Source organism: Lutra lutra, chromosome 7 (assembly GCF_902655055.1).
Source record: "Lutra lutra chromosome 7, mLutLut1.2, whole genome shotgun sequence".
NCBI classification, from domain to species: Eukaryota; Metazoa; Chordata; class Mammalia; order Carnivora; family Mustelidae; genus Lutra; species Lutra lutra.
In genome coordinates, this window is record NC_062284.1 from 4,844,780 (window position 1) to 4,949,248 (window position 104,469).

At 48.9% G+C, this 104,469-nt stretch overlaps 1 protein-coding gene across 2 annotated transcripts; it reads left to right on the plus strand.

Annotated features, from left to right (window-relative positions):
- Nucleotides 1-1,996: 1,996 nt before the first annotated feature.
- On the plus strand, nt 1,997-100,631 carry CRTC3 (CREB regulated transcription coactivator 3). 2 transcript variants are annotated; one of them, XM_047735611.1, is made up of 15 exons: nt 1,997-2,267; nt 12,197-12,295; nt 60,890-61,009; nt 69,168-69,229; nt 70,598-70,660; nt 72,709-72,809; nt 79,119-79,154; nt 80,901-80,986; nt 82,812-82,861; nt 87,682-87,899; nt 90,191-90,489; nt 94,874-95,053; nt 95,142-95,222; nt 96,526-96,628; nt 97,205-100,631. In XM_047735611.1, the coding sequence occupies exons 1-15, from the start codon at nt 2,136-2,138 to the stop codon at nt 97,411-97,413; spliced, it is 1,839 nt and encodes a 612-aa protein (XP_047591567.1). In that variant the 5' UTR covers nt 1,997-2,135; the 3' UTR covers nt 97,414-100,631. The 2 variants fall into 2 exon arrangements, with proteins under 2 accessions (XP_047591567.1, XP_047591568.1); XM_047735612.1 differs by having other exon boundaries at nt 97,208-100,631.
- The last annotated feature ends 3,838 nt before the right edge of the window (nt 100,632-104,469 follow it).

Below are 104,469 nucleotides of genomic sequence, written 5' to 3' on the forward strand. Positions count from 1 at the left end.
AAAAAATAAGGTTATAGGCCTTGTAAAACTATTGTTAAACAATTTGCATGCATTTATTTGCTTAAAAAATTGAAAATGATCAGGCTAACCATAATAAGAATAGAAATGGAATGAGTATCTTCCAAATCAGATCGGGGAAATGTGGAAGTAAAAACCAGTCATTCAATGCAATAAAACGCAGGCATGGTAGATAAATGCTTTGGTGAGTCGCTGGATGAGTATGGTGGAGTTAGCTCATTACTCATTCCTGTGTCTTTCTGGGCCTTCCTGTATTTCAAAAGCTAGGATTCTGGATTCCGTTTTGGCTCTTCCGATCAACTTCTCTCTTACTTGATTTGTAGGGTGGAAGTGATGCAGAGTGTGGGTGTGTGCTGTTTTTGTGGGTGAGCACTGCCTTGGGGGTGTCTCATTTCTCCGTGGTGGGTTCCAATCAGGATACTAGCCATGTGGTTCACTAGCCAGCCATTCAGTTAAGTGGCTTCCAGATTGGGCCAGTAAGGGCCAGTGGCTCTTTTGGTGGAGGATCCTGCAGCAGGCTTCTCCACGTCGCTCCTGAAGGTTCAACCTAGAACCTACTTCTCCTGCCCTCCAGAGAAGCTCTTTAGCCACTTTATACACTATAATGAATTCTTTGTACCTAATCTATCTAGAATGAATTCTGTTCTCTGAAACTGAACCCAGATGATATAACAGGAATGCAGAAAATAAAATATAAAGAATATGCTAAATACCCGAAAATAAAAGAGAATTCAATTACGAGAATAAATCCAATTATAATTACTAGAACAAGCTAAACTCCAGCTAACAGAGATATATTCTCATATTAAAATTTCGAAAAAATGAAGCTGGATGCTAGGAGACACATGAAAAACAACGAAGTACTACACAGTAGTTAAAAGCCATAAACACAAATGTATCTCAAAAACATAATAGGAAATGAGAAAAGTTGCGAAAGATTACTCAGCATGATGTCATTTTGAAAAACTGAAAATCGACAACTGGTGCTCTATACAGTTGGCAGATCCGTACTTCATATGTAATAACACTATAAAAACGTGAGTAGGAATGATATGCACCAACTTGAGCCCAGTGACGAGGGATGAAGGAGAACTAAGGGTGGGGCTTTAGTTAGGTCTAATTTTGTATTTCTTTAATAAGCACCAAGTAAACGAAGCGGCATGTTTTCTGTTTAATCTCGAGTGGGGGGCGTGGGTGTCGTCAATGGACTTTTCTGGACGCGTCCGCGCGTCTCTGGTGTTGTCTAGTTGACGAAACACAGCCCCACTCTCAGCGCGGTCCTGGCGCCGTCGTGGGAGAGCAGCTCCCAGGCTGCAGAAGTAGGGGGACGGCGGGGACACTGGCTCCTGGCCGGAGCCGGGCTCTGCGGAGGTCCCGGGGAGACTCGGCAAGAACCTCGACGAGGGGCCGGGGCTGAGGAGCGAAGAGCTCGCACCAGGGCGGGGATGGCGGCTCCCGGCTGCGCCCCTCACCAGGTGGATTTTTGGGAAGCTCCGCTGCGCGCGCCCGGACGGACCGTGAACTGAGCCCACCGAGGGCGGCGCGGGCCGGGGGCGGGCCTGGCGGGCGGGCTGCTGGACGCCCCGCAGCGCGGGAGCCGCGAGAGGGAAGGCTCGAGCTCTGGGCGTCCAGTCGTCTCCCCCGGGAGCAAAGCGGCGGCCCGGGGGGTTCGGGGAGGCACGAGGGGGCGGCCAGACGCCGGCTGGAAAGTCGTAAAGCGAACCGCGCGGCCGGGATGCCCCCAGCGCGGGAGCCCGTCAGTCACACAGCGGCTCCCGCACGTCGGAGTCGACGTGCTCTGCCGACGGGGCTCGCGGCGAGTCTCGACGCCCCGGGGGCCCCGGGCCGGGCTAGGAGCGCGGGGCCGGGCAGCGGGGCCGGGGCCCGGCGGCAGGCGGCGGGCGGGCCGCGCCGAGGGCGGGGCCGGCCGCGCGGGGGCGGACCTCGGCGCGCTCCCGGCCGCTCGCTGGCTGTGGGGCCGCTGCGGCTCCTCTGCCGGGTCGCGCCGGAGGACGGGCCTTCGGGCGGCGGTTCGGGCGGCCTGCGGACGGACGCGCGGGCCGACTCCCAGGCCCCGCGCCTGCCGTCTCCCCCTCCCGCCGGGCCGGGCCCGCGCCATGGCCGCCTCGCCGGGCTCGGGCAGCGCCAACCCGCGGAAGTTCAGTGAGAAGATCGCGCTGCACACGCAGCGGCAGGCCGAGGAGACGCGGGCCTTCGAGCAGCTTATGACCGACCTCACCCTGTCGCGGGTGAGCGCCCGGGGCCGGGGCCGGGGCGCGGGCTGGTGGGGGCGGCCCCCGCCGCAGGCGAGAGCCGGTGGGGCCGAGGCGGCGGCGGCGGCGGCGGGGCCGGGCCGGGGCCGCGCGGGGGAGCGGGGTCGGCGCGGCCTCGACCTCTCGGCGCTTCCCCGCCCGCCGGCCCCCGGCGCAGCCCGCAGAGGCGGGAGGGTCGCGGGGCCCGGTGAGCGGGGAGAGGCAAGAGGCCGGGCCGGGCGCGCGGGGCGGTGGCGCGAGGGCGGCCTGAGGGGGAGGGCGAACGGAGCCCCGGGAGGAAATCACAAACAGCTCGGAGGCGGGCGGTGCGGCTTCTCGTGGCTCCGCACATCCTCCGCCAGCCGGCCCTTCTGGACGGCGGGGCGAGGGGGGCCGCGGGGCCCGGGGCGGGGGGGAGCCGGGTGCACCGTGAGCCCGGGGCCGGCGCGGGCCGAGGGCAGCTCGGGGGCACCGGGGAGGCGTTGCGAGCCGAGGGAGGCTTTCCTCTCCGCTTTACTGCGCTCAGCGCGGAGATTTAACGAGAACTGGCAAGGTGCACAGCGTCGCTGGTGACGGAGGAGGGTCCAAGAGCAGTGAGTAAGGCGCGAGCCGGGACAAACACCCGGAGGTTGGGAAACTGTTGAGTGAGGCAGTGGAGGATGGAGAGCCAAGAGGAGTGTCCGCGCAGGGCTGCAGGGAGGAGGGTCAGCGGGAGCGGGCCAGGCCTTGAGGCTCCCGAATGCTGACCTTGAAGGACCATCGCGAACCCGGGGGAGGATATGCAGATACTGGACAGGGGGCAGGCTTGAAGGGGAGCTGAGAGCGGAGTTGCACGCGGCGGTCCCCGCTCACTCAGCTGCAGACACTTTTTTTTTTTTTTTTGGCCAAGTACGGGGTTTGGGAAAACTTCTTGAATCTGCTGCCTTTTAATTGGGGAGATTTTCATTTAAAAAATTTCCTCTTTTTTTTCTTTCTCTCTCCCTTCCTCCCTCTTTGTCTCCCTCCCTATCCGCCACCCACCCCACCTTCCCTCCCCGGTCTCTCCACTCTTTTTCTTCTTTTCCTATCTTTAGATCCATATTTAAAATTGGGAGACCCGGTAGCAGTCATCCTGAATTCCCATATGACAGCTTTTGCCCGGAGCTGGGTGGTGGTTGCCCCCTCAGCTGGAACGTGGATTCTCTAGTTGGCCACAGTTCACACATCCTGTCATGAGCTCCCCCACACCGAAGCTAGGTGTCATTGGCCATTTATCATATTTTTGATGTTTTCCTTTCATGAAATGAACAGGAAATGAAATGTTTCTTATATATTTATATTTTTATGCTAAGTAAAAATAGAAAGAAGGCTGAAGATTTCTTTTTTCTTTTTTTTTAAGACTTTATTTATTTATTTGAGAGAGAAAGAGGGAGAGCACAGAGGGAGAAGCAGACTCCCCGCTCAGTAGAGAGCAAATCCAGGGCTCGATTCCAGGACCCCGAGATCATGACCTGAGCCAAAGGCACATGCTTAACCTGCTGAGCCACCCAGGCGCCCAAAGCTGAGAATTTCAATAAAATTTATCCTCATGCCCTAAATAGCTTCACTCATTTATTTATCTGCCTGGTGTCCACAGGCATATATGTGTGTGACCTTGGTTAGATTCAGGGATGAACGTGATGAGCTCAGAGCACATTAAAAACAGTTGGGTGAATGCTGAGGATTAATGCTGGGAGGTGTGTTGTTACGTGTTGTTTAGATAAAGTGTGTGTAAAAATACAGGCACTGTTTGTCTATACCCTTAGAGTTGATCCAGTCTCTCACCCAATTCATAAACCCTCTTTAAAGCATCCCTGATAGATAAAGCCATGAGTAATGTGTGGACTCTTTTTTTTTTTTTTTTAAGATTTTAAAAATTTGACAGACAGAGATCACAAGTAGGCAGAGAGGCAGGCAGAGAGAGAGAGAGAGGAAGGGAAGCAGGCTCCCCGCTGAGCAGAGAGTCCGATGCGGGGCTTGATCTCAGGACCCTGGGATCATGACCTGAGCCGAAGGCAGGTCATGGCACCTGGCACTGCTGTATGGACTCTTTTTAGGCAAAATTTTTTCACAGATCCTTCATGTTTATTTAAATGAGTTTGGTTATGTTACTTAAATATGCTCAAACATCCACTGTACATAAAGTCCTTTGATTATAACTGTGGTACAACCATAACTAAAAGACATGCACAAAATAAATTCACTCAACATTAAAAAAAGCAATAAATTCAAATTCACATCATTAATTTGATACGACATATGCTATTTTGCTGAACTCAGTTGAAACTCTCAGGATGGGTATGATGCGAAGACGTATAATTTAGGTTTTCTTGAGTTTAGTAAGGCTGATCAGGTATGCCCCACGGGGTAAGTCAGTTCAACCATCATTTTCTGAGTTCTAATTACTACAAAATTAGGATGTCACTTTGCCCTTCACCCGGTACAGGACATCATTTATGTGTTAATTCCTTCTGAGTTCTTTCTCTGCTACCAGTTGCCGATAAAATAATGCTACTTTGGTCCACTGTGTTTATATTTTTTAATGTATTTTCAATTTTTTAAAAAGTAATCTCTACATCCACCTGGGTATCGAACTCACAACCCTAAGATCAAGAGCCGCATGCCTTACTGACGGAGCCAGCCAGGCGCTCCAGGGTCCAATGTATCTATAAAAATAAGGCAAATGAGAACACTGCATTTGCTGAGTTGTATTTTCTTATTTAAAAATGTCAAGGATTATTTTCATAACGCAATTTGCAGAACTGAGCACTTCTCATAGATAACGCGTAGATTCCCCAGCATGTATCTGTAAACCTGTAAGCGTCCAAAGGTCCCAGATGGAGAAGAATCCAGCGAGCTCATTTTATTCGTTCATTCATTCATTCATTCACAATTAATTAATGTGAGCTCATTTTATTTATTTATTTATTTATTTATGAGAGCCAGGGGAAGGGAGAGAGAGAATCCTAAGCAGTCTCTGTGTCCAGTGTGGAGTCAGTTTCACAACCCTGAGATGACCAGAGCTGAAATCAAGAGTTGGATGCTTAACCACTGATCCACTCAGGTGCCCCCAGCTAGTTCATTATTGGTCACTGGATGGCAGATACACTGATTTTCCATTATCAGACATCAATAATCAGTCTTTCTTTCTGAGCCTGTGCTGGGCTCCAAGGCATTCTCTACATAATCAGAGTCAATCCTTCAGAGTTCTGGTTAAATCCTATTTGCCTAGTAGGTGGGAGAGACTGGATTATGGGGAATTTTTCACTCCAGCTTTAGGGGTTCAGTCTTATTAAGAAGCAGTGGGAATATTTTGAGAAGACAGTGCTAGTGGGGTTACTTAAGTGGTGGTACCTGGGATGGTAAGAAGGGTTAAAAAGTGGAAAGAGGCTGTTCCTTTGTTCATTCATTCATTTGTCAGTACTGGAGTGCCCACTGTCGTTAGTGGGGTCTGTGTGTGGGGGGAGGTGAAGACATGGTGTTTCAAAGGTCTTATTAATTTGTTCATCAAATACTTACTGAGTCCAGGTTATGGCGGACATTGGGGATTATAATAGTTTAGCAAGCAAAACACAGTCTCCTCATAGATTTTAGGATTTAATGGAGAAGATATTCCTTTGACAAGTAAGGACAGATTTTAATGAATATTACAAAAGGGGAAGCAGCTGCCGCTCTGGAAATGAATGGTAGGGAGTCCTGCCATTCATACCATGGCGAGGGGATGCCATTTGAGGGTGTGAGGTTCAGCAAGGGGACAAAGAGGGTGGTTTGAGTTGAGGCATTCACAAGCATCAGATTGTAGAGACAGGATTTGGGACTTGATCTTAAGGACAATGGAGAGTCATGAAGGGGTTGAAGTAAGGGAGATTTGCGTTTTAAAAGGATGCCTGTAGGTCTAGAGTGGTGGATAGAACTGAGGGGGAGGTGGCAGAGAAACCCAAGGGAGGTTGAGGTAGTAGTCCAGGAGATGTGATGATGGCCTCGACACTGGGGTGGTCGCAAGAGGGAGGCAGAGAGGTGAGCAGATCAATACTCAGAGCTAGAAATGACCAAACTGGGTGAATGCATGATCCCCAGCTTTCAGACTTGAGCCATTTCAAGGTGTCCTGCATTAAGAGGGGGAGCACTGGTGGGAGCAGATGCCTCAGTGTCAGGAGATGCTGAGTGTGAGGTGCCTGTGAGGCATTTCAGTGGAGATGGTCTGGCAGACAGTTTATATGGCCCTGAAGACATAAAAGGATCTCCAGTTAAAGAGGGAAGTCTAGGCTTGTGATAGAAATGTGGGAACCTTTGGTGTATGGTTGTGGTAGTAGATTCAGCTGCCTAAGAAGAATTTCTAGAGCCTATCTTGCAAATTGGTGACCTGAATTCTAATTTGGTCCTTATGGGGGGGGGGCAGGGTATGCCTGAATGTGTTTGTTTGTTTTTAATTAGGACCAACAGTGAATATTGGCATTTTATTTATTTATTTATTTATTTATTAGATTTTATTTATTTATTTGAGAGAGAGACAGTGAGAGAGAGCACGAGAGGGGAGAAGGTCAGAGGGAGAAGCAGACTCCCCATGGAGCTGGGAGCCCGTTGTGGGACTTGATCCTAGGCCTCCGGGATCATGACCTGAGCCAAAGGCAGTTGCTTAACCCGCTGAGCCACCCCGGCGCCCAAATACTCGGATTTTATATTAAAGTTTGGATTCTGGCCTCTTTTGAAAAATGAAATCATCTAACAACACTCACTCCATTTCCGCATGGTAGCAGTTGCCTGGAGCTCCCATAGTGGCTCCCCCCTCCCCTGGAAAGTGCATGTACGTGTTCAGTTTGCCTCAGCCCCCACCGCTCCCTGTGGTGTTCCTTACAGTGGTTCCAGGGGCTTCCCTTGCTTCTCTTCTGCACTTGGCACCTGTGGACATTTGAGTTCATGGCTGTGCTTCAGAGCGAAATGTGGAGAGGGCCCAGAGAAGCCCGGGGAGCTCCACCATGGAACGGGGAGGCAGAGGAAGGAAGCCAGCAAGAAAGACCAAAGAGCAACCAGAGAGGGAAAGGAGAGCATGTCCAGCAGCTAAGCCCAATGCTGCAGACTCGTCTGACAGGTTAAGGATGTGTCCGTCGTTCTAGTAAAGTGGAGGCCGTTGGTATCTGGGTGAGAGCCCCTGGGATCCCAGTGACCTGGTGGGGATGGAGGTTGCCAGGCAGCCAGGACCAAATGGAAGGAGAGACAGGATTGGGAGCTTGTTCTAGAAGTTCAGCTTTGAAGAACAACTTGTAGTTTTGAGAAACCATGGCGTAAACACAGCACATCGGCCTGGAGCATTCAACTAGCTTGAATATTTGGGGAGAATCATTTTTATATTAAAACAAACAAATATTAGATGTGTTCTATAGCGGAAGACCTCTAAGAGTGGAGAAAAGAGGGGCGCCTCAGTCGGTGAAGTGTCTGCCTTCGGCTCAGGTCATGATCCCAGGCTGCTGGGATGGAGCCCCACGTCGGGCTCCCTGCTCAATGGGGTGTCTGCTTCTCCCACTGCCCCTCCCCCCTGCTTCTGCACACATGCACTCTCTGTGACAAATAAATAAATAAAATCTTTTTAAAAAAAGAAAGGCGAAAAGACTAGACATACTGGATTTGGGCTAAATATTGAGCGCCGTCTCTTTGCCAGATGCTGTCCTTGACTCCTTTACATCCATTATCTCCTGTGGTTTTCATGCTGCCTCTAGGGAATGTGTACCTAGATTACTCATCAGTTTGCAGATGAGTAAACTGAGGCTGAAGAGGTACGGTTGCATGGCTGATTAGTGGCAGAGCTGGGGTTTGAGTATGGCTGTGCCCCTGCATGTTTGTGTACTTGATTGCTTTTATTCCCTGACCCCCCTCCCCCAGGATATCTACTTATCCCAGCAGCATCAGTTGAAGACACTTTCCCCATTGCATTGCTGTGATACTTTTGTCAAAAATCAATTGGGCCAGATGTTGTGTGGGTCTATTTTTGGACTCTCTCTTCTTTCCTGTTGATCCCCATGTCTCTGTGACAGTTGCTCCTGCTTGAATTACTGTAGCTTTAGAGTAAGTCTGGAAGAAAGATAACAGCCTTCCAACTTTGCTGTTTTTTTTTTTTTAATTGCTTTGACTACTGTAGGTCAGTTTTAGGATGATCTTGTCAGTTTCTATAAAAAGGCCTGCTGGGATTTTTGTTTGGGATTGGCCACTGTGAGACTTTTTATCTTATTTTTTAAATTATCTTTTAAAGGTTTTTTATTTTTATTTATTTGACAGAGAGAGGGAGCACAAGCAGGGGGAGCTGCAGAGGGATGGAGAAGCAGGCTCCCCACCGAGCAGGGAGCCCGATGCGGGGCTCCATCCCATGACCCTGGGATCATGACCGGAGCCGAAGGCAGAGGCTCAACCGTCTGAGCCACCCAGGCGCCCTTGTGAGACTTTTTAAAAAGGGAGTTAGTGAGGCTTGGATTTCATTTCATGCAGACATTAAAGGACATTCCACTGAAGTGTGGAGCTACAGGCTAGAGGTTGCTAAGTTAAGTTCCAGCATGAGGCACGTAGGGAGAAGGAGTGAGTAGATGGTAGCCAATCTCAGGCCGCGGTGGAGGAATAATAGGGTGCAGTGAGGTCTTGGGCAAATGGTAGCTCAGGCTGTGTGCGGGGGCGGGGGGGGCAGCTGCTTCTCAGCTCCACGCGTTGTTGCCACGCAGGGCAAGTCCTACTTGATCTTGCAGTCAAGAGATGTCGGAAATCCGGGTTTTGTACAGTCTTCCAATCCAGAATGACATCTTAAAGCATTGAGTGGGTCAGTATCATATTTATGGGTCAAACAGAACTCTCTAAATGTGGTCCCTGGCGTGCCAACCCGTCATCTCCACTTAGTCTACCCATTCTTCGGTGCCCGTTTTGATCATCAGGAAGAAGGATGGTGTTGAAGACAAGTCTCTAAGGTTCTTTCCAATTCATCGATTCTAGATTTCAAAAGAGGAGGATATCACAGTTACTCAAGGGTTTAGGAGCTAGTGGCGAGTATCAACAATGATGATGATACTTTGAGAAGTTGTCCACAGCTTTCCATTTTACACCCCACTGTCATGTCTTTTCTCTCTTTGAATCCTTACGTTGTCTTTGTGGAGTAGATGGCAGAGTAATTTCCCCAGCTACGTGGGAGCTTCAAGACACACAGGCAGGTCTTCCGGCTCCGAGTGCAGGACTCTTCTCCCCAAAGCACAGCAGTCTCTGAAGACTCTAGAATAGGCATTTGGGGAGGGAGAACAGGTATGGGAGCTGGTGGGAGGACCTTAGGCTCAGGTGAAGGCAGGTGTCCAGCTAGATTTAGAACTTGGTTGAACTTGGTTGAAGTGTCAAGGCTTTTGGGTAAAAGTTGAAGCCTTTGTGAGAACTCTGTAAAGGCAGGAACCTTAGCATGTGTTCATCTTAGTAAGACAACACCTGGCACAGTACCTAACATACACGGTTAAATGTTTTTGTGTTTTTAAGAATTATTTATTTGTTTGTTTGTTTGTTTGACAGAGAGAGAGAGAGAGAGAGCACAAGTAGGCAGAGTGGGAAGCAGAGGGAGAGGGAGAAGCAGGCTCTCCACTGAGCAGAGAGCCCCATGCGGGGCTTGATCCCAGGAACCTGGGATCAGGACCTGAGTTGAAGGCAGCCACTCAACTGATTGAGCCAGCCCAGCACGCCACAGTTAAATGTTTTATATAAGTGAATAAATGGATGGATTGATGGAAGAAGGAATCAAAGGCTTGAGATCAAGGGGGCCAAGAATCTTGTCTAGAGAATTTCAAGGACGGAAAGTCAAATGCTTCTGGTAAGTGCTTTAAGAGTGTTAAGATCAAAAGCTCAGACTTCATTGTTGTAATTCTGCTGATAGATGGAAAAGGCTCGCTCTGTCCTCCTTCTCATATTTGACTCTTGGATCTGGGTTCTGATGAATAGTTTATAGCTGCCTCCCAGGACAGTGTGTTTGGGAAATCAAATACTGTGGGTACAAGGAAGTTAAGGCCACCAAGGGGTTTTGTATGCCTTTAAAACCTCCAGCCAGATATAGGCTCTTATCTTTTGGAGATGCGTACGGAAATGTGGAATGATACATCGTCTGGATTTCTTTCGGTGGGGTGCCGTGGGCCGTCAGGGGGTAAGGATGAATCAGGACTGGACATGAGATCATCGTGGAAGCTGGAAGCTGTTAGATGGGGTTTCATTGTATTCATCTCTATTTTGTATATATTTGAATTTTTCATAGTAAATATAAAAATAATAAAATCGGCATAGGCCCAGCAATGCTTTTGGTCAACCAAACTTCATTTTTCTCTGAGCTTGTAAATAGTATGATCACTGAAAGAAATGGGGGGGGGGGCGCGGCTGGGTGGCTCAGTTGGTTAAGCCTCTGCCTTCGGCTCACATCATGATCCTGGGGTCCTGGAATCAAGCCCCATGCCAGGCTCCCTGCTCAGTGGGGAGTCTGCCTCTCCCTCTCCCTCTGTTCCTCCTCCCTGCTGTGTTCTTTCTCTCAAATAAATAAGTAAATCTTAAAAAAGAGAGAAATGGAACAAAGAAAAGGACCGTGGCAGATGTAAGAATGATGTGTGTGTGTATTTAAGAGAGGGAAGGGTTGGGGAGGGTGTTGGGAGGGTAGAGGGAAAGCCAGAGAGATAATCTTAAGCAGGCTTCGTGCCCAGTGCAGAGACGATCTCACAACCCTGAGATTATGACCTGAGCCAAAATCAGGAGTCAAATACTTAACCAGCTGAGGCCTCAAGGGCCCAAAGAACGTGGGTTTTGAGGTAGCCATAGCTTGGTCTCCTCCAGCTGTGTGACCTTGGGCAAATGTTGAGCTTCCTTAAGTCTGGGTCTCTAGGTCTGTAAAGGCAGGATGATATGGTCTCCCTTGGTGGTCGTGGTGAGGGTTAGTGATGAAACGGTCAGAGCCTCTGAGGACAGCATCTGGCTCATCTCAGGGGCTTCTATTGGTAGCTTTTATTATTATTAGACGAAGGGTCTAATAATCAAAGACTTTAGGATTCCCATCGCCTCTTCCTCGTGAATATAAGTGCCAAGAGTTACGTAACCACAAGAGTTACGTAACTCTCAAAGACCAAATCGGACCACTTGGGGGTTTACAAGAACTGTAAAGAGTTTATTGCCTTTTGAAAAATGAAGCCAGGAAGAACTTACAGAAGAAAGGCACCTAAAAGCATTGGGATGCCATCTGATACTTGTTGAGTTAGCCTCCTCCTTTCCCCAGTTAAGGGTGATATTCAGTGTTAGTGAGAGTTCTCTCCTGAAACCGTTTTCTCATATATACTTAGTATACCCGCTGGGATCGCATATTGAGAGCCATCGAAAGGCCTGGATGCAGAGACTCTGTAATCACTCTTTGGAATGTGTTCTTAGGAAATAATTCGGAAAACAAAATGTTATATAGCCATTAAAGATGATTAATACCGTAGGAAAGAGTTAAGATGCAAGGCTTCGAGATCACACCCAAGTTGTGATTACTGTCCTACAGGTGTTACACACACGTGTGAGCGGAGACTGGACGGGCACCATGGAAGGGAGTGCGGTTCCTGTGTTAGTGTCATAGAGAATGGCTTAGTTTTCCTTTAAGAGACTCTTTTACTGCTGTTAGAGGTTGTGCCCACCTATACACGCACACCCAGAGACCTTGCAAAGACCTCACTGTCACCGCGCCTAGGACATTTGGAACATGGGTAAATAGACTAGTCAGTCACAAATCAGAAGGCACCGAAAACCTGTAGGTTTTAGGTAGAAAAGAAACTGAAACCAAGACTTTCACTCTTGAACCGTTTCGCTACAAAGTACCCATACTTCAGTGCCTCCCTCAGATCTTTGCTGTCATCTCTTCAACCGTCTGGAAATCTCTTTGTTTCCAGGTCCAGTTTCAGAAGCTTCAGCAGCTGCGTCTCACGCAGTACCACGGCGGGTCCTTACCGAACGTGAGCCAGCTTCGGGGCAGCGCCGCGGAGTTCCAGGTACCTCCAGAATTCTCTCTCCAGGCCCAGTTGAGTGTGGAAGGATAGGCAGCCATTGTCCTCAGAAAGATGGGATCTTGAAGGGTAAACTGGGCCTAAGTACCGTTCGGAGTTCTTCTGGGAAGCCCATCATTCCGTCTCCTAGTTTCTACATCTTGACCTAGTGTACCTCATGGGCCGGCTAGGGCGGCACTGTCCAGGAGAAATATACCGTGAGTCACGTACGTAATCAGACTTCTCTAGTAGCCACAGTAAAGATGAAGAAACAGGTGCAGTTGATTTTAACATTATTCAAATAATTTAAGTTATTATTTATCCCTGTAGATCCAGAATATTATCAGTTCATTGTATAATCAGTATAACAAACACAAATGCGGTATTTCGCGTTCTTTTTGAAACTTGTACTAAGCCTGAAATCTGGTGCACATTGTACACTTAGAGCTCGTCGCGGTTGAGACCAGCCGTATTTCAGTACCTTCATGTGTTGATCTCTACCATATTGGACAGTGCAGATCTAAGGCTCGGATACATGGCCTCTTGCATTTAGGTTAGTACCTTAATCGTTTGTATCATTGAAGAACTTTGTTCAAAATAACATGGAATCGATATTTCAGACAATGGTATAGGATATTGTTGTTAAGATCCAAATTAGACACCCCACTCTCTGAAAAATAAGGTGCCTCTCATAGTTCTAATTAAGCAATTGAAGATTTGGTGTTGAGGTTGGGAACTTCAAGACAAAGTGTAAGTTGGTTTATTTGGATGGCTGTCCATGTTAAAAGCACTGTCTTCTTTCTTTGCTGTAAAAGCTGGGTTCACTTGTTTGATGATGGTCCCATAAAGCAAAAGTATTATTTAAAATAGAGACTTCCATTTGAGAGAGCTAACAGGGGCTCTTAAATATAATGGTTATTAGAAAAGGCAAAATGTGAACATTCTTATACCTGTTACATTGGATCTTGTCTTTCCTACGTTGATGTTGGAATCTCACTGTGCTGCTGCCAGTATCAGAGCCCTTCCTCGGTAGACCAGATGATCTTCTGCATTGGCCTATCGGATCATTCAGTATCCAGATAAAGCAGGTCTCTGCTTTATGCTGCATTTCATGCTTCTTGAAAACAGAACACTGCCAGCATGTGTTGTGTTTGAGATCCTGACTTTGTGGTACTTGGTAGTCAACTTCAGAGGACTGTAGGTAGAACTTACTATCCTGCCCCTGTCCTGTTGCAGTGGGGAGCGGGGATAGAATGAACTAATAGCCCTTGACCTTCCCAGGATTCTTTCTTTGAATACTTTGGGTTTTTTTACCTCCTTTTTTTTTTTAATTTTTAAGATTTTATTTATTTATTTGAGAAAGAGAGCATGAACACCAACAGGAGGAGAGAGAGAAGCAGACTCCTTGCTGAGCAGGGAGCCTGATGTGGGCCTTGATCCCAGGAGCTGAAGGCAGACGCTTAACCAACTGAGCCACTCAGGCGCCCCTGAATACTGTTTTGTTTTTTGTTTTGTTTTTTTGTTTTTTTGTTTTTTTGTTTTGCTTTGAAACAGTCACAATCTTACAGAAAAGTTGAAAGTTCAGTACAAATAACTTTTTTCCCCCTTGAGAAAACAAGTTGCTAACGTGGTGCTCTTTCACCTCCAAATATTTCACTGTGTATTTTCCTACAAGCAACGACGTTGTCCCTCATAACCCAAACAGAGCCATCAAAATCAGGAGGTTAACAGTGGAATGTTATTACCATCTGAGCCATGGGCGTTCGTGTGTGGTTTCACCGTGTGCCCGCTGCCGTCTTCTGCAGCAAAAGGATCCGGTTCAGAATCACCTGTGTTTACTGTCCGTAGTCTCCTTCAGTCTAAAACAGTTTTTCAGTCTTTTGACATTAAAGAAATTATTTCTGACTTTTATTTTTTTTTTTTTATATTTTATTTATTTGACAGAGAGAGAGATCACAAGTAGGCAGAGAGGCAGGCAGAGAGAGAGAGAGGGAAGCAGGCTCCTCGCTGAGCAGAGAGCCCGACGCGGGGCTCGATCCCAGAACCCTGAGATTCATGACCCGAGCCGAAGGCAGAGGCTTTAACCCACTGAGCCACCCAGGCGCCCCTATTTCTGACTTTTATGACGTTAGCCACTTATTTTATTTTATTTTTTTCAGTGTTCCAAGATTCATTGTTTATGCACCACACCCAGTGCCCTCCTTAATACCCATCAACAGGCTCACCCATTCCCCCATCCCTCTCCCCTCCAAAACCCTCAGTTTGTTTCTCAGAGTCCACAGTCTCTCATTGTTTGTCTCCACCTCCGATTTCCCCCAATTCCCTTCTCTCCTGATGTCCTCCGTGTTATTCCTTATGCTCCACAAATAACAGAAACCATATGATAATTGTCTTTCTCTGCCTGACTTATTTCATTCAGCATAATCTCCTCCAGTCCTGTCCATGTTGATACAAAAGTTGGGTATTCATCCTTTTTGGTGGCTACGTAATATTCCATAGTGTATATGGACCACATCTTCTTTATCCATTCGTCTGTTGAAGGGCATCTCAGCTCTTTCCACAGTTTGGCGACTGGGGCCATTGCTGCTGTGAACATTGGAGTACCGATGGCCCTTCTGTTCACTACATCTGCCACTTTTGAAGAGCACCAATCGGGTATTTTGTAGAATATCCCTCAGTTGGGGTTTGTCTGATGCTTCTTCATGATTTGATTCAGATTTGTATCTTTGGCAGGAAGAGCACAGAATGACGCTGTTGTGTCCCCGTAAGTGGATGACTTTCTTTTGTCCTGTTACCAGTGGTGCTCACTTTTATCGGTTACTGGTGTGTGTCAGGCCTCTTCATGTTGAAGACACTCGTCCCCTTTGTAGTTAACAGCTGTTCTGTGAGGAGATACTCCATACTGACCCTCATCAGACTTTCATGCATCCTTATATTTATTTCTGTCTATCTGGTTTTGTGGCTTCTGATTTTATTCAGTGGGTTATAATCTGGAACTAGTATTTTGATTTTGGTGCTCACATTATCTTTGCTTTGCTTTTTTTTAAGTAAACTTTTTTGAGGTATAATTTACCAACAAGACAACTGACATTTTTGTTTAAAGATTTACTTACGTATTTATTGTTGGGGGGCAGGGAAAGAGAGAGTGCGCACGTCCTACACATGTGCAGGGGGAGGGGCAGAGGGGCAGAGAATCTCCAGCAGAGACTCCCTGCTGAGCGTGGAGCCTGATGAGGGTCTCGACCCCAGGACCTGAGCCAAAATCAAGAGTCGGATGTGCCCCTCAGATGACCTTTCTTAGGGGTACACTTCTATGTTGTATCATCACTGCCATAGTCAAGATACAGAACAGTTCCGTCATCCCTGTCCTGAAGTTCTTCCTCCACCCCCCACCTCCAGGCTCTGGAAACCACAGATCTGCAGCTTGGCCTACTCCAGCGTGCCCTATAAAGGGAATCGAAAGTGTGTACTCTTTGGAGATCTTCCTTCGTTAGTATATCGCATTTGAGAGGCCTCTGGGTTGCTGCACGTGTTCGTTTCCTAAAGTTGCCCTAGCAAAGTGCCATAAACTAGCAGGCTGACAACTGCAGAAATTCGTTCTCTCAGTCCTGAGGCTGGAAGGCTGAGATCCAGGTGTCGGTAGGACGGTGCCGTCTGGAGGCTCTAGGGAAGAAGCCTTCCTTGCCTCTCCCTAGCTTCTGTTGGCTGTTGCCAGTCCTCGGCGCCCCAGGCTTGTGGCTCCCTCCCTCCAGCCTCTGCCCCCATTCAGCAGGACCTTCTTTCCTGTGTTTCTGTGTCCAGAGCGCTCCCCGTCTTGTCCCTGAAAGCCACCAGTCCTTAGGTCGAGGGCCCCCGCTAATCCCGTATGACCTCCTCTTAAGCTGATTACCTCTGTCCAGATTCTGTTTCTAAATAAGATCCCAGTCACAGGTGCTGGGGGCTCGCTGCATCGCACTTATCTGTGGTTTATTCTTTTTTATTGCTGAGTAGTGCTCCGTAGTGGGGGGTACTGTCATTTCTTTACCCGTTCATCAGTTGACGGGCATTTGGATTGTTTCTACGCTTTGGCAGTGGTGATAAAGCCACTCACGTATGGTTTTTGTGTAAATACTTAGTAGTGAGATGGCTGGATCACGTGCGTATCTTTAACTTTACGAGAAACTGCCGGCTGTTTTACGATGCGTCTGTACTGTTTAACCTCCGCACCAGCAGTATAGAAAGTTCCAGTGATTCTCCACGGCTCTTCATATCCCAGTATTTCAGGGTTGGGTTTTGTTTTGTTTTGTTTTAAGATTTATTTGTTTATTTGACAGACAGAGATCACAAGTAGGCAGAGAGGCAGAGGCAGAGAGAGAGAAGAGGAAGCAGGCTCCCCGCTGAGCAGAGAGCCCGATGCGGAGCTTGATCCCAGGACCCTGGGACCATGACCTGAGCCGAAGGCAGAGGCTTTAACCCACTAAGCCACCCAGGCGCCCCATTTTTAATTGTGGCAAAATAACATAATATTTACCATCTTAACCATTTGTAAGCTTATAGTTCAGTGGTGTTAAGTATATTCACAGTGTTGTGCAACTCTTCCATCTTACAAAACTGAAACTCTGTACCCTTTCGACAACAACTGATGCCCTCCTCCCCTGTGGCCCCACGGCCACAGCTGTGCGTTCTGCCTCTGTGAGCTGACGACTCTAGGCACTGCACATAAGTGGGCTCATGCGCTGCTTGTCTTCTCGAGACTGGCTCGTTTCACTTCGCGTCAGGCCCGCGAGACTCATCCTTATTATGGAACGTGGCAAGATTTCCTTCTCGTTTAAGACAAAGAGTGTTCCACGGGATGTATAGACCACATTTTGTTTGTTCTTTCACCCATCACGGATCCCTGGTCGGCTCCACCTGGCTCTTGTGAATGATGCCGCTACAGACGCAGGTGTGGAAACATCTAGAGATCCAGCTTTCCGTTCTTCGGGTGTGTGCTCAGAAGTGGCGTTGCTGGGTCATACGGTCACCCTATTTTAAATATTCGAGTACCGGCCATACTGTTTGACACTGCGTCTGCACCGCCGTCCGCTCCCCACAGTGGTGCGCGAGGGCTCGGGTTCGTGCCCATCCTCGCCAGCGCCTGTCATCTTCTGTGTGTCTGTTGGTTTCATAGTAGTCATCCAAATGGGTGCGAGGCGGTGGTGGCTCAGTTTAAAAATTTCTGTTCTGGTGCACGTGTCATGCTGTCCTATTATGGTTTTCATTGGCGTTTCCCTAATGTCTAATGATGTTGGACATCTTCCCGTGTGATTATTACCTCCTCTCTTCTCCGGTGAGACGTCTGTTCAGAGCTTTTGCCCAGTGTTTTAAATGAGTTGTTCATTTTCCTGTTATGTTGTGAGAGTTCTTCATATTTTTTGGATGCCTTTCCTTTTCTTTTCATTTTCTTTTTTCTTAGACAGTGAGCACGCACGTACAGGCGCGGCGCCATGGTTGTGGGGGAGGGGCAGAGGGCTAGAGAATCTTCTGCAGGCTCCAGTGCGGAGCCCGAGGCAGGGCTCCATCTCATGACCCTGAGATCGAGAAATCTTAGCTGAAATCAAGAGTCGGGCGCCCAACGGACTGAGCCACCCAGGTGCCCCAGATGACATTTCTTTATCAGATATGTATTTTGCAAGATATTTTCTCCCTGTCTGTGGCTTATCTTCTCATTTTCTTACAAAGTCTTGAAGAGCAGACGTTTTTAACTTCAGTGAGGCCCAGTTGATCAATTTTGTTACTTTATGATTTGTGCCTTTCACGTCTTATCTAGAAGTTATTTGCGTAACTCAAGGTCACAAAGAAGTTTTTCCTGTGTGTTCTTTGGGAAGTTTCATAGTTTTAGGTGGTACACTTAGATAATTTCAAGTTAACTTTTTTTCATGTCATGCAAAGTACGGGTTGAGGACCACTTTCTTTGCATATAGGGGTTAAATTGTGCCAGCGCCATATATGAGAAGACTTTTCTTTCCTATTGAATTGCCTTCTCACCTTTGTTCAGAGTCAGCTGACCATGTATGGGTGGATCTGGTTTTGGACTCCATCTTCCGTTCCACTGATCTCCAGGTCTCTCGTTTTGCTAATACCACACTTCTTATCTATCTGCCTGAAAAAGATTTTATTTTTCAGTAATCTCTACACCCAACGTGGGGCTTGAACCCACAGCCCTGAGATCAAGAGTTGCATGCTTCACCGACTGAGCCAGCCTGGTGTCCCTAATACCACACATTTTTAGGAAGTTGAGGTATAATTGACATATAACGATATATTTGTTTCAGGCAGCCGTGGAATATAATGATTCAATATCTGTATCTATTGCAAAATGATCACCACAAGAAGACTAGTTAACTTTTGTCACAGTTACCAAAAAACTGTTTTTCTTGTAATAAGAAGTTTTTAAGATCTACTCTCTTAGCAACCTTCAAGTAGGCAATACCATTTATTAAGTATAGTCACCAAGCTGTACATTATATCCTCACGACTTTTTTATTTTATAACTAGAAATTTGTGCCCCTTAGCCCCCTTTACCCATTTCATCTATCTCCCCTCCTCTTAAGGTTCCACATATAAATGAGATCCTACTAACACCAGACTATCTTGAGTGCCGTCCCTTTATGGGAAGGCTTGGAATCAGGGAGTGAGAGTCCTCCAACTTGGCTCTTTTTGAAGTTGTGTGGCTTTAGTTCCTTTACTTATCCACACAATTGTAGAACCAGCTTGCTGATTTCTACGAAGAAAGCCTGCTGGGATTCTAGGTGGGGTGGTGTGGAATCCATAGATCAGGTCGGGGAGAAATGACGTCTCGGTAATAATGAGTCTCCCAATCCATAGACGTGGTAGGGATTAGGATTCAAGGGAAGTTGCCTGTAATTTTTTTATTTAAACACAGTCCTCTTCCTCTTAGGTTTATGGATCCCTTCGGAGTTTACCAAATACTTTCACATCTTGTTATTTTACTTGATCTTTACTACAACATTAGTTTGGTAACCACAGTACTGTTTTAATATTGGTTCAAGATCAATTTTCTATCCTAATGGAGGATCTCAAAGCACATTCTTCTCCTCTCACCCATTGGGCACTTGCACAGAGAGCAGGGCCTTATCAGATGAGTAAGCCAAAAGCAAGCTTTTCAGGCTGCCTTCTGATAATCCTCCGTGAGGGTGCGTCATCAGTCAGGGGTGGCTAGGGTTACAGCCCTCCTGTCTCTAGGCAGGGCCCAGCATGTGTACATTGAAGACAGAGAGGAGGAAATGGCATTATCTTCTCTGAAAGCTAGGGCTGTGTCTTCAGGGACACAGGGGAGAGTGGACTGTTCTGCGGCATGTCCCAGCCTGCCTGAGAACTCAGGCACCTGCTGGTTGTGTGGCCGCTACAGAGAGAGGGACAGAGGGCTGCTGTCTGTGTAGGGCTATTTGGGTGTAGTTCTGACCCTTCAGATCCTCCACGCAACCTACCTTGTCCTTTTGAATTCGATCGCTAAATCTAATGGCACTTTTTATATTTCTGATGACTGCATTTTAACAAAGTTGCGTCATCTTATTTATAACTGAGGGATTCGAAGTTCTAACTGATTTAGGGAACAGTCTGGTAGCCAAAGGGAGAAAGCCGTGTTGCACAGCAGTAGAGGCGGGGAGGACCAGGTCCAGGCCAGTGATTTTCTCGAGGCCTGCTGGCAGCCTGCGTCAGAGCGGATAATAAGGCCTGGAGTCTGCGCAGTAGGTATGGAAGAAAACCAGAACTTAAAAATCAAGTCTGGTTCCTAGTTCAATTCTTATGGCTTTCCCTCCAAATTTTTATAAGATTCTTAAAAAAAAAAAAAAGGAAGAAGAAAGATTGGCAAAAGATATATGAGTCAAATTCCAGTAAATGGAAAACATTATGGTAGCATTAATCCGAGAGTACCGTGGATAATAGCATTTATTGAGCAGGTGTTGTGAGCCAGACGCTTCATGAGACTCTCTGTGTAGATTACTTAATTTTCACAAAAACCCTCTGGGACTCTTACTGCCAGGGGCCAGTCTCCTCATTTTTCTAGGACATTTTGCATTTCAAGATTTATTTCTGAGCACCTGGGAGACCCAGTTGGTTAGCGACTGCCTTCAACTCAGGTCAGGATCCCAGAGTCCCAGGATTGAGTCCGAGTCGGGCTCCCAGCTCCATGGGGAGTCTGCTTCTCCCTTTGACCTTCTCCCCTCTCATGCTCTCTATCTCTCTCTCTCAAATAAATAAAGAAAATCTTAAAAAAAAAAAAAAGATCTATTTCTATATTGCTTCAGCACATGAAACTCGAGTCATGCCAGACGGTTGCCGGATCCACAGAAAACAGGTAACATCCCTGTTCACATTTTGGCTCTTTTCTCTACCCCCAGCCCCGCTTTTTTTTTTTTTTTTTTTTCCTTTCTCTTTCTTAAGATTTTATCCATTTTTTGAGAGGGTGAGAGAGAGAGAGAGAGAGAGGGAGAGAGGCAGGCCAAGCAAGGGGAGGGGCAGAAGGAGAGGGAGAAGCAGACTCCCTGCTGAGCAGGGAACCTGATCACAGGGCTCAGTCCCAGGACCCTGGGGTCATAACCTGAGCAGAAGGCAGACGTTTTTTTTTTTTTTAAAGATTTTTATTTATTTATTTATTTGTTAGAGAGAGAGAGAGGGAGCGAGCATGAGCACAGGCAGACAGAGTGGCAGGCAGAGGCAGAGGGAGAAGCAGGCTCCCCGCTGAGCAAGGAGCCCGATGTGGGACTCGATCCCAGGACGCTGGGATCATGACCCGAGCCGAAGGCAGCCGCTTAACCAACTGAGCCACCCAGGCGTCCCAGAAGGCAGACGTTTAACTGACAGGGCCACCCAGGCGTCCCTTTGGCTCTTTTCTTTCAGTAGTTTCTGCCAGGACCACAAATATTTTTAAGAAAATCAGCATCATATTTACTACATGTATGATCTCATATCTTATTTTTTTACATCGTAAACATTTTCCCATATGTTCAAATGGTCTTCAAAAGTATAATTTCTGGTGACTTAAGAATATTCTATCATGGGGCGCCTGGGTGGCTCAGTGGGTTAAGCCGCTGCCTTCGGCTCAGGTCATGATCTCAGGGTCCTGGGATCGAGTCCCGCATCGGGCTCTCTGCTCAGCAGGGAGCCTGCTTCCCTTCCTCTCTCTCTGCCTGCCTCTCTGCCTACTTGTGATCTCTGTCTGTCAAATAAATAAATAAAATCTTTAAAAAAAAAAAAAGAATATTCTATCACGGATGTCCCTTAGTTTAACTGCCACCTAATCATTGGACATTGGGTTGTTTTTACTATTTATTTATTGTGTGTGTGTGTGTGTGTGTGTGTGTATAAATTGTGCACAAGGCCAAAGAGATTATCAGTAAATTAAAAATGAGAAATTGAATTCAAAGAAAATTGACAAAATTATAATCAATTATTTAAAAAAATCAACTAATCAAACATTTAAATCCTTTAAAAAATTATTAGATATGGGGGCGCCTGGGTGGCTCAGTGGGTTAAAGCCTCTGCCTTCGGCTCGGGTCATGATTCCAGGGTCCTGGGATCGAGCCCCACATCAGGCTCTCTGCTCAACAGGGAGCCTGCTTCCTCCTCTCTCTCTGTCTGCTGCTCTGCCTGCTTGTGATCTTTGTCTGTCAAATAAATAAACAAATAAAATCTTAAAAAAAAATTATTAGATATGTTGTCAATGGCAAGTTAGAATACATAAAGGGAAAAAAAGGTCACATTTGTAATAGTTTAACAATATATATGTATATATGTAGAAAACATTTGTTTTACTTAAGAAACTTACAAGAACTGTATGAAAAGAATCCATAAAGCCTGAGAGACTATAAAGAGCTAAAAGGTAGACTTTACCTTGAAAATCTGATGGAAGCTGTGAGTCCCACCTGAGAAAAATATAGACACATGTGCACCTGGTCTCATTCATTTTCTTTTTTTAAAGATTTTATTTGTTTTTTTTTACATATTTATATTTAAAGATGTATTTATTTATTTTTAGAGACAGTACAAGTGGGAGGAGGGGTGGGACGGGGGGAGAGGGAGAGAGATTCCCAGGCAGGTTCCCCGCTGAGCACAGAGCTCTTCTCAGGGCTCAGTTCCAGGACCCTGAGATCGTGACCTGAGCTGACATTAAGCGCTGGCTGTTTGACCAACTGAGCCACCCAGGAGCCCCTCATTCACTTTCTTAAAGTTTTTATTAGGGATAATTTCAAACATATTACACTCGTATTTGCATGTATTTTGATCCCACGTGAAGAATTGTTGGCCTAGGATGATTTACATTTAATTTCATTAAATATAAAAAAATCACTTTCCTTCTCTTCCTATGCCTGGTTTTCTGAATCTGTAAAAGGCATCCAAAGAAAATTGTAGACAGTGTTTCAGTAACTTAGTACAAGGTTGGCCAGGCAGAAAGGGAGTTATCTGAAATCTTTGCCTTTTCTTCCTTAATCCTCAAACAGTCTTTTAGCAGCTTTTGATACCTCCTCTGTCCTCAAGCAGAAAATCCAGTCTTGTACATATATATATATATATATATTTTTTTAAATTATTTATTTTAGGGGCTACTGGGTGGCTTAGTTAGTTAAGTGTCTGCCTTTGGCTCAGGTCGTGATCCCAGGGTCCTGGGATCAAGTCCCACATCAGGCTCCCTGCTCAGTAGGGAGTCTGCTTCTCCTTCTCCCTCTGCCTGCCACTCTGCCTACTCGTGCTCTCTCTGTCATAGAAATAATTAAAATCTTCATTAAAAAATTATTTATTTTAGAGAGAGAGAGAAAGAGCGTGAGGGGCAGGGGGAGGGGCAGACAGCGAGGGCGTGACAATCTCAAGCAGACCCCTCACGAGCTTGAGCACGGACCCTGAAGTGGGGCTGGATCCCGGGACATCCTGGCCTGAGCTGCGAGCAAGAGTCAGATGTTTAGCCGACGGAGCCAAGCAGGTGCCCCTGCCCCCGTCCTGGATGTATATGTGAAAGCCAGATCTTGAGAGCTGCTCTTTGAATTTCAGAGTAATATTGTAAGTAGCACGTAGGTATCGGCGTGCACAGTCTGAAACACCTTCACTTCCTGCAGCCAGAGCTCCCCGCTCAGAGCTCTGCCGGCTCCTGTCCCCAAACGGTAGGCTGTGAGGGCTTGGAAGCAGGCTGGGGAGCCATGGAGGGCTGTGCCCCCATGGCACAAAGAACACTCCCGGCTGCAGCAGGTACGTTCCGAGCAGGCGAGAAGCTCTGCAGTGAGACAGGAGCAGCCGACTCTCCCGGAATATCCCCACAGAGGCGTGGGGCGCGACAATAAGGTGACCCGCACACCTGTGCATCTGGCAGTCCACCTGCCCAAAAGCAAGAGCTGAGGCTCCTTGATGCCATCCAGGCGGCTCTGGAGGGGCTGCAGACCACCCTCCCTCTGAGTCCTCTTAAGCAAATCACAGAATTCTCTGAACCTTATGGTGATAATGACAGTGAGTCCTTGTTCTAAGGACTTGATGAATGCAGGAGAAAAGCAGCGGGGCTTTGGAAACTGGTGGCCAAAGCAACCAACAGTTGCTAACACAAATACTGCTTAGAAACACTTTTGAAGTAGGAAGGTTGTATTTACCACTTTCTACTCATTTTTGTCTGTTCTTTTTTGTTTTGTTTTAAGATTTTATTTATTTATTTATTTATCAGAGAGAGAGAGAGAGACAGACAGAGAGAGAGCACGCGCATGGGCACAAGTAGGCAAAGTGGCAGGCAGAGGTGGAGAGAAGCAGGCCTCCCGCCAAGCAAGGAGCCCGATACTGGACTGGATCCTGAGCGGAAGGCAGTGGCTTAACCCACTGAGCCACTCAGGCGTCCCTTTGTTTTGTTTTTTTTTTAAGATTTTATTTACTTGTTGGGGCGCCTGGGTGGCTCAGTGGGTTAAGCCGCTGCCTTCGGCTCGGGTTATGATCTCAGGGTCCTGGGATCGAGCCCCGCATCGGGCTCTCTGCTCAGCGGGGAGCCTGCTTCCTCCTCTCTCTCTGCCTGCCTCTCTGCCTGCTTGTGATCTCTCTGTCAAATAAATAAATAAAATCTTAAAAAAAAAAAAGAAAAAGATTTTATTTACTTGTCTTAGAGAGAATGAGCACACAAGCAGGGGTAGTGGCACGCAGATGAAAAGGGAGAAGCAGACTCTGCTGTGCAGGGAGCCCAATGTGGGGCTCAATCCCAGCACCCTGGGATCATGGCCTGAGCCGAAGGCAGACACTTGACCGACTGAGCCATCCAGGCGCCCCTATCTGCACTCTTTTTATTTCCTTCTCCTGTACCCCCATGACTACACTCTCCAGGTATGGTAGTCACTAGCCATATATGACTATTTACATTTAAATTAATTTAGATGAAATACAATTCAGAATTCAGTTTCTCTGTCACACAGGCCCCATTTCAGGTGCTTAGTAGCCACATATGGCTGGCGGCTACGGTCGTGGGCAGTGCCGCGCCAGCCAGGGAGCGTTCTTGTGCCCAGCTCTCGTCCCCAGTCTCAGCCCCAACTGGCCCAGGCTTCCCCTTCTTGTCCTGGCTGGTGCTTGAAAACCATCTCCCCCTCCCTTCTTTCCTTCCTCAGCCAGTCCAATTCCTGTGTCCTGGCTAAAGTGCTCATTTGGATGATAAGAAGAACATGTTGATTAAATTTCTTTTTTTTTTTTTAAGGTTATTTATTTATTTATTTATTTGACAGAGAGAGAGATCACAAGTAGGCGGAGAGGCAGGCAGAGAGAGAGGAGGAAGCAGGCTCCCTGCCGAGCAGAGAGCCTGATGTGGAGCTCGATCCCAGGACCCTGGGATCATGACCTGAGCCGAAGGCAGAGGCTTTAACCCACTGAGCCACCCAGGCGCCCTTGATTAAATTTCATACAAAAAATTTTTGCAGGGCACCTGGGTGGCTCAGTCAAGCGTCTGCCTTCAGTTCAGGTCACATCTTGGGATCAATCCCATACCTGTCGGGCTCCCAGCTCAGCGGGGAGTCTGCTTCTCTCGCTCCCTTTGCCTCTCCCCCGACTTGTTCTCTGTCTCTCTCTCAAATAAATAAAATCTTAAAAAAAATTTTGCCTCCTCTGTAGCATGCGTTTCAAAAGGGGATGCTTTGCAGAATCAAATCTCTAGTGGGCAGGATGTCTCACAGTGAAAGGTGGCAGTTAACCTGAAAGCCTGTGTGGACGGGCTCATCTTTAAAAACACACACACACACACACACACACACACACACACACACCTGAATGAACAGACCGACCCGGACACACACACACACATACACACACACACACACACACACACACACACACCTGAATGAACAGACCGACCCGGAGACGGCTTTATGTTCTGCTCCCTCATCTAAGAGAACTCACTACTCTTCTTTTTTACTTCTCATTAAGTGACCGATAGATAAATCATAAATCAATTTAGCGCCCATTTCTTAGGCGCCTGCTGTGGTGGCAGAAATCTGACCCTTCTGCCCGGGGCGTGGGAGATAAAAGCCATGAAGCCAGAACACGGCGGCCCAGTTCGTCCTCGCGAAACACCGCCAGGTTCACATCCTGAGGTTTGGTGGCCCGCATCCAGCTGTCCCCAAGCGGTGAGCTCCCAAGTCTCCACAGAGGTCTCAAAGCTGCCTCCTGTGCCGTCTGATGTTCTTCAGACGTTCTCTCTGTCTCTGCCTCCAGCGCCCACCGCTTCATGTCTCCTGAGCGCCCCTCATCGGTTCTTTTGTCCCCGGAGTTGTGGCTGCACTGGCCCCAGGCCTCTGCTCTGCCGGGTGCTGCGCAGGAGGAGGCTATGGTGTAAGGCAGGGTCTCGGGGCTCCCGCTGCCCCGGCCTGCGTCCTGGCCCTGCTGTTTCACTCCGCGAGCCTGGGCCCCTCTTCTACCTTTACACTGGCCCATCTGTTCCGTGTAAAGTAAGAACAGTGATAGTTACCTGTAGGGGAAGCGGAGGGGATGGGAGACACAGAGGCACTGAGCAGGAGCTGTGGGAACCAAAGCAGGTTAAGCGAGGATGCGGAGTAACATTCCTTCCCAGCCCGCTAACTAAGCCCTGTTTGCGTGTGCTCATTCGTCACAGCTCCTGGCTTCCATGGCGTAGTCATCTGCTTAGAAGTTAGAAGAGAGAGGGAATTTTGTTCCCAAGGTCGTAAACCTTCGCCAGCCCTGCACTTGGGTACAGCATGCTCTCTGCCAGCACGAAACAATACCCTTTTATCCAAATACTAGTAGATACAATGAGATCGGGCAGTGACCTCCTGCAGGAGATGTAGAAGACATTCTCACATTATCTTAGCATGTTTTAGGGAAAGATTTTCATTGATTACTAATAGCTATTTTATGTTATGTCTTAGTTTCTTTTTCAGAGAATGACGCTTTTCTGACCTTGTCCCCAAATTATGCTTCGGGGTCTGTACCTCCTAATCCACATGCTCTTTGGAACTGTGACTTTTTTTCTTTCTTTTTTCTTTTGTTTCTCTCTCTGTGTTTGACTTGTTCACTGATTCAGCTTTGACTTCCAGCCACATGTTCGCCTCTTCTGCTTGAGGGAATCGTGAGACGCACAGAAAGGGGCTTATTTAATAGCTTTGGAATGCGCATCTGTCCCACAATAGGAACTGTGATCAAGAATATGGTAGTCTTGGGACGCCTGGGTGGCTCAGTTGGTTAAGCCGCTGCCTTCGGCTCAGGTCATGATTCCAGCGTCCTGGGATCGAGTCCCGCATCGGGCTCCTTGTTCTGTGGGGAGCCTGCTTCTCCCTCTGCCTCTGCCTGCCACTCTGTCTGCCTGTGCTCACTTGTGCGCTCTCTCTCTCTCTCTCTGACAAACAAATAAATAAAATCTTTAAAAAAAAAAAAAAAAGAATATGGTAGTCTTTTTTTTTTTTTTTTTTAAAGTAGGTTCCACGCCCAGTGTGGACCCAACACAGGGCCTGAACTCACGACCCTGAGATCGAGACCTGACCTGAGATCAAGAGTCCAGTGCTCAACCGACTGAGCCACCCAGGCACCCCAATAGTCGTATTTTTAATACAGATTTGGGTAGTACTTTCCCCCTCTGTTTTTACCTCACCTGTTGAGTAGAAGACTTAGGAAATGAAAGAGGAAAGTAGACAACTCATGAATCTCTAGCAGTCGGGAATGAAGGTCTTTGAAATCGTACAAGAGGCAGGAAAACATCGGCCCCACACACCGAATTAGGAACATCTGCGTCCATGGGAACGCGAGCATGGGGACTGGAATATTGCCACGTTCATTCCTCCTTTCACGTGCTCCCAATTATTCATGCACTGGAGGGTCAGGGACAGCATGGCTACGCCAAATAGTGCTTTTGGAGCTGACCTATATTCCGTTAATATAAAGTTTCAATGCCAGGAAAGTTGCAAGAGCTGGGAACTCTGCGAAGTCTGTCTTTTGGGTGAAACCAATGAAAAGAAGCTCTGTGAGGACTAAAGCACCAGCATAAGTTTGATTTTCCAAATTAAAGCTTTAGGGTAATACAGAGGCCTCGAGGCTCACTGGCTAGAAGATCAGACTCTGAATTCAAATCCGGCCTCTGCTGCTTCCAGCTCTGCGACCTCTGGCCAGTCCCTTAAGGTCTCCCCTCGCCTCAGTTTTCAGCTGTGCGGGGGGGTCATAGTGGTCACGCTAAGATTGGAGTTTTGTTGTGAGGAGTAAATGAGTTAATGTGTCTAACACTCTTTGAGCAGAGCCGGGCCCGGGGAAGCGCGGTGGGGGAGTCTGTCCCTCTAAGGATTGTTGTACACACACCCTCCCCCCCACCGTAGCCTCCTCTGCAGACACTCCTGCACCCCGGGCTTGAGATCTGGCCCTGCCACGCAGCAGCTGGGCGTGCTGCTCAAGCCCGCCAGCCTCTGAGAAGGGGCGTGAATAAGGTCCACAGACAGCACGAGGGAGGCGGCCCCGTGCCCCGCCGGGAGCAGCAGGTGCCGGCCAACACGTCCCTCTCGTGACTGCAGTGGCTCAGCGGGGACGGTGCCCTCCATGGCAAGTTGTGTCGTAGGTTAATTTGTCCTTTTTTAATGGGTAAAATGTATTTTTAAAAAGTCACGAGAGGGGCTCCTGAGTGGCAGAGTCGGTTAAGCGTGGGCCTCCCGGTTTGGGCTCGGGTGGCGGTCTCAGGGAGGTGGGAGCCATCTGTCAGCTGGGCTCTCGCTCAGCGTGGCGTCTTCTTGGGATTCTCTCCCTCCCTCCCCTCCTCTCGGGTACACGTATGTGCTCACTCGCTCTCTCAAATAATTAAATAAATCTTTAAAAAAAAAAAAAAGAGCTGGGACAGAGTTATCCCCACTGTAACATTACTGCTGTTCAGCCCTATTTGGGGAAGTGCGGAGCATCTGTAGAAAGCAGGCCTGCGCCCCCAGGGGTGGGCACAGCCCGGGGACACCGGTGAGCACACGGGTCCAACATCAGGACGTTGAGTGTCCTGTGTGGGGGCAGAGAACGTGTTAGAGACTCGCTGGTGGTGGAGTGCGGTGCTTTCTGCCACAGAGGGCACAACCCCCACTCCCACATCCACGCTCCTCCACGTGGCCCACCTGCTCGCCCCCCTCTGCTTGCCAGGCAGCGGCCCCTCAGACGTACGTCCACGTGAGGAGAAGGCGTGTTTGACGGCTGAAGTCATTTTTCACTATAGTAAACAGCTCCTGTAACTTGCCCTGACTTCGTATTCATTAGTTAATATTGATTGAGTGGCTGTTATGAACGAGATATTATTGGGTTTATGAGGGTTATTGGGAAAACATCCATTTAAGAGGCTTACGGCTAAGCTTGCTGGATGACGGGTTGTAGACGCAAGAACCGCGGCCGGAAACTATTCCTTCAGCTTCCGCTTTTAGACTTTGACATTCAGGGAAAGTAATTATTCCATAAATCTTTGTTGTGCATTATAAAAGTAATACATGCGCACTGTGTGCGATTTGGAAAATACGTAAAATTTTAAAAGGAACAGAAAAAATTAAATTTTATCAACAAAAATTTCCACTTAATGGAAATTTTTTTTTAAAATTTCATGCAGCTTATGTATAGGTAATATTCTCCATATTTCTGCCCTATTGGGCTTTTTCATTTCAGCCGCTATATAATCATTATTTCCCTATGTCATTAAAATATTGTACAAGCAGAATTTTTTTTTTAAGATTTTATTTATTTGTTTGACAGAGAGAGATCACAAGCAGGCAGAGAGGCAGGCAGAGAGAGAGGGAAGCAGGCTCCCCGCAGAGCAGAGAGCCCGATGCGGGGCTCGATCCCAGGACCCCGAGATCATGACCCGAGCCGAAGGCAGAGGCTTTAACCCACTGAGCCACCCAGGCGCCCCAGAATTTTATTTTTTTTTAAAGATTTTATTTATTTATTTAAAAGAGAGAGAGTGAAAGAGCATGAGAAGGGAGAAGGTCAGAGGGAGAAGCAGACTCCCCATGGAGCTGGGAGCCCAATGAGGGACTCCATCCCGGGACTCCAGGACCATGACCTGAGCCAAAGGCAGTCGCTCACCCAGGCACCCTATTTTACTTTTTTTTAAGGATTTGGTTTTTTGTTTGTTTGTTTGTTTGTTTCTTTGAGAGGAAGAAGGCGGGAGGGGCAGAGGGAGAGGAAGAGAGATAACTTCAAACAGACTGCACACTGAGCACAGAGCCCAACGTGGGGCTCGATGTCAGGACCCTGAGATTGTGACCCGAGCTGAGATCACGAGTTGGACACTTAACAGACTGAGCCACCCAGACACCCCTATAAATATAATTTTAATAGCAAGATGTTTCATATATGATTTATAACCACTTCCCCAGATGTTGGACATTTTGGTTGATGCCAGTTTTTCTTTACTAAGAGCAATGTAATAATAAACCCCTTGGTGTATGAGTCATCTGTATTTCTGATCACAGATTTCCATAGGCAGAATTCTCCAGCCAAAGAGTAGAAATATCTGTGTTCTCTCTTTTTTTTTTTTTTTTAAGATTTTATTTATTTATTTGACAGAGAGAGATCACAAGTAGATGGAGAGGCAGGCAGAGAGAGAGAGAGAAGCAGGCTCCCTGCTGAGCAGAGAGCCCGATGCGGGACTCGATCCCAGGACCCCGAGATCATGACCTGAGCCAAAGGCAGCGGCTTAACCCACTGAGCCACCCAGGCGCCCCTCTGTGTTCTCTTTTTAAGAGGAGAAATATTCGTAAGGTTATTAATACACGTGGCTTCGTTGCCTTTCGGCACAGATATCTGACCTACAGAATTGCTTAGTTTCGCTCTGGTTTTCATTACCTTAACCATAAGAGATCCAGGGCCTTTGCACATAGAGCATTCCAGGTGTCGACTATTCGAGAATGACTCCAAAGTTCATGACATAAAGTCGTTTGCATATTTACTGAAGCACAGAATTAATCACACAGGCCTTGCGGCTGGTGTGTGTACAGTTCGGTCCCTTGGCCATGAGTGACTCAGGCTGCCTGGCACCTGTTCCCTAGGGCTTCGTGGTTCTCTGCAGTAGCTCTCATACATGGCTTTGGAAACCGAGTTCTTTCTTTAATATGGAGAACTTCTGTGAAAACCAAAATGGCTGCTAATTTATGATGTACAAATATGCAGAGAACATCTCTGTCAGAGAAGTGTGACCCAAGAGCAAACCAGGGGTTGATACAGATGTTTACATATTAACAAGAGTGAATATTTACAAAAGTCTGCGTGACTAATTGCTTGGTAGTCTGTGTGAACCTGTCGTTTCTGGAAAGTAAGTGCAATTTCATTTATAGTGCCGCCTAAAGAAATTCTTCTCCTTATAATGAATTATGAGATGGTTAATATGTATCTTTATAAGAAAATAGGAAAATAAATACTCAGATGAAATCATCAGACAGTGAGCTGCTATAGATATTGTTCCCTTACTTGCTTTAATTTTGAAACAAAGTTCTCTGTATTTGGGGGAGGATGTCTTGTCCTCCAGCTAGGGAAGAGAGTGTGGGGAAAATGATTGCATCCGTGTCTAGGAGTCTGAGAACAAGCTTAGCAGAAGAGAGCTCTCTTGGGCCAATCACATGTTAATCTGCTTAACCTTGCACTTCTGAGCGAAACAGCTGTCCCACCAGCCCTCCACACCGCAGTCTGAGAGCAGCTCCCCCTCACCCCGTTGTCTGAGCTGTTGCTCCTTGAGGTTGCTTTCTCTCCTTTCGGGGACAGGGAGGTGGTGGTAGCTATGGATGCCTCCCGGCTGGCCCCCAGGACACTTTTTTCTTTTGTTCTGTTGTCCTCTGGGAAACTAGCACCCCTGACCCCTGCTCCTCCCCCTCCCCCACCTGCCTTTTCCTCCTTCCCATGAGGATCTCAGACACATGCAAAATGGGGCCTCCTCATGGGGTGTTGGCACGCCTGGACCTCTCACGGAGTGACTGGCCTTGTGGCCTGCCGGTTCTAAAGGCCTAGAATCGGTCTGTAATGCACCGACGTCACCAGATGATGTGGCTGTGGGTGGGGATAGAGTGAGGTCTGTCTGGTTCCTGGCTTCTGTGCTAGCCTCCTTTCCCAGGCTCCGGGACCACTTGACCCCTGACGAGCCAGCCTGTCGCCCGTCTCTAGAACCCAGCCCCATCTGAGGCCGAGGGCCTGAGGCCGCCTCACACTCTGTAATTTGGCTTCAAGTCACCATGTTGGCCTTGTGTCTCGGCTCTGATAACTGGACTCTTGTCTGGTTCCTGGGTGCCAGAATCCCATGGTAACCTGTTTGTATCCCAGTGCTGTGTTTTTTATCAGCTTCCCTCCCAGGGACTGAAGTCCTGCCCTCAAACACAGTGACCAATGCACTTTCCTCATTTTGCCTCTCTGACGGGATTCCACAGTGCCCCAGATCTCTCATTGTTCTGCGGGGCCTGCAGTCAGGAAGGCTCTGTTCTGGACACTTATCTCAGCACATGGCAACTCCATTCTTAAGTGACTCGGGCCAAAACCTTGGAGACATTCTTAATGCTCCCCTGGCGTGCCCCGTCCCACATCTGAGCCTTCAGCAAATTCTCAGTGCTACATTAAAAATCTATCCCGACTCTGACTACCTCGGTCCAAGCCCCCATCAACTCTGCCCCAGATTCCTGCAGAGAACCTCCCGAATGCCCTCCTGGCTTCTGTCCTTGTCCCTTCCAGTTATCCTCAACACTGCCATCCAAGTGACCTGTTTAAAACAGGAGCCACACCATATCACTCGTCTTTTCAGAGCCCTCCGACGGCTTCTCCTCTCAGAGCACAAAGTGCAGTGCTGCCCGGGAAGGGCCCGATTCCCTCTCCACTCTTTCCCACGACTCATCTGTCTAGCTCCTGCCTCCCTCGCTCCGCTCCAGCCACACTTCCCATTGAGCCACCCCTAGGATCTCTCCGCCAGGAACAGGCTCCTCCAGTCAACTGTATGTTTCTGCTACTTTATCTTGCTTATATTCTGTGTCCTTGTTAGACTGCGTTAGAAAGCAAGCTCGCTGCAGGCAAGGGCACTTGGGTTCACTGCCTTGTTTTCCAAAGCCTGGCATGACGTCCAGCCAGGGTCCGAGTTCACTGAGTGTCTGCCCCACGCACTGGGCGCGCGTTTTCTCATCCAGCCCTCCCAGCACACTCGGGTGATGGTCCTTCTGGGATTCCCATTTTGCCAGTGAGGAAACCGAGTCTTAGGTTAAGTGACTTGACTAACAGGATCCGAGCTGTGACACAAATATTCGGAGAGGGCAGCACGTTGGAACAAACACACACTTTGTTATTAGAGTTATGAGACTGTCAACTATTGTTTGAGTTAAAACCTCTTCAGGCTTAAGTTCAGTTATGAAATATGGGCAGTGATTCTATCTCTTTGGTAAGACTGTGTGAGATCGTGGCTCTGTGATTTTCATATTTTCGTATCATTATTTTCTTGATCATGGGTCAGAGGTTGATATTTTGTTCACATATTTATTGGCCGTTCACATTTCTTCTGGCCATTTCCTGTCCATAAGCTTCACACTCTTCTCTCTTCTCTCTCTCTCTCTTTCTTTTCAAGTGGCAGGAGTTCTTTGAGTGTTAGAGGTACAGGTGGTCCCGTGTGTTACAGAGTTTCTCCCACACTAGCATCTGTCTTCTGATGTTTTTGGAGTCTTCCTTTATTTGTATGGTTAGAAGTCCAGTGTTCGTGACTGGTCAGGTCAGTGGGAATACAGGTCACTCATTCAACAGATATTTACTGGGTGCTAGAACTCTGTGGGCTCTTCTCTCAGCTGGGACAGCAGCCCTCCATCCTGGCTTTCGGTCTGCGTCACTGACAGTGGCTCTCCGCTTCGGTTTTAGCAGATTCTTGAAAGAGAATGTGTTTTCTTAGAGTCAAGTAGACCCAAACGTTTCCCAGACTTTGGCCACACAATCAGGAATTTCAAGAGTCCTGGAATTTGTGGGCTTGGCTCCCGATGGTCAGGCATACATTGTCTTCTCTGCGGGCAGTTTGCTCTCAGCTCACCCCAGCCTCGTGCAACGACGCAGCATGAACAGGGCAGCTGACAGATTCCTCGAACATCTCCTGTGGGGTGAGCCGCACAGGCAGCCCCAGAAACCGGGCGCCCAGCTTATCTGCTCCAAGCCTGAGAGGCTCCTCACAGCTGTGTGACAGAAGCCCTGAAGAGCCCCACAGGGCTGGTTGTCGCAGCCGAGGGGAGCAGGCGCAGCGCCCACAGCCCGCCTGCCCGCCACGCGGGTCTGATTTGAGTCTGAATCCTGGAAGCACCTTGACAGTCACCTGTGCTCCAGTTTGAGCACGAGTCTGTGGGAAAGTCTCGGCCGAGAACTGTCCTGTCAGCCACCTGGGAGCTCAGCCACACAGGTCCCTCGCAAACCTTAGACGCCACACCCAGTCCCTGCTCTGAAAACGCAGCTTCAGGAAGTCTCTTCCCTGCGTCTGTACAACCTACGTCCTCAGCAAGTCAGAGTAAACCCAGTTTTCATGCTGTGCTGCGGTGTCGCAACACGGTGATCAGGAGTCCCGCCAGGGACCTGGTTCCTTGTCTCACCACTGACCAGCGTCCGGACCTTTGATGCAATCCTTAACCTCTCCGTGCCTCTGCCCACTCCTCTGAGACGGGGCTGCTCCATAGGACCTTCTAGAAAGTTGGTGTGAGGAATAAATGATTTGATCCATGTGTAACCTTAGAACCGTGCCCAGCACATAGTTACTGCTCAGTAAATGCCGCGCAGCGGCCTCTGCTCTCCTCCTACGGAGTGAAGTGCCCGCAGCTGGGCCTCCCCGCCTTCCAGTTTGATTCAACAGATGGTTGACACCACTGCTCTCTCTCTCTCTCTCTTTTTTAGGATTTATTTATTTGAGAGAGAGAGAGCCTGCAGGGGGAGGGGCAGAGGGAGAGAGAATCCCAAGCAGACTCCTTGCGGAGCGTGGAGCCCGATGTGGGGCTCTACCCCGGAACCTGAGACCACCTCCCGAGTGGAAACCAAGACTCAGCTGCCCACCCAACTGTACACCCCCAGGCACCCCATCCTCTCTTTCATTGCAGGTACCCCCTCGGGGCTAGAGACCGAAGCTTTAGCTATTTTTATGAAGCTTCTTCTCCTCCAGACAGGCTGGTTACATCCTACTCGATCTTCGCTGACTAGATGAAACCACTTTCACTGAAAGTCTTTCTGGGCCTGTCCTGGGGTCAGCCAGGCTGTGTGCCGATGCCCTGATCCCGTGCAGCTTCGGGGAGAGGCGGAAGGAATGCCCAGAGAGCGGACAGAGCTGGCGGACAACAGAGCCAGCACCAGGACCCAGCCCAGGGCCCTGGATTCCCTCGTCCATTGACTCCCATGCAGTTCAAGTCATATTAATGTGAAGCGGCCCTCCCCTCTTTCTTTCCCAGTCCATCCTTGGACTGCCAAGTCATAAAAGAGAGGGAGAAGCACTGCGTGTAGAGCTACGGCCGTCTCTAACTGAACTTTCAAGTTCTCACATTTTTTTGGCTGTGGAATCCGCCAAAGTTTTGTCCCTGTTCGCTGCAGTTTCACAATAGTTGGGAGTCAGAATCGGTCCCTGTGTTATGAAACAGCCAGTTTTCATACTTTAAACTTTAAAATGAAGCTTTTGCTTGTTTATGATTACTTTGGACATTTTCCAGGAGTCATGATAACATCTGTGGAAGATTCTACACAGGCCTTGAAGCCAGATACCAAAGTGGTTTCCCTGTTCAAAGGCAACAGTCTGTGCCTCCAGGAACTCCCCGGGTATGGAAATTGGCTGCCTGGACAACAGCTAGCTAACAACCGCCTGAGCCCTTCTCTGTCTCTACTCCCAGCCTCTCGGGATGCGAGTGCAGAAAGCGCTCTGCTCCCCCGTGCATTTTCTCCTGCAGCCTCTCCGGGGGGCCGTCACCGCGGTAACCACCTGCTTTCATGCTGGTTTGCTGGGGTGCTGGGGAAAACCCCTCCCCAGAGACAGCCACAGTGGAAGGGAGAAGAGTACAGTCAGAGCTCCGGCCTCATCCTGTCCTCACGGAGCCCTCCGACGCAAGTACTACCCCCCTTCACTGCTGCTCTCACAGTCATGTGCCCAAGGTCACGCAAAAGTTCAGTGACAGAGTCAGGAATCAAACCCAGATTTATCTTTCCCAGGCTTTTGCTCGTATTTTGCACATGAAACAAAGAGAGACACACAAAACCGATTCATTTTCAGTTAGGAAAAGTGTCGTCGTCTTCCTTTTACTCAGCCTGGAGAGCTGCCTCTTTCTGGTCTCCAGGGGCCCTCAGATGCCCAGTTCAGTGTGACCCTTGCTTGGTTCCTTTTAGCTTCTACTCTGTTCACTCCCTCAGCTACCTGAGACAGCTTTTTGCTACTTTAATCCTCCTTTCAGCCCTCGCCTGACTATCGAGGAAGTCTCTCCTTAGATTAGTCTCCCCGCCCCTCGCCCCGAACTAGGATTTTCACCCCGGAACGTGATCAGGGCAGGCCAGCCCTGGGAGGCTAAAGCCAGGGTAGAGGAAGGGGATCGGTTAGCCAAGGAAGGAGCGGGCCGATGGGGGTCCAAAACATTAGAGCGGGTGGGGGGCTGTCTGCCAGAGCAGACACAGCCACACAGGTCGTGACTCGTCCTCCACGGAGGCTGCCCGGACGCCTGTGGCCTCAAGAGCTCGGGGACCCGATGCTGAATTAGAGATTGTGTTGTCTTCCCGGTATCTCCCATCTGCCATCTTGTCCTTTGTGAAATTGCCCAAGAGATGCTTTCAACTAGTCTGTGCCTGTTCAGTCTCTAAGTAGTTTTGGGCGTTAATTTAGAATTAATTAAGTTAGCGCTATCATTTAAAAGGTTTGAAGCAGCTTGTAAGTTAAAATGTAATTCGAAACAAAGCAGAGACAATATTAAAGGGGGAACATTTATGGGAAGCAAAACAGTCTCGCCTGGGCTTCTGCCAGTAATGGACGGCTCTAATTTGGAACAGAGATCTTTCCAGGACTACTTGCCCTGGCAGATGAGTTAGAATTCTTAGAACCAGAATAGACCCCGTAGCTCTTTTGATGTAATACTCTCGCTCTGTAGGTCAGAAAATTGAAAGCAAGAAAAATTAGGTAATTAGTTTAATGTTACTCTGCTAGTATAGTAAGTGGCTGGTGCTAGGATCAAAATCTGCTCACTTCGTGTGGAGATTTTCAACCACTTCCTACCATTGGGCCAACATATTTGCGCTTTGTTTCTGAACACAGTGGGAAAGGAAATTTACTCACTTCTTCCTTCCTTCCTTTCTTCTTCCCTCCCTTCTCTCTTCTTCCCTCCAGACGGAGTTACCTCTATTAGTGTAAGTGCTGCTGTTACTTCTTCCACTCCCACTGTTGGTGAAAATGTACTGAATTGGCACGAGGTACTGTGGCTCAGTGCTTTGTCCACATTATGTAATTTTGCTGGTGCTCCCAGAGCTAGGCAGTTACTGTCTCTATCTGTGGGGGATGCGGTGAAGGCTAAGAAGGATTAAGCAACTTCCTTAGATCACACACCCAGACTAGAGGCAGATTTCAAGTCCAGGCTCTTTGATTCTGGAGTCCACGCTTGTAACTCCTAGCTATCCTTCTGGCAGGTTCTTTGGTTGTTTTTGTTGTTGTTCTTTTGTTGAATTACTAAAACAGAACTATTTTCTCTGAATGCAGAAGTTGAAACCTGTTGAGGAAATTCAACCAGCGTGTTTCTTGAAGAAAAAAAGAAATCATTTCCTGATTTCTTCATTTGTTAGCCCCAGGACGTCATTAGGGCTGGTACCAGCTGCTCTCTCGCCCTCACATACGAGACCGAAGTGGGAATAGTTCTGTAGAACTTCTGAAGCTGCCCAGGGGATCGGGCACTCGACCGTCCTCTTTGGTTTGTCCATTCTGCACCTGGCCTTTAAGCCCGAGGAGCTCCCCATCCCAGCTGCTCAGGAGAGACTGGCTGCGAAGGCCCCGAGACTTGGCTGTGTAGTTACTGCAAACGTTCTTTATTCATTCATTCATTCATCTGCTTTTACTGTTAACAGTGTCTTGCTCATTGTCAAAACCATGGCTCTGAAATGGCAGCTCTCAAGCTATAGTCTGAGCCTTTGGACTTGTTAGTGTTTGCCAGGGACAGAAAAATCAGGTGCTAGGAAGTCCACCCAGCAAAGAAACCTTTGGGAGTGTGTTTGTTGTCGCTCTAAGCCATGACACACAGATTAGAACAGTAAGGAGACGCCAGAAGCAGGAGTGGCAGAGTATGGCCATAGGGTTTAGACAGCTTGGGTTCCAAGCCTTCTCCAACCCTTTGTGAGCCTCGCATTCAGGAGCGTAAGATGGGGATGGTAATAGGACCGTTTTATAGGGCCGTAGTGATGCTTCCATGGGATGATGGTAGTAAGGGCCTGGTTCGGTACCTGGAACATTGTAGATGCCAGTAAAGGTTAATTATTAGCCAAGTGACAATTTAGCCTTTTTGCTCATTAAATCAGGAAAAAAATTTTGAGTTAATCCTCAGAGCTGATGAAACGTGCTCTTGTCTGCATTCTAGCTTTTGCTGTCAGCTGGTACACATCTTTCTGGAAGCAGTTTAGGAAGGAAGAGTGAAGATATTTAGTGTGAAGAGTATAGAGAGTTTTTTTTTTTAAAGATTTATTTATTTTAGAGCATGCATGAGTGGGGGGAGGGGCAGAGGGAGAGAGAATCCCAAGCAGGCTCCACGCACAGCACAGAGCTGACATGGGGTCCGATCTCGTGACCCCGAGATCGTGACCTAAAGCTGAAATCAAGATGTTCGACCAACCGAACCGCCCAGACACCCCTAAGGTATTCTTACTCTTTGATGAGTTCTACTTATGGTACTTTATCCTGAGAAACTATTCCAGGGCATAAAAAGAAAACTTGAGGCCTGATAATGTTGCGGGATTATATTTCATTGCAAATCATTGATTTGAGTAAAATATCGTACACCTGGGGGCGCCTGGGTGGCTCAGTAGGTTCAGCCTCTGCCTTCGCCTCAGGTCGTGATCTCAGGGTCCCGGGATCGAGCCCGGCATTGGGCTCTCTGCTTGGCAGGGAGCCTGCTTCCTCCTCTCTCTCTCTCTACCTGCCTCTCTGCCTACTTGTGATCTCTGTCTGTCAAATAAATAAATAAAATCTTAAAAAAAGAAATCATACACCTGCTCAGTACAGTGTAAAATTTTGATTGTAAACAGGCTCTACAGCTACCCGAGGAGGCATTGAGCAAAAAACTGAAAAGGAGATACGGATCATATGTCCTGGCCATTACAGGAGCGTGTGAAGCTTCTACACAGCTGCTAGGACACAGCTGGTTTGTCTCCAGGGCCTTTCTATAGGTGCCACTCTGAGACTACTTTTTCTTTTCGTGAAGCTTAAGAAAAAGAAAAAAGAAAAAAAAAATCTAATAATGAGCAAAGCATAGAACCTAATCCCATGCCTGGATCTCATCCCCCTTGCCAACCTCTAAACTTGGGCTGGGGGTACAGGCTGGGGGTAGGGAGGGATGAGGCAGGGCTCTGAGGATTCACCTGTATCTTATGTGGCTTTGTCTTCCAACTTGACCTTCTTGGGGTAGAGCCTCAATAAGGAGACGGGAAGGGATGTGTGCACGTGGCCATGATCTCTTACTCTTTCCTTGGTGAAATTCTTAACAGTTTCTTCAGTAACACATACATTACGTTAATGTTCTAATACTTCTTTATGGTGATAATTTTGGGGGTATAACAGTAAGTTTTCAAAACAGCCCACTAGGCTGTGAACTAATTAGTAAGTACGCAGCAAAAGTCCCCAGGGATGAGAGGTAGGTTGTGGTGAGAAAGGGTCTGGGATGCCTGTGGGCTGCTGTACACATTACTAGATTATAAAAACAGTAATCTTTACTTTGGCTTACGAAAGCCTCATGTTCTGACAGGGTGCAGCAAAATGTTCTCCAACCAAAATGACTGTGTCCCAAGGGTCTTTTCAGAATGTCTAGCTTGGGAATACAGCTATGAGAAAACAGGGCCAGGGAACGTAACTCCTGGTGGAACACTGTGGTTGTATTTGGATGGTAGGATCTTAATTCCACCTTCCCACTTCTGGACTCCTCAACTGTCTACGATGTGGTTGTATCTCCTTTGTAGTAAAAGTCCCATCTGACAAGTAATTACTGAACACCAGCTACATGTCAGACATCGCGCTTGCTGCTGGAGATAGGACTGTGACCTGTACAGGCGTGGTCACTGTGTGGTTGAACTTCAGTAGGAGAGGCAAATGTCTTTACAAGTCACTGGGAGAAGGACCACGTGAAAGACGACGGGTAGAGGCGTTCAGAGATTGGGCTGAATGCATCTAAGTGCTGCCTGACTGAGCCCCGGGGGTGGTGGGGGATGGGGGGCATACCAGGGAAGGCTTCCTGGAGGAAGAGACGTCTGAGCCAGGACCTGAGCAAAAGCAGCAGTGTTTGGCAAAGTTGAGAGGCAAGAGAGATTGTCCCGTCTGAGGAATGGGAAGTTGGGTGAGACCGGAGCATAGCTGAGTGAGTGCGAGGTGTGGTGGCGAGAGATGGGCTGGAGGTTGAAGTAGGAACCACATCACGAAGGTTACTTTCTCATTTAGACTTTGTCTTAGGGACAATGTAAAGCTATTGGAAAATACTTATTTACTTGACCACTTGCTCCCTTATTCTTCCAAATAAATTTTTTTAAAGATTTCTAAGCAATCTCTACAGCCAGTGTGCGGCTCAAACCCACAATCCTGAGGCCAAGATTTGCAGCCTCTTCCAACTGAGCCAGCGAAGTGCCCCACCAAAGTAATTTTTATACGAAAGTAATACACATTTGTTGCAAAAGCTCAGATAATACGGAAACATATAAAATGAAAAGTACAGGTTTCCCTTGCCTTCACATCCTCCCCCAATTGCGATCCCCAGAGGTACCTCCTGTTTCTTTAGGACCCTTCCAGAAGTTTCCTGTGTAAATGCAGGCATATATCATACACATGTACTTGTTCTTCACACCAGTGAAAGCACACCATACCAAGTAACTTCCACCTCAAGAAGGGAACTTGAACATCTTGGACGTTTTTTTCTGATTAGTACGTAAAGATAACACATTCTTTTCCTTGGCTGTATCGTACACATTCATCTCGCTCTCCCATTATCTACCTAACTAGCTTCTTATTAAGGGACATTCAGACATTTAGACATTTTCACTGAAGCAACACTTCAGGGAGCGTTCTTGTTACACCTGTCTTTGAGTATTTCTATAAGGTGTCTGTAGGATATGTTCCTAAAAGGAAAGCAGCTAGGTAGGATTGTTTGCATATTTAAAATTAAGGTAGAGCAGTGCCTGGGTGGCTCAGTGGGTTAAAGCCTCTGCCTTCAGCTCAGGTCATGATCCCAGGGTCCTGGGATCGAGCCCCACAATCGGGCTCTCTGCTCGGCAGGGAGCCTACTTCCCCCTCTCTTTGCCTGCCTCTCTGCCTACTTGTGGTCTCTGTCTGTCAAATAAATAAATAAAATCTTTTAAAAAATTAAATTAAATTAAATGAAGGTAGATATTATAAAGTTACTCACTAAAGAGATAACATTTTTGGCTCCCATCAGTATTGTCAGAGTGCCTGTTCTCTACCCCAGACTTATACCCATTGTCACCCTTGTAAGAAACATAAAAATTTACCATCTTTACCATTTTTCAACGTACGATTCAGGAATGTTACGTATATTCTCAGTATTGTGCAGCCAATCTCCAGACAGTTTCATCTTACGAAACAGACACTCCGTACCCATCAAACTACAGCTCCCCGTTGACCCCGCACCCCTGCAACCACCCGTCTATTTTTTGTCTTTGAATTTGACTCCTCTGTGTAAGTCATGTAGGTGGACTCGTACAGCACTCGTCTTCTTGTGGCTGCCTCATTTCACCTGGCAGGATATCCTCAAGGCTCATCCCTGTTGAAGCATGCGACAGGATGTTTGTCCTTTTTAAAGCTGAATAGTGTTCCGTTATATGTATCTGTCACATTTTGTTTATTTCTTCTTCCATCAGTGAATGTTTGAGTTGCTTTCGTGTCTTGGTTATTATGAATAATGCTCCTGTCAACATGGGCATGCAGATATTTCTTTGAAATCCTGCTTCCGGTTCTTTTGGGTGTATACCCGGAAGCAGGATTGCTGGATCATGTGAGAATCCCTTTTTTTTTTTTTTTTTTTTTTTGAGGCGGGACCGTGCTGTTTTCCATAGTAGCACCCCACTTCATGTTCGTACCAGCAGTGCAGACGGGGTTTAATTTCTCCCCATCCTCACCAACGCCATTACTGGGGGGGTAGTGGCCATCCCAGTGTGTGTGCCGGTGGTACCTCGCTGTGGTCGATTTGCAGTTCCATAAAGCTCAGTGATGCTTGTGGCCATTTCTGCATCATCTTTAGGGAAATGTCTGTTGTCTGTTCAGGTTGTACCCACCTTTTCTGTCTTTGCCAGCCTGATGGGTAAAAACTAGTATCTCATTTTATTTGGCATTTAATTACGAGTGAAATGTGTTCATTTATTCGGCAGATAACGTTGAGTGGCCCCTGTATGTGGGGTAGTGCTCTAAGGACGCAACACAAAACCCAGAGGGAGCCTCTCTTTATGTTCCTCCAGACATTTGTACTTACTATTCTGTAGACTATGTTCTTAAGCCTTTTGCCTATTTTTTTTTAAATCATAGCGCTTTTAATTTTTTAAGATTTTTATTTATTTAAAAAAAAGATTTTTACTTATTTGTGAGAGAGGGAGAGGGAGAGAGAGCACCTGCACACAGAGGGAAAGGGAGAAGCAGACTCCCCACTGAAGGGGGAGCCTGACGCGGGACTTGATCCCAGGACCTGAGATCCTGACCTGAGCCCAATGGCAGACACTTAACTGACTGAGCCACCCAGGCGCCCCTTTTTGCCTCTTTTTCTACTGAGTCCATTATCTTTTTATTGGCCTACAAGAAGTGTTTATTGTGCATGAGGGAAATTGTCTCTTTGTGTATTGGTTTTCCATTGCTGTTTAACAAATGACCACAAATAAAATTAAAATTACCTTTTATTATCTGACAGTTTCTGCAGTTCCCAAGTCTGGCTGCGGCTTGTTTGGACTGTCTAGTGAGGGTCTCCCCAGCCGCAGTCCACATACTGACTGGGGCCGTGGTCTCCTTGGAGGCCGAGCTGGGAATATGCTTCTGAGCTCCTCCAGGTGGTTGGCAGAATTGCTGTCGCTGTGCTTGCAGGACAAAAGCAGCACCTTCTTGCCAGAGACACCTCCCCTCCCCCAGCTCCTACGAGCCCCCCTCCCCAACTTCGTTGCTCTGTGGGCTTCTCCAGCATAGCCTCTGACTTCGTGGCAGCTGATTTCTTCCAGCCAGTGACGAAGAGTCTCTCTAGCAGCACTGCTAACAAGACAGTCTAACAAATATGTAACATAATCACGGGAGCAATAGTCCGTCATGACATCCTGTTGACGAGAAGCAGGTGACAGGTCCTCCCTCACTCACGGGCAGAGAATTACAGCAGAATGTGAACACCAGGAGGTGGGGCCCGTCGGGTGACACCTTAGAGTCTGTCCACCACAGTCTGCCGTGTGTGTTCCACACGTTGTCTCCATTTAGTCACTTTGGGAGTTTTCTGCTCTAATTTTAATGAGACAAATGTATTGGCCTTTTTTGTGGCTTCTGTGTTACAAGTTGTAGTATGTTTTAGAAGGGCCTTCATCACAGTAAGATTGCTTAAACATTCATCAATTTTTTTTCAACTCATATTTTGTTTTGATACTATTATTACTTTGGAATTTGTGTTTTTTTAAAAGATTTTATTCTTAAGTCGTCTCTACCACCAACATGGGGTTCAGACTCACAATCCTGTGACCAAGAGCTGCACGCTCTACTGACTGAGCCAGCCGGGGCCCCACTTTGGAATTTATTTTGATGTGAGATTAGAGACAAAGATGGTTCTTTCTGGTTTCTTGCTTTGTTCCATTGATATGACTACCTGTTCTTCTCCGCATTCTGCATGTGGCTTTCTACTGTGGCTTTGTGATGGGTTTTGATTTTAATATGAACGTATACATTCAAAAAACAAATAGTATAAAATATATGTATATATTACATATATATGTATACATTTATCTGTGGTATTTGTTTTTTGGCTTTCTTTAGGACGGATTCTTTTTCCATATATATATGTTTGCACAGTTCAGGATTCAAGATGAAAGATTACACGGTGATAAATATTCCTTCCCTCTCTAGTCTAGATACTCGATGTATTTCCCAAAGGCAATCAGTATTGTCTGTCTCTTTATTCTCTCAGGGATATTTTATGTAGAAATTGGCAGATAGGAACGTGTAATCCACTTTATCCTACTCATTTCCCCGAAGGTAGCTAACCATACAGATTTCTGTGCCTTTCTTTTTTTTTTTTTTTTTTTCACCTAATAGATCTTGGAGATCTTTCCATATCAGCTCACAAATAACATCCTTATTCTTGTGGTGTTTTTTCCTGAATACTGAGTAGTATTCTGTTTACAGTTCTACCATAATTTATTTAACTAGTTCCCTAATTATGAACATTTAAGTTATTTAACATACTTTCAAAAAATATATACACTGTGTTGCAATGAGCAACCTTATAGACATATAATTTTATACACATGCAGATACATCTGCAAGAAGAATTTCTAGAAGTGGACTCTCTGGGGCATTTTAAGTTTTGGTAGATAGTGTCAGCTGTCCCTCCAGAAGTTATACCAATTTACATCCGTATCTACCATGTATGAGAGCGCTGTTTGCCCACATCCTCCCCAGCTCAGTGTTTTATCGAACTGTTGGATCTTTGTCAGTCTTGTAGATGAAAAATCATGCTTCTGTGTACTTTTAAATTGCATTTCTCTTATGATGAGTGAGCTATGTTTTTTCCATGTTTATGAATCATGTGTATTATCTCTCCTGTGAGCAATCTGTATCTTTTGACCTTAATTTTTTTGGGCAGTCGATCGTTTTCCTCTTGGTGTTTTTAGGAGCTTTCTATGTATTAGTAAAAGTAGACATTTATCTATGATATTTGTCTTTTGGCTTTCTTTAAGGTGGGTTCTTTTTTTCATGCAGACATCTACTTTTTTTCTGCAGCAAAATTTAATGTTTTTAAGTGGATTCTAGGTTTTTTGTCATGCTGTATTCTCTTTGTTTCTTGTAATACTTTATGGCTTCATTTTTGGATTTAAACTCTTTGATCCATCAGGAGCTTATGCTAATGTAAGGCATGTGGTATGGATCTGACTTAATTTTTTTTTTCAGTTCCCTTGCCAGTTGGCCCAACACTGTGAGTAATCATCTTTTTGCCACTAATGTAAAATGCCCCTCTTATCATATACTAATTCCCACGTGTTTTGATTATATTTTGAGATTTCCTGTTCCCTTTATTGATGTATGTGTCTATTCATACACCAGAATCTCACAGTTTTAACTGATGTTTATAGCTTTATGTTATGTCTTAATGCTCTGGTAGGGTTAATTCACTCTCAGGCTTTTTTCAACGATTTTTCCAGGCTATTCTTACATGTTTATTTTTCCGGGTGAACTTTAAAATCGGCTTGCTCGGATCTTTTTTTAAAAATCCTGTCATTAATGGGTTTTATGCAGCTGAATAATATGATCAGACTGGTATTTTAGGAAGATTACTCTGACTGCAGTGTGGAAACCAGGTTGGAGGAAACAAGATTAGAGACAAAAAAAGACCAAGTACAAGGTTGTTACAGTAATCCCGGGGACAGTGGATAGACAGGGAATGGAGGACAGTAGTGGGTTTGAGAGGTGCTTAGAAGGTCAGAGTGGCCAGACCTGGAGATGCTGGGATGGGGAGGTTTGGGGGAGGTAGCGTTCAAGGATGACCCCAAGCGTCCTGGGTTAGGCAGCTGGGTGGTGCCATTCCCAGAGATTCAAAACAGATGAAATTGGGCTGGTTTTGGAGGAAGGTGACAAATTCACTTCCAAACATGTTGAGTTTGAAATGCCTGCGGGCTCTTCTAGAAGAGTCGCCCACTGGGCTGTGGAATACCCAGTTCCAAAGCATAAGCGAGGGCTCTGGGCTGGGGAGGGAGAGTTGTAGGACAGCTGTAAGGCGGATGAGCAGGAAGTCCTGGAGTCTGCAGAGAAGACTGGGAAGAAACACCGAGAGACGCAGGAGGAGTCTGGAAGCCCGAAGAATGTAGTTAAAAGAGTGAATTGTCACTAATTTCAGATGCTACTGAGAGGTCAAATAACTTCAACGCTGAAAAGTACCGTTGGCTTTAGTAACAAGGAAGGTCCACAGTTATCTTGGGAAGCGACATTTCAGCAGAGTAGAAGTGTAGGGGGCTGCGTGGTGAGTGGGGGGTAAGACAGTCCTGGCGGGAACCCCTTCATCTTGAAGCTTGGCTGCAGAGACGAGAGAGCGACGTGGACGGATGAGCCAGTGGAAGGCTGGAGTGCTGGGATCCACTTTGAGGCGGAGGCAACACTGGGATGGCTGTAGGGACTTAGAGAAGCTGGCCGGTGAGAACGGTCTAGAAGAGAGTGATCCCGTTAGGACGTTGGCGTATGTTCTCTGACAGTTTTGACTTTTAACTTTGTGGAGTTTTCTAATATTTTTGTTTGGCTCTTCTTACATTTTTCGACTCCAAAGAACTTAGAAGCTTAAGTGGTGATTAAGTTTAAAAGCAGAGGACAGCGAAGTGTACTCATCTGCCCCCGTTTGTATAAACAGAGGAGGAGCAGAACTAATGTATATTCTTGTTTTCTGTGCATGCATAGTCCATGTTTGGGAGGGCTCCCGAGAGACTGGTAATCAAGTTACCCTTTGGGCAATGGGAACCGGATAGAAGGAAAACAACCGTGGGAGGTCGCCTCTCCACTGTCATCTGCATATCATTTTATTTAAGAATGTAAACATATTGCTTATTCAAATCATTTGGTCTAAGCTAGGTTATCTCTAAAAGCCATGGTTCTGGCTGGCAGAGCCAGAAGTTTTAGTTAGTGATAGCTGTCATTGTCTGTGATTTCTCAGTTTTTCTCTGCCTCCACAGACCACTAAGAAGCAAACCCTTGGTTTATGCGGTGAGGTGTGGATCTTTGCCTTTTCTCTCCTCTTCCCAGCGGGAGACCAGAAACCTTGGGGAAGTGGATAGTCCCAGATCTGGGGTCAGGGAAGAGGACCGTGGCCTGGCACTGCGTGGCTCTCTTGCGCACCCCATCCCACCATGGGCACCAGGGAGCGGTTCTCCAACCGTCAGTTCTGACACTGTCTGCCTGGAGACAGGATCCCATCCCACAGAGCAGGGGCCCTTGACTTCCCACCTGACTGTCCCCCTCCCCCTCACATGCACACGTTTTAGGTCCCCAGCTTACCTACAACTTCTGCCCAACTTGGCTACAGGTCAGAGGTTCTTAAGACCTCTCCCTGAGGGAGAGGTCTTAAGAACCTCTGACCTGTAGCCAAGTTGCCCATCTTTTTGGGTTTGTACCAAGGCTGCATTACTAGGTATGAGTGATTAAATCATTGGCCATTGGTGACTGAGTCAACCTCCAGTCCCTCTCCCCTCCAGGGAGATGTGGGGGCCACTGAAAGTTCCAGTCCCCTAACCGTGGGATTGATTCTTCTGACAACCAGCCCTCACCCTTAGGTGTATTCCAGAAGTCACCTAATTAACATAATAGAAGACATCTTTGTTGCTCTCGACACTTAGGAAATTAGGAGGCTTTTAGGAGCTCTGTGCCAGAAATAGGGATGAAAACCAAGTATTTGTTATAAATTACAGTATCAGTTACAAAGCTGGTTTATGGGGAAAGGAAAGGAGAAAGGGGATCCGTCCTTACCCTGACAGAGGCAGAAGCTTCACGCGGGCTCTCCCCTTCCCAGCTGTGGCACATCCCAGTAACAGTCCTGTGACTTTCCCTCTCTCTGTGATGGTTATAAATTATTCCCAGGGAGTTTTTACAAGATATCTTTTTTTAAACAAGATTTTAACAAGATACCTGCACTCTTATGTTAATCGCAGCATTAATCACAATAACCAAGATATGGAAACAACCCAAATGCCCGTGAACAGGTGGATAGATAAAAAAAGATGTGGTCCATATGCATAATGGAATATTATTCAGGCCGGAGAAAGGAGGATATCCTGCCATTTGTGACGCCACAGACGGACCTTGAGCTCATTAACGGGAAGCGAGATAAGTCAGAGAAAGACAAGTACTGTACCATTATCACTTACATGTGGAATCGAAAAAGATTAAACTTGTAAAAGAGTAAAACAGCGGTGACCAGGGGATGGGGGTGAGGGGAGAGGAGTGATGGTGTTTAGGGATACAAGCTTGTCACAAGTAGTAAATGAGCCGTAGAGATGTAAGGGGCAGCAAGATGAATATATTGTAATTTTATTGATGTGACAAGTAGCGCTATACCAGCAATCATATTACAATATATAAAATGTATTAAAGTAACATGCTATATAATTTAAATTTACACAGTGTTAGGTATCAAATTTATTCAATAAAAAGGTAAGTGTAGAAATGGAAAAAATTATTGCCTGGAACGCCAAAAGTTTTCAAAAGATCTCAAAAACCTTCCAAAGAACAAACAAGTAAAACATACTGAAAATGAAAGAAAAAACCTTTAGCATTACTCAGGAGTGTTTCATTGTGGTTTCAGAGCAAATATCTGAATTATTGCACAGGTTAAACATATTTTAATCTCTAGTTTTATAGTCCACGCTGATCACTACCCCACCGTGGAACATCACTGCAAAGTTTTGAAATCCCACAGACGTAACCAAGTTCACTAGTGCTAGTTTTCCACTTTTTAGGGTACCAGGTACTGAGGAGTAGTTAGTAGTAGTAACTACTAACACAGTAGTTAGGGCTGTGTTAGTACCTAATCTGAGCCAGCTGAACTCTCACTCTTCCTACAGCTGAGGAAGCTGGTTGTGACTGTTTTCTTTTCTGGGTTGCACTGGTGGGGACCCAACACAGGATCAAATCATTAGCTTTATGACCTTCATTCCTGGCCACTCAGTAGCTCCCCAGGCTCCGTGGAGCTGGGCCCTGGGCTCAGAATAGGACATTCGCCTGGTCCCCGCTTCCTCCCCCTCTTCCCAGAAGTGAGGCTACCTGAGCCTCCCTAGGCAGGGTCAACCTGGCTCATCCCTCCGGTCGCAGGCCAGAGCTGGAGAAAGGCCCACCTCCCTTGTAAGGGACAGACCGGGCCGGACCGCTGGGAACCGACACTCGTCGTGTGCTGCCCCAGGTGTGGAGCTCAGTAGCCCATCCAACGCAGGGCGAGCCGCTCCTGTCAGTTTTCCCCTCCCCGTCTGTAGGCAGAGGTGGGTTCTTGGCGAATAAGAAAAAAAAAAGGCTTCCTTTTGTGAGTTCTGCCCATTTTTCTATTTGGTTGAGAAGAGGAAGGCCCAACTAATGCCCAGACTCGCAGTTTTAACTCAAATTCAGTGAAGAACTTGGTCCCACCAGCATAGCCTTCCACCGAGTCAGCTTGCTTCCTTCTGGAGAAGAACCCTCTTACAAGGATGAATTTTTAGAAACTTCTCATCCGGGCAGAGTCCCTCAAGAGATTCCCCCAGGGACGTGTCCCAGCCCCATGCAAGGGAGAACATGCCAGATGCACGGCTGGACGAGTGGGGAGCGGCCGGCCTGGGAAAGTGGTGGTCCGGCTCCCGCAGCTGCTGGGGGGCTGCAGGGCCCCGGGTGCGGATGGTGTGGCGGCCACGGCCGACCTGCGTGGGCCTTCCTCACTCTCGTGGCTGCGAGTGCCTCCCTGAGCAGGTACCCACATGAGGAAAAGTACTCTAGGCTCTTTGAAAATGATAACAGGATGTATTTTTTTTTTAAACTCAGTGTGCTTTATTTAGAATTGCCATGTGCTGTTGTAGCTAACTAAATAGACCCAGATTATTTTATTCCCCCCAAAAACATTTTCTCATGATACTTTTCTAGCTCCTTTGAGAAATTATACACTGATTTTGTCTTTTAAAGATTTAATTTATTTATTTATTTGACAGATCACAAGTAGGCAGAGAGGCAGGCAGAGAGAGAAGAGGAAGCAGGCTCCCTGCTGAGCAGAGAGCCCGATTCAGGGCTCCATCCAAGGACCCTGGGTTCATGACCTGAGCCGAAGGCAGAGGCTTTAACCCACTGAGCCACCCAGGCGCCCCTGATTTTGTCTTTTTTTTTTTTTTTTAAGATTTATTTATTTATTTGACAGAGAGATCACAAGTAGGCAGAGAGGCAGGCAGAGAGAGGGTGGGGGAAGCAGGCTCCCCGCTGAGCAGAGAGCCCAACGCGGGGCTCGATCCCAGGACCCTGAGATCATGACCCGAGCTGAAGACAGAGGGTTAACCCACTGAGCCACCCAGGCGCCCCCTGATTTTGTCTTTTAAAGTCATGTAAAAAAAAGCATTTTAGTCATAATTTCTGCTGACTCTGTGGTAGAAAACCTCCCCTTTCACGTGTCTTTGGAAGTTATTGGGGTAAAGCTTAAAAAAGCACCCTTCATTTATTACAGTGTCACAATTTTAATTTTTAAAAAGTTAGCTTTTGGGGGCACCTGGGTGGCTCAGTCGGTTAAATGTCCAACTCTTTTTTTTTAAGATTTTATTTATTTGAGAGAGAGAGAGAACAGGAGAGAGGAGAAGGTCAGAGGGAGAAGCAGACTCCCCATAGAGCTGGGAGCCCAATGCAGGACCGAATCCCAGGACTCTGGGATCATGACCTGAGCTGGAGGCAGTGACTTAACCAACTGGGCCACCCAGGTGTCCTAAATGTCCAACTCATGATTTCGGCTCATGTCATGATCTCGGGATTTGTGACATCGAGGCCCCCGCCCCTCGCTCTGTGCTCAGTGGGGGTCTGCTGGAGATTCTCCCTCTCCCTTTGCCCACCCCCCACATGCTGCTCATGCTCACACCTGCTCTCTCTCTCACACACATAAATAAATCTTTTTAAAAAATTAAACTTTATATTTGGAAATGTAAAATGTACCCAAAAGTAAGGAATAATGAATGCCCCCCCATACTCATCACCAGTTTCAATATTTTTTCCAGTTCTATTGAGATACAGTTGACATATAAATTACTTTAGCTCAAGGTGTACAACATAATGATTTGCTGTATGTATATGTTGTGAAATGGTCATCACAATAAATTTAGTTAACATCTGTCACTTCACAGCTCTATTTTTGTGTGTGATGAGAACTTTTATATCTACTCTTCAGCAACTTTCCGATGTACAGTGGAGTTACTACTGCCACCATGGTGCCCATGACCTTCCCAGGGTTTATTTACCTTAACCTGGAAGTTCGTACCTTTGGACCACCTTCACCCACTTCCCCCCACCTGCTGTCCCCCAGTAATTTTCAACATTTTGTCAGTTTTGTTTTCTTTATCCCCCCCTTGCTTTTTTTTTTTTTTTAATTCCAAATTACAGATTTCTTCCAGACTCGGTGACGTGTCTTACCAAGTCCCATCACAGTGGTGTAGGCAGCGTGATCAGGAGTGCAGCCAGAGGGAGAAGGAGAAGGGTGGTCGGCAGCGGTGGGGGGTGTTTTGTACCTCCAGTAGCTACTGCAGGAAGAAGCCTGTGCCGGGATGCAGCTGGGCTCAGGCGCTGAGCCCCTTTCCTGCCTGATCTGAACAACCCACCTGACCCTTCTGGCCTCTGAAGACACCTGTGGCCTCAGTCTGCCAGCCAGCTGCTGTCCTGTAGAGCCTGCCTCCTGGCCAGCCTCCTTTGCCCTCTTACTGCTCCAGCTGTAGCTCGCAAAAAACAACTCTTTGCTTCCACACTCTCTCACATCACTGTCGTCATTATAAGAGGCAAATCAGCTTCTCCTGGAGGAAATAACTAGGCAGACCCAGTTTACCCAGAACTAATCTCTCGGGTCATGATCATAGCAGCAGAGTTCAAGGTCAGACTGCGCTCAGCAGAAGGCCTCCCTCTCCGCCAAACACACCACACCAGGCAGGAGGACGGAGTGGGAATGAGCAGCCTCAGACTTCTCCCTTTGTGGGTCATTTCCTGGAAAGATAGTACGAGGCCCGTAGAGGCTGGGGGTCTGCACTAGCCTTGCCATGCCCACGCTCATCCCGGAGGGGTTGAAAGGGAAAGTCATCATTTTATTACAGAAAATTTTAGCCATCCACAAAAGAAGAAGGAAGAGAGTAACAAACCCGCATATGGCTGTCACCAGTTTCAATAATTACCAACATTTGGTCACTTAAACTTTCTGATAATGCACTCTAGCAGTAAAATAGAGTTTTGTGTCCCCACTCAGCATATCTCTGTTTATAAATTACATACATTTACACTCTGCTGTTACATCGTGTGCACAAGAAGTAGAAAGCTGAGTGGAGGGGCGCCTGGGTGGCTCAGCCTGGTAAGCAGCTGCCTTTGGCTCAGGTCATGATCCCGGGGTCCTGGGATTGAACCCTGTGTCCAGCTCCCTGCTCAGTGGGGGGCCTACTTCTGCCTCTGCCTGTGCCCCTCCCCCTGCTTGTGCTCTCGAGTTCTCTGTCAGATAAATAAATAGAATCTTAGAAAAAGAAGAGAAAAAACTGAGTGGAAACAGAGCTTCTAGTGTCTTCTCTACACCCCATACACTCTTATATGCCCCCCTGAGAGGCACACACTCTGCTTTGGAGCCTGGTTATTTGGAAACGTAATAATAGGGCAAACATGTATGAGAATGTGCTGTACTGAGAGGGAAGGTGCTGGGCGCAGGATGACGGGTCTCACGGCTTCTAGCCCACTGCACCCATGGGTGCCATCCCCACCTCTCCAAATAAGAAATGGTGTAGCCCGGCCCAAGATGCTGACCTACCTGTCTCTTCTGAACAAGGAGCCCCAGTGTGAACCCTGGGCCCTGCACTCTGGGTGTGTTTTATGCTTTGCTGTTCGTTGGTTCTTTCTTCCTCTCTCTCTCTCTAAGATTTTGTTTATTTATTTGATAGAGAGTGTGAACACGAGCAGGGGGAGTGGCAGGCAGAGGGAGAGGGAGAAGCAGGCTTCCTGCTGAGCAGGGAGCCCGATGTGGGGCTCGATCCCAGGACCCTGGGATCATGACCTGAGCCAAAGGCAGAGCCTTCACCGACTGAACCACCCAGGTGCCCCACTTTGCTGTTATTTCTTGTTTTGACAGATTATTTCTCCTGGCCCTCTGAGGTCGTTTTGATTGCTTTCTTTGTGTGTGTGTGTGTGTGTTTGGACTTTTGCTGCCGTAAAAAACAAATTTTTATCTCTTTCATTTTTTAGAGTAATCTTTTATCTTAGTTTATCTCATTAACTTTACTTCCCTTTTAGTTTTCATTTACAATAAGGAGGAAGGGGGAACATAAAGGCCCCAGATGTGGTAACAGGACAGGTCTCTGGCGGAAAGTGGGGTGCCAGCAACCCCTTCCCTCGCCCCCATGCCCCCGGCCTGCTCTGTTCTATGTAACTTCTTTGCACCTTCACGGTAGGGCTCGTTTGGTCCTTTGGAGATCACATCCCAAATTCATTTGGTCAAAAAGGCAGAGTCTCCAGGTTAAAAAATCCACAAACGAAAACCAAAACGTCCCTGTGGTGATCCAGGGGCTTTGAGGGCCAAATTCCCCTGCCAGGCTGTAAGCCTGGCCCGCAGACGGTGCCCACTGGCACGAAGCTGAGAGAAAAGCCTCCCCTGGTTCCCAGGAATTAGGAGCTTTACAGTCTGGCAGAGCCAAGACCTTGCCCTCCGGCAGGTGTGTGAGTGCCAGCCCCGGCCCGTCCTGACCCACAGAAGAGGAAGAGCCTGCGGCCCGCAGGGAGGGAGGAGCAGGCCAAGGGCTGGTCTGGCCCTGGAGAGCTGTAAAGGAGTTAGTTTTTTTTTTTTTTTTTTTTTAATCTTTTTCTTTTGATGGTGGTATAACAGAGTCTCTAATTCAGCTATGAAATCCTTTTTCTTCTGCACAGTTTATAAGGTAGAAATAAAATAGCCTGTGTAACCCCAAGGCAGTGAGTTAATAGCTCTTTTCTGTTGTGGGCAGGTCCTCATGACTCCCTCTCCGCATCGTGAGAACCAAAGGAGATACAGGCTATGGCCGGAATGATCCCCGGCTAGGTTCCCAAGAGGGGCACAGTTGTCCCTTTGTTAGACTTGCCCTTTGACAAAGAGGGGGCCGGTTGCAGCTTCCATTATCTAAAGTCTGCGTTACAGCTCAAGGAACCTGCCTTACTTCTCACACTCTTCCCCGCAAGCAGTCCATTCAGTCCCCGTGGCCGGTCTTTTATAACCTCCCAAGAGCTGAAGCAGGAAACTAAAGCAGAACGCCGTCACGGGCAGGCCGGAGGTCCTGCGGAGCGCAAGAGTGAGTGTAAGTGTGGCCTCGAGGCCACGTGTGAGCTCGCCCTCTCCGCCTTAAACTTCCAGTCCGTCAGCTGTCCCACCCCGCCCTGCTGGGGAGGGGGACGCAGGTGCGAGTTCCCGCACACAGAGCAATTTAGAATGATTGACGAAGCATCTTAATTCTCTGGGAGGAAGCCTGGGGTGGACAGTAAATGGCATTGGGACTTGTCAGCTCACCTTTAATAAAATACGAGGTTCGACACTTGCCGCAGATGGCCCTGGGGTCCACCAGCAAGGGGTAGGTGTGCCATTTATGCCACAGGACAGTCTGAGATCCCAGTGGGGCTGGTGTCCTTCCCTCAAACCTGAGCTCTGTAGTAGATTTACGAGAACGTAATTTTTTCGGGAAAATTTCTCACTTTTACTTTCTGTCTGTGGTGTGCCAGCAAAGATCACTCACAATCTCAAAAGTATCTGATTTTATGTAGGCTCCTTAGATAAGGAGGCAAAAACGGTGAGGTGAGGCCAACACTGCATCAGGCTCAGGGTCCACGGTTCAAGTTTCCTATTACTACTGGCTGTGTCATCCTGAGAAAAGTCCCTCCCCATTCTGGATCCCAGTTTCTCATCTGGAGGAAAGCATGGAGCTTGGGGGGCCGGTGTGGGCAGTAGTTCCTTTGTTGTCACTTGTGAAACTTGCCCTAATGGTCCAGCAGCCCCGTTCCCTCCTCCTGCTCCTCCCATGGCTTGGGGTGGCCGTTTATTAGGTTCAGGTAAGATGTGATGGGGACCTGAGGGGCTCCCTTCTGAGTGCTCCCATTGGGCGTCTTTTTTCCCCTTTTTTAAAAAAGATTTTATTTATTTGAGAGAGAGAGAGAGAGGGCACAAGCAGGAGGGAACAGCAGGAAGAGGGAGAAGCACGCTTCCCGCTGAGCAGAGAGCCCGATGCGGGGCTCAATCCCAGGACCCTGAGATCATGACCTGAGCTGAAGGCAGAGGCTTAATCCACTGAGCCACCCAGGTGCCCCTCAAGTAAATAAAATCTTAAAAAAAAAAAAAAAAAAAGATCATGCTATAGCATAAACAGGACATGCATATGTAGAATATACTGTAGGATACTTTTAATAATGATCTTCCCCGGGAGGTGACAATAAACAGCTCTCCCACTCTCAAACTTGAGCTCATTTCATTAACAAGGGCTTAGTAGGAATCTGCTTATGGCTTAGTAGTCACATGGAAGGATCTGGGGTTTCTAATAAACCACAACCTGATACTCCAACAATGTGATACATCTGCTGAACGTTAACTCCAATACAGGGCATAGATCAGCAGTGCTAATCCGAGGAGGTACTTTTCCCTCTAGGAAAGGTAAGGAAAGCGAAGCTTTTCAAACATTCATGCTGGGCCGCTGCTCTCCATGGGGATGTGAGGAGGGCAGCAGATGGGCGCCCACACACTTGAAGATTCTTAAATGAGATCTGGGTCCCCTGGGGGGCTGCTCAGAGCACTCGGTCCTCTCTGCCATGGGCTCTGGACTTTTCCCCGGAAATGTACAACTCTGCTCGTCTGGAAGGTTCCTACATCCTGTTTCATCTCAGAAAGCATTCTCCATCAGTACTGGCCCCTTCATGCCTCCGCCTCCCCCAGTAGCCGTCCTGATCCCTGCACACCGGAAGCAGTTGCCATCCACGGGGAGACACCTTCAGAAATAGTCGGGAGCCTGAGAGCAGGGCTGTGTGCACTTGGACAGCCAGTTCTCAGCAGCGCCTTGAACCGTTCGAGACCTGCCTCCTTCCCCCCAAAGCCACCCACAGAAACTAGTTAAGAACTGGCTGTGGCTGTCTACTTGCCAACTCAGGAGTCACTCTGACCCCTGCTCCCCACCCCGAGCCCCGCTCATTGCCCCCCACTGTTGAGGTCCGTGGGCTGCGCGCCATCCTCCGTCTGCCTTCTCTCAGAGTTGGGCACTTTCCCCTGCCTCGGGTGACCACGCTGTCCTTTCTTCCCACACTCAGCCCCTGGCACTTAGATCACAATGTGAAGCTGAGTTTGGCGCTCGCCCCTTCGCTGGTGAGGGTCCCGGATGAGCATCCCGGTGTCACGCCCTGTCGTCAGGCTGCTGACCCAGGCCCCTCCGCGGTGCGCTATTTCCTCTGCTCCCTCGCGCCCGGGGCGCCGTGTGAAGACTTGTGCTCGCCCAGGCCCCGCAGAGATTGTTGGACCTCCCATCTGTGCCTGTATTTCAGAGTAAAAACCAGTGCACCATCCCAGGACAAACAGAAAGGAAAGGAAATCCAGCTCAATTCTGATTTTTCCCACAATGGCACTTGGAGCGTCATCGGGCGTCCTCTCAAATCGGTCCTGCCTCCTCTGTGTCGCCCTAAGCTGCTGCCCTAAGCATGTGCGTGGTCTCCCTGCGGGGTCCAGCCGTGGTGCCCCGACCTCAAGGGAGAGGAACTTCTGTAGATGGAGGCATGGAAGCCTTCTCTTCTTCATTTGGTGTCTGGCTCCTGTGTTCCGAAACAGGATGGCATTGGGCACAGTTTGAGCCGAGGCCATCCTCAAAACATGCAGGAGCCAATCTGCAGGCCCTTCGGACGTGGCACCCCTCTTGGGGCTCTTCAACAAAAACAGGACTCTCCATCTCACCGCAGCTTCTCTCCACTGTCACTACCATATTAGTTGGCTCCGCTGTGGACCAACCATTCCTGAAACGCTGGGACTTTGAGCAAACTTTTTCTTTTCTTTTTTTTTTTTTGACTCCTGTTTGCTGCTGTTGACCGCACCTGCTGTGGCTCTCCTCCATGCTTCTCCCTCTGCAGAGCCGAGGCTGAGCGAGTATCCCTAGCTGGGTCATGGAATTCTCACGGCAGGAGGAAAAAAGTGTGAGAGTTTCTGTTTGGACAAATGTGTATCATGTCTGCTCATGAGCCCTTGGCCAAAGCCAGTCACGGGGCCCTGCCGACATTCTCTTCATCCCCAGGTGGCAGCTCTCAGAGGTGACCCGGCATGGGTGCCCAATGAAGATCTGGGTCCCTTGGGGATCCTTGGGGAGGCTCAGAATACTGGGTAAGCCCCTAACCGTGGTGCTGCTCTTGCCATCCCAAGAGGGAGTCAGGGTGGCCTCACCTTTGACAAGGTGCTTCTCCGTGTCCACCCCCCTGGGCATGTGTCATCTGCTCATGCCCAGTGGTCTTAGTTGCCTTGGGCTGCCCTGACAATACCACAGGCTGGGTGGCCTAAACAACAGACATTTATTTTCTCACCATTCTGGATGCTGGACGTCCAAGATCAAGGTGTCAACAGAAGTGGTTTCTAGTGAGGCCTCTTTTCCTGTCCTCACACGGCCTTTCCTGTGTGTACGTGCTCCCATTGCCTCTTCCTCTGCTCATAAGGACCCCAGAGCTGTTAGATGAGAGCCTCATTACCTCATTTCACCTTCATTATCTTCCTGAAGGTTCTAGGTCCACAGACAGCCACACTGAGGGGTGTGAATTGGGGTGGGGGAGGGGACGCTTCAGCTGGTAACGCCCAGGATCCCTGGGATAAGGCAGCTTTCAAGTGCATGATCTAAATTTGTTTTCTCCACAAACTCGTGGGAAGTTATCGGCAGCATCATTTCCACTTTACAGATAAGGTGAAGTGACTTGCCAGTAAGGAAAGGTTCTGGGCTGGAATGGTTTGACTCCACGTGGTCTTTGAACTGCAACATGGAGGGCCTCAGGAACATTGGAAGTAGAGCACTGTGCACCTGCTGAATTAGGAACTGTAAGGGTTACTGAGTATACGGAAAACTGTTGACAAAATACTGTTGAGTACAGACTACAGACCACAAAAATAGATGTGCTCTGTGGGTCTGAGCCTTGTAGAAGCTGAATAAAACTTGAAAAGGAACAGAAAGCATGACATACTTGGCCTTCAGCGTGTCAGGGCTCTGTTTCTTTTTTGTATTAAAGTTGATCTAAGAAATAAATTTTTTATTTTTTTTATTTTCTTTTTTTAAAGATTTTATTTATTTGTTTTTTTTTTTTTAAAGATTTTATTTATTTGTCAGAGAGAGAGAGGGAGAGAGAGCAAGCACAGGCAGACAGAATGGCAGGCAGAGGCAGAGGGAGAAGCAGGCTCCCCGATGAGCAAGGAGCCCGATGTAGGACTTGATCCCAGGACGCTGGGACCATGACCTGAGCCGAAGGCAGCTGCTTAACCAACTGAGCCACCCAGGCGTCCCTAAAGATTTTATTTATTTATTTGACAGAGAGATCACAAGCAGGCAGAGAGGCAGGCAGAGAGAGAGGAGGATGCAGGCTCCCCGCTGAGCAGAGAGCCCGACGCGGGGCTCGATCCCAGGACTCTGAGATCATGACCCGAGCCGAAGGCAGCAGCTTAACCCACTGAGCCACCCAGGCGCCCCAGAAATAAATTTTTTAAAGATTTTACTTATTTTATTTGCGAGAGAAAGAAAGAAAGCAAGCGCGAGCACGGGGAGGGGGGAGGAAGAGTCCCCAGCCGACTCCCCACTGAGTACAACAACCAAGAGTTGAAGGCTTAACCCATGGGGCCACCCAGGCACCCCAGAAATACATTTTTAAATAACAGAATCTTAGCTCTCAGCAAGCATCACACCATAGTGTTTCACAGGCTTCCTTGCTCCAAGTCCACTTTGGTCCCCGGCTTCCCTGACTGAACCCCAGCTTGAGCTCGTTTCATGAGCAAGGCCGGTCCCTGTGAGTCGGAAAGACTAAAGAGCCCAATATCGTTTGGAGGGAGATCAGCTGCCACAGGGATAGAGAGTGCAGTAGTGCCACGGTAAGGAAGAGAAGAAAATTAAAATGGTAGCAGAGGCCATTCCCCCCACCCCCCAGCCAAGTCCAAGTAGCAGTTACAGGATTTGGGCCCTTGGGGACGAATGCAAAAGAGGCACAAGTGTAAATAGCGCATATGCGTGTCGTAGGAAGTCTCTAAGATGTTCTAAGAACTTTCTGCTTTTTCGGAACCGCTTCTGGAGACCCTCAGCCCACCTCTGTAGGCCGGCCTCTGAGAGCCCAGTGTGGTGGCGTTTGTGCTCTGAGAGCCCTCAGTGAAAATGCTGTGTCTTCAGGTACATGTAACATCACCGTCGTGAACATGAGCTGCATTACCGGAGAATCCTCCCTTTCATCCTGGAACAAAGTCATCTGTCCCTTATGTCTGCTGTGTAAACAGGCTCTGAAAAAGTGTGGGCATGTCTCCTCTCGATTAACAAAGGGATTTCAGCGTGTCACTCCCTGGAGGGGTGTGCAGATCCCCTGAGACCGACGCCCCGCTTACCCATCACGGTGGCTGTTTCACTCCGTGAAAAAAAGTTGTTGCTCACGAAGATCTCTTTAAGAGTTAACAGATTTGGGGCACCTGGGTGGCGCAGTGGGTTAAGCTCAGGTCATGATCCCAGTGTCCTGGCATCGAGTCCCACATCGGGCTCCTTGCTCGGCAGGGAGCCTGCTTCTCTCTCTGCCTCTCCCTGCCACTTCGCCGGCTTGTGCACTGTCTCTCTCTCTCTGACAAATAAATAAAATCTTAAAAAAAAAAAGAGTTAACAGATTTGGCTTGTAAAAATAGAATAGAACCTAGACTCCGTTACCCCAGACATTTTATTAGCCCACTGAAGAGAGAGAGGAGTCATCCCCAAATCCAGCGTGAGAAAATCCGTATGTTTAACAAAAAAAAAAATTAATGACCCATTCTTAGCTAAAAGCAGCTCCCTTAGAAAACCATATTCCATTGTATGATTCCTTTCAGAATAAGCTCACTATTTACATAATTCCATTTACATAAAATCTGTTTTTAGCTGTTTCACAAACACGGCCCTTGCAGAATAGTGTGTACACATTACACGCATGTCACATGCGCGATATAATGGGCACGCCTGGCGTTTGGTCTTTGACAACCAAAAAATTGCCTTTTATGATGCCAGCCCAAAAATGTTATGAACGTACGCCAAGCCTCCCTTAACAAAGGACTTTGGATTTATTGAGCACGGATTTACCCTGAATCTGTTTGTGTTTCACCTGTGCCATGTTGGGGAATGAGTTGCATATTTTCAACTTGTATTGAGGTAATATTTCTTCTCTCTTTGCTTAACTCAGGGACTATAGACTCAGATGTCTGACACAGTACGTCAACCCAGTGGTCTGGTGTAAGCATTAAAAGCACGAGAATGGGGGTCCCACCTACAGAGAGCAGCCGCTCTCGATTTCTGTTCCTTCTGCTATGTGGGAATGTGGGATTGGTGTGGGCAAAGAGTTCAGGTTTTTCACTGGAAGCCTCAACCCTGAATTTTTAAACATTGTTGATTCAGTCAAAATTTTAAAAAGACTCTGTGCAGGACAAATAGTCCACGGTCTTAGGTATCCCATTCTCGTTCTCGTATCCAGCCTTTCTCCGGCTTAGATAAGTGCATTTCAAGGGTACCTCTGAGTTGTCTGGGGTGTGATGTATGAACCCATGGTCTTGCCTTGGGTTTTAATATTACCATTAATATTAAAATTGTAGTATTACCATTCTTTCAGCTTTCACCTTAACACACTGAAGACTGTTCTAAATTGCTCTGTAACCTTATGGAAACAGCCCCACGTGCTATGTGATTTGATTTGCCTTGACTCGAGGCCTAGTCGTAAACACTTGTAGAAAGCTGAAATCAGTCTTTTCATCTGCTGTTGTTACCTGTTGCTGTTCTTGACGGTGAGTGGCAATTTCACAGTCACGGGCCGACTCCTGTCCCTTCTCCCTGCAGCCCTCCCTTCACCAGGCTGATAGCGTGCGTGGGACTCGCCACCACGGGCTGGTGGAGAGGCCAGCCAGGACCCGCTTCCACCCTCTCCATCGAAGGTCCGGGGACAAGCCAGGACGACAAATATCCTTTCTCATTGTCGGCGGCGGGGGGCGGGGGGGGGAGTATGAGTTTTAAAATGTTTGAAAGGTTTTCGGGATTTATCTTCCCCATGGTTCCCCTTTGGCCTCAAAGCCTTCATTTTATCTGATGAATGGAGGTGATAAAAATAAGTGAGTTGGAAACTAGAAACATCTCCACAGCTAAAAGTTGGTAAGATCATCATGGGTATTTACTTGATGAAAACACAGATAGAGTTGAGTGAAGGAAAGGAACATAAACAAGCTGTAATTCAGCCCTGTTGCAAGGCCTCCTCGGTTCTTCTTCAGAAAGCAGCCAGGTCAGAGCGACACCTGACTTTGAACCAAGTTAGAGAGATAGTCTAGCTAAAACAGATAGGTATGTGACTAATTTTTATTTCTATTGACCTGGTGAACTGCCATTAGAACTTAAAGAGGAAATTTCATAGGATCTTCTATTTATGGAGTTTCAAACTTAGCAAATGACACCCAAGATAAAAAGCTGGTAATTAGGAAAATTCTTGGGCACGGCATACCCCAAATCCTATGCTGTTAAGTAGGAATAAGGAGAAGGAGACTGTGAATTCCCCTGACAATTTTGTTGATCAGGGCCGGGGCCCCGGGGGTCAGGGACAGGCACTGCTGGGCCACCAGCTCTGTGCTCAGGGCTTTGGGGACACAGAACCGAGCCGGGTTTTGTGGGAGAGGATGGAGAAGCAGTGTGTCAGCAGAGCCCGAGTTCTCCCTGCACGCTCGCTCCTCACGAGTGGAGGAAGGCGCAGGAAGGCGGGGTGAGTGTTAACTGCAGAGCCGAATTCCTGGCAGTGATGGCAGAGCTGGCTTCTCGAGAAACCAGGAAGTGGGGGGAGGGCACGCATGTTTGCTGAGCACCTACCCAGGCCAGGCACTGTGCTGGGCAATTGATGTGTCACTTAGTCCTCAAAACTACTGAATTTTCGTTTCTTTTTAACCCCCGTTTTCCAGGGAGGAAACTGAGCGTCCAGAGTCACTTGTCTGAGATGCCACTGCCGAGGTTGAAAGGTCACCAATTCAACCCTGGGCAAGCTGAGCACGTGCCTGGGCCTCTCCCCTCCCCGCACTAGGTGGGTCAGCCCCAGGGCCACACAGACACACACACACACACACACACACACTCACACACCCGTAAGAGAGGCCCTGGGGGAGGAGGTGTAGGACCCGCAGACAGAACCGTTTCTCCCCTCTTTCGTCCCCAGGGACACAGCACATTTGGTCCACGAGAGACCCTGACTTGTAGTCCTTGTGTACTTTGTGACCACTGTCAGGGAGGGTGGAGATGACGACTGAGCCTGCAGGTTCTCTTCTGGAATATGTCCTCACTTCCACAGAACGCTCGAGGGAGAGGTGAAGCCTGTCGAGTCTCCTGGTGGTCATCTGACCTGGTCTAGGTGGCGGGGAGTTCTCAAGCAAAAGGCTTTGAGTGTTTCTTTGCTTGATTTAAATATGTCTTTCTCCAATTTCTCAGTTCTCTTTTTCTCCACGTCAGTGTTCTCTCTGAATATTGTAGTACGTATGTGGCATATTTATAAATACATTATTTGTAGCTATCTCGGATCCTTTTTGCAGCAAGTGTGGTCTAAGGATATACATACGCTCACCGCCTTTTTAAGCAAAGGAATAACATAGAAGGGGAGGGGATCGAAGGAAAGTGACACATGGAAAACATTTTAAGTATTCACCAGTGTCCGGCCCCTGCCCTCGCAGTGCTCACGGTGCTCCCAGCACAGTGTGGTGAGTTGTGGCCAAGACGGCGAGGGCTGCGTGAGCTCATAGGAGGGGCAGCCTGGACCCTGAAAAGGCAGCCTGGAGGCAGATCCGAGACTGGAAGGAGAAGCCACAAGTGAGGGGATAATGTAGTCCTGTATTCAGCAGAGATCAGAAGAGATCAGAAGGGATATCTACAGTGTCCCTTCTCTGTACAGATACTGTTCTTTTGTTTGTCTAGATTTTATTTATTAATTTGAGAGAGAGCAGGAGCAGGAGGAGAAGCAGAGGGAGAAGCAGGCTCCCCGCTGAGCAGGGAGCCCAGCATGGGGCCTCGATCCCAGGACCCTGGATCATGAATTGAGCGGAAGGCGGATGATTCACTACCTGAGCCACCCAGGCGCCCCCTGTACAAGTGCTGTTCTAAACACAGGAGACTCAATGGTGAATAAGACGTTTCCCTGCGTTCATGAGTTTATAGTCTGGGGGAAGGGACAGAGGCAAACGGGTAAAACAACGATTTAGGCAAATGACTGCACATTTTAGGCAAATGACTGGTGGTAAGTGGTACGGAGAGAGGAAGGCTACTGGAGAGGGAATGCCCCAGGTAGAGGGAATGTCCTGTGCAGAGTCGCAGAAGGAGCAACTACACCTATGTTCAGGGGACTCCGTCTCCTGCCAGGTGATCTCCCGTAGGGTGTAACTTGACCCCATGTACGGGTCACCTTATGGGAGCAACCGCAGAAAACCAGTCACCTCCAAAGGGGAGGGGAAGCAAAACTCAAACATGCAGATAAATTAAAGTTCATCACAGTACAGGTCTGAGACATCGCTCCGTATGCTCTTCCTGCGCACCTAACCCGGGCCCGGGGACCGGACATTTGCTGGTTCAAAAAAGCCTCTTGAGCTTGGGGCTGTCCGTAAATGGACAGCGCGTCTCTCCTGCAGGGACCGTGAGCTCCCATGAAATACAGGAGAGGGATGATTTTATGTTGAAGATGCTAATAGAGTCAGGAGAAGTTAGAGAAAGATTCCATCTTTCCTTTCATGGCCACATGCATTTAGAAATAATTTGCTTAAAATGGTGGCCTTTCACGTGTGTCTGTTACCTCCCTAACGTCTGTCTCCTGCTTCTGTCCATTGCGAGTGTTAACACTGATTTGAACATTTGTTAGAACAAAAAGAGAAACTATATTCAGAATTCTTATCTTTCAGCTGTTTCTTGGCTTGGAAGTTATTTTAGAAGGGGCAGACCAGAGGACCAGACAAGGGTTCCGTCCTATGATACATAAAATGAACATTGTTTAATAAATATTCCGGCTTCCTCCCAGAGTGGGCAGCCACAGTGGGCAGAGCTCTGGCATGGAGAGATTCCTTCTGCAGTGGGCGGCCGTGGCCTCAGTGAAGGCAAGTGCTGTGGGCTTTGCTGCCTGCGTGGGCAGCCACCAGAGGCAAAGACCAGGACACTGTCTGTCCAGCTGGCTCTGGCCTGGGGCCACCCTCCAGGAGAGGGACTGCCTGGTCCCTGGCTGGGGCCCGGGCTTGAGCATTCAGAATACAGGCTCTTCTACCCTTTCCCAAGTGTTCATGCCTTCACCACCCTCCTCACTGCTCAAGGGCCGCAGACATGGGTCCCAAACACCATCTTGCTGAATTTCTGAGCAATGAACATAATATTATCCCTGTAGATAACACATTGAGAAAGAAGGAGACACCCTGAAGAATCATAGAAAATGCTTTCCTCTAAATGTATTTTTAGAAAGAGGGAAAAATAATAGATGTCTGGAAAATTTCTGACTTTTACTCCCAGCAAGGTTCAAGAGCATAGGGTATCCGGGAAACCAGCACGAACAGTCGCGAGGAGAGGCATTAGGACCGGCCACAGTTCGGAATGGCTTTCCTCTTTGGAACAGGCTCTACTCTGATTCTTCTCACACAATGAGATGAGAATTTTAGGGCACTGGTTTATAGAACACTGTTTCTTTGACACACATGGCCTGTTAGGTTTAAGAAGCCCTGCTCTCTCTCCCCGCACCCCGAGCCTCACTGTTGAAGTCAGGGCTCCAAGAAGCCGTGCGGTTAAGAAGCGTTCTCTCTCACCAGGACTAACAAAATGTATTTGATCACAACACCCAGTTTTTACCTAATACCCATCAGTAATTTCCACTGTGAAGGACAAGGAAATGGGGGTGGGATGTAGAGTTTTCAGACTTCAGGATTCCCCATGCCACCCTGCTGTCACTCACGCGCAGAGGGAAACAGGAGGTCGCCCTCATGCACGCAGGGACTCCAGAGGATCCCACTCAGACACTTTCCCAAACCTCTGACTTTTAATTTAATTAATTTTAATTGAATACATGTAAGATGTATTCTAGCAGGACATAGTCGGGAGGCAGAAAGGGCAAGAGGAAGTAGCACGATGGTGAAGACATGGTTGAGCAATTAGAAAGGAACCAAACCGTGACCAGCTTTAGGTCTTAAATCTGACCCTGGAACTCATCTCGGTGGCGGGTTCTATTAAGCCGACTCGGAGATCCATCACCCCAGGAGGTCCCAGGCCTGCCCCGAAAATGCTGGCCCTGGGAGGACCCAGAGTCCCCAAGACTGGGAGAGAACGTGGCCAGCATCCAGGCTGCCTGGAGCAAGCCACTCCTGAGCCCTGCCCCAGGTGCCCTCACCACAGGGGAACAGGAAGCCAAAAGGAGAAGCCTGGCTGTGCTCTCCAGCCACGAGGCAGGCAGCCCAGAAGAGAGGGTGGAACTCTTTGGCGCTTCTGTGGCTTAGTGACCCCACCCATGGGTACGTGGGCCAACAGATGTCCTGTCTTATCAGCAGAAGAGCTACTCCCCTTCCTCTGAGGAAGAGTGAGTAAGAAGCTTCCCTACCGCTGCCCTGCCCGTGCAGAGGAGTAAGGGCGCCCCTTTGTTGGTGGGTAGAGGCAGGAACATGAGGAGGAGTTTCCTCTCTGAGCTGTAGGCGCTTGGGGAACACCTTGGTTGGTGAAGTACGGGTGGACGGACTACAAAAGGGGTAGAGGTGCCAGGGGGGAGGAGGAGGAGGAGGAGAAGGTTTTCAGGGGGAGTCTGGAGTATGTTTGGTGGCGAAGCTGAAGGGGCGGCAGGAAACTCGGACTTGGAGTCTGTGCACTGTTAGCAGCTGGGGGTCTGGGTTTGTGAATTCCTGGGCTTCCGGGCCGCCTGCAGCCAGAGGCCAGGGTGGGCCCAGCTCACGCCTCCCCAAGTGTGTCCAGGCCCCTGGGGCTGCTCCCCGCAGCGGGACACCTGGCAATTCTGCGGCCCTTCTCCCCGGCAGCTCCCTTTGCCAGCAGTGTGGGCTGAGAGGCTGTGGGCTGCAGAACTCAGGGAGCGTTAAGACTGGAGGGAGGCGAGGAGGCAGCCAAGGAGCTGGGGAGGAGGGCCCTGGGGCGGGGTGGGGAGTGGGGCAGATACAGAGGTGCAGGTGGGACCATCTTCAACTTCGCTAACTGATGAGGGGGGCGGGACGCGTGAATGGCCGAGAAACTGGGCTGGCTCTTTGAAGACCCTGTTGCCAGCTGCTTTTCTGTTTGGTTGCTGGCAGCTGGTAGGCATTCCAAAAATGCTTGTTGAATTAATGATAAATTCGGGTTTACAAATAGGCTCTTTTCCCCATCTTTAGGTTGTTTTGTAGGACCTCTCAGTCTGGTGGAGCCATCAGAGCCACCCAAATGAACTTTTCTGAAATCTTCAGAAGAAGAAATGAATCTTTTCTAGGTTGTCCTTAGGTTGGCCTTTTTTTTTTTCTTTAAGATTTTATTTATTTTTGTTGATAGAGCACAAGTAGGGGGAACAACAGAGGGAGAGGGAGAAGCAGACTGCTCGCTAAGCGGGGAGCCTGACGTGGGGCTCGATCTCAGGACCCTGGGATCCTTACTTGAGCTGAAGGCAGACACTTCACTGACTGAGCCCCCCCAGGAGCCCCACCCTTTGATTGACTTTAACTGTAAGCCAGTAGCACTAGTGGTTCTCTTGATGCCAACAGTTCTTGGGTTTTTTTTTAATAGGCAGTAAGTAAGAATGTGAGAGTGAGAATTAAGAATGCTCAGAGGTCACAATGTTTCATGTTTGATGCTTCAGCTCAGTCATATTAAAAATCCCATCTGGGGGCCACCTGGGTGGCTCAGTGGGTTAGGCCTCTGCTTTTGGCTCGGGTCATGATCTCAGGGTTCTGGGATTGAGCCCCGTGTTGGGCTCTCTGCTTGGTGGGAAGCCTGCTTCTCCCTCTCTCTCTGCCTGCCTCTCTGCCTGCTTGTGATCTCTGTCAAATAAATAAATAAAATATTAAAAAAAAAAAATCCCAGCCGGGCATGGTGGCATGCCTAGGCCCTGACCTCTCAGAAGGCTGAGGGGAGGGCTTGAGCTCAGGAGTTCTGGGCTGGAGTAAGCCATGCCCGTCAGGTGTGCAAGCTAAGTTCCTCACTGACCCAGTGACCTGCAGGAGTGGGGGACCACCCGGCTACCTAAGGAGGGGTGAACCTGACCCGGGCAGAGCGGAGCAGGTCAGCAGGGCCATCGAGCCTGTCGGTAGCCGCTGCGCTCCGGCCTGGGCAGCAGAGCCAGCCCCCATAAGAAAGACATGTCAGAAGATCGCTGCATGTTCATGTCGTTACTGTGTATCAGAAAGTCTGAAATGCCACCTGGAACCCCCACATTGAAGTAATTGGTGTTTGATCATGATCCCGTTGTGTCCCTGCTCGATGTTGGTGTTAGCAGGACGGGTGATAGGGACTGAGGGCGGCAGTGTACCGAGGGAAGCAGTAAGCTTTGGCTTCATGAAATGACGCTTTTCTGGATGGAGATTCATCCAACTGCGGGAAAGGGAAAGCTAGATAACCACAGGACGGGGGCGTCCGTGCACCCTCCCTCCCTTCTGCTGGTGAAGGTGCTGGAGTGTTTCATTGCAGGGGAGGGGGTGCTTGTCATGACCACCTGCACCTCTCCTGTCTCCTGTGGCTACTCTAGTCTGCACTTCGCCACCCTGAAGCCTGGCAGTTAATGCTGAAGAAATGGTTCTCTTCTGAAAATCGTCTCTTCTGCTGTATTGACTTGGAGTCAGCTGAAGGCGTAAGCTAGCTGGATGGGGCAAAACGGATCCACGGAAGGTGAAACTGGGATCATGACGCCTCCCCTCACAAAGGAGGCCGCTCACACAGGATCACTGGGAAACTGAGTGCCACCTTACACGAGTGCTGCATTCTGGGACGCCCAGCCCAGGCCTACAGGATAGGCCCCTCCCCTCCGTCCTGAGCCCAAGCACGTGACAGAGGATCATTAAAGATTTTTTAGCAGGAGAATATTATGATTAAAAAAGATTTGTTTTAAGATTTATTGATTTTTTTGGAGAGAGAGAAAGAATAGGGGGAGGGGCAGAGGGAGAGGGAAACCCAAGCAGACTCCACACTAAGTTCAGAGCCTGACATGGGGCTCAGTCTCCCAACCCTGAGATCACAACCCTGAGCTCACGACCTGAGCCAAAACCCAAGAGCCACTCGTTTAAACGACTGCACCTCCTAGGCAGTGCCCCTTGATTGAAACTATTCTATCGTTTAATTAATTTAATTAACCAGACAGCTCTCCTGCCCTCCACACAGATAGATAGCGTCACGTCTGTTTCTCTGTGCCTCTGGAATGTGTTCCGAGGCATGCTAGACCCCCAGAAGAATACGGAATTTATAAATGGAGCCCCTGACAACCCAAGGAGCTTAGCGTTTCTCCACAAATCTAATGCAGCTCTCTTGGCTATAAGTAATGGGAATCCTCAGCTTGAGAAAAGGACACTCACTGGCTGATGTCACTGGAAGCCCAAGGGCTCGATCCGGGGGTTCATCTGATAGCATCGAGACTGTCTGCGAGGTGCCACATCTGTGCTGACTTCCTGTGTGGACAGGCTTTCTCTTCTTGCAGACTTTTACAGGACTCTCAGGCTCACCAGCTGATGGCACTCCCTTTTCTCCTCCGACGCAGTCTTCGGGCTTGTGTCATGAGCCTGTCCTTTAGCCAGTCACTGTTTCCGAGGCTATAAGGTACCTTGACCGGAAATACTGAGCCTGATCTATTCCATGGGACAGAGGGGCCTGCGCAGAAGGATGGCCTTACCAGGTTGGGGGTGAAGGGCAGGGCAGTTCTCGAAATCAAAAGATGCTACGCAGGCAAACAAACAAAAGACCCCACAGGAATCACACGAAGAGGGCACTGGTGAGAGCAATAGGCTTTCCAGGGGCAATTTTCCAATAGGCTTTTCAGAGAGAGCGTGGAGGAAGAGCTGTCGGTGTAGAGGGATAAGAACCAGACACTCAGGTGTTGAACTCTCCACAATTCTGCTGCCTTCATTCGGTTTCAACTTCCCATTAATTTTATTTTTCCTTTATTAAAAAATTTCACTTTGATGGTAGTACTTTCGGAGCCAATTACTCCTCACAGCCCCTGGATGAGAGCTGGCCAAGGTAAGTGAGCCGTGTTTTAAAAAGCGGGCACGTGTTGTTTGTCAATGTTTTCACTTTATTTTATCCACTTTGAATATTGTTTTAGAAATTTCTGACATAAATTGTAGAATCTTGTTGTCTCTTAGAAAACTTAGGTCTTTCAGGTGGAATCCTAGGCTGCTCTGGATGTCTAAGATGAAAAATCATTAAAAAAAAATCTAGATCTTCATATTTAAAATCAAATGGAAACGCACTCGCACTACACCTACCAAGAGGATACCTGATGCGGTGTCCTTGTATTTGAGACATGGGAAAATAACCACCTTTGCTCAGGTGTCTTAGTAAGCTGTTGGAAGGAGTGAAAGATTTAATAAGCTTCTCAAAATGTGATTTGCTAAGTGGGTTCGATTTAGGGTCTCTGAGTATTTTTGTATACAGAGGATATGTGTCTCCCAAAATTGAGTATTTAGAGAGTGATGGACTCTAAAACCAGCTGCAAAGACTGGTGTACCCATTGCTTGTGTGGCACATTCCCAGATCACCAAGTCAGAATCAGGAGACACTGAAGTGTACACATAAAAAAAGAGACATTCAGAGCGCTCTCGGCATTGAGGCTGACTCTCTGTCTGTTCTCTGGGGAGATCCTGACTGAGCACTTACGGTGATTAACACAGGACACGCAACGTCCGTATGGGTAACAGGGGCTCCTGCCTCCAGGCGGTTTTCAGCTGCCCTCAAGAATCCTGGGCTCCAGGGTCGTGGGATAAATACAATATTGTATTTTTAGTCAGAGAAAGACTTCTCCAGACCGATATTTTGAAAGTTAGTGTCCAAGGAAGAAATGTCCACAGCTGCCCAGAGCAGTGCGAGCAGTGTGAGAAGCGTTTCCGTGAGTGCGACCCCTGTGCCAGTTGTGTTCCTCCTCACAGTGTCTCTGAGGGAAGACGGTTTCCACCTATAGGGTTGTCAGGGTGCCCCCCCCACGCACTCTTGGGGTGTGTGCTGAGCGGTGACTTTTTCCACGTCTGGATGGAGACCTCATATCCCCTAGAGAGGAGACGGTCATGGATTTTGAACTATTTCAAAGGTGCTTGTTGGCCCTTTTTAAGACAAAACCAAACCAAACCTCCATATATGCCCCACTAGCTAATCCTGTTCTTATGGATTTGTGGGGGTTTTTAATCATGGAAATCAGGAATCATAGGAATTGGAGAGACCCCTCAGTCTGACCTCATTTTAACAATGTTGAGCAAAGTGAACGAGGCATGGAGCATGCGGGAGAATTTCCCCGGGTGAGTAGAAGAGCTGGTTCTCAAACTTGGGCCCAAGGTTCCCCTTTGCTCCTGTGAATTGAACGTCTTTACTTTTTCTGTCATCTGGTTTTTAAAGGCAGCAGCATCCTTGGAAAGAAGAGAAGCACCCCGGATTCAGGCTGACATCTGCTCTTAACAGGTACCCGGGTTGGTCACTCGTAGAAAGAAATTTAAAGAAGACCAATTGATTTTATTTTCCTGATGTTCTTATCCAGTTACTAGAGGATATGCCTGTCACATGTGTTTATAGGAAGTATTTTTAAAAAGCCTAAATCTCCCACCATTTATTGAATATCTGCACAAACAGTACCAAATCTATAGATGGGGTCCTGGGGGGACTACAGGGTTGGGTCTTACTGTGTGACTTTGAGTAAGTTGTATAACTTCTCTGCGCCCCAGTTTACCCATCTGGAAAAGGCAGATGATCACACCTCTCTTGGGGGTGGGTGAGAATCACATCAGATCTGTGAGAAACAGGGGTAGCATTAGCACCCAGCCAGCATTCCCTCCTGTCGTGATCGTGCTCGGCCCGATGCCAGGGTTGAGTGTTGTGTGGAGGTCAGTGTTTTTGATTCTGACAGCTGCCCTCAAGAACGAATATTACGTTCTGTTTTAAGAGACTAAAGGACTTGTCCAAGGCAATGTAGCTAGCATGTGATGGAACTGAGACTTTTTTTTTAACCATTTATAGTGTAAAATATAAAACATACATAGAAGAGAAAAGCATGACCAGAAGTCCCCATGCCCACCCTTCAGCTTTGGTCCTCATCCGTGTCGTGCCGTATACCCCCATCCCTACTACCCCCTACCCCACCCCCGCCAGATAGACTACTGCCCCTGTAAATGTCTCTAACAGGAACGGTTGATAAGAACTTCTTTTAAAGAAAACACAACCACAATGCCATTATCACACGTAACAAAATTAATAGCGATTCCTTCATATTAGCCAAACCCAGGCTATATACGGATTTTCCCAGTTGTCTCTCTGCATTTGATTGATATTCTCTTGTGCCTTTTTGCATCTGTGAAGGAGCTGGAATCCAAACCCAGCGGTCTCAGATCCCAGGGTCTATGCTCTTTCTGCTGCCTCATGCAGCTTCTGACCTGCCCTCCCTGCCCCTACTCCCACCCCATACCCTTGTCTGAACACGGCACCGCCATGGTGCACAGTCAGGCCACACAGCTTAATGGCCACCTGAGGCTGTCACCTAGAAGAGACCACAGGAAGCATTTTCAGCTAATCTGACATCTCTCACAAGTTCTTTTCATGGCAGATAGTTTGACCCATGGATGAGAAAAAGTAAATAATCATCCCTTAGAGTTAAGATTATGTAGAAATTGGAGCCGTTGGGGGCAATTTCCAAAATTTGCTGTAGATTGGGGTTCCCAACCTTTTTGTCTTAGGACCCCTTTACAGTCTTAAAAACCACTGAGGCCCTCAAAGAGTGTTTGCATATATGGCTGTGTCTGTTGATATTCATCTGTTTATAAAAGATACTTGTTAATTTAAAAATTAAAGAATAGCAATAATAGATTCATTACACGTCAACATAAAAGATGCCTTCTTTTAGGAAGCGCGTTATATTTTCTAAAACGAAGAATTTACCAAAAAGGGGGCGCTGTTTTACCTTTCACAACCCTCTTGAAGGTAGCTGGGTTCTCAGTTTATGCATTCCGTCCATAGTGACCTCACAGGCCATTGCTGGAAAGTGCTGTGCTCATGAGAGAATGAGAGCAGAAGGCATGGAACATTTAGTATTATTTGCAGAGTCGTCTCGACCTTGCATGCCCCCTGAGCATGGCTGTAGGGAACCTTTCACACAGGAGGACTTACTCTCACATGGAGAAAATCTGGAGCAAAGAATGCACTGGTCCCACCCGTCTTCTGTGTTGCAGGGAGAACAGGGAGCCCCTTGGGGGAGGCCATGAGTCCAAGCTCTATGTTGTTGAAATAGAGCATTATGCCATTAGCTTTGAAGCGTGAGACTATACACGTACAGATTAAGGTCTTGTTGGGTGTGGGCGACCCTCAGAGGCTGTTACCGAGGTGAGGGACTTCAGGTAGGTTCAGACTCCTCATCCTATGGGTGCTTGAGTTCTCTCCTGTTGGTAATTTTCAGCAAAGAATATTGCATTCTTCCTAAGGAAAAATGGATTTTCAGTCAGACTCTCTCCTCCTCCCCTTAGGACCAATTCTGATTCTGCGCTTCACACGAGTGCTCTGAGCGCTAAGCCCCAGGACCCCTACGGAGGAGGGGGCCAGTCCACCTGGCCTGCCCCATACATGGGTAAGACACACAGGCCCACTGCTCACAGCGTCCGCTTTCTCATTCTGTTTAGAGTGACTCCAGCTCCGGGATTTGGCCCTCAGTCACCTCTTTCAGCCAGGACAACCACTCTTGATGTGTCTTCCTGTTCCTGTCTTTTCCTCTCTGATCTACCCCAGCCTACCTGACCAACACCCTTGGCTTTGTTGTCATTTCCTTGGGGCCATCCTTGACCTTCCTCCTTTTACCAGCCCAGAACTACTCATGTCCTTATCACAGCCTGGAGTTCCTCTAGGCTCAGGCCTATCTTGGCACCTGTGCCACTTGGCTGCCTTCTGCCTTCTCTCCCTCTGCTTGGTGTAGATTTCTTGAAAAGTCAGCATCCTGATGGTCTTATCTCCAGCACGGTGCACGGCACAGAGGAGCGACCCTCAGTGATGGAGAAATTACACAGTGGCCTGCAGGCACAGAGCCCTTGCTAGAACACTCTAGGGGCTGACATCTCATCTGCCAGGAACCCAGCCTGCTTCACTAAGACACACCGCAAGCCTGCCTTTCCTTTGGGAGTGATAATCTAATAGGAATAATGGTCTTGCATTACCTCCTTCCTATGCAGGTTGACTCTTGTCCACAACACTTAGGGCTAGGTGTTCGGTCTTAAAACAGGGGAAAAAATAAATCTTGGTCAAGATAATCCCAGCCTTTCTGGTTTTCTTTATTTTTCAGACCACTTGAACCCCAAATAGCCTCTATTTGGTGACTGTTCAAGGTCTTCCTTCCTTGCATATAGTAGGGGTGGGATTAGTAATGACTTCGCTGTGTTTGTTCCGTTGGTCTCACTCGTAGATGACTGCCTTGGCCTAAACATTTCTTACGTTTCAAGCACGAGATCTTTGAGAGTCGGTCTGGGCCATCTGGCCGTGTTTCCGTCCATGGGAATGGGAGCGTCAGGCTGGCAGGAATGTGGGAACTGGACAGGAGCCCGATGCTCATTGCTCGGAGGAGCAGGGTCTATGGGGAGACGTGAGAGTTTAGCTCCGGGAGAGGCAGAGATGGGACCATATACACAAAAGCCAGAAAAGCAGCGGCTGTGATCAGTGGAAGTGCCAAGAAGTACAGCGACATCCTGGTCTCCCCGGACTGGGAGGGAACCAGATGGATGGGTTTTGACCCCGGAGACACTGATAAAGAGCCACCTTTCAGCCTCTATCGTTCCTTCACGTCTCCTGTCCTCTCTGCAAAGTTTATGCCTCTGCAGAAAGGGCCAGAGGCCTAGAGACCAGAAGGCAACTGCAGATAATTTAAATAAAGAGCCTTTGAGGCCTGCACGCAGAGAGAGAAAGCACAGAAAGGGATTGACTAGGTGAAGTATTCATACCAGGAGCCGCAGGACCTGTGAGGGGAGAGATGCGAGATGTCAGAAGGGGTGAGTGAGAAGGAATCAGGCAGAACTGTGTCAGAGCTGCTTTTGGCAGACGGAGCAAGAAAGAAATTGGGAGCAGAATTCCTGGGCCGACTCAAGGATCGAGGTGGTCACTCCTTGTCAAGTCAGCGACTGGAGATTGGGGGGCCACAGCGTCTGTCGGGTTTGGGGGGTCACGGGGGGAGCCTCCAGCCCCAGCGTCCGAGCTGTGGGCCTGCTTGTGCACACTTGCCGTGTGAGGACAGCACAACTCAGAAACACGGCCAAATATGGATGTGTTTACATGGGAAAGCCAGTGTGTTTAAAATATTATTCAAGTCTCCAAGGGTGGGGATTATTTCTGGAGAATTATATTTGTCGGTGGGAGCTATTTTAAAGAGTTCTGTGTATTTTCCCCCTGTAATTCATTAAAAGTTTTTCATTTTCTTTCCCTTTGGATTTTAAAAATACCAGCTAGCTTGGCAAAAAGGTATTTATTATAGAACCAACCAAATAAAGTAAGGGTTTAAAAAGTGATAGGAAAATGCAGTTGAAGCCCAGGATTCAGGCTCTGTAGCAGAAGTAGCAGTAACCGCTCTTTCCCTGGGAATCCTTCCTGAGCTCAGTGATGCAGCCACCATGTCCCCACTGTCTGTCTGTCTGTTTGCAAGCTGGTGATGAGGGAGTACCTGCTCCTAACTTAGCCACATGAGCAATAAACTGGTACATCTGTGAGCAGGACTGTGTATCCCCAGAGAATGAAGCCATTGGTGTGTTCATCCTTAGTAATTTTCACAATGGTTACTGAGTTGTGTGACAATTAGGCGTCAGTGGTAAGTGGGTGATGTAAATAACAGGAATAAGCTTCTACACCAGACAAGATTTTTAGTTTCTTTTCTTTTCATTATTCAGAATCTACGAAGAGAAGCCATGACCAGATTTCCCTGGTGGCCGGGGTGCTTCGCCATTTCACATGCACACTGCCGGGCAAGCGTAAGGGCTCGCTGGGACCCTGGCTCTGTCCTGTAGCCCAGGCCTGTCCCCTAACTGCCCCCCACTCCCACGTGGTCATGGACATGGGGGCTGGTCCTGTCCTTCCCAGGAGCAGTCTGGAGCTCAGGACCGAAGAGTGTGGGAGAATGGTCTTTTCTGCACCCACAGCTTGTAGATAGATGCTGAGTTGTACCGGTTTGGGAACCGTAGCCCCGACCTCCTCCTCCGGGAAGGAGGCGTGTCTTGGACCTCTGTGTTTTAATGATCCTCTGTCCGCAGGCAAACGCTGTGACCTGCACAGTTAAGAAGAAGGTCTAAAATGCAAACAACCCGTAGGAAGTGAGCCTGTTAATGACCCCTGATTGCACGGAGGAGAGGACGGAGAGGGGGAAGGCACAAACATCTCAGATCTAAAGAGGGGCAAAAGCATCACCCAGATGGCAGGAGTGCCCGAATGGGGAGGCTGAAGCCCCAGAGGCTTGTTGTGAAGGGACCCATTTCTGCAAATCCAGCCGCTGGAAGACTTTCTATCTGTACGGCATGGGAGCGGGCAGAGGGCACGTGGTCTGTGTTGCACTCAGGAGGTCAGTGCCCAGCGGCTCTGAGGCCTCCTGGGTGCCCGGAACACAGATGCAGCCTTGGCCGCGGCCATCCCTTAGCCCTGTGGGACGGATGTGAGTGAGTTTCCTCTGTTTCCTGATGTCCAGTCACAAAGCGTTCCCTTTATAGGCCTCAATGCTTTATTTCTAGTTGTATCCTATGGTATTTTGTCATCCAGTAATACAGATCCGGGCGTGGATATGTTGACTCTGCGTTAGCTTGGCTCTGACAAACCAGTCATGGCCGCCACTGTTGTTCCGCTTACCTGGGCACTGAACCTGGGAGCCTCACCCTCCCTCCCACAGCCCTCACAGCATTCAGCAGCCGAGTCCCAGCCCTCCTGCCCTGCAGCGAGCCTCAGAGCGGCCTCTCTCCTGTCCTCAGTGCCTGGCCCCCACTTCCTTCTTGCCTGGACTGGCCTCCCAGTTTCCCACACCGTCTCCCTGCCTTTGGGCCTTCTCCTCTCCGTCCATCTCACACGCGCTGCTGGAACACTCTCTCCAGAGCTCAGCTGTCATCCTGCCACTCCCCTTCCATGTCTCCCGCTGAGCCACCGGCAGACTGCTTCAGTACAGCCCCATCTGCCATGCCCCCCGTCTCCTGCTAGGAGACACATTTGGCCTCACGTCCCCTTCCCTGTCCTCCTCCTCCCAACTCTGCACTGGGGCGTCCCCTTCAACCTCACTCCCCAGTGTCCACATCCCTCCCACTACAGCAGCTGGACTTCCTGGAGGCACACAGGCCAGAGTTCTAGTCCCAGAACTTAGCGGTGCAGCTCACGGTGCCTGCCTCAGGGCTGCTGTGAGGACAACATGGACTGCCTCGCAGTGCTGTGAAGCCTGGGCCGTGGTACGTGAGCCATAGTGCTAGCTCTCATTATGGTCATCCCCATCATTATCCTTCAGGGCCTAACTGCGGTGCCACCTCCTCCATGAGGCCCTCCTTCTGTGCCCATCTGAGGGAGAGGGATGGCACAAACAGGAGAGCAGGTGGGGTATCTGCTTGCCATCCAGTTTCCTCAGGTAGCCCTCCGCCGGGTCCTCATGTTCCAGGGCCAGGGCAGCCATACTAAGGGAGCGTGGGGGGCCTGGGGTCTTGATGAAGCGATGTAGCCTCATACCACGCCAGGTTGCTGAGTGAAGCCAGTCTGTTGTTTGCAATGGGATAATCCCAGTGTAGTGGTCAGAATGGTCACGTTCCCAGCCCCTTCCCAAGATGAGGGCCCCAAGGAAGCCAAAAGATGCATGAGAAGTTTCTTTTCCGTCCTGCTGACAGTTGCTGTTGTAGAGCTTCACCTTCACTCTCTCTGCACCTCATTTTCTGATGCTCTGCTCACCTTGCTTTGTTTTTCATCTGTTTGTTTTAAGGTTTTATTTTATTTATTTTTATTAAGTGGGCTCCACACTGGGTGTGGAGCCCAACATGGGGCTTGAACTCATGACCCTGAGATCAAGAGTGGAATGTTTAACCTACTGAGCCACCCAGGCGCCCCACCCTTAAGATTTTATTTTATTTTATTATTTTTTTAAAAGATTTTGTTTATTTATTTGACAGAGATCACAAGTAGGCAGAGAGGCAGACAGAGAGAGAGGAGGAAGCAGGTTCCCTGCTGAGCAGAGAGCCCAATGCAGGGCTCGATCCCAGGACCCTGAGACCATGACCTGAGCCGAAGGCAGAGGCTTAACCCACTGAGCCACCCAGGCGACCCCCGCCCTTAAGATTTTAAAGTCATCTCTACATCCACTGTGGTGCTCAAACTCACAACCCCAAGTCAGAACTTACCTGGTCTTCCACTGAGCCAGCCGGGCAGCCCTCACCTTGCCTTCTTTGGAGACGTCAAATCAGAATTCAGGTCTAGCCTCGTCCAGGTCCCTCGGAAAGTGGGCCAAGGATGGTCTGCAGACAGTCCTCAGAGGTGATCGTTAAAAACAGATTCCTGGGCCCATTCTCACTCCCTCCGGATCAGTCTTTGAGGCTTGGGCCCACAAAGCTACATTTTAACAGGCTTTTACCCAAGTCTTTCTGTGCACTAAAATAAAGTCTTAAATTACTAAGTTGGGTTCTGCTTCCGTGGGCTGAGAGACGTTCTGTCTTTATGAGCGTGCTGGGTTTATCAGCTTGTTAGTGCTCCTGGGGATTCTCAGTGTTGCCCCCGCCCTGGGCTCTACTGAAATGGTCGGTCTTCTACCTGTTTTTGAGAATTTGCTTCAGAGTTCTGACTTTTCACTGGTCATCTCCCACCTGGCCACGCCTAGCACTCCCTCCTTGCAGGAACTTGAGGAATCCATGTTGAAAGAATGATCATTACACCTGGTGTTGAAGCTGTAGAGGCTTATCAGGTTCTCCAGAAACTTATCTAAACTTTAAGCAAGCATTTAAGTATATTTAAAGGCTCAGAACTTAAAACTTTGTCCTGATTTTATATTGAAAGCTCATGTAGGGGTGCCTGGGTGGCTCAGTTGGGCGACTGCCTTCTGCTCAGGTCATGATCCTGGAGTCCAAGGATCGAGTCCCACATTGGGACTCCCTACTCAGGGAGTCTGCTTCTCCCTCTGACCTTCCCCCTCTCATGCTCTCTCCGTCATTCTCTCTCTCAAGTAAATAAATAAAATCTTTAAAAAAAAAAAAGAAAGAAAGAAAACTCAGGGTATTTGCTCCAAGGAGGATGGTCACCTAATTCATGGGTTTTAGCTTAGAACAATGAAAAATACTGTGGTTGGTCATCTGCAGTATATTTTATGGATTAAAAATATTTGATTCAGCCAGAATTTATTCTAAGTCAAATGTTTAAAACTTTGTGAATAGCTATCATATATGCTACTTAAATTGACAGAGACTACAGATAATTTTTTTAAAAATAATTTGACTCTTTGCAAGCAATCTATATAACAACATACAGCATGGGACTTGCAGTCTGTCCCTCTAGACACGCATGGTTCGTGTGAACCAGTCATGTAGACTTTTGGAGTTACCAGCCCTTCCCCCACCCCCGCAACTTGGAAGAGTTTTGATCTGAACTTCTTTATTTTGTGATTTGAATAGAGGTTCTCAGACTTTGTACGTTGTTCTTTCAAGACAGAGGCAGTTTTTAAAAAAAAATTAAGACTGAGATCATTTTAAAGGGGGAGTAGAAAGGAGCCAACTCTCGACTCAAACGGGCCATACCTATTCTAATGTTCGTAGAAACACTAGTGCACCTTGGATGAGCATCAGTGTACCAAAATCACCCTGGAATTTTCACGATTCTGTTTCAAATCAGAAAGAGTCACTAATTCTTAGATAAATAAAATTGAAAGCACCACATAAAAGTGTATTTTTTTTCCCTTTCCCACCAGGTTTCTGTGATGGTGAGAACGACGTACATGGGGAAGGTATGACCTACTTTCACCTGCCGGCGCTGAGTGCAGCATCTCTAGGCTCCCTTCACACTCCCGAGACTCCTGCTCTCAGGACTTTCCCAAGTGCTCATGGCAGCTGCTCAGTTCACTTCTCTGAGAGGCTGTATAAAATCCAGGCTAGCCACGATCAAGGGCATGGGGAGGAACCGTGTACTTAGATCACAAAGGCTCCCTGTCATCTGAGTCCTCACAGTCCCATGGTCATAAGGTTGTGCAGGGAAGCAAAATTGTATCCATATCCACAGCAAAGTAGGAATGAGTCGGTCCCTTGGACCATTAATTATCCCAAGACCCTTCCCTTCTCAGCTGTCTATTCCTACTTAGAAAGTTTTGCAAGTGGGTAATTGACACACGTAAGTAAACAATGCCAGAAAAAGGCAAATTGGTTGCAAAACGAAATTGCAGATCTGGCAGGAGATACTGAGCTTCATGAAGCCAGCTGCTGTTGGAGATGTACTGAGATGACCCCCGAAGCCACTAACAAAGGAGAGAGTGACACGGTTCCTCTATTCATTCGGAACCAGGCACTGTTTTCTTTCTCTGAATCTCTATAACCTGAGATTTAACTTGGCCAAATAAGCTCTTCAAAAGAGAGTGGCTGGAATACCAGAATTAAGAGAGACCCCTGGGAGCGCTGGGGCAGGCCCGAGGAGCCGAGCAGACCTGACCGCCATCTTCCTGGCGCCGAGTAAAGAGCATTGCATCTCAGACTCTCCTCAGCAACTTTGGTCTCCGTTTCAAGTGACTTTTTTCCAGGGTCTGTTATTCTTGGGTTTGGAGACTGTCCTGTGTGGGGCTGAGACGGGGCAGCCATGACCGTCACTGAGACCTAACAGCATCCCTAGTTTCGAGCAGTCATTAGTGTCTCTCATGATGTATCCCCTTCCTGACATCAGATGACATGATCCCCGTTTCACCTGGCCAGACTGAGAGCAATAACGCAGAAAACCGTGGGATGGTCCCTCAGCACAGAGCTGGCCATCCCACAGCTCTGCTTCAAGCCCTCTGGGTTTTCAGTTCCCTTCCCCTCTCCCAGCCCGTCACCAGGCAGCCCCATGGCCGGCCGCCTTGTCTTCCCTATGGTGTTTCTCTTGTCTTGGTTATCCTCATTTCATCCCTCCTGGGCCACTGTGTGATCCCCATTGCATCGGCTTCCACCATCTCCTTGCCAAGCTTGGGGGCCTGTCGATCTGTCCTTGACCTTCTAAACTGGATCTCCTACCACTCCTTTACTTAGGCCATGCTCCACTGAGAAGAGCAGCTCGACTCCACAGTCATCCACCCTCTAGTCTGTCCTCATTTCTAGGCCTTTTTTTCTTTCCCTTTTTCTTTTTTTCTAAAAAGATATTTATTTATTTATTTATTTATTTATTTATTTGAGAGAGAGAACATGAGAGAGGAGAAGTTCAGAGGGAGAAGCAGACTCTGTGGAGCTGGGAGCCCAATGCGGGACTCGATCGACCTGAGCCGAAGGCAGTTGCTTAACCAACTGAGCCACCCAGGCACCCTAGGCTTTTTTTTCTTATCTCTCCATCTCTGTAATGCCCTTTTCCTGTGTCTCCAAAGGCCTTTGCTCAGTGCCTGGCTGCAGAGGCCCACACCAGCTCTTCCCCAGTCAATACACAGTGCCATATCAGTCATTTTTTGCGAGGATGATTTGGCTGAGGGTGGGATGGCTGCCTTCTAAACGCAGTGAATATGTCTTTCTCCCCCCTTCAGTGCTGTCTTTCCCGGGCCCACTGAAAGAAGAGAATCTGTTAAACGTTCCCAAGCCACTGCCAAAGCAACTGTGGGAGACCAAGGAGGTAGGGGAGTCGTCTGTGTTTGTTATCACTGAATATTTACACTTACGAGGTCACTAAAATCCTGCGGTGGGGGAGATAAGAACTGAGAAAAAAGGAAGCAAAGATGTCAGGGGACAGAGATGGAAGAGTACATTAGGGAATGATGGTTTAAGTGAAACTGACCACAACTGTGTCGATGAATTAGGACAGGGATCTCTTGACACTGTTCACGAAACTCACAGTTTTCATGTGAATTTACTCATTCAGAAAATCCTGTCCATCCTTCACTCCTCATTCGTGTTTCTAGAAGCTCTGAAGCCTGGTGACTAGTCATAAGCAGATTTTTCTGTTTTAGAGCCAAACCTTCTCCCCATCACCAGTTTCTGTGCGTGGCTGGTTCACCAGATACCCGTTTCTTTAATGAAGTGTGTTTGACCCGAGTCCTCGGAGTCAGTAAGTCGGTCATCTGTTTTGTGACTTCCGAGAGCCTCTGAGTATTTGCGTGTACAGCTTGCCAGCTGCCCACCACCACGGCTCTTGTGAATCTTGTCGGCTGTAGAAGGACCGAGGTCCCACGGAACCTGACGTGGCCTCTCTTCCCGTAGGGAAGCTGTGTTTCCTTTGAAAGAAAGGGCATTAGTGATGCTTGTACTGCCTTATGGTCAGATCCCAATTTCTTCTGCCAGATCTATCAGAGTCACCATTAGCATTAAGGGTGGGCTTGAAAGGGCATTTTTTTATAAAAGCAAGATATACATGATGTTTCATCTTTTGGGGAGGAGAGGGGGAGATATCATTTTAAATGCATGTACTTCGGGGCACATGGCTGGCTCAGCCAGAAGAGCACGCGAGACTTTTGATCTCAGGGTCAGGAGCTCGAGCCCCACGTTGGGTGTACAGGGGACTTAAATAAACTGAAATAAAAAACGAACATACTAAACAGTAGGAGGGGCTATGCTGTCCTTGTGGCCGTGGGAGGCACGGGTGGTTTTGGAGGACAGCACCATCTTCTCCAGCGGGAAACGTAGTAGCACCCACTCTTCCCCAAGTGCCAGGGACTGCTGTCTCTGGAAGGAGGAGCTCACCCTACTTCGTAGGGATTTGCAGCACTCCGTAAGCCATTTCTGGGAGAAGAGTTGAGTCAGTGGTACATTCATTTTTCCCCACAGTCTCTTTATGGAGCCCCTATCACCAGGCCCTCTAGCTACAGGGATAGTACAATGAACAGAGTAAAAACCCTGCCCTCCTGAAGCTTATGTTTTAGCGGAAATACGTGTTTCCTTCTGACGTTAATTTCCTCCTTCTTCACCCTGTTTTGTTTTTTTGTTTTCTTCCTTTTCTCTGAGGTCAGTTGGGAAAATAATGTTGATTTAAAAACTCTCTCTATAAAACACTGGCCTTTTTGGATTTTTTTTTTAAGATTCTGTTTATTTATTCGAAAGACAGAGATCACAAGTGCACAGAGAGGCAGGCAGAGAGAGAGGGAAGCAGGCTCCCCGCTGAGCAAAGAGCCCAATACAGGGCTCGACCCCAGGACCCTGAGATCATGACCTGAGCCGAAGACAGAGGCTTTAACCCACTGAGCCACCCAGGCACCCCAAAACATTGGCCTTTTTGAAGGAAATAGTATTCACCTACGAGAAAAATTAACAAGGCAGAAACTAAGAAAACTCACTAATGTCATGCCCCCCTTGTGCCAGGAAAAGTCCAGTCTGAACTGAAATGGCTGCCCTGTGTGGGTGCTCCTTACCGTGCTGGGAGCCCAAGACACTTACAAAGACACTTTCAAAAAACTTGAATTTGACTTTACAGTGAGTAATCCCAGGTTTTTTATGTCTCTCCCCAGATTCAGTCCCTGTCAGGGCGCCCTCGATCCTGTGATGTTGGAGGTGGCAAGTAAGTCATGTTCTTCCTGTTCAAGGTTCAGAGACCGACTATCCCCAACGTTGTCCCTAAGGAAAGTCTTGGGACTTTGTCCCAAAAATCCGAGCAACTTCCCTTGTTAGGTGTAACTTGGAAGTCAGCTGAACGTTCACAAAAACAGCAGCTCCCGCTGGTAGTCATATTTCATTTGTTTTAAGTAATTCAGTGGCCGAACGGCCCTAGCAAGCGACAGTGCCATAAACACGCTTGAGAAGAGCACAGCCCAGCGTCGGTGAACACACACGCCCACGGACAGCGTGTCTTTGCACACTTCCGGCTGCCGAGCCTCACACTTAGACGTGCGAAACCTCCCGGCAGGTAGATTTTACCTCAGTTTTTAAAAAATCAGCAGAAGGCGAGTCAAGGAAAATTGGCAAATACCAAAAGTGCTTATGAAACCGCTAATTGGTTAGTGTCCTTGCGCGGCTCTGCTCCCTGCAAGGTGGCAGGCGGCCTGCAGAAGGCGGCCTGGTCGCTCGTGAGGGAAGAAGCACTGAGGAGATTGGGACACAGGACAGGTGAGGAGCTGAGGGGGTCATGTCGCCCCGACGTCCGCAGGCGCCGCACCGGCTACTCAGGGGGTGGGTTTCAGGGAGCACAGCGGGGCCCGCCGGGGAGGAGCTGCTGCTCCTGGACCCCAGCTGCCAGGAAGGACCTCCTTCAGAGAGGCCGGACCCCCCGGGGGGCCCGAGGGAGCTGCGTGCCGAGGCGGGTCACCGCTGTGCACTCACCGCTGCCACTGCTGGAACCGGACCCAGCTTGGAAGCAGCAGCGCCTTCCGGGGCCGGAAGAACATGGTCTGCGAACAGGGCCCTTGCACGAGCCTCCCGAGGCCGAGCACACGCATCAGCCAGCCTGGGGACACAGTACATCTGCTTCAGGCCCTGCTTGAATGTTATTCCCCAGCAGTGTCCTGGGGGCCTTTGACAGCCGTTCCTCGGGGAGTGCCCTGCTTTCCTTTCTTCAGCTGCTTAGCATAAACTCCGGTGATGGCCAGTCCGCTGAGCTGGGGTGAGGACTGACCTTCTCTCCAAAAAGTTAGAAAGCCCGCCGGGACACCCCACGCTGTGGGGCGTCCCCACAGAGAGGGCTAAGGTTTTCCTCAAGAACCCTGACACTTGAGTGATCGGGGCTCCAGAGGCCTGTGTTCCAGAACGGGGTGCGGTATTTTTGCCCCCTCTTCCCCTACCAGAGCTTTAAAGCAGGAGTTTCTCAGATGCCAAGTGTTGTCCTCTTGCTCTTATGTTTAAAGCTGGAATTCCAGTCAGTGACTCTTACCCATTCTGGTATTATTGACCCCTAATGCCAGGCGCTGGGGTAGAGCTGGGAACAAAGTGGTCACACCCCTGCTTTCCAGGAGCTAATGCTCTCGCGGACAGAGATAGGAAGGAACAACTAGGCAAACATGTCGTGTATTGGTGAGCACAATGAAGAGAGAGAAGGCAGGGTAAGATAGGCGAGACCTTTCTTGATAAGATGCTCCGTGACTAGGACATGGGGGGACGGGAAGGGGAAAGGGGCCCCTGGCAGAGGAAACAGCAGGGGTAGAGACTGAGGCAGGAGAGTGCCTGGACAGTAAGGAGGCCGCTGTCGCTTGCTACGGATGGGAAGTAAGATAGGAGTCATCAGAAGGTTTTGAACCCAGGATAGTACTATCTGCCTCCTACCAGATTCAAGAGAGGATGCCGGCAGGTTATAGGCGTGTTTGGAAAGTTACAACTTGTGTTTCTCTCAGCCGGAGAGAAACTGTTCTGAATGTCACCAGTGACCGGCTTCCCACCAGCCCCAGCGACTCTCCGTCCTTGCTCTGTGCCAGTGGACCCTGTCTTCTCTGCTTCCTCCCTCTGCCTTCGTTCCCTCCTGCCGCCCATCAGTCAGAGAGCCTGTCTGCTGTCAGGGTGAGCCACCCTGGGTTCTCAAGTTCATTTTTCTACTCCTTGATCTTTGACGCTATAACCATTCCCCTATATCCAGCCAATCAGAAAGACAAGGTACCACATTCAGTTTTTCAACAACCAAAATCTTTCTTCCTCATCCGCCAAATTGGATACCTTTCCTTCTTCCCCACGTCCTCCCAAACCTGCCAGTTCCGTCCATCCCCCTACCTGTACCGGGAAGAGGGAGGCCCCCAGGGAGGCAGGCTCAGGTTCCCTCCTGGCCTGGATTCCTCTGGCCATTCTCTCCTCATGGTCTCAGAGACACAGGTGTCCTCCTGGCCAAGGCTGACCGCCTTACCCACTCCCTGGTCCTTGTCCACATTGGCCTTTCTGAGGCCTCTCCCTCCTGCCTGTCCTGCCCTCCCCTGGGTGTTCAGCCTTGTCTGCCGTAGTAGGTTTTCTCTCTGTGTTTAAATGTACTCACTAAGGAGTCTGCACAGAAAAAATACTTCCTTAGCCCTGCATTCCCTTGTAGTTACTTATAGTTACTTCCTACCTGCTCATTTCCAGAATTCTTAGCCACACTTTGGAAAGAGTATTTACTCCTGAGGCTTCTCCCGTGACTGCTTGTCCACTCTGCAGCCCACCGTGGCCTGGCCTCCAGCCGCACTGTTCCAAGGGAGCTGTCATCAGGAGACATCCCTTTACGCGTCCTCTTGTCCTATGGAAACTCGGTGTCTAAGACAGAATTCCTTGTCATCCCCACAGCACACGCCCACCACCCCAGTCTGCTCATACACCTCAGCGTCCCCATGCTGGAAAGTCGGGAGTCCTTCTCCAGTAGTGCCTTCTGTCTCTTCGACTCAGTCCCCACACTCTGTCTTCGCTCTGTCTCCCTTGACTACCAAGCCGCACCAGCCACCACTCACCTCTCTGCCGCCAGGCTCTGCTCCATATGCCAGTCCTCCTCCCCCATCTGTTAGCCACATTGTCCTCAGTGGATTATGTCTTTTCCTGCTTCCCACCTTCCACTGGCTTCTTGTCACTCTGAGCCTCATGTGCGCTCTGCCTACCTGTCCAGTCCCGCCTCCCTCACCACCACCTCTCCTGAACTTGACCTTCCTGTCGTAGTTCCTGCTGTATCTAAATTCCTCGGGCACACTGTGTGGTTTCATGCTTCCCTGCTTTGCCCATGCTGTGAACTCTGCCTGAACTGGTTTTCCCACCTAGACCCTCTGGGTCTTGGAACTCAGCCCAGGAGCCCTCCAGGAAGCCCCCCAGCCCTCTGGTTAGCCCCTCCACACCTCACACTACTACAGACTTGTATCATGTGGCTGTCTCCCTGCCTTGTCTGAGTCTCCTGTGGCCCTGATGCCCGTGGCTGGTCCCTGGGAGATTCTGTTGGACAGCAGTGCCCTCGGTGGAATCCATTACCCTCCCCCGCTCCCCGCTAGCATCTCCTTCCTCCAGCTCCTCTCTTCTTCAGCCTCATGGGTCAGACCTGGGCCATCGCTGCCTCACTCTCTGCTCCCTTACACCGTCCTCCAAGCTGTGACCACAGTGGCATTTCTGAAGTGTCATTCTCCAGCTTACACTGGGCTCCCTACCTCCCACGGCCCCTGATCCAGACTCTTGAGAACAGCATGTCGTCTTACCCTTGCTTACTTCTCTCCCCTCCTACCTCATCTCCTGCTCCCCACCCCTTCCTCGTTCTGCCCTGACACCCTGGCCACTCCAGGCTTCCCTGACGCCTGAGCACCCTGTCACATGCTTGGTAAAGCGTTCCCTTCCCAACCCAGCAGGTCCTGCAATTCTGGTCCCTAATGATCATCCCACCCCCTTCAGCCCTGGCCCCATGCTTCCTTCTACATTGCAAATGCTTGCTTTACCACCGTTCTGTCTCTCCTGTCTGCCCATGAACCCCAAGAGCAGTGCCCCACAGACCGGGGCTAGGCGGCACTTTAGAGACCCCTTCCCATGGGGTCTGGAGTCCAAGGGGCCACTGGGGACCACATCACCTGCCTGACGGATGCAGTCGCGGGGACGTAGAGTATGGCCAGGGCTTGGCCAGTAGGCTGGGAATGCTGTGTGGGGGCCCTGTGGTTGCGGAGCAGGCTGGGCAGACTGAGGACCACGGCCACCTTCCGTATGTCCCAGGGCAGAGCTTCCAGGAGCCGGAGGATTCTGGATTTGAATCTGGCCTTCCAGGCTCTTACGGAGGTGTCATTTGTTAGGACAGAAACATAGAACATAGTTCAGTTAAGGGTGTGTTAATTTGATTCATACCTTTTAGACGCGTAAACAGATGGTACGTGGGCCTCCACGCGCACTCTCGCTGCAGACCTCAGATGTCAGGGGCGGGCTTGACAGCGAACCCACACGCTCGGCTCCTTGGTCTTTGTAGCACCAGCTCAGCCCAGTGCCTGGCGCACAGCGGATAAGCGAATGCTAACATCCCTTTCTCACTTTAAAATTGATGAAAACTGTAACTAAATATATCTTGGAGGGTATCTGCTCGATGCAGAGAGACTTGTGTGTGTGTGTGTGTGTGTGTGTGTGTGTGTGTGCAGGAAAGATACTTTTAAAATCTGGAAAAAGAAGCATGCAAATACAAAGTAGTACCTCCCATTTTATATAGGGCCTTATGGTTTTCAGCGAACTTTTACACCCATTGTCTGATCTGGTCTTGGAAAAATGTTCCTGCAGAGTAGGCATAGATGACGTCCTTAGTCTGACTGAACAGGTAAGGCTCTCCAGAGAGTTAAGCCGAGGAGGCAGGTCCTCAGAATGCGGAAGAGTCTCAGCTTCTGTAAGGACTTGGGTGTCCGATGCCACAGCCTTTCCCTGACAAGTCTCTCCTATTCCCTAGCCACCAAATGCACTTCAGAAAGTAACACTTCTCTCTCTCTTTTTCAGTGCTTTTCCACACAACGGTCAAAACATAGGCCTCTCACCCTTTCTGGGGACCCTGAACACTGGGGGGTCATTGCCAGATCTAACCAACCTCCACTACTCCACGCCCGTGCCAGCCTCACTGGACACCAGTGACCACGTCTTCGGTAGCATGAGTGTGGGGAATAGCGTGGGCAACCTGCCGGCTGCCATGACTCACCTGGGTCTACGGAGCTCTTCTGGTAAGTGTGCCCCACTCAGTGAGGACGTGCCCATGTATGTGCACCGGTGGCTTGATCACAGGTGGTCCCAGTGAGTGAGAATGATTCATCTGAGTTAGAGATAGCGACATACCTGTTCCTGGAGCTCTTGACCCTGCTGACTTTTCCCGTTGGTCTGTTTCTGCTGGATTCCGTGAGCTCTGGAACGCTCTGCTAGACCTCCTCCTTCATTGTCTTCAGCAGCCCAGGTGTCCTGGGACTTGGAGAGTAAGACGCAAAAGCCAAGAAGAAAGGGTCCATTCCATGCCCTGTTTACTGAACAACATTAGTGGCGCTTATGAACATGCCACGATGGTTTATCATTACATCTATCTTTGTAGAACCCTCTCGTTTCCCACTGGATTTCTGAAGAGAATATTTTGAATTTTAGAACATTTATACTGGATATGATGAAACTGTTTTATACTCCAGAGATAAGCATAGTAAATAGGAATCTGCCAGTTTATTGGTTCAGATTTTCAGAAGCGCTTAAAGGTCCGCATGAGGCTGTATGAATGCTGCCCATGGTGTGACCTGGGTTTTCCTGCACCATGTGTGAGCGCCCACAGCCCAGACCCCATGTTGAAACCTGTCCATGTTTACCTGAACCTCGACAGACGCCCTTGTCGATGTCTGAGGTGGGCGTTGGTCTCTTACTCCCAGGGCTGCGATCCAGTCCCTGGCTGTCCGGGTCCGAAGAGCTGTGGTGTGAACCATTTCCTTAGGAAGGGGTCCCCAGTGGTGGTCCGCCAGTGGGGGACATGCCTGCTGGTTTCCACTCTGGGTTCAGCAGGACTTGTCCATGCAAATCAGAATCCACCACTCACCTGACAGAGGTCCCCTTTACAGCAGTCATCTGGAAGGTTCTCTAAAGCTTACAGAAGGTGCTGCCATTGTCCCACATGATTTTAGGTTTGAAGAATTAATTTTAGAGATAACCTCTACTTACTCACTTAGGTCATTTTATTATCCTGCTGCTCTTTCAAGTGTCCTGGTGAATTCTGCGTGAATAAGGACATCCAAGGTCACACAAATAACGCAACATGGGCAGTTAGCTTCCTGGGGTCTTGGGGAAGCCGGCGTTCTCCAGGGCAGCCTCTGACGCTTCACTTCAACTGAAAATCCTGTGTTTATCACTGTGTGTTATTTTCCTCAAAACATCATTTTGTCCAGAACTGGATTCAAGGTTTTATAGTTTCTAGGCATTCCTTAAAATGCATGGTGAACAAAGGCATACAAACATGTCTGAGCTTTCCTTCTGAATGAGTGACTTTGTTTCCTAACCAAAGCTCACGTCTTTAGCTCTGACTGGGGCTCAAGTCAGTGGACCACTGGGCTTTCCGTGGAGCTACGTAGGGTTTTACCAGAGACCTCTTTTCTGTGTTTAGAAAAATCATTTGCCGGGGGGAAAAAAAAAAGCTTTATTTTGTCCTTGTTCCATTGCAGTAACTCTTATCGAACACTTGGTTTTTTATGAACAGAAAAGAACACACATTTGTACGCACCCGGGCTGCTGGTCCCAGATTAATGGGCTGAACTTTGAAACACAGGCACTGCCTTCTGAGATACACAGAAGCATCATTAAGTCACAGAGCAAAGCCACTCCATGCCTGGCCCGGTGCCAAGGCTCTGGCAGGACACAGGACATGGTCCCCGGCCTTCCAGGGCTTGTGCCCTGGCAGCCTGTGTCATGGAGATGCCTTTCCCAAACTCTCCTACTCGAGCTAAAAATCACAGCCCCTCCCCCCAAATAAAGCAGAACACCAGCAAAAACTTCATTTTCCATGAATTGGAATAGACTGTGACGAACAATTTTTCAGGAGCCAGAAAAACAGAGAAAACAGGAGACATGAGAGGGGAGTCCCTTCCTGTGACTGTTGGGGCATTCAGGGTATTTTCAAGGTCCCCGAGGCAGCGCCCCAGAGCTGTGACTCTCAGTGGAAGGCAGCAGAGGGTCCGGGCAGGGTGCCGGGACAGAGGCACTGGGGGGCTCTGAACAGAATGTGTGCACAGCCCTGGGGTCTCTTGCCCAGGTGGCTGTGTACACGTGTCCTCGTGAGTCAGACTCCCTGTCACCCTGCTGCCACTAGCCCTCAGTGTGGGCTCAGCCCTTCTCCACTGTGTGCACAGGAGGACAGCCACCCCAGAGCTGCCCCACTCACAGAATCAGCATCAGATACCGATAGAAGGAAGTTAAGTGTTCTTGAGTCTTTGGAAAATGAAAGCTTTGTCCTGCAGTTACCGCAAGTGACCTGTGCCCTTGTTGTCCCTAGGTCTGCAGAGCTCTCGGAGCAACCCCTCCATCCAGGCCACGCTCAATAAGACGGCCCTGTCCTCCTCCCTGAACAGCCACCCACAGACGTCCGCCCCCAGCGCCTCCGCCCTTCACCCTTCCCTCCGGCTCTTTTCCCTCAGCAACCCGTCCCTGTCCACCACGGCCCTAAGCGGCCCGGCCCGGCGGAGGCAGCCCCCCGTCAGCCCGCTCACGCTCTCTCCAGGCCCCGAGGCGCAGCCGGCCTTCAGCAGGCAGCTCTCGGCCACCAGTCCCCTGAACCCGTATCCCGCGGCGCAGGTGAGAGCCAAGCCACGGTCCGATGGGGAGGCATGCGGGGCCTGATCGGGGTCCCCTCAGCAGGTGAGGCCTCGAGGTCTCCCCTGAGATCGCGGAGGGGGGAGCAGGTGTGAATACCTCGGGAAGCCCTACCCGTGTCCTCCCGCGTCTACTGTGATGATTGCTGGTGGGCAAGCAGCCACCTGGGGCCTGGGGCCTGGGGCCTGGGAGGGCGTGGAGTACACCCCAGACGTGTCTCTTTGTGGCTGCCTCTCTTTGTGGCTGGGGGAGACCAGGCCGGGGCTTTAACATGGGTGTGGAAAATTATCAGTAACTGAGTCTGTGAGTACTTTAAGCCACGGGGGAAAGCCAAAGACCTTTAATACCTCCCTGAAGCTTTGGTATTGGGTGAGACCTCTTCCCTAATCACGCCTACAGATGTGAGGAGCCGTGCTTTTACTGCTCATGGCATGATCGGGATATAATAAAGATCCTCCACAGAAGAACCCAAAGAAGTCTGTTCAGGAGGAGGCACATTTTGGGGCCCCTGGCTGGCTCAGTGGGTAGAGCATGTGACTCTTGATCTTGGGGTCGTAGTTCAAGCCCCATGTTGAGTATAGAGATTAAAAAGTAAAATAAGACAAAAATTAAGAAGGAAGGAGAAGAGAAAAGGAGAAAGGCACATTTTGAAATCACAAGCCTGTTACAGAAATTCAGATGTCAAAACATCATATTTTTGTCTTGTTGACTTTGTTTTTATTCTGAGCACTTAGGGTGGTTCTTACTATAGTCATCAATGAATATATTTTCAACTTATTGGTCCCTCCCTAGATACACTGTGACATCATTTACTCCCCACCTCGCCATAAATGAGTCATGATTTAGCAAGAGTTGACAGAACACAACGAAGGACTTAGCAGATCTAGTCATTACTCACTCTTAACATGAGTAATCCCTTTTGGGAGAGGGTAAGAGGGTATTTCATAATTGTTTTTTTAATGGTTCTTTTTATGTTACTGGATTGCCTTTAATTTTCTTTTGCAAGATTATTTTATAGGACGTAAAAAATGTTACTCTTGCTTTCTAGCTACATTTTAAGGAGAGCTGTAGGCATAGAGAGCATCCTTTTCCAGATGTTTCCATTTTTTTTGTTTGCCTAATATTACGATTTTTAAAAAAGTCAATGTTCTCCATGCACATAGTTTCATAAGTCAGTTTGAAAGGGCTTGTTATGGAATAACATTGTCTTCCCCTCCCCGACTCCCTGTACTTCTCACTCCCTAGAGATGGCGCCTTCAACACTTTAGCTAATCTCTTTGGTATAACCATATTATTTCATGCTTGTTTTGTTCTGGATTTTTAGTGTTAGGTATTTTCTGATGATATCCTACCATTAGGATATGGTTCTTTTTCACCTCTCCCCAAATCCCACCCACACGTTTCTTTCTCATTCACACTGTGCTTTGTTTTTTGATGAGAGCAATATTCAGTGTTTAGTGTTTTCCCAGTTATAATAGTGCAGAGTTGAACCACTTAATATGCCATGAAATAACAAAATGGAAAATATTTTTCTCCTGGGAGTTAATAAATGTCTTACTTTTTTGTTAGTCTGGTTTTCTATGTATGTATTTCTTATCCCAACCCCACCTCTTGGAGTCGGGTAGATCTCCTTTCAGTAGATTTAAAAACAAGCCCTCCGTGGGTGCCTGGGTGGCTCAGTCAGTTAAGCATCTGACTTCAGCTCAAGTTCATCTCAGGGTCGTGAGATTGAGTCCCATGTGGCATAGGGCTCCCTGCTCAGCAGGGAATCTGCTTCTCCCTCTCCATCTGCCTGTGCGCTTGCTTGATCTCTCAAATAAATAAATAAAATCTTTAAAACAAAACAAAACAACAAGGAAAAAAAAACAAGCCCTCCAGTAGATTTCCGAGGAAGGCTATGTGGCCTGGCATGATTCAACTATGTCCTTCTACCCGTCATTTAGCTCATAATTGGCCAGATACAGAATTCAAATCTGAAATAATTTTCTCTTAAAATTTTGAAAGTATTAATTCTTTGCCTTTTAGTTTCTAGAGTTGCTAATAATAAATCCAGTGCCATTCCAATTCTTTTTTTTAAATATATGTATTTTTTAAGATTTTATTTATTTATTTGACAGAGAGAGCTCACAAGTAGACAGAGAGGCAGGCAGAGAGAAAGGTAGGGAAGCAGGCTCCGATGTGGGGCTTGATCGCAGGACCCTGAGATCATGACCTGAGCCGAAGGCAGAGGCTTAACCCACTGAGCCACCCACGCGCCCCTCCAATTCTTAATACTTTGAACAAAATGTCCTTTTTTCCCTCTAGAGGCTTGTAGGATCTTCTTTTTATTTCCCAGAGTTCTGAAGCTTCAGGGTCACATGAGTCTGGATATTTGGTGGGTTTCCTCAATCTGGAAACTCCTATCCTTCATTTCTGGGAAGTCTTCCTTAATTATTTTCCTGGATGGTTTCTTCCCTTTGATTTCTTTGTGCGCTCTTTCTGGAACACCTATTGTTGAATCTTGAACAGCCCATACTTTCCCTCTCATACCCTATTTTTTCCCTTCTCTTCTCTCTCCTAATCATTTCACCCTGCTGTCCGGGAGAGCTTCTCACCTTTATCTTCCCACTGTTACGTCGAGTTTTCATTTCTGAGTTCATCCTTTTAAATTCCCGAGAATTCCCTTCTGTCCTCCGAGTGAGTGTTCCTTTTTATAGCATTGTACTCGTCCTATGGATGCAATATCATTTTTTCATCTCTCTGAGGTTTTCAGTGGTAATTTTCATTCTAGTTTGTGTTTTAATTTTTTTTGTAACGTTAAGTTTTCCATGTAGCATAAGAGTAGAGGATATAATTGAACAAATCCTTCTATACCTGTCATCCAGCCTCAACAATTAACATTTTTGAAATCTTGTTTCATCCACATCCCCACTTTGAAAAAAAAATGTATGTAGAGATACACATCGTAAATATTTTTTATGTATTTTTAACAGATTTAACAAGGATTTTTTATAGTTTAAATAGTATAATAATTTGGTGTTTTCCTAAAGATTTTTTATTTATTTTTGCGAGAGAGAGAAAGCACAGGCAGAAGGAGGGGAGAGGGAGAAGCAGACTCCTCGCCGAGCAGGGAGCCTGATACAGGACTTGATCCCAGGGCCCTGGGATCATGACCTGAGCTGAAAGCAGACGCTTCACCAACTGTACCACCCAGGCACCTGACAATTTTGTTTTTCATGACAGTTTCATCCCGCATGGACTTCTCCAAGTTCCTGTTCTTTGTATGTCTGCCTTGGTCTCTGATTTCCATTCAGAGGCTTTCCTCACAGTCTGGTGACTTTTGGCACTCTGCTCATGTTTAAGCACAGGGCACAGAAGCTGCGTAGATGGGCGGGCTTGTTGAGTGTGGTCCTCCCTGTAGACCGACCCGGCTCAGCCATTTCCCTGGGGAGCCTCGGGCGCCCTGAGTTTCAGGATTTTCTCTCCAGCTGGTCCGATCTCCAGAGGATGCTGGCATCCCTGGACTGCCGCCTCCTGAGAGTCAGGGTGGGAAAGAAAGGTGGAGGCCTCAAGACTGAGTGGTGAGCTCGCTTGAACCCATGTTTCCAGCAAGCGCCTCACCCACCGGGCGCTGCTGTGTGCGGCCCGCAGACCCTCAGCTCTGCCCTCTCCAGCGTGCCGCCCCCCAGTCTCCGCGCGGGCAAGAGCTGTGAACCCTAACCGTGCCTCCTCCTGGCTCTTCGCCCCCCTGCCCACTGCTGACCCGCAGGCCCCGTAGGGACCCTGTGATGGAAGTCCGGTTTCCTCTCGGCTTGTTCCCACTACAAGCCTCCTCTTGTCTTTCTCAGCTCTGCTGACCCAGTCACGGCTTGTCTGTTGGTTTTCGTTTTCCAGATTGTGCTGCCACTTTCTTCCCTGCCATGATCTCTGTCCTTGTGCTGTTTATTATCCGTTTAGTCTTATTATTTTCAAGGTGTTGTTCATTAATGTCTCCTGTTGTTTAATGTTTTTAGTCAAGGCTTGGGAGACAGAGCTATGTTTGTTTTTTTCTTTTTCCTCCGATCTTCCATCTTAAACCAGAAGGTATGACTTAAAAAAAAAAAAAAAAAAAAACCCACATGATTTTCACTGAGGACACTGGTTAAATTGACAGGTGTTTTGTGTTTTAAGACAATAGAAATTGTTGTTGAATAGGAAATGTTTGGTGGGGAAGTGAGATTTAAGGTCACTTTGAAGGAGCAGAAGTAAGACGTAGGCTTCGGGGAGCATAGCACAGAGTACCCCGGGGAAGGACTCACGCTTTTCCCTCACTTTGACACCTCCTAATTTTAAAGGATTTACCACTTAGAAACTCCAATTGAAGCTAACTAGAGGCTTTGTTTTGCAGATGGTGTCCTCAGATCGAAGCCCGCTTTCCTTCCTGCCCACGGAAGCTCAAGTGTCCCCGCCACCCCCTTACCCCGCCCCCCAAGACCTCTCCCAGCCCCTCCTACAGCAGCCCCCTGCCCAGGAGCCCCAGGCCGCCTCATCCCTGCCTCCATCTGGCTTCCCGCTCCTCACAGCCCAGGTGGGTCCTAGCTGGGACACCGGTCAGAAGGGAACACTTACCTTGCCCCAAATTCCAAGCTAAACGTTCCATTCCTTATTCCCTGAAGGGTTCATCTTTGACCAACTTCTTCCCAGACGTGAGCTTTGACCAGCAGTCCATGAGGCCAGGCCCAGCCTTCCCTCAACAGGTGAGCGGGCATCCAGTCAGGCCTCTTCCTCGGAGCAGCACCTACACCGTTCAGGCTGCTCAGGGCATAGAACCCCCCACACCAAACAGACCAGGTACCCCATGGCCCAGATTTCAGATGTGCCCAGCGGCTGAGGGACCCTGCAGTGTCCCCTAGCCCTAGAGTCCTGGTGCTGGCTGCCTTATTTGGTGTCAGGCCTCTGCAGAAGAATTGTTTGAACAAGTGGTAGCACATTTCTGGTGACACTCCAGTTCTAGAATTGTAGAATGGCTTAGAAGGAAGGGACCACTGCAGTCCACAGGTCTATCCTGCAGAGGAGACAGAGACGCAGGAGGGGCTCAGCCCACAGGCCTCGCTGCCGGAGCCAGCTCAGTGTGGCCTCCCAGGGGAGCTCAGTCCAGGTGGGCCCAGACGTCCCTCCCTAAGATACTTTCATTCGACCCCTAGCTTTTGCTTTGTAGGTTCTCCCTAATGTGGACCATTTAAAATAACTCTAGATTTTGTAGTGTCCATTAAGTATGGATTGGGTTCTAGGATTGATTAAGGAGAGAAGGAAGGGTTTTGAGCATTTTACAGATCTTAATAATTACAACAGTAAAATAAAGACAGATGTTTCCTGAGTGGGCCACGGTGAAGACTCATGGCATAAACCAGTAGTCTCTGCCTCCTTGTTTTCTGAAGAAGCCCATTGAATTTAGAATAGTCAATATCTCCCTGAAAAATGATAGAAATGCCTATTTTTGTAAGATTTAAAACAATAGTTTGGCATATTACTATGCCAAAGGCACTTAAGATAGGCCCCAGTTCTCACCAGTCCCCCAGAGGCTTTCTCATGGAGAGGGGCCTGAGGTTCCTCCCTCTGAGCATAAGAGGGCAAGGGTCTCCCGGCCTCCGTTTCCCAGAAACCTACGGGCAGAAGAGCCCCTTGGTCATAACACTTCCTTGGTTATAGATAGAGCCTTGGAGGGGTTCCCACAGATGGTGTTTCCAAAGGCCTCGGTGTGGCTGGGAGGGAGGGGTGTGTGAGACCAGAGGGCCACAGAGACCATGACTGCTGGTGTCTCCTTGGATGGCTTAGTGGGCCGGGCTGTGTGTGAGCAGGGATGAGTCACCCACACTGCGCCTCAGGGAGCTCTCCTCCACCCCAGCACCTGCCTGCTTGAGAGGAATATTCTGTGTGGGATCCTTGAGAGAAGGCCCCCAAGACAGTTTCCATGTCTGGTTTTGCTCTGGGAGCGCGTTGTGTCCTTCACGCCTGGGAAGCAGAGGTCATTCCTTACTGTGTGTCCTCTGGTGCCTCCAGGTGCCCCTGGTGCAGCAAGGTCCCCGAGAACCACAGGACTCATTTCATTTGAGACCAAACCTGTATTCCAACTGCGGGAGTTTCCCCAACACCGTCCTGACAGGTGAGTGTGGGCCACCCCTCAGCTCTGCTGTCTGTATTTTGCTGTGTTTTCACAGATCACCATTGTAAGAGAGTTTAAACAACATGCTATAAAGCAAAGCAATGAAAGTCCCCTGGCTCAACTTTAGCTTTTCGAAAGGCAGGCATCTGGCCCCAGAGACCATTAACAGTGGGGAAAGGGCCCAGTGATCCAAGCCTGTTCTTAAGAATTTAGCTTTAGTGATTGACAACTGCTCAAAGGGAGAAAACCTGCAAAAACAGGGAGTGGTGGAATTGAGAGAAAAGACTGTAGAGTCCAGGGCAAAGTGGACGCTGGGAATGGGGGGGATGTGGGCCATCGCTGTGCTGCCTGGACGCTGGGAGTCGGGGGGCATGCCAGCCATCACTGTTCTGCCTCGATGCTGGGTGTTGGGGGCACATGGGCCATTGCTGTCCTGCCTGGACCCTGGGAGTGGGGGCGAGGGGAATGTAGGCCATCGCTGTCTTGGCTAGAAGGTAAAGGGCCAGCGTTTGTGGGGCTGTCGTCTGTACATGTCTCCTAACCTGCACTGTTTTTCCCACTCACTGCTCCTTCCAGAAGACTCGAGTACCAGTCTATTCAAGGACCTCAGCAGCGCACTGGCAGGCATGCCCGAGGTCAGCCTGAACATAGACACTCCATTTCCACTGGAAGAAGAGCTCCAGATTGAACCTCTGAGCCTGGACGGACTCAACATGCTAAGTGACTCCAGCATGGGCCTGCTTGACCCCTCTGTGGAAGAGACGTTTCGAGCTGACCGACTGTGAACAGGATGGAATGGGCCAGAATGTGTGTTGCTGAAGGAGCGGAACTAGAACAGCACAGCATGGAGCCAGCTGGGCCGGAGGGGTCTTGGGCTTCTGGCATGGAAGCAGCCGGTTCTGTGAGTCCCAGCATTCCGACGAGGCCCCGTCACACCCCATGGCTCACTCGTGACCACAGAGCTGCGCGCTGCCTCTCAGGCCTGCGGCCCCGATGATGCCGCCGCAGGTGGGCCACCTCGGGGCTTCCGACGACTCGGGCGGGGCGACACCGGGACCAGGACATCTGCTTACCGGCTGTCTAGTCTGTCGGCGCATAGAAGCAGAACAGAGTGTGCCACGGGCTGCGGTAGCGTGTGCAGCACCAGAACCACTGACTTAGTCCACACTGAAGATCCGGCCCGGCCTGCAAGGCGCTGAGGGGCTGCGGGCCTTCGAGGGTTGACTCGGCTGCCAGCCGCGGCCCCGCATCACCACGACGCCTTCCCTGCTCTCGCCGGCCCGCCCGGCAGCCGCCCGCCATGGACCGGACGTGCCACGATCACCCCGATGCCTTACTTCCAACATGAAGAATTTTTACCATGATGTCAAGAACAGATTTGAGTTAAGCAAAGTGAATGCTCATTTGTTTTCTCCCAAGTATGCAATCTCTCTGCTGCTTCAGGACACCTTTTCCTGTGGACAAGGGGAAAAGGAGGACTGTTCTATTCAGTCACTGAAAAAAAAAAAAGAAAAAAATCCCCCAGTGATGAATGAGCCTGAAGAGAGAAGGGCTTCCTCTCGGTGGTGGGGGCAGCATCTCCAGACTCACGAGGTCTTCCAGACGAGCTCCCGACCAGTGCAGGCCACCCTCTCCGCCAGCCGGCTGCGGGGGAGCCGGACGAGTCAGCCTCTCCGGTCACCAACAGCGGCAGTGGGAGGCTGTTTCTCTGTGGAGCAGGAGTGTTCCTGGAACTCCGCTAGCCCGTAAGCTCCTTGAGCGCGGGGACTGTGCCTTACTCTTTCCAAACCTAGCAGCAGGCAGGTGTGGGCCCCGGGAGATGCTGTGGAGCTGCACCCCGAAGGCGTGAACAAGGAACGGAGAAGTGAATGGATATGCCCGGCCGCCCCGGCAGTCCCATCTTCAGCTCGTCCCCTTCCTTGCCAAATCCCGGAGCTTCAGCCTTTCTAACACTTGTGCCTGTGGTGAAGCGAGGCCTGCACTTTAGTAAGCTTCTGACGCTGGGAGACCAGCTCCACGGTGATACCGGGCCCCATTCTCCTCAAGGGGATTCTCCAGGGCAGGCGGGTGGAGACCGTCTTCGGAGCGCGGCCAGGATGGCGGGGCACGCTGAGGCCTTGGGGCTCAGTGCGGGGACCTCGGGGATCCCAGCCAGGCCCCCACCTGAAAAGATCTTCCCTTTCAGATCCATGTTTTGTTCTAAATTGCTTTTAAAGGAGATTTATTCTTTGAAGTTGAAGAAAAAATCTACAGTAAAATGAAGACCTAATTCATGAAGCCGTCATTAGTCATCAGTACCTTCGCATAAACTAGCATGACTGGGTTTCCAGCACCGCTTCCCTCCTCTGCTTAGCCCCAACCAGACGCCTGACGGCTGGGTTCGAAGAGCACCTCTGGGGAGGGGTGTGGGCACGGAAAAACGGGACGGAGAGGACAGGAGTGCTGAAGGAGAGATAAAGGATGCTGGAACTTTTGCCTGGACAGCCACTGCCCTTCCAGGAGACCCCAGGAGTGTGGCTGAAGCTCGCTAGTCTGCCCCTGCCCAAAGTTGCAGGGCTCTACTATAGGGCTGAATCGGACGGGTCAGTGCCACATGGCAAGAAGAGTCTAGAACGGCATGCTGGGCTGTTAACCTCTCCAGACCTCATCCCATTCCTGTCTCCAGAAGGATCGCCTTACCTCCTGTCTCTCAAAGAACCCCGATGGCACACCACTGCTGCTTCCTCTGTGGGGCCCAAGTCTTGAGCCTCACAGTCACCCCAAATCTCTGCTGTTGAATTGGGAAATCCAGCCAGGGTCCTCGCCTGAGCTCCAAGCCCCAGTCCCAGGGTAGTTTTCAGATCCCTTTATCCTGAGGCTCTCAGGAGGGAGTGACTCTCGCTGTTCAAGTACAAGCCCTCTCTTTGTCATTGTACACAGCTCCCTGGTGTGCCGAGAATGAAGCTAGCTAGCTCCACGCTGCCTTGCCTGGGTCAGAGGCCCCCCAAATCTGACCTGGCCTTTCAGACAGGGAATGATGCTGATGGTAGAAGTTTTGTTTTGTTTTGTTTTGTTTTTTAAGTGGAGGCCCCAGCATAACCCACTCTTTGCACAGTGCCTTACCCAGGGGGGTCAGTGGCATGGGGGGTCCCAGCTCTGTCTGCACAGCAGGAGTCCTGGGACCTACACAATGAAGAACACTGATCCCGGGGCATTCTCCCAGTGACTCATGGAAAATGGAGGCTCCCAAGGAACAGTGCAGTGTCCCAGGGGGCATATAATGATGACAGTAAGGTTAGCACTGAATTAAATTTGTCCTTAGGTCTGCCCGTCCAGTCTTTTCCTGTGAAAAGGTTTTGGGCATTATCCAACCCACTTTGCTCACATGGCATCAAGGACACCCATGGGCGGGTGTCACTCTGACCTTCAGGGGTAAGTCTGCCCTCACTGCTGCCTTTACAACAAACCAGGTATGGTCCTCAGCATCTGAAGCAGCTACGTGCATCAGAATAAACGATCTTCCAATATTTAGTCTTGTTACAAGAAAGCGATGGCTATACTACTCTCATTTACTAGCAGTTAAACAGTATAGAACTAAAAACCTACCCGTGTTCTACTTTTTCTTTCCGTACAGTTGTGGTTTTTAGGACACATGGTGTTAGGAGAAAAATTTTTTTGATCACGTCTCGACGACCATAAATTCTCCCCTGTCCTGTTTCATTTCTCCTGAGTCTACTGTATATTAGCCGAGCTGAAGCCTCGTGGGTTCCAGCCCACCTGCGTATCTGAAGACCCTTCCGACTCTGACTCGCTCGTTGGCTCTGTTACGCGCGGTGGTTCCTTCGCTTTGCAGTGGGACCATCACAGCAACTAATCAGACTTCCCGCCAGTGCCCTAACTCCCAGGTCCCTTGTTAAAAAAAATATTTAAAGATTGGAATTTGTATAAAGTAGCTCCCAAGTTTTATAATATGTCGTTTTACATCTTTCGTAATTAAAAGCAGCACAATAAGGTTGTATCTGCACCTGGTGTTTTTCTTCGGCCTCAGGTGAGATGAACTGGTGGAAAGCTGTCCCCATGCCCCCCACCCCTAGTGCCACTTGGCCCACAGGCAGGCTTCTGGTCCTTGGCTTTGGCAGGTCCTGCCCGGGACCCACCTGTCAAGTGCTGTTAATACACGTGCTATTGTGCCCATGTCCAAGAAACTATAGAGAAAGATGTCCGGGCACAGGGTTCCTTCAAAGCCAAGGAGACCGAGGACAGAGGGCAGCCTGGCAGCACCTCACTTCCTGCTACCCACGGGCAACCCCCTTTCCAGACACCTGCTCCAGCCCTCACCTCACACACCTCCCCTTTTGAGGTTCAGGCCATGGATGCGCCTTCCCTCAGCGCTCTGCTGCCCTGTAGTGGCCTCCAGCTGTCCTCTCTTCACCAAGGGGTTTGGCTTTGTTTCTGCCCCAGCCCTGTCCCCTCCCCACTCCCTCAGGGTTCCCGGGCCTGTCCCCTCCCCTCCCACAGCCATGCTGCCTTCAGACCCATCAGCCACACCCAGGGTTGTCACAAAGGTGACTGTTCCGAAGTCTTACTCAGAAATCCCATCTTTGACCCCAACTTCCTGAGCCACTGAGTCCACTCTGGTCCACACACACCCTGCCCTTTGACCCCACAGAGAGTTCTGCCCGTGGTGCCCGCTCTCAGCCTCCTTGTCCTCTCTTGGCTCCCTCCTCTCCCTGACCTAGCCCACTGGGCCAGCAGCCTCCAAGAGCAGCATCACAGCCCTCCTCCTGCTCTGACCCTCGGCCTTTCCCTGCTGGGGGCTCCATAGGAGAAAACCAGCAACCCCACGCTGTCTGCTGACCTGACCCTCTCCTGCCATGCCCAGGGGTCCAGACCTCTCCAGAAGCACTCTCATTTCTCTCCTCAGGCCCAGAAATTCCAGGCCCCTGGGGGCAGCTCCCTTGGCTTCCCACCCACTGTCTATACTGTCCCCTTTCCCAAAAGGTCCCGAATCTCTGTCCCTCCTGGCACCTTCCCCCAACCTTGTCTAGTCCTCGCTCGCCACATGTGTGACTGACCTTCGAGGATGCCCTGCCTACCCCAGACCTCATCCCTCTCCATGTTCTACCCATCAGCCCACGCAGATGCCTTGTTACCTCCTTGCAAAGAACAAACAGAAGGAAACAACCCTTACTCAACCCGGCTTCTCCTTCCTTGGACCACAACCTTGTCTGCTTTCCCTCCTGGAAGAGTTGCTCATGTTTTACTCATTCCCTTCTCTTCGCATCCACAGCCCAGCACCCTCTCTGCCCAGTACACCCCCAGACCTCTCCAGTCCTCCTCCTGCCCCTTCCCTGCCCCTTTCCTGACCCTCGAGCCCTATGGCCACTCACTTTCCCCCCAAACCCTCTCTTTGGCTCCAGTAAACCCCCTTCTTGTTCCTTCGGCTCACACGTCCATCTCCTCATGTACCCTCCTCCGTCTTCTTCAGATCAACTGTCCAGTCCTCCAAGTTGACAACCCCCACCTTCAGCCTCATACCCCTCTGCCTGTTAGCTCAGGTTCACCTGCACTCCAGGCCGTGTCGCCGGCTGCCCTTGTCCTTTGTGGATGTCTGTGCACCAGCAAGCACTCAGAATCGGCCTTTGACACCGACCTTCCCCCACGAGGCTCTGGCCTGCGAGGACAGGAGCCATGCCTGGCACTTGGGTGCTCAGTAAACATTCTCTAACTTCCCACCCCTGCATGCTCTGTCTCACACTACAGCCTCCTTCCTGACACAAATGCTGGGCGTGAGCCATCCCACACCCTCCTCCCCATTCACCTCTCAGACCTAGCCCAAGTCCCAGGGCTATCTCAGCCCCCATTCTCTCTCTACTCAGCCTGGAGGAGCTTCCCATCAGGCTCCCTCCTCATCTCCAGCCCCATGACATGGCCTCTACCTGCCCTCACAAGTCAAGAGTGATGAATTTTACCGTTACCTGTGTGCCTCAGTGTTCCTATCTATAAAATGGGACAATAAGCACCCCCACCACCACAATGAACTCACACAATTAAAGGACCTGGAATTGTGCCCAGCAGATGGTAAACATTCAATAAATGTCAATTATTATAAGTAGTATTTGTTGCATGAATGTGCTATCCTTCCAAAGACTGGAGGCACAAACCTTTAGTAGTACTGAACTTACATAAAGCTTGCTTCGAAATACCCAATCTCAGCACAGGGAGGAAAGATTTAAATTGATCTTATGTACATCCTGTTTGCCCAATGAATGCTGTACCTTCGCAAGTGTAGAAATGAGGGTAAGTCTGTCGCAAGTGACCGTGTCCCAGTGTGGACACTAGATGGAGCTGAGACCGTGAGAGTGGCTGTTCGGACCCAGAAATAGCTGCAGAGAGCCCCCTGACCGACCTACAGGCAGCCCTCAGACCCGGCTGGAGGCAGTGCTGGTTCCAGCTGGATCCCCTGCTGAATAGAACGCTAAGAAGTCTGTCTCTGCCCTTCAGCCACAGAGGACAGGCCCTGCACTTCAACTGTCCCTCATCGCCACCTGAGAGAGAGGCAAGGCAAAGTTGACTTCCTAGGTTTACAGCGGAAGACACAGCCCTAGGGAGGCTCAGTCACCTGCTCTGAGCCCTGGGCGAGGACCTCCCTGTGGCTGGTGCCTGCGGAGCTCAGGAAGCCACGGGGACCCCATGGAGTGGAGACACGGGGAGGCGGCCGCTTGGGGAGCTCGGAGGGTATCCCCACCCCTATTGTGGGATTGTCTCTTTTCCGGAAATGTGGTTTTTAAGGTTTTGTTTGTATAATAGCCATGCCCACTCATTATAAAAAACTCATGTCACACTGAGGAGTACACACAGAAAACGTCCAGGAGGTGCCAAAGCCAGCACCCCCAGGAACGCCGACAGGGACCCCTTTCTACGTCCATCTTCGGAGAGTAGGCCAGGTAGATGGAATGAGAAAGGTTTCTGAGTAAAGGGCTCTTGTACAATACATGCTCTTCTGGGAAAAGTATTTAAATTTCACAGAAGGAAAGGAAGCCTAAATGTAACCAAAGAAATGGCCGGACCGCAAATAATTGTGCTCCTTATGTTTCTAAATTATTTCCCTAAAAGGGAAGAAAAATACCAAGAGGTTGGATTCCTTTCTTGAAGCACGTTTCCCTGTAGATGGCATCTCTTGACAGCCTGGGATTTAGGAGGAGGAAATGAGCTCACCCACTTCCTATCTCCTTCCCCTCCCAGAAGCTGTGACTTCTTATTTTTACATGGTCAAAGTTTGTGCTGTTTGCATCCTGTCCTGTAACCATCCTTCCCACCATTGTCTGGCGCAGTTCCGTGTGCGCAGGGGTCCTCTGCTCCCTGCCAGCCCTTTCCAAATGGACTTCCCAGTCCCACTGCTGAGTTCGCTTTATTGTAGTGCTCCTCCTGCTGCCTGGACTTGGCCTTCGAGGAGTCCCTTCCCGAGAGGGCTGTGTTGGTCCCAGCTTCAGGCTTCAGGCTGCAGGACTGGAGACCTGAGCTCCATAATGGGGATAGGAGACCATAACATTGGCTGATGTATGCGGGGGGGAACTGGGACAATTCCCCCGTTGGGGACAGCCACTACACTTTCCATTGTGACTCCATGTCGAAAACTAAGTCTTGAACTTGATACATGGCTGAAGTTTCAGACTCTGGAAATAAGGGAAATGATGGGTGGGTGGGGGTGGGGAGAGTATTGGGTTCAAGGAAAGCACATGCCAGGCTTCAAGCCCAGGGGAACCTCCATGACCACGCTTCCCATCGCCACCCCCACCCCCACCCCCATACTCTTCATCCCCTGGACAGCCGTGCCCTATCCTACCTTCACTTGGGAAAAT

Excerpts from the sequence above, each read along its gene's own strand:
- CRTC3 (XM_047735611.1), top strand. The coding sequence starts at position 2,136 with ATGGCCGCCTCGCCGGGCTCGGGCAGCGCCAACCCGCGGAAGTTCAGT. Across the intron at positions 61,010-69,167 it reads GGGACAAGCCAGGACGACAA|TTTGATGGTAGTACTTTCGG; the intron begins ATATCCTTTCTC and ends AAAAAATTTCAC. Across the intron at positions 95,054-95,141 it reads TCCCGCTCCTCACAGCCCAG|GGTTCATCTTTGACCAACTT; the intron begins GTGGGTCCTAGC and ends TATTCCCTGAAG.